Source organism: Trichechus manatus, unplaced genomic scaffold (assembly GCF_000243295.1).
Source record: "Trichechus manatus latirostris isolate Lorelei unplaced genomic scaffold, TriManLat1.0 scaffold00011, whole genome shotgun sequence".
In the NCBI taxonomy this organism is placed as follows: domain Eukaryota; kingdom Metazoa; phylum Chordata; class Mammalia; order Sirenia; family Trichechidae; genus Trichechus; species Trichechus manatus.
The window spans coordinates 21,959,723-22,067,969 of NW_004443947.1; the positions used below are offsets into that span (position 1 = coordinate 21,959,723).

At 39.3% G+C, this 108,247-nt stretch overlaps 2 protein-coding genes across 9 annotated transcripts; one reads left to right on the forward strand and one right to left on the reverse strand.

Annotated features, from left to right (window-relative positions):
- Positions 1-11,630: 11,630 nt before the first annotated feature.
- PWWP2A (PWWP domain containing 2A) lies at positions 11,631-46,254 on the forward strand. 6 transcript variants are annotated; one of them, XM_004371244.2, is made up of 4 exons: positions 11,631-12,253; positions 27,746-28,710; positions 41,120-41,239; positions 43,917-46,254. In XM_004371244.2, the coding sequence occupies exons 1-4, from the start codon at positions 11,679-11,681 to the stop codon at positions 43,928-43,930; spliced, it is 1,674 nt and encodes a 557-aa protein (XP_004371301.1). In that variant the 5' UTR covers positions 11,631-11,678; the 3' UTR covers positions 43,931-46,254. The 6 variants fall into 6 exon arrangements, with proteins under 6 accessions (XP_004371301.1, XP_004371302.1, XP_023582304.1 ...); XM_004371245.2 differs by lacking the exon at positions 41,120-41,239; XM_023726536.1 differs by having other exon boundaries at positions 11,655-12,253; positions 41,120-45,307.
- Positions 46,255-54,912: 8,658 nt separating this feature from the next.
- Positions 54,913-103,173, reverse strand: TTC1 (tetratricopeptide repeat domain 1). Of its 3 annotated transcripts, none has more exons than XM_023726537.1 (8): positions 103,064-103,173; positions 101,653-102,015; positions 83,461-83,521; positions 76,778-76,890; positions 71,216-71,252; positions 67,452-67,600; positions 61,961-62,015; positions 55,446-55,579 (listed from the first exon to the last, which is right to left on the reverse strand). In XM_023726537.1, the coding sequence occupies exons 2-8, from the start codon at positions 101,980-101,982 to the stop codon at positions 55,446-55,448; spliced, it is 879 nt and encodes a 292-aa protein (XP_023582305.1). In that variant the 5' UTR covers positions 101,983-102,015; positions 103,064-103,173. The 3 variants fall into 3 exon arrangements, with proteins under 3 accessions (XP_004371303.1, XP_023582305.1, XP_023582306.1); XM_023726538.1 differs by having other exon boundaries at positions 103,041-103,064; XM_004371246.2 differs by lacking the exon at positions 103,064-103,173 and having other exon boundaries at positions 54,913-55,579; positions 101,653-102,007.
- Between the last annotated feature and the right edge of the window lie 5,074 nt (positions 103,174-108,247).

Here is a 108,247-nt window from a genome sequence, read left to right on the forward strand (position 1 = left end):
TCTGGTCTTTTTACCAGAATTTGAGTTCTGCACCCTACTTTTCTCCTGCTCCATCAGGGACTCTCTGTTGTGTTCCCTGTCAGGGCGGTCATTGTGGTAGCCGGGCACCATCTAGTTCTTCTGGTCTCAGGCTGATGAAGTCTCTGGTTTATGTGGCCGTTTCTGTCTCTCAGGTTATACTTTCTTTGTGTCCATGGTGGTCTTCATTCTCCTTTACTCCAGGTAGGTTGGGACCAATTGATTAATCTTAGATGGCCACTCGCTAGCTTTTAAGACCCGGATGCCATGGAGTTTTTAATCTTTATGGAAGCAGATCACTAGGCCTTTCTTCCATGGAGCCACTAGGTGTTTTCAAACTCCCAACCTTTAGGTTAGCTGCCAACTGCAAACCAGGCTCCTAAGTAAATAAGACTGATCATTTCAGATAGTGATCAATACTGAAAATAAAACAGATAATAGCCAGAAGGTGGAATCAACTGAAATATTAATCAATCAATGCAATGATAAAGAAAATGTGGTATAGTCATACAATGGACTATTATTCAGTCATAAAAAGGAATGAATTACTGTTACATGCTACAACATGGATGAACCTTGAAAACATTATGCTCAGTGAAAGAGGGCAGTCACAAAGTCTACATATGTTATGATTCCATTCATATGAATGCAGAATGGGAAAATCTTTAGAGACAGAAAATAGATTAGTGGGGGGCAAGTGGTGATAGTTAAAGGGTATGGGGTTTCTTTCTGAGGTAATGAAAATATTCTAAAATTGGCTGTGGTGATGGTTGCATGAATCTGTAAGTATATTAAAAACCATTGAATTGTACACTTTAAATGGGTGAATTTATGGTACGTGAATTATATCTCAATAAAGCTGTTTTAAAAAAAGAGAAGAAAACAGATAAAGGATTAGAAAGAAGCGGGGTGGGGTGTAGAGCTAATACGTTAGGTAAAAATGACTCAAGTTTTTTTTTGCTTTTTAACCCAAAATGAACTTGATAAATTTTCATGTCCCCTTCAGATTAGTCTCTTTGAGCTGCTTTCACTTATTCAAAAAATATTGGCATTATTCATTATGATTTTTCTTTTCTTGGGATAGCTTTCAGAGACTGAAACACATGCTTTTGAAGATTCTTTACAATGATCAATATTTATCCACTAAGGGATAGAACTGTGAACTAGTATAGATAAATATCATTATGTAAATTTTTAATTGTGCAGGAAATAAATAGAAGAAAAATTTAAATGACTCCCATATCTGCTATTCAAACATGGCCATATTTTAGAGTTTTACTTCCAGGATTTTTTAATGCATAGTTTTTTTCTTTTCAAACATTGTTGTAAATCATACTTTTAGCCTGATACCATAAACATTTCCATATTAGTACAAATACTCACAAATAATATACGTAATATACCACTGAGTGGCTGTACCGTAACTTAGTAACGAATCCCTATTGGTGAAACTTAGCTTGTTCTTTTTTTTTTTCTTATATAAAGTACGTTGCAATAAATGTCTTTATACATAATCTTCCCCTCCCCATTACTGCTCTCAAAGTAAAATTGAAAAATTAAGGCCTTTGTATATATTATCAAATTGCTTTTCAAAAGGGAAATATCAAATCGCAGGGGCTTGAGTACCTGCGAGAATGCTTAACTTACCTCACCTTGATTCGCATTTGGTATTATCATTTTTTACAATCTCTCCAAGTTTGCCGGGGAAGGCAGGATCTGTCAATTTTGTTTTAATTGGAATTTTGGCTCTATACTTACTAGCTATACTGTGACCTTGAGCAAACTAGTTCTCAGTTCTAAGCTAGGTTTGGGGTCCTGGCTCAGTCATTATCAGCTGTGTGACCTTGGAGAAGTCACTCCTTTTCTTAACCTCAGTTTTCTCATTTGTATGATGAATAAGACCAACCTTGCAGGTTACCATAAGAATTGAATGAGATAGTATTTGCAAAATACCTAGCAAATAATAATCAATATGATCACAAACTCAATGTGACTAAAAGGCATTATTATTATGGCCTCCCCTGATACTTGTAGTTTTAAAATACAGTCTCTCCTGTGCCCTGACCCTGCAAACCTGCAACTTCAGGATTTGGATCTGGAGAAGAGGTAATGCTGAGCAAGTTCCCCTGAGCTTCAGAAGTCAGGCAGCCATCTCTCTGTGGGCTGGGCTTCAGGAAGCCGGGAGGTGTACAAGTCAGAAATCAATTGTAACTCGGGCATGTCTGCTGTCAGGCAGGAGAGGGGCTAAAGTGGAGTGGTAACCACCCCAGCACCCTGGTGTCACAGGGCCTCAGGCACTGCCTGGAAGGATGCAGAAGAGGCCTTGGGTGTGGGGGAGTCGAGTAGCCCAACCGTAGATCAGGCATCTACTGAAAAGGGGGGAGGTATCTGGGTCTTCTTGGTGGGCTCAGTTTGGCCTCGAAAGATTCCAGGTATTTCCCATCAGAGGAAAAATGAGAAGGGCAGGTGAGATGGAAATTCCTCCTCCATATTCATGCAGGCTGAAGACAGATGCGTAGATTTCCTTTTAAGTGCACGTGCCACTTCAACTGTAATTACCTTTTCCCCAATTCAAGTACAGAGTTGGGAGGAGGGGGTGAGAAAAGGATATGAATATAGAACGGGATTCTTAAAAAAGAGAGAAAAAAAAAAAGCTCATCAAATTTATAGCCAAATGCAAACTGCCATCACTTCCCTGGACGATTATGGGAATGCAGAACTGATGCAGCAAAATAGGCTTTAGACTTAGACTAGTTGCGATTGAGTCGATTCCAACTCATGGCGACCCCATGTGTGTCAGAGTAGAACTGTGATCCATAGGATTTTCAATGGCTGATTTTGGGGGAGTTGATCACCAGGCCTTTCTTTTGAGGTGCCTCTGGGTGGACTTGAACCTCCAACCTTTTGGTTAGCAGCCGAGAATGAGCACATTAACTGTTCGCACCACCCAGAGACTCCTCAAATCCTACAGTCCCCACTTATTAGCCAAGTGGCTTTGAATAACTCACTCAACTTCTCAGAGCCTAGGTTTCCTCATGTTGAACAGGGATAACAATATTACTGACCTCATGGGTTTTATGAGAACTGAATGAGATAAAGCATATATTAGCCCAGGTCTGCAGTATAGTAACCTCTCAAGAAAAGCCAGCTGCTTTTTGCTGTGTATATTCTCAACAACAAAATAAAATAAATCATTAAAAAAAAAAGGAAGAAATGCCAGCTGGTTTTATTATAGGAGACAGCTGTGGGAGGCAATGTACTGTTTTTCATAGCTAAAATTTTCGATTTTGTTGTTATTAAAAAGGTTTTTTTTAATGAAATGATGATAGTACATTTCTGGTGACCTTACCTGGCAAAATGAAGGGTTAGCATCCCTAAGCTTGACCTGGAGGTGTAAAATGTAGATAAGGATACCTTCCAGACAAAATTGTTTGAGAATTAAAGGAGAGAAATGTGGGGAGGTGCCCAAGACAGGTCAGTTGAGCTGGAATCACATTTTTCTAGACCAGCTCTGTCCTGTAGAAATGTAATGTGAGCCGCATATATAGCTGAAAGTTTCCTGGTAGTCATATTAAAAACATAAAAAGAAATGAGTGAAATGAATTTTAATAATACATTTTATTTAAAATATCATTCCAATATATAATCAATATAAAAAATTATTGAGATACTGTACAATAATTTTCTCATACTAAGTCTTTAAAATCCAATGTGTAGAACAATTTCGACCAGGTACATTTCAAGTGCTCAATAACCATATGTGGTTATTGGACAGACAGCACAGCTCTAGAGGGTTTTGGCTGCAAAGCTGTATGAGAGACACCACCAACTCAACTGTTCTTTACCCTTCCTTTGTCTGGGTCTTTTAAAAACGCAAAATTAAGTTATGAAAAACATCTTTCAAATTCACTTTACTGACTTCTGAATGTCTTTTTTTCCAGAGCTCAATTCCTTAGTTGACACAAAGAAGGGCCTTGGGCTCCAGGTGAGCATGGAAGTGTGATGTAGATTTTCTCTTTTTGTCTTTGACCAGCAGTTCTAGCACTTTCCAACCTTGGAATAATAGAAACCACTTATTCAGTGCCAGGCACTGTCTAAGTGATTTGCACACATTTCCTTATTTAATCTTCACAATGACCCTAAGGAGTAGGTCCTATTATTATGCTGCTGTTGCAGAGGGAGAAATAGAAGCTCAGAGAAATTGAGTAACTTGCTCAAAGTCACACAGCAGGGAAATGGCAGGATTTGATTTCACTGACTCTGAAGCCAAATTAGCTATTACCCATTAGCTATTATGTCATTATTTATAATTAGTAAATTGCAGAGTTAGTATTTAAATTCACTTCTGGCTGCAAGTTGATCCATCTAACTGCTCTCTGAAGCTCCAAGTTTCTCACTTTAAAAGGGAATCATAGTCGCCTTGCAGCATAATTTTGAGGACTAAACGAGCTAATTTGCTTGTAAAGCTGTACTGGATTTGGAAGTGCTTTTGCCTACTACAGGCCTTTTTCGAAGGGCTAACGATCTGCTGACCGTAAATTGCAGTAACCTGCAGTGACAATCCTAGGAAGTGTGAGGGCAGTGCTTGGCACAAAACGCCAACAAGTTAGAAAATCTGGAAGGAGACCACGGACCCTGTACCCCTGCGTGATGGCGTGGAATGAGCACTGGGCCAGGAGTCAGGGGGGTCCTGCTGCAGGCGTGGCTCTCGCTGTGAAAGATCGAGAAGTCTTGGGCTAGTCCCTTGTCCGTAAAATGAGGAGACAGGACCAGACGGGATCTGAATTCCTTTCTGGCTGACTGTTCCGCTCTGCACAGCAAAGCACTCTCTCCTCCACTACACAGACTTAAAGGCCCAGGGCGTCAGCCACGTGATCGCGAGCGCACGCTGTGCTCTGCTCCCCGGCGGGTCGAAACTCAGGGGTGGCCTTATTATGAATGAATATGGAGCAATAACCACAGGGCTGAGGCTTCAGAGGGAAGTCACTATGGTGACCAAAGCAGAGCGAACAAGTGCCTGCTCCAAGAGCCCTCTAAGGTCTCTTGCCTTTCATTCCAGAACTCTGCCCAGCTCCCCGCACCGCGAGCACTGATGAGTTAAGTGCCTCAAGGTCAAAGGAACAAAGGGAGGAGGACATCCAAATTGGCTTCGCCTGTTCCCTTCTTCGTCAGCAACCACAGACCTAGATGGAGTGGGTTGAGTCCGTAAGGAATTCAGATTTGGGTATAGGCGTCAACTCACACCGCAGGGGGCCGCCTCAGAGGGTTCCGGGGCGGGGCTGCGCAACCTCCAATGCAGCGCCACAAAGACAGCCAAGACCCTGACCCGCCTCTGCAGAAGGAGGAAAGCTCCTTATGAATCATTTAGAGTCCTTGAAAAACTCTTCTGGGTCTTGCTTCTCTCCTTCACCCAGCACGCATACTGGAACAGAAATCCATGTGTTGGTACCCAAAGGAGAGCAGTAACGGCAGGCTGGAGCCTCTGGGTTCTGGGATGGGGACTCTTGTCCCTTCTCCCTGTCAGATCTCCTTTGCAGTTCTGTCCAGACACCCCTCTCCCCTACCCCAGTCTGGGATCCTCCTTCTACAAGGCTACTCAGGCTCTATTTATTCACTTACTTATGTATTTATTTGCTGAAGAATGTAAACATTTCGTCTAGGAAATAAATGTTCACTGTAGAAAATTGGGAAATTGGAAAACATACATAAGCAAAAAGAGAAGAAAACCCACTGTGAACTTACCACCTAGAAATAACCGTTCATTCATTCATTCATTCAGGAATTCTACAAATATTTTTTGAAGGCCTCCTATGTCGCCAGGCACTGTGTGGGAGGTGCAGTGATGAACAAGACAGACATCACAAAGGGCTTTTTTCTATCTATAGCTATAGGCACAGATCTTCTCAAGAATACTCTGTTGTTTTGAAAACAAACACAAGTAAGACAGAAAGAAAGTAGGAATTTGGTATAAAAATGAAATAAAGCAACTTAGAACTGAACATCCAGGCCATTTTTGTGTTTGCACATGGATAGGCAACTATTCAGTCAGAGGAACAACTAGGGTAAACACTAAAGCTTGGGAGAGGGTGGCTATGAAGTAAATGCTAAGAACAGTGCCTGGCCCCCAGTTTCTGGCTCAGAACTTACATTGGGTGAAACGAGTGGCCTCCACACTCTCACCCGGGCCTCCAGACCGCTGGGAGGGATAATAAGAATAGTTACTGCTTTGCACACCTGGTCTCATTTAATGTCGTCTTCACAGAAACTATTTGAGATAAGGATGATTATTATCATCCCCATATTATAGACGAGAGAATTTTTCTGTGATAATTACTAATGCCAAAGATGAAGAAACTGAAGATTTTTACTAACTTCTGAAGTCTGAAATTGATCAAACATGCAATCAAGATGTATCGATAATTACTGGTGATTGGAATGCGAGAGTTGGGAACAAAGAAGGATCAATGGTTGGAAAATATGGCCTTGGTGATCAAAATGACTGTGGGGATGGAATGATAGAATTCTGCAAGACTAACAACGTATTCATTGCAAATGTAACAACAATATAAATGGTGGCTGGACCTTGCCAGATGGAATACACAGGAATCAAATTGACTACATCTATGGAAAAAGATGATGGAGAAGCTCAATATCATCAGTCAGAATAAGGTCAGGGGCCAGCTACAAAACAGACCATGAAGTGCTAATTCATATGTAAGTTCAAGTGGAATCTGAAGAAAATTAAAACAAATCCGCGACGGCCAAAGTACAACCTTGAGTACATCCCACCTGAATTTAGAGACCATCTTAAGAGTAGATTTGATGCATTGAATACTAATGACTGAAGGCCAGACAAGTTGTGGGATGATATCAAGGACATCAAACAAGAAGAAAGCAAAAGGTCATTAAGAAGACAGAAAGAAAGAAAAGCCCAAAATGGATGTCAGAAGAGACTCTGAAACTTGCTCTTGAATACAGAGTAGCTAAAGCGAATGGAAGAAATGATGAAGTAAAAGAGCTGAACAGAAGATTTCAAAGGGTGGCTTGAGAAGACAAAGTAAAGTATTGTAATGAAATTTGCAAAGACTTGGAGTTAGAACACCAAAAGGGAAGACCAGGTTCAGCATTTCTCAAGCTGAAAGGACTGAAGAAAAAATTCAAGCCTTGAGCTGCAATGTTGAAGGATTCTATGGGTAAAAAAATGAACGATGCAGGAAGCATCAAAAGAAGATGAAAGGAACACATAAAGTCACTGTAGCAAAAAGAATTGGTCGACGTTCAACCATTTCAGGAGGAAGCATATCATCAAGAACCGATGGTACTGAAGGAAGAAGTCCAAGCTGCACTGAAGGGAATGGCAAAAAACAAGGCTCCAGGAATTGATGGAATACCACTTGACATGTTTCAACAAATGGATGCAAAGCTGGAAGCGCTCACTCATCTATGCCAAGAAATTTGGAAGACAGCTACCTGGTCAACTGACTGGAAGAGACCCATATTTGTGCCCATTCCAAAGAAAAATGATCCCACATATTTCAGAAATTATCAAACAATATCATTAATATCACACGCAAGTAAAATTTTGCTGAAGATAATTTAAAAGCGGACGTAGCAGTACATCAACAGGGAACTACCAGAGATTGAAGCTGGATTCAGAAGAGGATGTGGAATGAGGCCTATCATGGCCACTGTCAGATGGATCATGGCTGAAAGCAGAGAATACCAAAAAGAAGTTTACCTGTGTTTTATTGACTATGCAAAGGCCTTTGACTATGTGGATCATAACAAATTATGGATAACATTGTGAAGAATGGGGATTCTGGAACACTTAATTGTGTTCATGTGGGACCTGTACATAGCCCAAGAGGCAGTAGTTCGAATAGAACAAGGGGATACTGTGTGGTTTAAAATCAGGAGAGGTGTATGTCAGAGTTGTATCCTTTCACCATACTTATTCATTCTGTATGCTGAGCAAATAATCTGAGAAGCTGGACTATATGAAGAAGAACGTGGCATTAGGATTGGAGGAAGACTGATTAACAACCTGTGATATGCTGATGACACAACCTTCCTTGCTGAAAGCAAAGAGGACTTGAAGCACTTACTGATGAAGATCAAAGACTACAGCCTTCAGTATGGATTATACCTCAACATACAGGAAACAAAAATTCTCACAACTGGACAAATAAGCAACATCATGATAATCGGAGAAAATATTGAAGTTGTCAAGGATTTCATTTTACTTGGATCCACAATCAACACCCATGGAAACAGCAGCCAAGAAATCAAAGGACGTATTGCACTGGGCAAATCTGCTGCAAAGACCTCTGTATTTATTTATACTTTTTTTTTTTTAATTGTACTTCAGGTGAAGGTTTATAGAACAAATTGTTTCTCCTTAAATAGTCAGTACACATATTGTTTTATGACATTGGCTAACAACCCCATGACATGTCAACCCTCTCCCTTCTTGACCTTTTTTTTTTTTTTTGGTGAAAATGCACATAACCAAAGATACACCATCCATTTCAAAAATTTCTGCATGCACAGTTCAGTGATATCGATTACGTTCTTCCAGTTGTACTGCTATTCTCACTTTAGATGAAGGTTTACAGAGCAAATTAATTTCTCATTAAATAATTAATACACATATTATTTTGTGACATTGGTTGCCAACCCCAGGACATGTCAACACTCCTCTTGTCTACCTTGGTTCCCCATTACCAGCTTTCCTGTCCCCTCCTGCTTTCTTATCCTAGTCCCTGGGCTGGTGTTCCCATTTAGTCTCATTTTGTTTAATGGGCCTGTCTAATCTTTGGCGAAAGGGTGAACCTCAGGAGTGACTTCAGTTCTGAGTTAAAAGGGTGTCCCGGGGCCATACTCTCAGGGTTTCTCCAGTCTCTATCAGACCAGTAAGTCTGGTCTTTTTTTGTGTGTGTGTGACAGTTAGAATTTTGTTCTACATTTTTCTCCATCTCTGTCTGGGACCCTCTATTACGATCCCTGTCAGAGCAGTCGGTGGTGGTAGCTGGCACCATCTAGTTGTGCTGGACCCAGTCTGGTGGTGGCTGTGGTTGTTGTGGTTCATTAGTGCTTTGGACTAATCTTTCCCTTGTGTCTTTGGTTTTCTTCATTCTCCCTTGCTCCAGACGGGGTGGGACCACTGGAGTATCTTAGATGGCCACTCAAGCTTTTGAGACCCCAGACGCTACTCACCAATGTAGGATGTAGAATATTTTCTTTATAAACTATGTTATGCCAACGTATTGAAATGTCCGGAGACCATGGTCCCCCACCCTCAGCCCAGTAATTTGGTCCCTCAGAAAGTTTGGATGTGTCTATAACACTTCCATGGCCTTGACTTGGTCAAGTTGTGCTGACTTCCCTAGTATTGCATATTGTCTTACCCTTCATCCAAGTTACCACTTATATATTGTCTATTTAGTGTTTTTCCTTCTTACCCTCTCCTCCCTAGTAACCATTAAGGGATGTTTCTTTCTGTGTGTAAACCTTTTCATGAGTTTTTATAATAGTGGCAAAAGACCTCTTTATAATGTTAAAAAGCAAAGTTGTCACTTTGAGGACTAAGGTGTGCCTGCCCCAGGCTATGGTATTTTCAATCACCGCATATGCATGTGAAAGCGATACAATGAATACAGAAGACTGAAGAATTGATGCCTTTGAATTATAGTATTGGTGAAGAGTATTAAATATACCACAGACTGCCAAAAGAAACTTGTGGGAGATTATACAATATGGGAACTCAGTCTGGGTCTAGGAGTTTCATAGAATTATATGTTATGTTTAATTAATCAATCATGGTGAATTACAGACACAGTGAACATGGTGAAAACCCTGGAAGATACGATCCATGTCTGTTTACTGCAGGTATCTGGCAATAAATATCTGTTGAAAGAATGAGTGAGTGAAACAATCATGTACTTGGAAAGACCTGGGTTAGACAGGATCTGCTGCTAGAAACCTGTGTGACTTTTAAGATTTTTAGTCTGGCTAAGCCACAGTTCCCTCATCTGCAAAAGAGGAAGAAGATTTAAGTCTCAGGATTGTTAAATAAGTTTATGGGAAAATATCTGGCACAAAGTGAATATTCAGTAAATGCATTTCCTTTTGTTCTGTGAGGTAAGATTCTCAATCTGCTCCGACCGGGGCCTCCTACTGGCCTTTTCCCAAGAGCCAATGGCTTGAAATAGGCAGAACATATGGTGATATTTGCTTATTGCGATTTTCAGCCCTTTCTGCTTAGAATTGGAATTCTGGCGCTGCAACTTACTAGGAGTGACCTAGGGCATCCTCTTTGTGGCTCAGTTTCTTTATCTATAAAATGGACTAATTGTACCTACTTCTTAGCGGAATTGTAAAGAAAAATGTCTAGATTAGTGCCTACATACTAGGTGCTCAAAAAATGTTAGCTGGAATTTCTGCTTAGAATTTTTCTTTTCTTTTACTCTCTTTAAGGCTGTCAACTTCTTCTGCTGTCTATTGGCATTCTCAGTGGCTATGGTCTCTGCCGGGAAAAAAGACAAATTCAAGTGCAATTTGAGAGAACGTTCAGTAGATTCTTCCCGACATAACAAACCAGCAGGTTTAAAGTGCTGGTAGAGAGGTAGGGGCATCAGGACTCTGAAGATGGAGATCTTTTGTACCTGTAGCATAGGAGAGGCGGGGAAAGGAAAAGGCTTAACCAGGGAACCAGGTGTGACCACTTTTCACTGGATTTGGAGAGAAGAAGCAGTCTAGCAATGTCTCAGGACTGCTCTCTAGAACATTCATCAGCTTATTCCAGTGTGCATGTTCTCCCTCCTGTTCATTAGCATTTTTGTTTTTTGAAATAAGTAGGTGCTTTGTTCCTACAAAGTGGAGAGAAGTCAAGGAAAACACTTCTGGTGTGGGGCCTGGCAGGGGTGCCAGGACGTTATGAAGAATGTCTTGTCCATCTTTCTACTCCTAGGACTTAGCAAAGTGTCCAGCACTGCAGACCCTCAAAAGTGTTTGTAGAATTATTTTTCAAACTTAGTTGTCCTTTCCAAAGAAGCCTGTCGTACCCACACGCAGCCGCAAGCAGGTCCGCGCCTAGAAATAACATTTATTCTAAGGACCTCCGCGCGGAGCTTCCTGGGAAGCGGTCCCCCTCCCGCATCCTCTTGCTACTCCTCCCCTCCGCCGCCTTTGAAAGAACTGGCACGCCACGTGATTCCCTCCTTTCTCCCACCTCCGAAAACCTGGTTGATAATGGGCAGTAGCACAGGCCAACCGTAAGACCTTAGTTCTTCCTCCAGCCAATAGAAAGAAGCGATAAGTATATGGCTCTTCTTCTGGGAGTTGCCCCGCCCCCTTTTGAGCCCGCCTCCCCACTCCTCCTCTGAGATTCGACATTTGACAACTCAATGAGCCAATGAGAAGTTCCTACTCTGCATGGGAGGGCTGGACTGACTAGATGATAGACGTCCCCTACTGACCATTGGAATGTCATAAGGGCGGGAGGGGTGTAGGATGGAACCAATGGCGCGTTGCCAATAACGAGCATCAGGGAAAGGGCGGGTCGAAACTGTTAGCGGGAGGGAGGGGAAGGCCCGGGGAACCGAGCAGCGCTGCAGCCGCTGCCGCTGCTTGACTTAGAGGAGGGAGAAGCCAGAAAGAAAATGGCGGCTGTGGCTGCAGAGGCGGCAGCGACTGCAGCGTCCCCCGGGGAGGGGGGCGCCGGCGAGGCCGAGCCGGAGATGGAGCCTATCCCTGGCAGCGAGGCCGGTACTGACCCCCTCCCGGTCACCGCTACTGAAGCATCTGTGCCCGATGGTAAGGCCGACGGGCAGCAGTCCGCTCCTCAGGCCGACGAGCCGCCGCTCCCGCCGCCACCAGGGGAGCTCACCCGCAGCCCGCAGGCGGCGGGGCTAGAGCTGGAGGCTGAGGAGAAGCTGCCCGTCCGGCTTGCGGAGCCGGCGGCGGCCGCACCTCAGGAAGGGCCCGACCTTCCACCTTCTCCTGCACCGCCGCCGGAGCAGCCGCTGGCTCTGGAGGAGCGAGAGGAGCCACCGCTGCCCCAGCCTGCAGCTCCAGCGCTCGTGCCGCCTGCGGGCGGAGACTCTGCGGTGTCGCAGCTGATCCCCGGCTCGGAGGTGCGAGTCACGCTGGACCACATCATTGAGGACGCGCTCGTCGTGTCGTTCCGCCTCGGGGAGAAGCTCTTCTCCGGTGTCCTTATGGATCTGTCCAAAAGGTACTGCGCGCGTCCCCCATCACGCCCCCCGGGCGCCCCGGCCAGCGCGGTCCCAAGGGAGGGAGCTAGCCGGAGTGGCCCCTTGGCTCCCGCCTCCTGCACGCACGGGGCCCTGTCGACTGTACAGCCCTCCGGTCCTGCGCGTGCCGCGCTCTCAGAGTGGGGCAGGCGTGGCAGGCGTGCGATGCGGGGAGAGGGCGGTCCCTGCCCCAGGTGGGCTCCTGCGGGGGGCAGGTGTGTCGCGAACGGGGGTCGGGTGCTTCGCGGGCTCGCCGATCTCACCCCCTAGCCCCCTGGCCGCCTTCTGCGTCCACAGTCCGCTCACCCGCACTGGGAAGGGTGCGTTAATGCTAAATGCCAGATGGATTTTTGCAGTGATCAGAGTGCTGGGCGGGGGCGATTACTTGTGAGGCACTGGTGTGTTTGCCCTCGCATTAACCTTTAACTTTAGGGCGGGTTGGAGAAAAGGGTGTGTGCAGTGGGGTTCCCAAAACGTTACCTGTCACTCCATATAGGGGGGAAGATCAGTTATAAAAATGAGCCTTGTAACTGTTACTTTTAATGTTAGAAGTAATTCCCCTTAGGTAACTTTGTTCAATAGGGAAGCACATTTGGCTAATTTTACTCTTAAGAAAAGTCTAAGGAAGAGATCAGATTTTTTGTTTTGTTTTGTTTTACCTTTAATGACAAGGTGATGGGTGGCATAAAGCGTTCAGATGACTTCTAATACTATAGATTATAGTTTAAATTTATGTATTAAGAACGAGAAGGTTGAGTTCATCTACAAACCTCTGCCTTAACCAGCACATTTTCATCATTTTGTTTTAAAGTGTTTATGGACACTCCTTTAAACAAGTAACGATCATCTGTCTTTAAGTCTAGAGTTAAAGTTAACCTTTTTATTCTCTTCCTTTGCAGATATGAAGTGCAGAGACTCCCATTCACGGCTCTCCATTCTGTTTCCTGCAACAGCACACACTCTGATGGTATCTTACCTGCTTGGAAATGGCTTTTTAGTATGTTTCACTTTTAGCTCCTTGCCCTCTCATCAAGACACAAGAATCCTTCTTTCCCATTTGGGAAAAAAAAGCCATTTAAAATTTATAGCTAAGTATGGTATATGAGGGGAAGATGGGAGGCTTTACAGTTACTCTGTACACTGTTTAATCTCAGGTTTTGTTTTTTGTTTTTTAAGAATTTTGGCTCAGGACTTTTGTACTTTTGTTTTCATAATTAGAAAGCAGAATAAGATCAGTGTGCTTTCTGCTGATGCGTTTAGTAGTGAGAGACGCTCAGTAGTGTGTTTGCTATTGAATCAAACAGAAGAGAAGGCCAGTGATTGTGTGAGAATCTGGATTTCAAATCTGCAAAAGGAAGGTGCAAAAAGGTAAGTAGTTTTTACAGATGCAATGGATAGTGCTTTCTCGTTTTGAGGTTGTCATTGTGTTGGTGTTTGCTTGTTTTTTTTTTTTTTATTTGATAGAGAATTGCAGTTTATGAGGTTTGGTCTATTTTGCTAACAGTGTTTCGTATAAACAGCAATTTTTTTTGTTGGAAAAGCTTTTCTTACTATGAACCCTTCATATTTGAATGTTTTGAGTGAAAGGATCCGATCAAAGTATTTGTTTTAAAGCCATTAAGGGAACCATGTCAACTTTTCATTTAACAAATGTTTATTGAGCACATCTGTGTGAAAGGCACTCTTCTAGGTATTCTGAGTATGACATGATGTGTGAGACAAAGTCCCTGTCCTCTAGGAGCTAATTGGGAGGCACCAACTTGGAAGTGATGAGGTTTGAAAGTGAGGAAATACAACACAGTGTCTTTAAAGTTTCATAATTTAAAGAACTACTCGTTGGGTATTAAATTTTCATAATTTAATATGATTTGAAAAAAAGACCTGCCAATACATTTTTTAATCTCTGGTTGCTTTGATTACACACTTACATGTGGAGTTCTGGGGTTAAATGATGACCCAAGAGATACTTTTGTATAGGCTCTACCAAGATCATGACTCTGTACTCATCAGTTGCTTTAAAAATAATTTTATTCCTATTTGAATTAACCCTGAATTAAGTCTTTTGGTAAAAATAAAAAGAGCTTTTTGTTGAGTGCCTATTAAGTGCCAGGCATTGTACCACATGCTTTAGTGTTTATAACTCTGATGATAATTTTCATTTATGTAATAGGAAGAAATTGGGGTTCATTTAGCTTGGCAAGTCATTTAGCTTATTAATGGTAAAGCAAGAATTAAAATGTAGGTCTATCTAATTCTAAATCTATCCTTTTTCTACTTTTCTTATTAGAAAGTTAGTTGGTCTGGTGATTTTTTTTTTTTAAGCAGTAAGTAAAGAATTGGGTATTTCTGAAATTTAATGCTTACCTTAATGTTAGTGGCTGTATGTGATAATACAGAGGCTCTGGGTGGTGCAAATGGTTAACATGCTTGGCTGCTAACCGAAAGGTTGGAGGTTCAAATTGACCCAGAGGCACTCTGGAAGAAGGGCTTGGTGATCTACTTTTAAAAAGTTAGCTATTGCAAACCATATGCAACACAGTTCTCTTCTTGATACACATGGAGTCACCATGAATCAGAATTGACAGCAGCTGGTCTTTAGTTGATTAATAGCCATGGAACCATCTGCTCTAGAGACTCCTCATTTCCTTAGCAGTATATTGGGACAACATAGTAGGCTCTAAAGTCTTGGTTCTTGCTTGTCCAATGAGATAGGTAATAAAGAATTAACATTTGAGAGACTACTAAGTTCATCAATGTATGTGTGCTTTGAATTCTTCAGTCTTCAAGAGGAATTTAATAAAATTTTAATAATTTCTTCTTTATTTTATTCTGACATTATATGTGGTGCAGAAGTGTCTTTTAAAGTTGAGGAGTTGTCCACTGTGTGGCAAAAGGATTTGATCCTGGAAAAAAGAATTTAATATGTATGTGGATTGATCAATAACTTTTATAATCATTTGATTTTTTTTTTTTTTTTTTTTGCCTTATTTTTTTGCCCTACTTTTGGAGTTATTTGATTGAAGAACACATTTTCTGTTTGTGGAAAACAAGAGGAGGACACATTTAACTCAACAGTAACAACATACAGAGAAAAAAAAAAGGAAGAAAAGAAAGAGATACTAAGTGATTAGTAGACCTGGGCAGATTGTTAGGGTACTTGGATATTTGGTTCTAGTTCCAACCTCTCCAATTTAACACTGTGATTTTGGGCAAATCATTGTGACTTTCTGGGCTCCAGTCCATCTAGTTCTCTTGTAAGGCTAGTTTATTTTGGCTTTGGGCAGTTCACTTAAACACATAGAAACAAAATTTAGGCCTCAGTCTATACGTAAAGTGAATAGGGTGACCAGGTGGCCTGGTTTTTCTGAACCATTCTAATTTAATTGTTAATATCTCTTCCTTTCTTAAAGGTAGCTTGCTTTGGCAGATAATGACGTGGTCGCCCTAAAAATAAGGGTGTTTGAATATCAGGTTAAAAAGTTTGTTAAGCTTAGTTATTTATTTGATATTGAATGCCTTTAGATGGGACAGCCTTTAGTTTTGTCTGTGCTCTTTCATTATTGTTTTATACCCAACCCTCTTAGCTAATTTAGATTATCTGCCACCATGTGTGCTTGTTAGCAATCCTTACACCATTTTCTTTTTATAATTGTTACTATACAGTCTTCTACTAGCAGATGAAAATAATGAACCCTACAAATTCAGCTTGGATTTTCCTATTCCCTTTGGCGTAGTGGTTAAGAGCTTGGCTGCTAACCAAAAAGTCAGCAGTTTGAATCCACCAGCTGCTTCTCGGAAACCCTGTGGGATCTCTGTGAGTCGGAATTGACTAGATGGCAACGAGTTTTATTTTTTTTTCTTAACCTTATCGTTTTGTGATTTTTGTCATGGGTATGCTTTTCTTCATTTAGCATTATATAATAAGCGTTTCTTCAAGTTGCTAAACTGCCTTAATGATTATTTTAGGCAGAATAATAAATTAGTGGTTGTGCCGTAAATTTTGTTTAGGTTTTTATCATGGGAATTCAGTTTCCATATATGTATCACCCAGGGCTTCAGCATTTCTCAGCTTTAAGCCAAACCTGTTTCCTCATACCTGCCTCCACTGAACTATTTTCAGGCAAATCCCAGACATATCACTTTATCCATAAATATTTAGTATAAATCTAAAAGATGAGGACTTAAGACACACAACCATAGTAATATTATCACACCTAAAATAATAGCAAAAATACGTTTATGTCATTCAGTTTAAAAATGCTACACATTGTTTCAAAGCTCTCAAAAACAACATCAATACTATTATAAGTTTTGTTCAAATCAGTTCCAAATAAAGTTCATACTTTGCAGTTGGTTGATTTTCTTAAACCTTTTTTCATCTGTAGTTCTCCTGCCATCGCTTTAATTCTCTTGCAATTTATTTTTAAAGAAACCATGAACTTTGTTTTGTAGAATTTTCTACATTCTTGATTTTTTTCTAATTGCATCCCCTTCAATGCATTTCCATAACATTTCGAAATAGTTCTTTTCCCATAGGAGCTAACTGACAGGGCAGCAACACAGTCCTCCCAAGGTCTATTTTGAAAGCCTCTCTTCCCTTGTTTTGGGTCAGTAGAAATAATTATGGATATCTCTTAACGTGCCTGCAAACTTTTAGACCTATCCTTTACCCACACCTCCAACTCCAAGTCCAAACATAGAAGAGTGTAACCAATCAAGGTAATCTACAAAGAAAAACAGCCTTCAACCCAGCCTTCTGAAAAGGTAGTTCCTCAGCCTTCTCAATTTATACCTGAAGGGGTATTAATTATTGGGACCAACCGTTTCTGCCTGCACAGAGGGTTTTTTTTAAATGGTCTGTTCATTGCTAGTCTTCACAAGAAACACATCTGATACTACCTGTGGGAATGTATTTAGTACATCTTACAAAAATGGTAAAAAAAAAAAAAAAAAAATTGAAATCCTGAAAAATCTTTTTAAATTCCAGTTCTCTTGACCTGACATTAAGGAATCATGAAGTAAATGCTTGTGTTTAAAAATGCTTGCGCATTTTAATTTTGTAGTACGCTTATTAAAGGTTGTAGCTAGTTGTATTTTAGGATCAATCTTATACAAATTTTGACATTTTTGTGTGTATGTGGGGTACTATTGCATTAACAACAATTGAAGTGATTTCTTCAGAAAACCTCAGGTTTCACTGTTTTTAAAACAATTTGTAGCAAATTTACTTGTTCTTTAAAGAAATATAAACCAAGACAATGATTTCTTTTCTTTACAGAGACCATGAAACGTATGGTGCAATAGCCCTACTTTGGTGGGAAAAATATACAGCCATTCTGGTGAAGCAGTGAGTAGTAGTATCAGTAGCTTAACTAAAGTGCCCAGGTTGAGAATTTAGGCCTTCAAGTAGTGTGCTTGTTTGTGTTGGGTTGTGCTTACTTAAAACTCAAATTTAATTTTTTTTTTGGGTGGCGGGGGGGTGTTATTCTGATTATGTCCCAAGGTGTAGATAAAGGGTTCCCACTGTGAAATAGCCAAGAGGCGAGTGCTAGTCACTTTCTGACCCAGTTTTAGGACGCCCACTGTTACACAACTATACTGTATTGAGAGTGAATGCTTCCATTGCATGTTACACTGACCTGATCAGGGTTTTTTTTCTTAATGGAAGTGATTAGTTGTTGGACATTGAAAACCTAGTTTGAATCTGAGTGTAAAAAATCCTGTAACATTATGGTATCAAAAATTTATAGCTAGGTTTTATAAACTAGATAACTAGATGTGTTATACACAAACTATGCCAGGCATGTTTTATTGGACTTGGGGTTTCTCATGAAGTTAATTTTCAACCTTTTAGATCTAAATGAGACTACACATCACTGTCTACTGTTTGAAAGCAAATCTCTTGATGAAACTAGGTTTAATCTTCCTAAAATCAACTTTTCTGTGGAGGGTATTAAAGAGTTTGTATATTATATGTTTATCTTTACTGTTATGACTGAGTAAATTTCATATTGATAAAAAATGAAAGACATTTTTAGCGGTTAGTTGTACCTATTAGGTGCGTCATCATTTCTTGATATTTACTGGTCCTATCTCCCTAAATTCTTGAATTAATTCAAGCACATATTACCAGCAGAACAGAAGCTTGCTCTGGTTCTCAGATCTTGCAAGAATGAATAAATAGAGGTTAAGTTATATTCTGGGTGGGTTTAATCTAGAATGTTTTTGCTAAACTCTTTTGGGTGGTGGTCCTCAGAACAAGTGTGCATAAAAATTTCTTTGAGTCCTTGTTATTGATGCAGATTTCTGAGGTCCATTTCACCAGTCTGCATTTTGACAAGGTGATTCTGATGCAGATGCTTCTTGGACTATGTATAGGAGATATACTGATTTTTAGGGGGGTGATTTTGCCAAAATAGTAGAAAGATACATTTGTCAATCTTGTTTGAAAAGTTACTGGTTAATTAAGAATTGGACATAATTACAAAGTAGGCAGTTGATGTGGGGATGGGCAACAGGTCCAGATCCTTATTGTAGAACTAGTATAGTAGGCTTGCAAATGGTTTCTTAAATTTGATTGCCTGCTAGAGTTTAAGTGATCTATAATTTTCATCTTTTTTCCTCTGGAACCAATTTTACCTAGTCACCTTACTATAGAATAATGGCTTTTAGCCTTTTAAAACTTATTCCTGCTATAATACTTAATTTCACTTTTCTGCATATTCTCACCATCTAAGATTAACAAGCTTTACTTTCTGTAATCAATAATAGCTACTATGTATTTCCCACTTCTATGCCCCACACCATGCTGAGTACCTTGTATACATTGTATCATTTAATTCTCTGTAAAATCCAATGAAGTAAATTCTGTTAATCTCATTTCACAGATACAGAGACTGAGGCTCAGAGGGATTGTAAGTAAGCAAAATTAAGTGGCATATATTAGTAGGTATATTGAAGATGCCTTTTTGTACTATATACACTTTCTAGGATTTGAAAACAACCCTGCTTAAGTTGTCATACTAATATACTTTATCATTATTAACTTATGACTTGATGGGAAGTTAACTTTCTACTAGTTAGAAATGATAGAGCTCTCTGTTCTTCACTCACCCAGTGCTGTTTGCTTTTAAAATATTAATAGCTCTTCAGTTCAATTTAGGGAATTATTTGGGCATTGTGGAAATGGGATTTCTTGTTTATATGTGACCTTTGGTCTTAAATTAGGTACAATTTGTTTTAGCTTTGTTGGCCTGGCCTTGGCCACAGTGAACTACACTTGTTTGGTAAGGAAGCAAGAATTGCCAGATTTGGAGCTCATACACCACAAACTCAGTATTCAGTAAGTACTGGATGATGGAATTTGAAACAGATTTAGAAAGGATTTAAAAAGACTAAAATACAGTAGGTTGTTGGACCACGTATTTTTGGTAAAATAGAAATAGTGAAATGATAATAGGCTTGAATAAATTACCTTTAAAAAAAAAAAAAAAGTCGTCCTGTTGTAGACCTCTGTGGCACCTTTGGACATAACCCAACCCAAACCCATTGCCATTGAGTCAATTCCAACTCATAGCATCCCTGTCTGACAGAGTGGAACTGCCCCATAGGGTTTGCAAGGCTGTGAATCTTTATGGAAGCAGACTGCCACATCTTTCTCCTGCAGATCAGCTGGTAGGTTGAAGCCACTAACCTTTTGGTTAGCAGCTAAGTGCCTTAACCACTGTGCCACCAGGGCTGCTTATTGGACATAATACAGATGAAGTATTAAAAGTACGTAGAAACTAAAACAGAAAAAGGGGACACTTCAACTTCTTATTGGTATCTGAGAACCAGGACCAAGGGAATTCTGTTCAAGTGTTTGAACTGATGAGTATTTACATTAAAAATTAAAAAGAAGATCCTTTTATACTAGTGTTCATTTTCTTGGGAAAATATCAAGCTATGTTGTTAAAATAAATGATACCATACAAAAGTGAAGTAAAGGTTTGTCTAATCTTAAAAATATCTTGCCACTGCCTAGCTATTATTTTCTTGGGTGGTTATTTTAAAAGAAAAAATCACTGTAGGGAGTTAAATAATTTGAATAATATTCAGATGTTATTACTGTTTTTGCTTTTGAAAAGGCTGAAGCATATGTGTTTTCTGTATAGGTGCTTCCATTTTTATTTCCAAGACTTGTTATCTAGGGAAGTTTCTTCAGAGGACTGTTTGAAGGTACACGCCTGGGAGCTTAAAATCTTAAGTTATTAAAGGAGTATTGATAAACTTTTTTTTTTTTTTTTTAAATAAAGATCGAATAAATTCTTACGGCTAGAGAGATGTTCCCTAAGAATTTTTTTTATATAGTTCCTTATCTACCAGTTAATTTTTAAATATATTTCCTTGTTTCATAACTTATGCATGTTTTGTTATTGATGTTGTAAAAGTCATTTTCCTTCCCCCCCACACATTTGGTTACCCATAGTCTCTGCAGATTGCCGTTGTAATATTTGGGAGTTTTAATTAAAAACATTATTCAGTCATTTACAGTTAATAAAATTAAACACATTTAATTTTAATGTAATAATAGCTATCATGTTGTACCTGCTTACTTTGTACCAGGCCCTATGGTTAGCACTTATGTATATTCTTTAATTTTGATAGCAACTACATCACATTTCTTAACTGCAATTCCAAAATTCAAAAAGCTGTGAAAACTGAAGTTTTTGTTACTTTTTCGGTAGCAAAACCTAGTCTAACCTGAAAGGATGTGAGGCTGTTTATATCTGTTTATCCCATTTAATATGAATATTTTTTTCACTTATTTCACTGCTGAAATATTAATATGCTTGATTATGGGGTACTCATCTTTTGAAAACCAAAACAAATTCTGAATTCTAAAAAAAAAAAAAAAAATTCTGAATTCTGAAGCCCATCTACCTCCATGGGGATCCCTGATAGCACAGTAGTTAAAAGTGCTCAGCTGCTAACCATAAAGGTCGGTGGTTCGAACTCACCAGCCACTCCAGGGGAGAATGGTGCGGTGATCTACTTCTGTAAGGATTTACAGCCTTTGAAACCCTATGGGGATAGTTTTACTGTGTCCTATAGGGTCTCTATCAGTTGGAGTTGACTCGACGACAGTGGGTTTGGTTTTTTGGTTTTAAGCCTCTGAATCCTTACCTGTCTCCTATAGAGGAGAAAATTAGGTTGTTCTGTTGCACCTGGTCGTCTGGTGGTTTTTGGTGAACCTGGTCTGTTTTGCTTTGTTTTAAAACCAATTTAATTGGTTACCAGCATTCAAATTGGGTAACCACAGTCATCACCATTCTCTTTGCTTAATCTGCTTGGCCCTTCTAGGTATAGCCCCATTCCTCGCAAAGTGCATTTCCTGATCAATAATCACAATGATTTCTCTACTGTCAGACTAAGTAGCATACTGGTTTTTTAATATAGATTTTGTGCTTAGCAGTACATGAAGTGAGTTTGCTGGCATTTACACTTCAGTAAGAAATTTTCTTTTTATATAATTTCTTTGAAGGTTTTGGTGGAACCGAGGTAAACTAAATTTAAGACTATTTTAAAAACAAATTATTTTTTAACTTTTTATTTTGAGATAATTTCAACATAAAAAACTCAAGAATGGCACAGAAAACTGTAAACTTTTTATTTAGATTCACTAATTTTTAACATTTTGCCACATTTGCTTTATGATTCTCTATATAAATAGATACATACATTTTTTTTCCTGAAATATTTAGGAGTAGTTTGCATACGTCATTCTCTTTTACCCCTTAATATTTGAGTGTGTATTTTCCAGGGCTTTGAACTGATTTGAACTAGTTCATGCATGGCCGACAAAGCGAAATTGGAACAGACCTGAAGTTTTAAAATACGGATGAAGCGGTATGATAAGCGGAACGGGAAAAATTACAGGTCGAAGTGCTGGAATGGGAGACTTGAAAGAGGAGTCGTGAGCCCTTTCAGGAGCCTGATGTGGGAGATTGGCTTATTGCCAGGACTGTTGAGAGGAACACAACATTCAGAGGGATGTAGTCGGCTGCCATCTTTGAGCAGGGCACTGCTGTTTCCAACTCTGCTGGTCAAGAGGTTTCGTTGCTAAGCAGTGCATGCACTCCTTGGTTTCTAAGATGGAGATTAAGTTTCTAGCAGGGCTTCGACCCGTAATTTTTCCCATTCTGCTTATCGTTCTGCTTCACCCACGTTAAAAAAAAATTTGAGTCTGTTCGGGTTTTGCTTTGTTGTCCATGACTGAACTGAACAGAATCTGTGTAAAGTCCTGGTATTTTCTAAGAACAAAGATATTCTCATACATAACCACAGTTTAGTTTGTAAATTCAGGAAACATTGATAGAGTACTTTTATCTAATTTGCAGCCCCTATTTCATAACCTTGTCAGTTTTCTAAAAAATATCCTTTCTAGCTTTTTTACCCCTTCAGTACATTATCGTGTATTGTATTTAGTTGCAGTATAATAATAAATATATGCAATAAGGAATATCTCTCAATTTGGGTTTGTCTGGTATTTGCTTATGAGTAGGTTAGGTATACAAGCCGTGTTGTCCTCAGGGTGTTGTATCTACAGGCACATGATATCCATTTGCCCTCGTTGGTGATGTTCACTTTGATTCTCCAGTCAGGTCAGGGTGTTGTCCTGTTTCTCCTCCCTGGAGTTATTATTACTTCCCTTGCAATTCATAATCCCTGTATGATCTTGCAAATATATGACTTCTCATCAAATTTTCTCATTTGTCCTGAGATTAAATTTTGACATTCTCGCAAAGATGTGAAATGTGAACCAAAGTAAGTTCCCTCCTTTATGATTTAACCTGTTGCTAATTTCTAAACAGGGCGGTGTTTTGTTCTGTTGTACATAGGGTTGCTATGAGTCCGAACCGCCTTGACGGCATCTAACAACAACAATTGATAAACATCTTTTAGCATTGTAAGGAGAGGTAGTTTCTAAAGACATCTGCTTGAAATAAAATAAATCTGGATATTATTTTTCAGTTGGTTAAATTGCATATGATTTTTTTCCCACTGTTAGGTTCTTTTAGTTTTTTTCAAGAGGATGGAATTGTGGGAGGGGAAGGTTTCTTTTGTCTTCTGTTGATACTTCTGTTGTTTGCTGGGAGGGGTTTGGTCTAGCCCGCACTGGGACCTGTCTCAACTGACCCTCTGTAACTTTTTTCTGAGCAGTGAATTCCTCAGGACCTCTGTTCCACTTGCATAAAGTTTGTAATACCTTTGCTTTTTACTTCTTTATTTTTAGTGTATCAAATTTTAAAAAGAATCCCCTCCTCCAGTTGCAGCTTGGTAACCAGAATTGGAGGGAATAAAATGAGAATCAGTTGTGCACCGTTACAACTGTTGTAAACAGGTAGGAAAAGAATATAATCCTAGGTCAGGGAAGAGTTAATTGAGTTGCTGTGAAGTTAATGCTGATGAAACTTTTTCAGCATTTAAAAAAAAAAAACCTTTCAGAATAAGAGGTAAGAGTTATAAATATATCTGACTTTTGAAAAAATTGGGCTTTTGTTGATAATAGTTTTGAGATTTTCCTTTGGGCAGGGAATTTGGATGATGGTTATGAGCTTTACCCCAAGAAGTGATGCATATTTAGGTATAGGATTGATGAGTAATGCTAGAAATCATTAACAAATACCATCATTTTGTAAAGCTTATCATTAAGTGAATAAAAGTTTTATTCATTTAGTCAAAGCTAGAACCATCAGAAGAATTCAGATAGCTTTAAATGGAATCCAAATACCACATAATATTTTCATATTTCCTATAATAGTCACGTTTTGAATTTTGATGAAAATACCCCACATTTACATTTGTTTCTCCTTTGCATTAGGCTGAGGATGATTCTTTTTCATAATGATTATCTCTTGCCGTGACACAAAATAACTATTAAACCCCAGTATGCTACCCCCTCAAATTTTTGGTACTCGTTACTCCTACTAAATTATTAAGATAGCTATTTTTAAAATCTTTTAATTTTGAAATAATTATAGATTCACTGGATTTCGCAAAGGTAATTTTTAAGAGACAATAATTTTGTTGCTGCTTTATATTATTTAGGGTATAGTTTCATAGGTTGGTGGCTTTTAAACTTTTGGAGCAGTGTTAGATATTTTACATCTGGATCCAAGTATACATACGTATACACATGAAACAGATTCATTGCAGTTACAGGTATTTACTCTTACCATCCTTGTGCACTCTGATTATTTTAATGATAGTCGTGACCCTTGAAATTGATTTCATGACCAGTGTCTCCACCCTACCGTGGGTAGTGTTTTCCATGTAAGTGTGACAGCATGATGATTGAAGTGAAGTGAGGACAGATGACTCCCCCTCTTCTTCTAAGAGTGATTTGTCTTTGTGGTCCTTTGAGGAAGTTTTTTTTTTTTTTAATACCTAAAACATTTACCATTTCCACAGTTGTCACATGTACAGTTCGGTAACATTAATTGTGTGCATTATGTTCAACCATCATCGTTAACCATTCCCAGATTTTTCCATCATACCTAACAGAAGCTCAGTTTCCCCTAAGCATTGTGAGGAAGTTTTATTATTATTATTTAAAAATACTTTTCTGACACATCAGGGGATTGGCAACCAATGTCACAAAACAATATATATATTAATTGTTTAATGAGAAACTAATTTGCTCTGTAAACTTCCACCTAAAGAACAATCAAAAAAAAACAAAAAACAAAAAACAAACTTTTCTGCTATTTCCAAGTATCCACCACCCATAGTTACTACTTTTTTATCTTTCCCTTTTTCTTTTGGTTAATTTCCATTTCTCAATGTACAATTAAGTGTTTCCTTATGTTATTCAGAACATTTAATGCTTGAGTATTTTATATGCTTAAGAGAGAAAGGCAAGGAAAAAAACAAGTCAGATGTGAAATTAATGTTCTTATTAAATACCATGAGGGTAAACGTAACAGATTCCACAATTTACTGGATATAAATAGCTTTAAAATAGTAGACTCGGTCATTCTCACATTGAGATAATAAACTAAGGGTATGGGAAGGATCCTAAACTCTAGCAAATTATTGGTTTGAAAATAAGATCAAATTGTTTAAATAAAGTAAATGAAAGGTATACTTTTAGCCAAGAAAAAGGCTAACACTTATTGACCAGTAATCCTCACCTGAATCTTTTAAAGTAGGAAATATTATTACTACATCTTGCACATACAAAAACTGAAGTTTAGAGGGGCTAAGTAACTGGCCCAAGGATATAAAGACTTGGTAAGAGATAGCTGTGAAACTTCACCTCAACCGTTAGGATAATTACGGTTTAGTTATTAATAAAAGGAAGGAAATTTACTCTTTACCCCAAACTCATTGCCGTCGAGTTGATTCCGTCTTATAGTGACCCTGTAGAACAGAGTAGAACTGCCCCAGAGAGTTTCCAAGGAGCAGCCCAGTGCTTAACCACTGCGCCACCAGGGCTATCACGTGGAAGTGTAATGGGGGCAAAACGATGGCTTCTTATGAGTTACAAAATTTTATTGTTAATAATACAAATAGCGATCTTACCTCAGATAAGTCATACTGTTTTACATAGCTCTACATTAAAAAACAAAAATTACCTCTCTGTTTTTAAAAAAGTGGTTATTGAGCACCTATGTAAGAAAAGGCTTAATGCTCAATTGCCACGCCAGTACTTGTTTAAGTAGTCAGGCAGCAAACACTTAGGTGCCAGATGCTCTGCTACAGTAGAAAGTAGCTTTTTGCAAAGTTTGATCCAGTGAGGAGGGTGCCCTTTGTGGATTAGCCCAGACCTAAGTTTGTCTCACCCTAGGTAAAAAAAGGCTTTCCTCTTCATGGTTTGTATTTGCTACAAGTTGTTGGTTTGTGGTAGCCACGCTGATAAAGACTTTAGGAGGGAAACTATTTAGGTGTTAGGACCAGGTTTCCAGATATCCTGGTGTTTGTCAGTTCTTCATATATAATTTGTCTGAGTTTAGTTGTTGTGTCTACAGCTGTCAGTACCTAATCTCAAAGTTTTTTCCCAAAAAAGGTATTCTGAATCTTTTTGGAGGCATAAGAACATTTTAGAAAATCTGAGAGCTAGAGACCTATTCTCTAGAAAAACAAGCATATACAAAACATTTGCATCTAATTTCAGGGATTCTACCTGACAGCCTGAAGCCAGTTCTTGAGTTCTTTAAAGGACTGGCATTAGGATTGTATCGTTTGAATCAAATAGTGCTTAGAATGAACATGTTAACATATATGCTGAAATTATTTAGTAGTGATTTCATTTTTATGTGAAGGAAACTGAACATAGCAAATTTAGTTTAAATGTTGGATTCTTGATGTTTAGCCCAGGCATATTAAGCCACAGTTATTTTTAAGTCTATATGAGAAACAAGGCTATTGACCTCTGTTTTATTAGAAGCTGAGGGTTATTAAGGTTTATGTCCTACATACTACCCGTTGCCGTTCAGTTGATTCCGACTATTGCTTTACAAGCTGGGTCTGGACCTATAACGGAGTTTTGAAATCGGTTTATAAGAGCTTGGCTGCTAACCAAAAGGTCTGCGGTTCAAATCCACCAGTCGCTCCTTGGGAACCTTATGGGGCAGTTCTGCTCTGCCCTGTAGGGTCGCTATGAGTTGGCATTGACTCAATGGTAACGGGATTTGGTTTTGGACTATCATTAAAACCAATGAAATAGACCAGAGTGGGAAAAAATATCTTTATGTATCACATATGGTAAGCTTAAGTATTTGGTTACTTTTGTTTTAGTGTACATATGTATGCATACATGCATGTATACATGTATGTTTTTATTGGATTACAGTGTGAAAATACTTCTTAATGTGGGATGTGATTTAAAAAGTTTGAAAGATATAACTGTACCTTTCTGCTTTTGAGGTAGTTTACCAAATTCCTGGTGTTTTTGCTTTTATTTGAGGGGACAGGGTGAAGGAGCTTAAGAATTAGGATGGTAAAAGAGCAACTTTCTTTGAATTTTTATTGATCAGCCAATAAAGTTGAAATGGGATTTTGTTGATGCAGCTTTTTTTGGTAGTTAAGTAATGCTGAATTTGCCTTGTGAACCTTTTGAAAGGTATTATAACCCAAGAAAGATATGTATGTTACAAATTTATAGTTGTATTTGCTGGCCATATTGTAGTAATATCACATGATGTTTAACATTAAGCCACCTGATAGAACATCCTTCTAATAAGACTGAGAAGGTCTGTTTTAAGTAAGGTCACCTATGCTGCTTAGGGCAGCTATTTGAAGTATTTGTTTTTACCTAAAATTTAGAACCAGAAAATGAAAGGACTTTGAGATTTTGATGGGAAGTGGTCAGTAGCTTATTTTTAAATATGAAATAGGTTTCAGGAACAGTCATACATTAAGTGTTGTTTAAAAAATTGAATTGTAGACATTAACTGAATGGCTTCTTTTGTTTTTCATTTCTTTCAAAGGTTTGGGCCCCATGGGATCCCTGTGACAGTATTTCCCAAAAGGGAATATAAGGATAAACCTGAAGCCATGCAGCCCCAGAGTAATACATTCCAAGAAGGGACAGAAGTCGATCGAGAAGCGAACGGTGCTGTTCCCCACGACCCTCCTCCTGTCCCACCTCCCGAGCCGAGCCTGGCTGAAAGCCTGTGGACTTCCAAACCACCACCTCTCTTCCATGAAGGAGCACCTTATCCTCCCCCTTTGTTTATCAGGGACACATATAACCAATCAATACCTCAGCCACCTCCTCGGAAAATTAAGCGACCCAAACGAAAAATGTATAGGGAAGAACCCACTTCTATAATGAATGCTATTAAACTACGGCCCAGGCAAGTCCTGTGTGACAAATGTAAAAACAGTGTTGTTGCTGAAAAAAAGGAAATTAGAAAAGGTAGTAGTGCAAGTGACTCTTCTAAATATGAAGATAAAAAACGGAGAAATGAAAGTGTAACTACTGTGAACAAAAAACTTAAAACTGACCATAAAGTGGATGGGAAAAACCAAAACGAAAGCCAGAAAAGAAATGCTGTGGTTAAGGTTTCAAATATTGCTCACAGCAGAGGCAGAGTAGTTAAAGTTTCTGCTCAGGCAAATACATCAAAAGCTCAGTTAAGTACTAAAAAAGTACTCCAGAGTAAGAACATGGATCATGCAAAGGCTCGGGAAGTGTTGAAAATTGCCAAAGAAAAGGCACAAAAGAAGCAAAGTGAAACCTCTACTTCCAAAAATGCACATTCAAAAGTCCATTTCACACGTCGATATCAGAATCCTAGCTCAGGTTCCCTTCCACCCCGGGTTCGGTTAAAACCACAAAGGTACAGGAATGAAGAAAATGACTCTTCTCTGAAGACAGGGCTTGAGAAAATGCGGAGTGGCAAGATGGCACCCAAGCCCCAGTCTCGCTGCACCTCCACCCGCTCAGCAGGTGAGGCCCCTTCAGAAAATCAGAGTCCCTCCAGAGGCCCACAAGAGGCCGGCAGTGAGGTTCAGGACACAAATGAAGTGCATGTGCCTGGTGAGCAGAATGAACCACAGACATTGGGCAAAAAGGGCAGCAAAAGCAATATCTCTGTTTACATGACCCTAAATCAAAAGAAATCTGACTCTTCCAGTGCATCAGTGTGTAGCATTGATAGCACGGATGATTTGAAATCTTCCAACTCTGAGTGTAGTTCTTCAGAAAGCTTTGACTTTCCTCCAGGCAGTATGCACGCGCCTTCCACCTCCTCCACTTCCTCCTCTTCAAGGGAAGAGAAAAAGCTCAGTAATTCCTTGAAAATGAAAATCTTTTCCAAAAACGTCTCTAAGTGCGTCACACCAGATGGCAGGACCATATGTGTAGGGGACATTGTTTGGGCCAAGATTTATGGCTTCCCTTGGTGGCCAGCCCGTATTCTTACTATAACTGTGAGCCGGAAAGATAATGGCCTTTTAGTCCGACAGGAGGCCCGCATTTCATGGTTTGGGTCTCCAACAACATCTTTCCTTGCTCTTTCGCAACTCTCCCCCTTTCTAGAAAACTTCCAGTCACGCTTTAATAAGAAGAGAAAGGGCCTGTATCGAAAGGCTATCACAGAGGCAGCTAAAGCTGCTAAGCAGCTGACCCCTGAAGTGCGGGCTCTGTTGACACAGTTTGAAACTTGAATGTGGACAGTCAGGTAGGCAAGAACGATTGGAAGGCGCCACAGATTTTCCAGTCCAGTTAGGAAAAACTTCCTTGAAATACCCTGGCCAAATGAGAGAGAGAAATTGCACTCAGTTGGCTGGTTTTTTTTTATACTTACCTGATAGCCATTTTTGACTGAGAAGCTTAAACTGAACATGCAATCAAGTTTTGTCTTAAGGAAGTGATATTTTAGCAGTATTTTTCAGTTTTACACTCTAAAATCATCCCAAGGCATAGGAGCCATAGCCTCAACTGAAAGTGAATTTTTGCAGGGACTGTTAATAGCCGTTTGTATCTAGCACTATATATATATATATATATATATATATATACATATATATAAAATATATAACCTGTCACTATGTGACAAGGGTTGCAGACCTGGGGTTGCAGTAAGGGCTGGTGAACTGGGGGAATAGTGTAGATATTTAATGACTACTTGTTTTGTTTTTTGATTGAACACTTAGCCTATCTATGCACATAGTGGCATAAGGGTTTGATACTTAGGTGTTTGACAAACTGAGATGCTTCCTATACAGTTGCGGCCTGGGGAGAGAGCCCAGTGCTTGGGATTAAGGCTGGATAGGTTTGAATCATCACTTTCTTTCTTCCACTGGGGATTTAACAAAAACTTTCAAACTTCAGGTTTGGAAGTTTTGATAGGTTTGTTTTTGGATATGTAAATAGCTGATTCCTATATTTGGTCAGATTTCTCCTGACTGGCTGTTCCTAAATTCTTAGGATACGTCCTAGTAAATTACACTTTGTGAATTGTCATATGTGTAATCGTTGAATTTTGGATGTACCTAATTTGATAAGTTTTAAAAAATATTTCCATTTAAGGTATCTGTTTGCAGGTCAGAAAATGAGAAAATGTAATTGTGTAATGTGCTGAAATGTAAAAAAAAAAAAAAAAAAACAAAAAAGCTGTAAATAAAATTGACTAAAGCCGAATTATTTGTGTGTGTTTCTCAAAAAGCTTGAAAAATTTCAAGATGGTAGAAAACAATTCTTTGTAGTAGTGTTTAGAGGAGGGAAAAGAGCAAACTTTTTTTTTCCTATTTGCCCTATTGGAATATATTACAAGTATAGGTAAAATTCAAATGACAAGTGATTAATCAGTATATTCTTAAAATGGATTTTTGTAGTGTAGAGGTCTGGTATGCTTCTATATTTAATACCCCTCTCGCCAATTTCTCATAAATGTGGGTTTTAATTTTTCATTTTTAGCGTTGATATTTTATCACATGCTTTATTTTTTTACACTTGGGTAATTACAACCAGTCTCTTCTCTATGGTGTTGGTCCTCTGCCTCAGGTATCATTGCTTTTAGGGGCTAGTAACATAGCTCACTTTTCTACATGGTCTGTTTTATCCATAAGATTTGATTTCTTATTCTTCATTTCAGCTTTGTATGATTAGTGAAAAATATATCTGATAGCCTATGGAGGCAAATTTATCCCAAGATTTTTTAAGTTGCTTTCTACTTTTTGTGTCTGACATAGCTAATTTAACTTTTAAATTTGATACAATTTTGATAAATTTGATACAATTGGAAACTTGAAACTTTTGAGAGCAACTTTGTGGATTTCTAAATCCAACTTGAAAGATTTTAGTTACTAAGGAATTTATAATGAAAAAATTAATGGAGATTGAAAATCAGTAGTCTTCTGTCAGCTTCCTTAAGGTTATGGACTTCTGTGATTTCTGCAAAAGCAAGTAGAATTCCTGGGGAACTCGGTCAATGCTTTTTGATTATAATAAACACACAATTAAAAAACCAAGATGTTTCACTTGAATAGAACATATTCTTTCCTGCAAACAGAAACAACTATACTATTGCAAAAAATCTTTGTTTGATTATAACAAGTTGAAAAAATTTAGTGTGATTGAAGGGTTATAAGGAAGTTTCTCAGAAGTATTTGTTTCGGATTAATGAATTTGCTTTATTCAGATACTTTTGAAAGTTTGAAATCAAAAGTCCAGAAAGATTTAAACCAGCAGAGCAAAAAGTCACCCACATTTTTTAATTTCAAAGTTTTGTGTAATGATCCAGTTGACTTCTAACAGTGATTCTGAAAGTAAATATTGCTAATACAGTCAGGTGCTTTGGCAAATGTGCTCTGTGGCATAAACCAAATTTGGTTTGTTTCAGAAACCATGGGGAAAAAGAATAAAGAAAATAAAGTCATGACTGTAAAGTAGAAAAATTACATTGAATTTTATATTGTCCATACCTTGAGGAAAAGGTTGAACCATAATCACAGATTTGCTTGATTTCTAATTATCATGCCAAATGATCCCTCCATTTTAAACTGACAGTGTGGCATGTTTCATCTGAGGTTTCAATAGGGAAACAAGTTTTAAGGAATTTCTCTAATAGTGTTAGAAAGTATATTGTGAACACTCAAGTCCAATAGCTACATATTAATGTTTTATACAAATAGAGATTTCTTAAGCAGCTGGATAAGTTTGTCCAGTATCTACTGCAGATTGAGATAAGTTGAATTGGATAACTGTAGCCATTTACCTTTTCCGTTTCTCTTTGAAATGATAAAAGGAGGTATTAGTCACTTATTTGTATTGAGATAACCAAGTAGGTATTTTTTTCCCCTTGCAGAGAGAGAAAACCAGGCTTAGGCCAAATCTCCAGTGGTCTCAGAAGTGGCTAAAACAAAGGATTAGCAACCAACCAAGTGGAGAAATAAGAGCTGTGAAAGCTAAGAATGTCTTTATTTTTAGAAATTCTTAAAAATTTAAAGCATCAGGAAGATATTTTTTCCTTTTGGTATTCTAGAATTTGTAGACTAGAAAACTGATTGCTCCTTTGGAAGGGACATCTATTCAGCTCATTTACAGACATGGAACCAGAGACCTAGTGAGATAGGAAAACTAGGATTCATTAGTCTGAAGCTCCTATGCTTGACCAGATGGTATGTCTGCATAGTTTTGATGGGAATATCTATAAATAGGTGGTAGTTATAGATCAGTACTAAGTAAAACAGAAATTTAGATATCTAGAAGACTTCATGCGAAGAACGTGGAACTGATACTAGAGTCAACTAAATGAATGTAACTCGCCTTCAAGTACTTGGTTTTTGCTTGGCCAGTTACCTGCCTGGTTTTATTGCACCTCGATAGGATTTTCATTTTGAAAATGAAAGTTAGTATTGTTAAGAGGTATTTGAATATCTGGGTTACTCTTCTATGGTTTCCAAGTTACAGAACATTAAATTGAGTTGCACCCCTATTTGAACAGGTTGTACCTTTCTAAAATTGGTCATGTTGGAGGAAAGATACACGTTTAAAGTGTACAAGATGGTCAGTTTTTCTTTATGGATAGTAACTGAATTGGAGATTAGAAATGGCTTAAGAAATCTGTAATATAAAAAACTAGATTTTCCCTTTTAAATTGTGCACTTCGGTTTTTGCTGCATTCATTCACTTTATTAATACTGCATAGCAAAGCAGAACAGAGCCATGGGCAGATGTCTAGAAAAATTGATAATATGGTTTAATTCAGGGACTTGTGCCCTGAATTATGGCCCAGTGATGGCCTCCAGTAGGGAATTTGCCAGATAGAATGAAGATCCTATTTTATGAGTTTAAGCAAATTTAGTCTTCACTTTGGAACTGTACTAATATGATAGCTGTTAAAAGAATTTTAATTGAAATCCCTGATACCATGGCTGTTGCCATGCCAGTTACCAGTTTAGGGAGAAAATAAAATAGCTTAGGTGAAAATTTTTTTTTATATTCAGTATTTACAGTTTGTATACACTTAATGTATTCTTCATCCACAAAAGTGAACAGAATTTACAAAATGAAAGCATTAGCCCATTAAGATGCCCTGCCTTGCTATTTTGAATAAAGGTATGAGAAGGTTAAAGTCATAGTGATAATAGCTGATGTATATATTTTTGGTTTTCTAGAATATATTGGTGTTTTTACCATAGATAGTTGACACTGAGAAACAACTTTTTTTGTCTTCCTAATAATCTTTACTCAAGAGATCCAAAGAGGATTTTTTCCCTTTTACTTTTCCTTGTGCTGTGGTATTAGGTAGAAATCATTTTCTCCTTGCCATACTAATAGAGCACGGTAATTTGTTTTTGAAAGAAACTTAAAATTTCTGGTGGTGTCTTTCAAGAGGGTGTTTGGAAGTCGATTACGGGGGTGTTTTTCTTGGTCAGCACTATGGGACATGCCACAGGCAGTGCCTGGCTTCCAGAATTCCTTCCTACCCATCTTGCAGTCTTTCACAAGGAAATATTGTTGCCCACAATGCTGTAATGGCACCCCCACTTTTAAGCACTGTAACTGCCTCTTGGCAAAATTTTTAGGTGAATTAGTTTAACTGCATTTATCTGTTAAGATTAGGTTTTAAGTTAAAACCTGTTCCTTAAGATTAGGTTTTAAGTTAAAACCTGTTCCTTTCCAGTGACAATTGTTTGGACAATTTTATGAATATGGAAGCCATTTAATTGTTTTACTAATAGAGTTAAGATATATTCCAAAACTTTTGGCCATATTTTCATAATATATGTACTAATTTTGAATTACTTTTCCACTTTTATGTGAGTACAGTTAATGGAAAACAAACGTGCCTTGCCATACGTAATTATTAAATAATTATTAAAATAAAACTTTAAGATCATCTTGCATCCCACACTTTGGCAGGAAATATTGAATTAATTTTTATATCATGCCTTTGAATCCATCTTGGGATAGATTGAGTCAAATTTTAAGACATTAATTTCTCAGACCTGGGTGGTACAAACAATTAACAGGCTTGTCTGCTAACAGAAAAGTTAGAGGTTTGGGTCCACCCAGAGGCACCTCAGAAGAAGGGCCTGGAGATCTACTTCTGAAAAATCAACCATTGAAAACTCTAGAGAGCACGGTTCTGCTCTGACATACATGGGGTCACGATGAGTTGGAATCAATTCAACACTGGTTTAATTAATTTCTGAAAAAATGAATCGCTGAACTTCAGTTTTTTCTTATAGATTCCTGCTAACACAAATTAAAGATTGGTTGTGGGGAGGTGTAATGGAAGAAAAGAAACTGTAGGCTTACAGTTATCAGAATTTTAACAAAATACTGTTTCTGAGTCAAATTACCGTTTTTCAGTTGAATAACAGATGGTTGTCGTGCATGTTGTCTAATTTACGGGCCTTCTACTATACACAACTTTTGTTTGTAAAACAATTTTATAAAATTATATTGAAAATAGGCTGATTTTTAAAAAGCCTGTTTTTAAAAATTGGTTTAAACATGGATTTAATATTGTTTCTTCAAATTCCTGATTATATTTGTAAGGTCTCTTTAAAAAAACTTGAAAGTACAGCCAATAATTAAATATGGAATTTTCCCAGTATCATAAGAATGTGAGTTACATCCTTTTGTTGTCTTAGAAATCTGAGTCTTAATTAGATACAACTATTTAAAACTCCTTATTAAAATTTTTTTCTGTCCAGGCATCAGTATCTATAAGGAAAACCAAATACTCCGTAGGCTGTTGGTATAATCACACTTTTTTTCCCTTTTCACATGAACTAAAATACTTGTGCTTATAATGTATATCACATTTTAGCAAGGGATTGGTGTTATTTATTTTAAGTATTAAAAATAACTTCATAGCCTTCAGTATTCCTCAGTGAGTTCTCTTTGGCACAAAGATTCACTTAAAAGCCAGATCAATTGATTAATCACTATTCCTATCTTGTAAACCAAATTTCTTTAGGGCACAGAATCACAAGTTGTTACCTAATCTTATCGTTGGATTTATGGCAAAAGTTTCTTTGTAATAAATTATTTCTTAAAAAAAAAAAAAAAAAAACCTGGAGAAAAAGCCTAGAATGAATATTTTTTCCCCTAGGTAAAATAGAGTTGTTTGTGGGATGTTTTTATAGAAATATGAGAGGGTTATCCAGTTGAGCGTAAAAGGTAGAAATGGTTACCTATGCATGTGTCGCTTGTAAGTGATGCAGGTAGGTTGGAGCATTAACATTTTGCACCAGTAGTGCCCGATGAGTGCTCTTTGACTTTGCAGGCACATGGTTGAGAGCACACACTCTTGATCCAGATTAGTAGGTTCATATATTGACTTGGATCTGCCCCCTACAACCTGTGTAATCTTTGGCAAGTTACCTGCCATCATCTGTATAATAGGGGGAATAATAGTACCCCCGTATACGGTCATTGCCACCACTTGTCTGCCAGTTTGTCGTACTGTCGCGGCGTTCGTGTTGCTGTGATGCTTGAAGCTGTGCCACTGGTAATTCAAGCCCCATGTTGCAGTATTGAAGGATTCCATGGGCAAATATTGAAAGACGCAGGAAGCATCAAAAGAAGATGGAAGGAATACACAGAATCACTGCACCAAAAAGAATTAGTTAACATTCAGCCATTTCAGTAAGTAACATATGATCAAGAACCAATGGTATTGAAAGAAGGAGTCCAAGCTGCACTGAAGGCACTGGTGAAAAACAGGGCTCCAGGAATTGACAGAATACCAATTGAGCAGTTTCAACAAATGGATGCAGTGCTGGAGGTGCTCAGTCATTCAGAAATTTGGAAGACAGCTACCTGGCCAACCAACAGGAAGAGATCTATATTTGTGCCCATTCCAAAGAAAGGTGATCCAACAGAATGCAGAAATTATCAAACAATATCAGTATCACATGCAGGTAAAATTTGCTGAGGATATTTCAAAAGTGATTGCAGCACTACATCGACAGGGAACTGCCAGAAATTCAAGCCAGGTTCAGAAGAGGACAGGATGTCAGGTGGATCTTGGCTGAAAGCAGAGAATACCAGAAAGATGTTTATCTGTGTTTTATTGACTATGCAAAGGCATTTGACTGTGGATCATAACAAATTATGGATAACATTGTGAAGAATGGGAATTCCAGAATACTTAACTGTGCTCATGAGGAACGTACATAGACCAAGAGGCAGTCATTCGAACAGAACAAGGGGATACTGCATTGTTTAAAATCAGGAAAGGTGTGTGTCAGGGTTGTATCCTTTCACTATACTTACTCCGTATGCTGAGCAGATAATCTGAGAAGCTGGACTATATTAAGAAGAACGTGGCATCAGGATGGGTGGAAGACTAACAACCTGCGATATGAAGATGACAGCTTTGCTTGCTGAAAGTGAAGCGGACTTGAAGCGCTTACTGAAGATCAAAGACTACAGCTTCAGTATGGATTACACCTCAACATAAAGAAAACACAAATCCTCACAACTGGACCAGTAAGCAACCTATTGATGTCAAGGATTTCATTTTACTCTGATCCACAATCAACACTCAAGGAAGCAGCAGTCAAGAGATCAAAGGATATGTTGCATTGGACAAATCTACTGCAAAAGTCCTCTTTGTAGTGTTAAAAAGCAATGAAGTCACTTTGAGGACTAAGGTGTGCCTGACCCAAGCCATGGTATTTTCAGTTGCCTCATATGCATATGAAAGCTGGACAGTGAATAAGGAAGTCGGAAGAATTGATACCTTTGAATTATGGTGTGGGTGAAGAATATTGAATATGCCATGGACTGCCAGAAGAACAAACAAACTTGTCTTGGAAGCAGTACACTCAGAATGCTCCTTAGAAGTGAGGATGGGGAGACTTTGTCTCATGTACTTTGGATATGTTATCAGGAGGGACCAGTCCCTGGGGAAGGACATCATGCTTGGTAAAGTAGAGGATCAGCGAAAGAGAGGAAGACCGTCAATGAGATAGATTGACACAGTGGCAGGAATGATGGTTTCAAGCGTAACAACAATTACGAGAATGACACAGGACCAGGCAGTGTTTTGTTCTGTTGTCGATAGGGTGGCTATGGGTCCGAACCGACTTGACGACACCGGACAACAACAGCATAGGGGCACTCTGAGAATTTAAATGAATACTTACAGCAGTAAGGGAAGTGACTGGCACAAAACTTATGTAAATACTTGTTACCACCACCGCCAGTTTTTGTGTGTGGCATACAAATTTCATTCTGGTATCTTTTGATATTTTTCTGTAACACAGTATAAATGAAAAGGATGTATCATTATAGCAATGTTTTTCTTACCTGAAAATTCCAATAATCATAGTAACTGATTTTCCACAAGCATTTAGAAGTAGGCATGTGCTCACTAGTTCAACAGGCATTTATGGAGGGCAACCGTGTTGGAGGTCATGGGGATTATGGTGAAGAGAGAACTAACTGCATTAACGTTTCAAATCTTGCCCCATTCATTTATGTAAAGCATACTCTAAAGATTGTTTTCTAGGAGTCCCTGGGTCGCACAAATGGTTAAATGCTTGACTACTAGCTAGAAGCTTGGTGGTTCGAACCTACCTAGAGGGGCATTGGAAGAAAGCTCTGGGGATCTGCTTCTGAAGGTTCACAGCCTTGAGAACCCTATGGAGCACAAGTTTGCTCTGACACACATGGGCTTGCTGTGGATTGGAATTGACTGACAGCAACTAACAACTATACAGACTACTTCCCTATTTCTACCCTACCTATCCTAAGCAAAGAGCCCTGGTGACACAGTGGTTAAGCACTGGGCTGCTAACCGAAAGGTCCATGGTTCAAACCCACCCAGCGGCTCTATAGGAGAAAGATGTGGCAGCCTGCTTCCATAAAGATTACAGACTTAGAAACCTGATGGAGCAATTCTCCTCTGTCCTGTAGGGTCAGTGTGAGTTGGAATTGACTCGACAGCCATGAGTTTGTGCTAAGCACAGCGCCTGACATAAGTGGATCCAAAAACTAAAACCAAACCCGTTGCCATCGAGTCAATTCTGACTCTTTGTGGCCTATAGGACAGTGTAGAACTGCCCCATAGGGTTTCCAAGGAGCGCCTGGTGGATTCAAACTGTCAGCCTTTTGGTTAGCAGCCAAACTTAACCACTCCACCACCAGGGTTTCCACGTAAGGGGGTAGCTTACTTGTAAGTGAATGAAGAGTAGTTTTGGTTCAGGATCTTGTGTACTAATGTCCAATCACTGTCTCAGAAGCCCGGCACATCCCAAATCCTTTCAAAAGCCATGAGAAGTGTGAGTTGTGGGACTCACTGTAGTGGAGTTCTGTATAAGGAGAGCTTTACAAAGCTGTTGGAACCACAAAGGTACAGTTGTCTGCTCTGAAGTAGTGTGAATTAGCTGATTTACACAGATGCAGTATTCCCCCGGGACCCTGACATTTTATTTTTTTTAATGTTTTATGGCCAAATGGGAGTGAAAAGGTGAACATTAACCTGAACGTTCCTTTTTATACTTTACTGGTATGATTAAGTAGATTGTTTCCCCTTACTCAGGAGGGAAATACCTCACATTCAAAGGCCTTGATTGTGTGTGTCGTGGCTGTATTTTCAAGAGGACAGTCATGTCCCATGGCTCATTTTCGAGATGCTGTTGATTACGAACCTATGATTTCTCCCCACAGTTTAGTATTAGCAGGGACTCTGGCTGGGAGTGGTACATCTTGTTGCGAGTCCTGGTATGCTGGGAAGAACCATGTGCTATTTGTTTAAAACTCTAGAAAAATGACTAGTTAGAAAAATAGCACTAAGTCTAGAAAACTAGAATGTCTGATTGTGAAACAAGGTACTATTTATGCTTTTAATGTTCATGTTGCATCATACCGTATTGTACTAAAAGAAAATATTTAGTGTTCAGCCAGATGAGTTCTTGTGTATAATCTTCAATTTGTAGTCTTTACTTCCGGCCTTTGCTCTAAGTGTGTGACCTTCCTTCTTTCACATACTCTGAAAGGGATATGCTTGGTAGAGTAGAGAGTCAGGGGAAAAGAGGAAGACCCTCAACGAGATAGATTAACACAGTGGCTTAACAATGGGCTCAAACATAGCAACAGATAGCACACGACTGGGCAGTGTTTTCATTCTGTTGTTCACAGGGTCTCCATGAGTCGGAACCAACTCGACGGCACCTAACAGCAGCAACAACAAAAGGGAGGTGGAATGTGTACTTACCCTGTTCTATTTGCCCCTTTATATTTCTGCTGCCTCCCAGGAATAGTTGCCATTCATTGTTGGGTTTCAGCTTTCTCTTAAAGGACAAAATAAGTCATTTCCAACAAAATCGGTGCCTTTTCGTGGGGTGTCCCTCCGTTTATTGTGTCAGCCAGGGCTCCCGGAGCCATATGGCTTCTTTCCAGAAGGTTCCAATCCACCAGCCACTCCTTGGAAACTCTATGGGGGCAGTTCTGCTCTGTCCTATAGGGTTGCTGTGAGTCTGAATCAACTCAACGGCAAGGGTTTTTTTTTGGATACAGGCCAGGGCTCCCTGTACTGTATCCTGTACAATTGGTAAATTTCCCAAGAAAATCCTGAGGCCCTAAATGCATTGAGGGGAAACGCATCTTAATGTTAGTCCCAAAGACTCACAGTTCAGGCCGTGGGACTTGGGAGTGGCATGTTAATATTTTTCATTGAGTTTGTGGGTGTAAATAGGGCACAGGGTTTATTTGATGCATCTTCTTGACTCCTCTTGCCTAATTGAAAAGGAAATTCTTTAGAATGATTGTTGAAACTTAATTTTTACTTTTGGAGGGAGAGGCTCAAAAGACAAATTAGTGTATTCAGATTCCCTTTTTCTTGTTTGATTATTTCTTGGGTTATAGTTAATAGGATATTTAAGTTTTCCTATCAACAAAAGGATAAATAACCTCATTATTTAATCTCATTAAAAAGAATTGGTTTCCTCTGAGTTAAAATTTAGAAGTAATTATGTTTATAGATCAGGTATATAAATTTTTTCCTTTTCTATATCAGAAGAACCCTTTTTAAAGAAAATTGATTAATATACTTCTAATTTATTAGCATTTAAAAATAATTACTGTAAGTACTGAACATTATCTAAATCAATGATCCCCAGACTGACTATACTTATGTCATGGATGGGTTGTTTCTTATTTACAGTTAAACTAGGGAAGTAAGCATACGAGCAAATATGTTTAAAAATAAGGCTTAATTCTAATCATTTGAATGACGCTCAGTATTGGAAGTCTCCGTTCTGAAAGCCTAAGTGAGAAAGCTTGTCTTGTCTTAACTGTTATTTCAAGCAGGTGTTACCTCACACAGTAAGAAGCTGAGGTTTTGAAGAATATACATAGGTTGGTGGTCATTGGGATTAAAGGAGAAAAGCTTCAGGCAGTTTTCTTCATTCTCAAAGCTCCTTAATAATGCAGTGTAGCTAGGGAGGAGCACTCCAGCCCTTGTTGAGGACTGAGAAGACGAAGACTACTCACCACACTTTACCTCACCTGTAGTTAGTTGTGTTAGGCTACTAAAAAAAATTTTTTTTTAAGGAAACATTAAATGTGAATTAGCATTTCCCTTTCTTTTATAAGTTTGCTTGGAGGGCAGCATATTGGTGTGCCAGACGGCATTCTGCTGCTGAGCCGACTTGGGCCGGAGAGCGCCCTCTCCTGGCCAAGGCTGGTGTGTGGACACGCCTCTCAAGTATGTTTTCCTTTAGTACCAAAGCTTCACATTCTGTGAAGCCGGGAAGTGTTCCAGTATAAATTCCCTGTGAAAATTCAACTGAATTTTGGTCTTATTTTTAAATTATTTTTTGGTAAAATGGATTAAAAAGAACTCGAATGACTGCTCTTATTTTTGTTAACTTGGTTTTTTCTACCATAGGTCTCAACAAACGGCAGCTATTACATCAGACAGTGACGAGTCCTGCTGCTCCCTTACAGTGTCTGACAGACCACTGTGGATTCAGATTGGGAGCATTGAAGTTAACAGTGAAACGGGCAGGTCTGTCTGTTCTGAGCCCTGCCACAAAGTGAAGAGGGCGTCATGTCATCACTTGGTCATTCCTGAAGTAGATTAGGCGAGAATTAAAAACTTCATTAGTTCCTTTTCCTTATTTTTCATTGACCTGGGGAGCTGGATGTACCTCATGTAGGTGATAGTTTTAATGAGTCACAATAACTTTCAATTGATATTACCTGCCATGCTAAAAATGTAGAGCCTCGTGAGCTTTCATGAATTGAGACTCATTTCTCCTAGGTTGGTATAAGTTGGGTATTACATAGTGTAATTATGTCAGATAGCAACTAAGTCTCAATTTAAAGGCAAATACTGGATTTATCTTTTCACTATCTCAATCTTTGTCACTTTTATTCAGTATTTCTACATATAGTCGTTACTTCTTACTGTATATATAGGCACATATATATGTATGTGTATACATACGTATATATATAAATATATACAGTAAAACCTGTGAAAGCCAGAACCTGTGTAAGGAGGAAACCTGTCAGAAGGAAAACTCAAATATTTTCCACTAAAAACAGCAATAGAAAAATGGTTAAGACTGCATCCCGTCAAAGGCATGAAAATGTGTGAGACCTGGAAAAACAAGGCAGTCCCATCTAGTTCTGGCTCTCACAGGTTTCCCTGTATATTTTTAGTGACCATTGTCATTTACATAAAACTAGTCAAAACTCAGTGGGTGGCAAAAGATAATGCTGAAATGGAGTTGTAGTCTATTTCTTTAAGCACATTTATTAAAGAGTCCTTGATAATGCCTCAAGGCTTGTTCTGGGCTTGTACGGTACAAAAGGGTTAGGGATTTTTATGTTGTGCTGCTTTTGAGCTCATATATGTTCTTTTATTGCTTCCTTGGATTAAGGCTAGTTAACCTTCTGGTGTTTGCACAGCTAGCGAAGAGCTGTAATTGGGCTGTATGGTTGCATGTGAGCTACAATTTGCAAGCTGGGTCAGAACAGCACATTTTTGGTTCAGAGATGGAGGCTGGGATATTTATGCTGTGTAGGGGTGATGGCTCCCTTAAGGTGATCTCTTAAGGGAATAACATAGATTTCTGTGACTCTCATAGGAATTGTAAGATCTGCTTGAATCTTTGCTTTCCTGCTTCCATGTCTTCAACTGAACATGAAAAGGCCTCACTAAGGTTGAAGCCAAATATCAAGTCATAAGTAGGAGGAAATGGAACTGTACATGGGATTGGCTGCTTATGTTTTTTTTTTTCTTTCAGTTTATAAAATGGGAATATTTGCTTCTGCAGCTTGGCAGATACCGAGTTCTGTGCGAGTCAAAATCTATTAGTATGAGAATCATATTTGCACAATATCTTAGTTTTAGAAAGTTAAAACTTGTCTTACTTCAATGTCGATGAATTTTAAAACAAAGTTAGTACTAATCATTCTCTTTCTTCAGAAGCAAGGACTGTATTCACCTCCCATTCTGATGTGTGCAGTATTTATGGCCAGAAGTAATTTTTTATTGCTTGAGAAAAAACATGATAGAATGCCCTGTGATTTTATTTTATGGGCCTTGATTCAGTAAACAAGTGAAGCATGGCAACACCGGGGCAAGCTAACGTGAAAGCAACAGTTCTACCAAATGATGGGAAAAACACCTGCTTTAAAACGTTTGGACATCAGATATTGGCTAGAATGGGGGTGGTTTTCTTTTGCATTGTGTGTTTGTTTCGTCTGTTATTTTTCCAAATACAAATACATTTGACCCAAAAAAATCATCTTTCTTTCCACGGATCACCTCTTTTGGAATTCAGACTCTTATTGGTACTCAGGCTCCCAGGTTGGAGAGGCACAACCAGGGACTGCAGGTTTTTTGCGGGTGTTCTCACTACTTTGCGGTATTAAGGGGGGTCGGTAACATTGGGCATTCGGTTGTGTTACTTTGCAGTACTTTTTATAAGCCTTGCCCTTTATAAATGGCTTGCTCCTCTTTTTGTTGGCAGTCCGGTGCAGGGTGCCTCTGCTGGTAATCAGGTTTGCTGGTGTAACGGGGGACACTGTGGTCAGTCTAACCAGTGTACATATGTTGTATTATATTAGCAGAATGGTGTCTTGGTGCCTACCAGGGTGCTGGGTCTAGTGAAGTACCCTCCACAGCCCTCTTTTTGGCTCTTTGCACATATGTAGGCAGTGTGATCTGCAGGTGATGTTTACATAGCCTGGTTCTGTGTATACACTGTCTTCTTAAGACTGCAGGCCTTGCCTGTGCGGGAGGAAGGCTGCTGGTGCCTCACAACAGTCTGCAGTGGCTCAGCCGACTCTGAAAGTTTCGTATCTTACCTGTGAAATGGCAATGTCAAATATGAAGTTAAAATTCCCCTTTTATTAGACAGATATTCACACACAAGTCTTTTTCAGCATATTCTCAAGTATAGGTTGACTATGTGGAGATGACAGTCATCTCACTTGCTTTGGAATTTGGCCAGATATCCTTCAGAAATAACACAGATGCTTTTGTTGGTATCCAGTGGCAGTAAGTTGTTCTCTGCACAAACACTGGTCAAGTTTAGCTGATTTTAATAAAAAAAATTAGATGTAATCCCACAGTCTATTTTAGGCTGAACTGAAATGATGAGAACTTCATTTTTCTCATACAATTACTTGTGCTTAACTCCATTTTCTTCCTTTTCTTTACTATATTTCAGCACAAAGACATTAGCAGACCGCTGGTTTCATGGACCTGTACCACAGTGAAACAGAGAACAACAGAGCATCAGGACTGAATGAAATTGGACACTCACATTTTTAAAGCTGCACTAAGAAGTAAATGTTAAGGGCAGTGGTTAAAACCAACACAGTCTATATAAAGGGGCACTTGCGAATTTTGCTGTATTAAACCGAAGAAAAGGTATTAGAGGAATATTTTATAAAAGAAGAAAAAAACAACAACAAAACTATTGCAATAAATTACGCATAAGGTGAAAAGTGATGTGAAATACACATACAGGAACTCACTTGAATTTTATGTATGAAGAATCACTGACAGAAACTTCTTTTGAATGTGAAGTTCTTATCAGTACAGTTTGGACAGGCCTAAAAGGCATGGGATGGTGGCCGAAATGTTAAATTATTTTTCATACTTAAACTTTGTACTTTTTCTGAGGTATCTGTTAGTTAGTTCAGATATGAGCAAAGGTATTTCTAAAATGGCTCTTCTATGAAATAGCAATAGTCATGTATGCTGAGGCCCATGTTTCCTTCAGGGTGCCAGCAGAAACAACAGACTAGGTTAACATCCTACTAAAAGGATGGCAAAGTGCCCCCACCCAAACCCGCAGAGAAAATTTGGATCTTTTCTTTCTTTAATAAAGCAGGGCTGTATTATCTTGAATATACGTTGCTTGTTAGGACATATTAAAATGTATTTATTTGCCACTAGTATTTAACATTTTGTGCACATTTTCATACCTACATTCTTGTCTTTCAACTTCTGACTCAAAATGGATAGGCCTATCTTGTCCTTGGAGTGAAAATGCACACTCCAAGAGCTAGTTCTTAACTTCTACTGAGCTGGGAAGGCTTTTATTATTCTCCCTATCCTTACCAATTTGACCTAGTTCAGAAAAGATGGCAACACCTGAATTTTGACATGGACCTCTCTCCACAGAGAAACCCTCCTTCTGGCTAAGTGCAAGAAATTCTCCAAGGTGTCAGGTCAGACTTGACCCTGGGGATAAGCGGCAGGAACAGACCCATAAAGATAGCATCAAGCTTTTCATGCATGGAGCATGAATTCTTATTAATAGAAACCATAATTTTTTTTGTCTTTGGTAAATACATATTATGAAATACTTTAATTTTTCTTTTTAATGAATGGAGAAAACATTAATGAGAAAACGAGATGGACCTGTTCGTACTACATTTCTAAGGCATTTTTATATTTGATGGTGTTGTACTTTTAATAATAATAATTAAAAAACTGAAGTTTTTTAGTGGCAATACTGATTTATTTTTGAAAACCAGAAAGATAGTCCATATTGATTACTTATTACAAAAAAGGAAAAAATACCAAAAAATTAAAAAAAAAAACCCACAAGTTCATTTGAAGCAACATAACTGAGCATTTGGCTCAAGTTTTTCAAGCTTTCCATAATGCTGTGTAGTTTTGGAATTACCTAATAATCCCACACTCAGGATTTACAAAAGGTTCTGGGTGAGAGTTTTAGAACATTTAATGTACCTGACTAAGATTTGTTTTACAACTCAAGGAGAAAAGGTGTAGGCAGTCTTCCTTCTGATGAGCATAATGCAAATCCCAACTATACTGCAAGTAATTACATTTTTTTGACTGCATTCTCAAATTGTCTATTTGGAAAATTCCTTATCATGAAGTTACTACACGTTTTAGCAAATCTGAAAAAGTCAGCTCAGGAACTGTAGCAGCAGGGAGTTGCAAAGATTGCATGCACCGCGGTGGCTGTGGCTGTGTGACCTGCAGGCTGTGGCTCCGCACGGTCTTGCTGTTTCAGCTCTGACACTAGCAGTCCTTTCAGGCTCACTTCAGAGCCAGATAACTCCCAAGCCGTGGTGGGATTTCACTTGGATTGTATAATCAGGATTTTTAATTAAGCTTTAGAATTCTTTATTTGTGTAGAACAATGGAAAATGACCAAGAAATAACAACATAAAGGCAGAAGAATTGGGAGCGATCAGGTCATAGTATCTAAATATTTTTTTCTCATGACAAATTCTCAAAGGTATTTTATTACAAACCAGATTTTCATTTTTTTAAAAATTAAACCCGCGGGTATTTAAAATGTTGACATATCGTGTTGCTATTTCACTTTCATTGCTTTAGTTTGCTTAATATTTAAGCTTTGCCTCATGCTACCTTTTGTCTGTATTTCAAATCTTCACAAGCCTATTTCATTTTGTAGACTTGAATGACAAAAATTGTTTCTCATTTTAAGTATGCTCAGAGTAAAATGTTAAAGAATGTTGTGTAACATTTATCCAATAAAGTTTTGATTTTTTAAAAATTTAGTTATTTAAAAACTTCGTTTACTTTTTGTTGTTGTTGTTAGGTGCTGTCGAGTCATTTCCGACTCACAGCGACCCCATGTACAACAGAACGAAACACTGCCGGGTTGCCATCCTCACAATCATTGCTACGCTTGAGCCCATTGCTGCAGCCACTGTGTCGATCCATCTCGTTGAGGGTCTTCCTTTTTAGGAGTTAGTTTTTAAAGATTATTATTTATTTAACTATTAAAATTCAACCACTAGCTGTACTTGAGGGAGCTATTTTGAATTTGATGCTTTCTAGGGAGAACAGTCTGTAAGGTTTAGTCACTAGATTTCATGGAACCTCCTTATGACCAAGGAGAGAGGAAGGGTGAAGGGTTGAAGAAGTTTAATCAGGACCCTGAGTACAAATACTCACTGTTCTCTGATGGAAGTTACTTGTTTTCTTATGGAAACAAATGATCTAACTCTCAGAGTTGGATGTAATTAAACAAATACTTATTTTTGTAGGTTTTTTGGTTTGTTTTGAGGCAGTCCTGCCTTGCAGGTAGATGGTTGTTTCTCTAAAAGTTGAGCGTGCCCAACGTGAGAGCAGGTGTTTGAACCAAGAACCAGGACGACTCAGCCGTCAGGCAAAACCAGCCTCCTAAATCTACCAGAATGTTGGGACTTTTCAGGAAACTTAGGTCAGTGTACTTTTTTTGTTTCCATTTCAGTAAAGCAATCCTTCAGAAGGCTGCGTGTTAATTCCAGAACATACATGGAGTCATTAATCTTAAACATTCTTCCATTTCAGTTTATCTAAAGGAGTATAAGAAGGAGGCCACTGGAATCTGGCTATGTCAGTATCATTTCTTCTCAAGTTTTCTGTTAAATGAAATGGAAATAACCAGGCAAGGTAAAAGCCATGTGAAAAGCCTCCATGTGGCCATTCCTGATCACGCTGCATACCTGTGTTGGTGTATTTATAGAAAATACAGGGAATGGGTGGTGATTCACATGGGTGCAACTTAAGATCTTTTCGATGCTGGCCTTCCGCTAAGTGAAGTGTAAATTCGGATTTCGTACTCTGGAGTCGTGTGGACTCCGCAGATTATCCAGTAGGCAAGGTAAGTACAGTGCTTACTAAGCTTACCAGATAATCTGTAGTGAACAGTTTCATATCAGAGATGTGAAACCCATGTGAAATTGTTCACTACAGATTAATAAGTAAGCACAAGTAAGCCTGTGCTTTCCTTGTTTACTGAGTCGTCTGCTCCTGTCAGCAATTGTAAATTTGAAGAAACACTTTGACTCTGTAGGAAGGTGCTGTGGGGTTGGGAGAAAGACAGATGCCAGCCATACCTAGAAGCAGAGTCTCTGATATGGTGAAAAAATGTGAAATTGTTCACTATAGATGATCTGGTAAGCCCCTGTATGGACTGTCCCAGTTAGCTCCTCCCTGGCTTTATCACTGCAAATACTCCCCTTAAGTAAGTTAAACTGTTTTGCTGCTTTTATACTTGACATCTCATTTTCCCTCTTTCAAGTAATTATTCTTCCCTCAGTGCTTTGAATAAAGCATGCTGTAGGTGTTTTTGAGGCACACTTTTCTCTAGAGATGAAAGTGTCCTACTAAATCTTCACTTGTTCAGAATGAAAGTTCATGGCCTTAACAAAACAACTCCTCCTTCGCTATGGTATCAAGAAGGTAATAATGAACTTGGGATAAGAATAGGACTCAGGAACTCTGTGCCAGAGGCAAAAATAAGTGACTAGGTTATTGTACTTAAAGAGTTAAGAATACTGTACTTCAAGGTTTAACCCTTTCATTGTTCTCTTGTGAGGCAAGTTTGTAGAAGCAACCTTCTAATGGAAGGACAAAGTTGAGTTGGTGATAGTAAAAGGAAGATGTTTTTATACCAGGACTTCAAACCAGTTCATTCTGGTTCAAGCCCCTGCTGAGAATTTGCATTTCTAATAAGTTCCCAGGTGATGCTAATGCTGCTGGTTAGGGACCAATTCTGAGAACCACTAGTAGAGCAGTGCTTCCCAAAATTTATTATACATAAGAATCACCTGGGGATCTTGTTAAACTGTAGATTCTGGTTTAGTATATCTGGGGGTGGAAATGCAGATTCTCAGCAGGGGTTCATACTGGAACAACCAGTTCTAAGTCCTGTTTTATACAAATACAGGACACCTGAATTTCCTGACAGAAAAATCACCTCAGGCTGAATTGGGGTGTGGAAAATCAGTGTATTCTCACTCTACAAGCTCTTCACTTCCTACTCAGCCAAGGCCAAAAACACTGGGGAGACTTCAGGAGATTTTTTTTTCCCCTGAATTGAGTGAAATATTCCCTAACCTAATGTTTCTGAATTCTGTCTAAACTCAGTGACTCACTCCTGTGGATCCTGAGTAGACAGTTCAAAACTTGTGTGATCCTTTAAATAAGGCGAACTATATCAGCAAATGGAATCCCTGAATGGTGCAAATGATAAATGTGCTTGGTAGCTAACCAAAAAGTTAGTGGTTTGAGTCCACCCAGGGGCTTCTCAGAAGAAAGGCCTGGCAATCTACAGAAAAATCAGCCATTGAAAAATCCTCTGGGAGCACAGTTCTACTCTGACACACATGAGGTCTCCATGACAGCAACTGTTTTGTTAAATATCAGCAATGTGAAGTATCTTGAGGTAAAAAGGGGGGCTGACATGTCACTGCCCTAGAAAAACATGGCTAGGGGCTTCAGTTGCACACAAGCAACCTTACAGAAGATAGTGATGGCTGTGGGCCTTCACATGTTTAAATGCGGCTTCTGTAACACCTGTAGAAAGTGGGCTAGGCTGGAAAAGTTTTGCAGCACAAGCTTAAACTATAACCCCCAGCCCCTGATGCCAGCTTCACCAGTGCTAGAATCCATCTGTGTCACGAAGCCCTAGGAAACTATCAGACCTTTTCTTCCAGTTAACTTCATGAGGCAAAGCTGTAAACAGCCTATTCTGTTTGGGGACGATCAAACCAACCCTACACAACAGTCAAGTACCAGACAGACCCTATTAAAGCCTCCAGGCTTTGAAGCTTAACTGCTATCCTCCCCACCTCGCTCGTCCCCTTACTTCCCACCCCTGGCCTTTGTGAGGACTTCTTGTCTTTAATTTGCTTGACGAGTTGTAGGTCTGTGGTTTCTGCCTTTGTTTTCGGAGTGGGAGGGCACCTGGACGCCGATGTCTGCTGTGGACATCCATCTGGCCCGGCACCCCGCAGAGGGACAGTCAGACTCCAGTATCTTCAGATCCAGCTCTTCCCATGTGGAACTAAGGGTTTTCTGAATAGCTTCTGGTGGGTTCCCTTCACGTCTGTCAGTGACGGATGGCTTGAGCCCCCTTGCCTGAGAGGAGTTCCAATCCCGGTTGGCTATTTGAGTAAGCCAGAAGGAGCAGCTGGAAGTGACAGGCCCAAAGACTAGCTGACATGGGATCACTGCCAACAAACAGCTTCGGGCTAATCTCGGTGGACAGCAGTTACTGCTGTGCTTTAGCTAAGGGGGAAATATGAACTTCCAAAGTTTCTCCTTTAATGAAAGGCAAATCAAGGTAGGGAGTCATATTTCTAGCTCTGGCTGATGAACTTTGGTATGATGGAGCTTATACCTAGCTTGCAAACCTCAAAACCAAAAACCAAACCCTCTGCCGTCTAGTCAATTCCGACTCTTAGCAAACCTGTAGGACAGAGTAGAACTCCCCCATGGGTTTTCCAAGGCCGTAAATCTTTACAGAAGCAGACTGCTGTATCTTTCTCCCGTAGAGCAGCTGGTGGGTTCGAACAGCTGACCTTTCGGTTAGCAGCCGAGCACTTAACCACTGTGTTATCAAGGCTCCCATGCAAACCTCAGGGGGCTGGAAAATTAAAATTTGTTAGTATAGACTATTACAAACATTTATAGAAATAGACCAATTAACAACTCGTGGCTAGGAAATTTTTGATGCTTTCAATATAAAAATGGAGGGTATCATCACTAGTTTTTGTAAAACAATTTTATCAGTTTCTTTGCCCGTTGCAGAGTTTTAAGCAGTCCCAGTGTGCTCAGGTTGTGGCAGTCCTGCCTTTGGGGGGCTGGTAGCAGGGAACCGACTCTGTCAGCATGGGCTCACGGCAGCTCACACACAGCAGACGTGTTGCAAATGATCGATCGCCTTTCCCTGTACAGCTTTTAACTGTGAAGTTCTCTGAAGGGACAGATTTTCTAGCCACTTGGGTGGAATGTGCACATCTTTCCTTTTTTAAAGGAAATCCAGCTGACGGAGCGATGAAGCTCATTTTTATGCAAGTGCAGAGGTGGCAGGCTGAAAATGATCACAAACATCTACCAAATTACTTCAAGGAAGTCTGGTCCTTTCGAGAGCTTTTACTAGGGTTCTGTGGGTGTGTCTCAAGTACACAATGTACACAGATGAATATTAGAGGAAGAGTTCAATGCCTTAAGAAACAAAGGAGGGATGAGGGTAGAGAGGGAAAAGGCAGGAGAGAGGAAGTGAGGAGTGATCAAAGAAAACAACAGAAGGAACATGGAGCAGGATCTGGCAGGACCACAGGCTGAAGGTTCACATGGCTGCATCTGAATAGGGGCAGCCGGACGAAGCTCCAGCAGCTCTCTATGCTGAGGGCGAGCTTAAGGGAAAGCATACAGAGCTCACAAGGATCAGTTTAAATCACAGATTTTCCCTGTCCTATGTGGTGTCTCAGATTTGCACTTTAGTCTTGGAGGGCAATTGTATTTTTCCCTTTGAACATCTTTTTCAAGGAGATTAAAGCAGCCGTTGGCTTACACAGCTACCGCAATAGCCCTCCTCTTTGGTCTCCTATCATAGCCTTCCCCTTAGACATTCCGAGCTTTGCTAAGCTGGTTGTAAAAGTCAGGATTTGCAGGTTTGCTTACTGACATTCCTCACAAATACACCTTCCAAAGAGGTTTACACTTAACACCTGCTGCCAGCTCTTCATCGCACGACAGTCACTCTGACCATAAGAAAACCCAAACCAAATCAGTTGCCATTGAGTTGATTGAGTCATGGCGACCCCATGTGTGACAGAGTAGAACTGCTCCGTAGGGTTTTCAAGGCTGTGACCTTTCAGAAGCAGATCACCAGGTCTTTTTTCTGAGGCTCCTCTGAGTGGGTTTGAACTGCCAACCTTTTGGTTAGTAACTGAGAGTTTGCGCCACCCAGGGACTCCTCAGAGAGTAAAATGCCTCCATAAAGTCCCTGTTTCTGGTCTTCCTAAATAAGTCCGGGTTCTAGGTTGAGAGCTGTGGAAAATGTTACTCAGCAGAAATCTTAAGAGGCCAGCTCAGAAGTTCAAGGAGCACCAGGAATAATCACTGGCCAAGCAGCATTTCCTAAAGCAGTCTCTTACCTTCAACTCCACAAAATTTTGTAGGAACTGCTATGCTTGCCATTCGTGGACTAAGCAACATTCATGCCTTAGACTCTACCTCGGCAGTTCTGAAGGTCCAGCGTCTGAGGTCTTGTCATTTTGTGAAGCTAAATTGTAGGCCCAGTGCTGTGATGTTCGTTAAGGTCATTGGTGAGTAGGCTCAGCCACTCCCCACCCTCTACATTGCAACATGGTGTTCTCTATTCCTTAGAAGCTCAGTAACTTGTAAAATGAGAAAACATGGCATTCTCTGGGGAGTGGGGCAAGGAATAAAAGGCAAAAAACAAAAACAGCTGTAGTGTTTGTGGTAGAAGGGAAGCATACCTGTAAAGTCAGAGTTCTTAGAAAGGAGGTTGGAGTTTAAGAATAGAAGGTGAATTTAACCTTAGCTCAGATCCATGCTGTGTATGTACTGAACTAGTCCAGAGTATACTCTACCCAGCAAAAAACTGCAAGTGTGAGTCTGTTGTAATAATAGTCCCAAGCTCCTGGGAGCCTTCTGCTGCAGAAGTTGGTTCCAGCCAGTGGGAAAGTGCTCAAGTGAAAGCTGGAGAGGGGGCTGAGGTACAGGGTGAGAACACAGACAACACAAGATCCAGTGGAAATGTCATCTGGGAGAAGGTGTGGAGACTAAAACTGGAAGACAATTTGGGGATTTTTTGAAGTCTCAACACAAATCCTTGCAAATATCAAAGTTGCAGAAATGAAAACTTAAAGCATGGCTGCGCAAGGTGGCCCGAGCAGCTAAAACGGACCCTCTTACAAAATGCTCTTTTTTAGCTTTATAGTATAATTACTGGATTCACTGTTGCAAAACCCTCACTGAGCCCTGCAAATCTGCCAGAACTGCACACTTCTCTGAGTGAGGCTACCTTCATTAAGGCCTCTGCAGAAAGCCTACCTGGAACCATAGTGTTGAGGCCATTCTGGGCAATACTCAGGAAGTCACAAATCAATTAGTGGCCTTGATTAGGTGAGACCAAGCTGATGTCTGTCGCCGCCTCTCACCATATTCTTTGCAATGTGAAAAACAGCACTTAAACCTTCTAAGCCGTCATTTGAATCGCTGGCTGGGTGTTAAACTTTATGAGAAAGATGATTAGTTTCTACTTATCTTGAGATAATAAGGATTAGTAAATAAAGATCACAGAAAAGATAACTTTTGGGTAGTGATGGTTGTTCACGTTGAGACCACCTCTTGTGGAATGTCTTTTAATAACAACTTACTAAATTTCTAGTAGAGTGGTAGGTGGTGGGGCTACTAAGAATATACCTCCTAGGACCTCATGGTCTAGTCATGGAGGCAGACAGGGAAACAACAGACTGCACTATTGTAAAGACTGTGTCTGAGTCTTGAAGGCAATTCTGGAAGGAGATTCAAAATTGTTTTGATCCACTACAATATTGCTGGAATAAGAAATACATTGTCACAGTATGATTATCTTAAAAGTAAATTCTGGTCTTTTTTTTGGTGGGGGGGAAGGCATCAAAGAACTTTAAAATCGTACATCTCGGCAGCCGTAGGCAAATACAGGCTGCCTTCCTCCCTAACACACACTTTCTACTTTTGAACCTTTTCAGGATTTCTCTACTGTCAGACATTTTCAAAAGGTTTAAGCTATCTTTTCTTCCAGATTTTGTAAGCAGGGAAGTAGCAGCGCTCCATAAAAGCACCTTGGCGTAAGCAAACCCACACCCACTGAGACAGACGCACTGCTTGGTCCACTCACTCACTAGAAGCATTCAGTGCCGGCCTGTGTGACACCCTGTAAGACTCTGGTGTAAAGATGGGGGAGAGGGGCGAGAAGCAGAATCTTTATACCCTGCTCAGCAGTGAGGGTCTCAGGCATCTTCTCTCAAAGACCTTAATGAAGGCTTTTTCTAGGCGAATAAGTCTATTTCTGTTATTACTTGGAGGCACAGACAATCCTTCAGGGATCTCAGGCCATAACCCAACAAAGCGGTTCTCAAAACACAGCCTGTGCCGTGTACTCTAAGGGTTCCTAAGGCCCCTTCACATGACCATGAGGTCAAAACTATTTTCATAATAATACGAAGAGGTTATCCACCTTTGTTTTTACCCATTCTGTCATGAGTGTGCAGTGGAGTTTTCCAGAGGCTGCATGACACGTGATAATGTGACAAACTGAGCAAAGAAGCCGTTATGAGAATCTTGTCTTCTACCAAGGCACACATTAAAGAGACTGACAAAAATGTAAAACAATACCATTCTTTTTTTGGGGTGGTGGTGATTTTTTTCATAAAACTGTTATTTATAACATGTAATATGTTATTTTTAAATGAATTAAAATATTTTAAGCTTGTTTTAATTTTGAATAGGATAAATATCACGGCACAACCCACCTAAAAATGCTTAAAATATTTTTTTTAAGACTGTAATAGGGTCCTAAGTCCAAAAAGTTTGAGCCGTGCTGTTCTAGCCTAATGCTGGCCACACTGAACAACGACTGCTAGACCACATAGCTTTGAGCTAAGGTTTCTGTGATTTTTCACATACACCTTTTCGGGAAATTTAGTTGCCCTATTTATCAGAAATACAGCAAACCAAAATAACCACACAGTTTCCCCTCTCCTTTCCCCCTGCAAATTCCATGAAGAATTACATTTCAGTCTGGGAGACAGATTTGTCAAATCACGAAGAGTTCAGACTGCGTATCATTCTCTGATCTACCAATGTACTCCAAGGGTTTTTTAGGAACAGATCTGGAGAACCAGCACAGCCCTTAACACTGAGGGTATGAATACTGCATGTCACTTAGAGAATTATACAAGCAATTCATTTCTAACACGAAATTTACATGTCACTGCATTTGACACTCAAACCAGAACTGAAAGCTTTTCATCAGCATCAACTCATCACTAGGGAAAAAAAAAAAAATCTACCTTAGAAACCTCTGGGTTCATGCAGTCTAAAAGAATATGGTATTGTTCTGGGGTTCACATATCACCATTCATTCGAATGAAGCTATTTTAAGTGGAAACTATGAAGGCTGATACTTGGTCAGGAACACTGATTTCTTAATTATCTGCACAAACCTGGAGAGGTGCAAGGCAGCTCGTGAAGTAGTTTTGGAATTCCAGTACATGACAGAATGGTCAACTCTTCTAAGGTGGCAGTTACAATACTGGGCAGATTTGTGGAATTCAGATTCAATAACACAGCTTAAAATCAACAGCACTCCAAAAGCCTGAGACGCCTTCTGCTTTAGCTGTCTTTATGGAGACAAAATTTACAACCCAGACTGTCACAGAAAGCTTTATTACCACGAGAGGAAATCAGAGAATGCTGGAGGCCACTAGTGGCAGCTGTGGCAGCACGGGATGTGTATTCAGGGGGAGGGGACAGCAGGTGGGAACCCCATCAATCACATCTGGGCAGTCTCCCCACCAACAGGTGTGCTTGGCTTGGGGGAGACTTGCTGGGCTTCAACTAGTGACCTGCTTTGTGTGTGTGTGTGTGTGTGTGTGTGGCTCACGGAGTTCAGTCGTGCTGAGCAGCCTTCCTCCTGGACAAAACAAAGGACATGAAGCCAGAACCAGGGGCAATAATAGCTGCACAGACACTGCCTTAAATGGAAATAAAATTAGGCCCATTACATCTTTACGTGCATTTCACCCTGATCATAAAACCAGAGGGAGAAGGCAGCACTGGGCTCTACTGGATAGCTGTTCTTTTAGATAAGATGCTTTTAAGAGTTAAACACTGGCAGGGCTTTTCCCCTTGCTAACAACAAGCAGCACACAATTTCCAAGCCAGCTTTTTAAAGCTCTTGTTATCTGTTATTATTTGGATTTTGAACAAAATTGATGGAGTAGGAGCCAGTAGAGGAATCCTGTTTGATCTGGAAATTTTCTGTGGAGAGTCCAAAAGGTCGGAGAACCAAGTTCCCAAGATCTTTTAGTTTACCTGCAATACAAAAGAAAAAAAGGCAAGTGAATACAGGGAAAGAACAGAAGCAGGAAGACCCCAAGTGATCTTGCTCTGCCATCAGATTACAAAATAAAGTATCTCTCGATGGTTAAATAAATGCCTGCTTTTAAACACATGAAGCCTTCTAAGGGGCGTTCACAGCCCCTCTCCCCCTCAGTGGTGCAGTCGCTTCAAGACCACACATCCGGAGCCGGTGCTCGCACAGATCAGAAGTGAGGGAGCCCTGCTGCTCTCTAGGAGATCAAAGCCTCCTGTCCAGACTGACCAGAACTACTAAAGAACACAGGCTTCTGGGATGAGTGATGGGAAATCAATCGCTGCTCCTGGTGGGGGTGGAGGTACCCCACCAAGCCTGATCTGCCTGGCAGTAAGGGCAGAGGTTTCCCCAACAGTCTGTTCTCTACAAAACAGCGGCAGACACTTGCTGAATTTAATTCAATTCAGCAAATTGCGGCTCAGCCTGGATTCAAAGTCAGAGCCTCCTGCTTTTCTAAGCAGAGCTTTGGCTTCTACGCCAAACTCATCATTTCTTGGGAAATCGGAGATTTTGTTCATTTGCACGGTGCCATCAACCTTAATGGTGGTGCAGTGGTTAAGAACTTGGCTGCTAACCAAAAGGTCAGCAGTTCAAATCCACCAGCTGTTCCTTGGAAACCCTCTGTCCTATAGGGTCACTATGAGTTGGAATTGACTCAATGGCAACGGGTTTGGTTTTGATCAACCTTGATAGTTCAGTCTCCTCTTCCCACATTTCAGATTTTACTTATTAATCACTTGGGTGATCTCACTCCTAAAGCGAAAATTGAAACACATGGTATAACCAAGGATATTTATGCTGTTTCTAGATCCAAGAGGGCATGGAGTTTGTATGTCAAGACTTGGAATTTCCAGGACATTTCAGTGGTTTATAGGGGTTTAACAGTCAATGAGATAGAATAGCTGAAACTAGGACCATTCTAGAAAACATCCCTTTCTAAACCATTTTAATCTTTCTTGCAGGTCTGTTTCCAATGGAGATGAGAATGAGGGTGGAAGGGAAGAGAAATCCCTAATCATTAAATGTACAGGTTCCTTCCCACTGTACTTGCTGGTTAGCAGCTTTGGTCATTCTGAGGCCTCCCAGCTTAGAGTAAAGCCCAGGTAAAGAACTTAAAGATGCATGACTTTTAAGTTTAAAGGCCTGTCCTAATAACTCAAGGTGATAACTCTTGGTATCAGTCCAAGATTTAGCCCCACAGGAGCTTGCATGTTCAGAGGGAAGGGCAACCCATCCCAGGAGACAGCATTAACAGGAAAGCTTCCAGAACCCAGAGGCTGGGTATCCCCTACACACTCAGTAAGTGGGGATGATCTGTAGCCAGCTGACTCTAGTCCTCTAGTGCAAACTTGTCCAAATAAACACCACTTCTTTCATAAAGTTATTTTCAATTTAGCCAAAAGGAAAGCTGGAATGGCTTGCCAGAGAGCTGTCTGAGATCTGAAGCTGAGTGAGTTGAACAGCATGTACTCTGAAATGTCTGCTTTCTAGTTTTTCTCTACTGCACAAGGAGGAAGGAGGAAGCTTAGTGATACACCTGCTTCTGCCCAGGAGATTTCTGCCACAGCAGAGCTGCTGAACTCCACTCTACTCCCCACTGCGGGCTGTGCCCTCCCCTACCCTTTAATTACCCATCTGAGCCGCCTCTACACACACCTCCCACTCATAAACCACACCCCTAAACAATGGTTGTTAAGCTTGAGTGTGCATCATAAATACCTGGAGGGCTTGGTAAACCTCAAGATTGCTGGCCCCTCCCCAGAATTTCTGATTCAGTAGATCTGGGTACCAATACTTTGAGAGCCAAAGATAACCTGCTTTTGCAGTTGATGGCTGGAATCTTGAGCAGAAGCCTGATACTAAAAAACTAACTGTAAAAGGGGGAAAATACAGAACAGAATTTAAAATTCTCATGGAATCCAGACTTTATGGAGCCATGGAGGTTGGATGAACCCCTGAAACTACTGCCCTAAGATAATCTTTAAACCTTAAACCAAAAATATCCTCTGAAATCTTGTTAAAGCAAAACAATAGTTTAACTTAACTAGTAAAAGAATGTCCGCCTTGAGCATTAGGCTCTTTTAAGACCTATCTATATGGGATCAAACTGACAACAGCAACTCAACAGATCAGATAGGAACCTGAGGGGGCAGTGAGTTTATGTTAATTGGGGAGGAACAACTCAGAAAAGGAAGGTGAGAATGGTTGCACAACTCAAAGAATGTAATCAATGTCACTGAATGGTACATGTAGAAACTTAAATTGGTGTATGTTTTTGCTGTGTATATTCTCAACAACAAATAAAAACCCAAATACACACACACACACACACACATATATACCCATAAAAGCTAACTGTAAACACCTCTTAGACAAAGTAAAAAGGAAGCCCAAGTATTCTATGCTACCTTTTGGAGAAAGAAGCAGATGACAAGCTGAGATGACAAGAGATCCAGGAAGTACCACAAACATATACACATACAGATTCTTAGCAATTCCACTTGCTTGAAAGATTTCTTGGCTGGGCCAAGCATGTAGGATAAAACAACTTGCAAATGAGGACAAATGTCTTTATCCCACATTCTTTTCTATTTTTAACCAAAGCTGATTCTCTTGCTCAGAGACCTATGTTAGCATCATCATCTGGCCCCCACATATACACCTCTTACCCTTTTACATATATGTGTGTGTGTGTCCATATATATATACATATATTTACTTTTTTTAATTTGTTGTTGAGAATATACACAGCAAAAACATACACCAATTCACTAAAGCAGAGGAAGGCACTCCTCCCCCATGAGGTTAAACAGCCACACGTCTCGAGGTGCTCTCGAATACAGAAGATACACTAAGAATTTGTCCTTGGTACCCGACGGTTGAGTGGAGCAGCTTTAGGGATTCTAAAAACATCTGATTAGTTTTACTTCTAGATTTTTTTTTCCCACTATTTAGATAAATGTTCTATGTGAACAAAATATTTAACATTGTGAAATCAAAACAAACTGGGCCTGCCAACCCCAAATTTAGATTTTCATGTTCTTCAAACCTGCCTGATTATTCTGATTATAAATGCTAGACATCTGAATTTACAAAATAAATTTATACAAATAAAATACCACTTCTTTTTTTCTATTATGTGGTTCCACATAAGATTTTTTTAAACGAAGGGGTTCTACTATTTAAAAGAAAATGGGACAATCACTAGATATGAACAAAGAAAAATAACAGGGCATCCAATTGATCAAAAAAAGCTCTGAGCCACTTGGGGTGCTATGTTTAGGGCACCTGTACCCCTCTCACCACACCATCAACCAGACCCTTAAGTCCTTTAAAGCTTTCTTTTACCTGGCTATGATGGCTATGAGGCTCATCATCCTAAAGAAAGGGACAAAATTAAACACTCTAGTGGCTGACCTTCTGAAATCTGAAGCTATCATGGTCCTCTTCTCTGGTTAACAAGGACTGTGGCCACCCTGGGTCTCCTCTCCTGTCCTAATGGTGGTATTTATAAGTGACAGGTGAGGAAGGGAAGAGCAAAAATAGTACTACCCATTAAAAATTCCCATTAGGATTTTCTTTCTGAGCAGGGAGGTTCATAGCTCTTCTTTCCAACAAAAAGGAAATCAAGTCACAGACAGAAAAGAAAAAGCAAGTCAAGGAATACTGAACTATGTAAGAGCCCATTTTGTTAGATAACTACATAACTTCCTTAAGTGCTGATGAGAACCACTGCTTGGTGTTTTCTTATCTTTACCTGCTAGTCCTCCAGCAGAAGCTATCAATCCCACAGGAACCAGCGCTAAAAGCCATGCAGTTCACTACAAAAAGCTTGCTCAGAAATTCTAAGGAAGTGGTATTAATTTGTGCTCAGTGTGTCTAGCCTCCAAGGATCTCAAAGCACATTACTCATGGTCACCTTGTCTGGAACAGTGAGGGAAGAATACCAAAAAACTTTTGTGGGGCTGAACATTCTACGTAGAGAGTGATTTCTCCCTTCTAGGCTAGCTGGGGCTGGGCACACTTAAGAGTTAATATTTTATTCATGATCCTTGCAGTCATTAAGAAATAAGAGAGTCAGACGTCCACACTATTGACGTTTAACAACAATCTGACATTACTTACCAAGCAACTTAAGTTGCTTAAGTCTGATGGGAGCTGACTTCAGACAGAAGCAACTGAGGGAATAAATTCAGCTTGAATGTTTCAAAAAAAGGGAATGATACAGGTAAAACCCAAAGCCATGAAGACAGGAAACTTGCACTTATCAAATTTTCAAAGACAGATGGGAGTTTTGATCCCATCTGGAACTGACAATGGCTAGCAAGATTCAGTTTGCACCAAATCATGAAACCCAGCTCAGCAGTGCCTCATCACTAAATGCAAGTACTTTCTTGGCTAAGTACAATATCATTATTAGAATAGGTGAGAAAATGCTGTTTTCCCTCTTCTTTGAAGAAAGAGTACCTCTAAAATTTTATGCTCAAATGTAATGTCAAGTTTAATTAAATATGTAAATTGAGGAACGAGCCTTTTTTTTGGCGGGGGGGGAACTGGGGAAGGCTCCAGAAATACTCTGAGTTTGAAGCTGCTTTCTTTGGAGTCTAAGTCTACTCAACAAGGACCAGAAGGTTCTGGACAGTCTAGGTTAATGCTCTTCTCTCGATCAACTCTGATATCAGAGTGAAACTTTGGAAATCTGTTCTCATTCTCTGGATATACTGATGTTGGAAGGCCAGACATGCCCAGGCCCATCCTTTAAGCCTAGGTGATTGCAATACATTAAATATAATTCATGCAATAAAATTTAGATCTTAAGCAGGGAAATATCAGACAGGTTATAAGCAGAATATGATAGGCACATCTCTGTCTAGAAACCTTTACTCCCCTTAGTCAAGCAGACGATTCATTAGAATCTCTGATTTCAACTATAAAACGTTTTAGTAACTAACTAACTAAAACGCGGATCAAATGAAGCCAGCCTCTGTCCCACTCACATTTTCAGTCTTTTCCCTTACCATTTACTCCTAATTCCTGCCCTCTCAGGTCTTCTCAAACACCAAAGGGACTTCTCAATGCCATTTTCAAAACAAAAATTCTCTTGACTCTACTGATGTGGTGTTGGCTGTAGTGATGGCATCCTAATGAATTTAAAGCTGAAAAATCAATTGCTTTTACAAAATTCATTATCTGAAATAGAGGTTGGTGGTTTCCCAGGTTGGGAGTTAAACTATGGCGCGCGCGCGCGAGTGCATGTGTTTTATTTCTTTAGGGTAGGGATTAGCAAACTACAGCTCTCAGGCCAAATCTGATTCACTACCCTTTTGATAAATAATGTTTTATTGGAGCACAGTCTTGCTCATTCATTTACACACTACCTATGGTTGCTTTCGAGCAATAACAACAGAACTGAGTAATTATGACAAAAACCGACGACCTGCAAAGCCTAAAATACTATCTACCTATCTGCAGAAAAATTTGCCAACTCCTGTTCTGGGGTAAATACCCAGAAATAGGATTGCTGGGTCATATGTGTTCACATTTGTATGAAACTGTCAAACCATTTTCCCAAGTGGCTGTACCATTCTGCATTCCCACCAGAAATGTATGAGAGTTCCAGCTGCTTTGCATCTGGACTTTAGGGGGACTTTGTCAGCACTTCACATTGTCAGTATTTTTAAATTTTAGCCATTCTAATAGTTGTGGTTTGACAGTTGTGTAGTGGTATCTCACTGTGGTTTTAGTTTGCATTTCCCTGATGACTGATGATATTAAACATCTTTTCATGTGCTTATCTGTCAACCTTACATTCTCTTTGGTGAAGTGTCCACTTTTTAAAATTGAGTTGCTGTGTCACCTCCATTCTGTTATTACGTATATCCAGTGAGTTTTTTATTTCAGATATTTTATTTTTCACTTCTAAAATTTCCATTTTTTTAAAAAAACATTACTTATATTGTTGTTGAGAATATACGCAGCAAAACATACAACAATTCACAGTTTCTGCATGTACAATTCAGTGACAGAACTATGGCATTCTTGAAGGTAGGAAAATTTTGCAATAAAACGAAATGGAAACTTGGTTTCTGAAAAGCTGTTACTTTCTCTAAACCATGGTGTTCCTGCTGGAGTGAAAAAGGCTAAGGAAAAAAATAATGGCTAAGTCACTAGCCCCACAGTATTACTATCCACAACAAATGAAGAGCCAAAATGTATTTCTGACTGTTGTCTTTTCTTCTAGTGAATAAAAATGCTGACAACCCCGAGCCCCAGCTCCCTAGATCTTTATGGGCTAGAAGAAGTAAGAGAAGCAAACCCACCTAACATCTCTTCCTTCAGTCTTTCATTACGTTCTTCAATTTGCTTAGGCAATCTCTGAGGGAAAAAGAAGAGAAACAAAGGTTGGTGAAAATCCCTTCTGGCTTTATTCTGAATTTGAGAAAAATTAAAAACATAATGTGAAAGTGAGATCATAATGAGAAAGTGAGATATATTCCCATTTAAGTAAAGAAAAAGCCAGGTATTTGTGGTTGAGTCACATGGAGATAGGAATTCTGTTGGTTCACTGCTATATTCCCAGTTCTTAGGACAGTGCCTAGCTCTAAGGAGGCCCTCAAGAAAAACACTGATGAATATCTCAACAACAACAAATTATATATATATATATATATATATATACACACACACACACACACATATACACACACACACATATATACACACACATATATAAAATGGATGAAAAAATATAGATACAAAAAAATGTTGGAAAGGATACATGCTTGATGTTTACACTGGTATCTGTAGGTGGTGGGATTATGGGTGATACATATATTTTTAATATATTTTGCTTATTTTTATCTTCTACCTTGAAATCTCTTCTTTATAGAATCTAATTTATTGAGAAAGGGCTAGATGAATCTTGAATGTTTCTAAACAATCATCTGGCTCAGGATTTCTTAACCGCAGCTCTACTGACATTTCAGGCTGGACAATTCTGTGTTGTGGGGGTTGTCCTGTGCAGGGTAGGATGTTCAGCAGCATCTCCCTATGCCTACTAGATGCCAGAAGTACCCTCCCAGTTGTGATAATCAAAAATGTTTCCAGGTGTTGTCAAATGTCCCTGGAAACCAAAATCGAGGTTAAGAGCTACTGATCTAGATTAAAAGTCTCTTATGGCCCCTTTTAGTTTTGTAATTGGCCCCAAATACTCTGGGATTACAGAAATAACTCATTTATAAAAATCCTAAATAAATTATTTCTGCACATAGGTACAAAAAAAGATTAAAAGGTTATCAGTTACAAGGTATCACTGGCAAGAACTATGTTTAAAGAATACTGATATGGTATTTTTGAGAAATTTCCAAAGTTATAATCCACTGAAAAATCAGATAAATCATGTATTCTTCTGCCAAGAATCACAAAAGTTCATACAGAGACGAAACAAAAACTGAGGGACATTTTAGAAAATAACTGATCAGTCCTCTTCAAAAGTACAAATCTCTTCAACAGTTTATCAAAAAAGTAGCATTATTTAATGCTGTCATATAAAATCACTGGAATAATTGTTATGAAACCAAACTGGCTGAATTACCTCCGGATGATAATGCTAGATACTCTCACTTCTAACTGTAAGAAGGAAAATTAATTTCAGAGGGAAAAAAAAACTAAGTCACAGGAATTTGGCTAAAAAATCAAAAACCTCGTTTCAATGAATTATTTTCACCTTGGTGTCTGCTCCTTTATTTTTGTCTTTTAAATAACAAGGCTGGCAAGCTAGCAAAAACCCCAGAAATGGTGCTCTTTTCCAACAGCTGCATTTGTTTGTTTTTTTGCCCCAAGGAATTTTGAACACAAATGTTAGAGGTAGGCATTGCTGCCATTCCAGGAAGCCTCAAGGAGGAATACAAATAAGTCAGTTTCAAGAGCAGTGAGGGTCATCCAAGAATGAGCCCCGAGCTCAGACAGAGAAGCAGGTGCAGAGCTGTAGTGAACTGGGGTATGAGCATTAAGCTGCTCCATACCATACCTAATGGATACAATTAAGAACCTTGTGAAAGGAAAATCTATTCGAGGTCCATCTTCCAAAAACATAGTCTGTTAAATCTATCTGGGCAGGAAAGGAGTGACTATGGTGATGGAAAGGTTCTTAGGGCACAATATGCCACTGGGGGAAAAAAAAAACAGTTCAGAGTCAGCCTAGTGCAGAATTTTGAGGTCTCACGTTTTATGTTTCTTTTTTTTTTTTTTTTTGAGGGGTTGGTGAGGGGAGGAGGTGGGGAAGGAAAGGCAGGGATGGTCAAGAATCCTAGAGTTGTTACTGACTATGAACACTGGGATAGTGGACAACTCAAATAACTTCTTAGTGCTTTCCAATTCCCAAAAGAGACTAACTTATGGTCTGAGCATCTTCCAGTTCTGTTTGGCCCTGGCAACAGTGTTGATGGTAAGTGCTGACAACAGGGTGGGGTGTTAGGAGGCAAAAGTAAGAGAAAGAAAGGTAGTAAAAGAGAAAAGGGACAAATAAGATGTAATGAAATTATGAAATAGGCTCTGCTTCTAGACAAGATGAGGATTCTACCAGGCTGACTCGTCTGCAGAAAGCAACTATAAAATCTGGACATAATAAAAAAGCTACCTGAGAGCATTGGAGAATGAACAGAAGCAAGCAGAATCTGGGGGGAGTACATCCTTGGAGGAGGGAAGCTACATGAAGTAAGTTTCCATTTTTGAGGCTCTGGGCCATGCACTGTGGATACGGTGCATGGGATATGGTCCCTGGTGGAAAAAAATGTAGTCTTTCTAGCCCGAGGAGCCAAAAAACTGAATCTGTGGAAACTAGGGCCACTGGAGCACATGGGGAAAATATTGAAAGGGAAAGAATCAGAGAGGAGATCCCCAAATTCTGTCCATCCACACCTCCGACTGACGTGGAAAAGACTCAAAGCAGATTAGCTAAAGAGAAAAGATAAGAGTCCAAGTCCAACGAAGTAACTGCCTGCTAAGATCTAATACCCACTGGAGAAAAACAACGGAATCCAGAGTCTTCATAATTTAACACTCATAATGTCCACCATACAATCCAAAAATTACTCAAAATACAAAGACCCATGAAAATGGAACCCATTCTGAAGAGAAAAGAAAATCAACTGTTAACAATCCCAAGATGACTGAAATGTTAAAGTTAGCCAAGATTTTAAAGTGGTTATGAAGCTATCCACAATGAAGTAAAACAAAACATGCTCACAATAAATGAAGGCAAGAAATTGCACCAGAGAAATAAAAACTACAGAAAGAACCAAATGGACACTCTAGAGATGAAAAAGGAAATATCAGAAATAAAAAAAATTCACTGGATCGACTTAAAAAATTGAGTGGAGATGCAAGGAAAAAGTAAGCAAACTTTAAATCAGAGCTACAGAAATGACCTAATGTGAAGAAATGAGGAACAAAATTGGGAAAAACAACAACAACAAAACCCCCCAGAGAGCCTCAGGAGCTTATTAGATAATATCAAATGGCCTAATATATGTATAAATGGAGTTCCAGAGAGAGAAGAGAAAGGGGCAGAAAAATTTTTGAAAAAGTAATGGCCAAAATTTCCCAAATTTGATGACAGACGTATAAATTTAACATGTTTAATATGAACACTAAGCGGGATAAACATGCCAAAAGCACATAACGGTCAAATGGTTGAAAGCCAAAGATAAACAGCGAATCTAGACAGCAGGAAGAGAAAACAACTGAAAGTTACACAAGGGGAACACTGACTCAATTAATGGCTGACTTCTCATCGGAAACAATGGAAGGCCAAAAGAGAATGGAACAACATTTTTAGAGTACTGAAAGAAAAAAAGTCAACTCAGTATTCTTTATCAAGTGAAAATATTCTTTAAGAACAAAGACATTTGGGGTGATAATTTTTTTTTTTGAAATGGACAGTGGTGACAGTTACACAACACAGTGAATGTCACTGAACTGTACCCTTAAAACTGGTTGAAATAGCAAAAAATTTTTTTGTGGAATGTATTTTATAACCAAAAAAAAAAAAGAAAGTCATTTTCAAACAGAAGGAAACCAAGAGAATTCATCACTAGCACACCCACACTGTAATATAAACCAAACCAAAAAAAAACCCAAACTTGTTGCTTTTAAGTTGATTCCGTCTCACAGCACACCCACACTATAAGGACTGCTAAAAGGAGTTCTGTAGTTGAAGGGAAATGGTGCCAGATGGAATCTTAGATCCTCGAAGAGCTTTAGAAATAGTAAATATCTGGGTAAATAAAAAAGACCTTTTTTTGGTGGCTTTTTCCTCCCTCTTAATTTCTTTTATAATACATATGATTGTTTAAAATAAAAATTAGTAACATTGTCTTATGGGTTTATAATGTATGCAGACATGATGCTATCAAGAATATAGCCAAGACTTTAAGAACCCTGCTGTCTTTTCTTATGCCAAATTTAAGTTAATCCTACCACCATTCAGAGATATGCTAAAAAGTCTGATAAAAGATTAAAACTGGTTTCAAACTGCTTATGCATTTTAATTATCCAAACTAGCCTGTCTCCCATTACTCCATTTCTAGATAAATAAAAGATGTTATTATTGAAAGTATTCACCTTTAGTGTGTTTTAAAAAAGAAAAATCATACATTATGCAGAGAGGTCAATCAACATTTTCCAGATTTGCTCCATGGAATAATAGTCCTATGAAGTAAGTAGGACATTTTGTACAGCAGGGGCTCAAAAGCCCTAGGAGCCAGACAGGAAATGTAAATGAGTAAAGGAGTTGGTGTAAGACAACAGGAAGTGGTGAGGGCAGTGCTGGAACTGAAGAGATCCAGCTGAATGCCAACATATAGCAATTCAAGAAGGACCCAGGGTGTCCAAGTCTTCCAGTTTCCAAAGAGTCAGACCTGGCTTCTTATACAGTAAAATCTTATTTTAAAATGTTGAACCCTTGCTTCAATTAAAAAAGTTTGCTTTAAATAAAAAAAGTGTATGTAGCTTTCTCTTGTCTAGCTTTTGGTTGGCAATCTTCTTTGTACATTGGAGATTCATGATAGACCTCTTCATCCTAATGGTGCTCTGAAAAGTCTGGCAGTCAAGAAACCTCTTTAACTTGTTAAAACAAGTCTTTTTCAAACTTATTTGAACATCTATTACTTTTGGGCACTAACACATACATATCCAGTTCTGTAGCACATACATTAGTATCTCGCTGTATGTATTAGAGATAATCAAGAGTGGTGACAAATGTAAAAGGACAATCTGGAGTTATTCTTAAAGGGGAAAAAAATCAATACCATTTAGCTAATTTACAACTCAGATAAAAATAATTACAAGGTTTAGAAGCAAAAGGACTGGTAGTGCCAATGATTAAGAATAAGAGCCATTCTAAGAAAGATAAGAAGGTTAGTTTGGGAGATATTCAACTGGAATGGAAAAAACTGAGGGTAATGGGCTAGACATATGACAACAGAACAGAAACTTGGAGACTGAATAATGAAAAGGAAGGACAGAAAACCAGAAGTTTATTACCTATAATACTAAGAATCACTTTGGACTAAACTATATAACTCCAGAGGAGACTTCCCTAGTACAACAATGAAATAAAGTTTTTGTCAACACTAGGAATTAAAGAGTAGTATCACCTTTAGAATGGATATTAAATTTAGTTGTGTCCCAAGGGATTATTTAAAAGTAACTGAGTAGCAATATAGGGACTAGAAGGAAAAAAAACAAAAACAAAACAGAACAAAACATATACATATATTTAGAAAACATATACATATATTTAGGTTTTACCATACAAGCTTCTCTTGCTTGATGTACTGATGGATCTTTTTCTAATATAGATTTATAGTCTTCCAAGGCTTCATCCAGCTTATCTGTCTTCTCGTACAACTCTGCTCTCCGCAGTATTGCCCTGATATAGCTGGGATTTAACTGAATTGCTATAGAAGAAAAAGAAATAATTGTTACCATGAAGAAAAAGGGCTTATACACCTTCAACTACGTAAAATTTCTTTATCAACCACCCCCTAAGCGTATGAAAGGGAGAGTTATTTGTCGAAGTCGACTGCAACAGGTTTGGTTTTGGTTTGGCATACCTGGGGTGGGCAAACTTTTTCTGTAAAAGGCAAGATAGTAAATATTTTAGGCTCTGCCGGCCATATTACCTCTGTCGCAACTACTAAATTCTGCTACTATAGCACAAAAGCAGCCACAGACGATATATAAACAACTAAGTATGGCTGTGCTCCAATAATTTTTTTTTTTTAATGGACACTGAAATTTGAATTTCACCGAATTTCCACGTGTCACAAAATGCTATTCTTCTTCTTTTGATTTTTTCCCTATTTAAAAATGTCAAAACCATTTTTAACTTGCGGGCTGTACAAAAACTCGCGGCAGCTGGATTTTGCCTGTGGGCCATAGCTTGCTGACAGCTGTCTATACCCCAAGTCCTGACTTTTGCCTACTTGTCCTTGTCCCAGAACAGGCCAGAACACACAGCTCAAGTGCACAGTGAAAGAGTGACAGAGAATGTAAAGGTAGCAAACTCTGCTATCATTTTCTTTCTTCTAGGCCCTGACTACTGAGGTTATAGGTCCAGCTAAACTCTCATTATTTCTTCAAACTACTGCTCCAGCACCATTAGGTCACAAAGCATACTATCTTTTCCTTTATCCAGCAACAATCACTCTTCTAAAACTCCTTTGAACATATTTTGATTCAAGTACACCACACTCCCCCCAATCCCTTCTGAGTTGTTCTTTTCTGTTAGAACGCAATGCCATGGTTCTAGAACTTATTATCTCTTCACATCATATACCCTTAATTTTTGTTTATTCTTTCAGTGAATATTTATTTAATACCTAATATATGTATCTAATATAGTGTATCTTTGGGGATACAGTGATAAACAAGATAGACCTGGTCCTTGTAGTCATGAAGCTTGGTGCTATTCTAGTAGGCAAGAGTACACGGCACACAGGAAAATAATTTTAGATAGTAAAAGTGCTGTGAAGAAAAATAAAACAAGGAAATGTGATTGCCAATGAAGGGAGAATGAAGCAACTTCTGAGAGTGGTCAGAGAATATGAAGAGGGAATATTTGAGGGAGGCCAGCCACTTGAAAGGATGATGAGGAGGAGTGTACGGGGGACTAATGTGTAAAGTTTCTAAAGCAAGAATAACCTTGCATGTGAGTGTCCAGGTTGGGGGTGGGGAACAGATGAAGGTAAAGATATAGGCAAGGACCAGATCATGCAGGGCCTTGCTGGCCAGGGAAAGGAGTCTGAATTTTTCCCTAAGTGTGATGAGAACCCATTGGAGGGGTTTCAAGCAGGCTAAAGACATAATCTGATCTATATTTTTAAAGGATCACTTTGGCTGCAGTGTAGGGGGCAAGAGTGGAAGCAATGAGACTAGTTGGAAGGCTACAGCAGTGGTCCAGATGAGAGATGATGTCGGTTTGGTCTAAGCTAGTAATAGTGGAGATGGAGAAGAGAGGTCTGATTAAGTATATGTCTCTGAATTACAGACCATAAAAAACCAAAAACCAAACCCACTGCTGTCGAGTCAATTCGACTCATAGCCACGTGGCATAAAGAAAGAGAGCAAACAAGGATGACCCCAAGGGTTTTAGCTTCAGTAAGTGAATGGACAGTGATGCCATTTATTAGAATGGAAAAAAACTGAGGGACATGCAAGTTGTGTGTGTGTATGGGGCAGCGGGGAGGGAGTGGCACCACAGTTCTGTTCTGGGCACCTGAAATTTGCAGTGCCTTTCAGACATCCAAGAAGAGATGCCAAGTTTGCCACAGGATACAGGACTCCATCACAGGGGAGAAGTCAGAGCTTTAGATATAAACTTTAGCATGTATATGGTATTTAAAGCTTCAGAACTGCATGAGATCATTTAGGGAAAAAACAGAAAAAAAGAAGAGGGCCCTATGTAGGACTAAGATCTGGGGGCTTCTAATATGCTGAGGTTGAAAGAGAAAAAGCCAGCAAAGAAGAATAAGAAGAACAGCCAATGAAGCAGGACAAAAACAAAACATACAAAAAAACTAGTATAGTGTGGTATAACCAAATTCAAGAGAAAACATTTTCAAGGAGGAAGGAATGATAAAATGTATTAAATGCTTTTGAGAGATCAAGTAAGACGAAGCTAGAGAAGCAACTACAGAATTGGACAACATGAAGTTGCTGATGACCATGACAAGATCAGTCAGTCTTCACTGGCATGGATGAAACAGAAACCTAACGAAGTGGGGTGAAAAGAGGATGGGAGAAGACAAAGTAGAGACAGCATGTATAGACAATGCTTTCAATAAGCTTTTCTGTGAAAGACATCAGAGAAATGGTACTGTAATTTGCAGGGGATACTGGATCAGGAGAGCTTTCTGAAAGAACTCAAACCTCCTGACAATTCAACTTCATGGGCTCTATCTGCCAATGCCCCTCTGACCAGTACACCATATCCCCTTATAATATTCCTCCCAGTGAGGATATCACAATATCCATAGGAAAAACATTCCAAGGATCTCTATTACATCTTTTAAAAAACTGAATCTCCTAATTTACATTTTAACTCAGATACTTCTACTTCCCCAACTAGTGGATAGCTTCTAAATGTACAAATATCTATTGAAAAGTAGGAATTTTTTTATTAAAAACTTCTAAAATAACATAGCAATCTAACATGTTATTTTATTTACCAATCTATATTAAGAGAATGAATTTCAACTTTATGCCAAGGTTGAAATACCCTAAGGTGACTGGCATTAAATATTGTTCCGTATGACTAGAAGTAATGGACTCCAACATGACCCCAGATATAAGCTGTTAAGTCCTTTCCCAAGAAGATTATGAACTGAGTACGTGTGTGATGTGTGTGTGTGTGTGCATCTGTTCCTTAATGCAAATAAACCATACTAATGTCAATGTACTCTGCCTACGGGTGCAATGCAAGTTGCCTGTCACGAGTTGCCTAAGCAAATAAATACTGGTTTACCAGATTCAGAAACAAATTTGGAAAACACTTTGGTTGCAAGTCTTCCCCTTCTCCTCATTTTCTTGGCAAGGCTTCCTACACTTAAGGCTACAGCTAGAAATGAACTGTTTCTTAATCTAGCTTACAAGGCATTTTCTCACCATTTGGTTATAGGGAAAGAAGCTCTGAAAATCAGCAGCTTGTTCCTAATTTAAACTCTTCAAATCCACACACCTCACACAGAAGAGGATCTTCCATTTGAATCTCAAAGGGGAGTAATCTGGAGACTACAGGAAGTAAATTCAATTCCATGAGTTTCTGCTGCCCAAGTGGCTTTGAATTTTTCCTCACATATTTACTAGCACAGGAGAACGATCCATTCAAAACCATGCTTACACCAAGATGACTACTACACAACATCTCTGAAAACAGTGAAATATAAACCTTGTCTTTATAGGACCCAGAGGAAGGGTACACATGTATGAGTACAACAAGTCTCTCTACTGGTTTGTCTAGCACAGGTAATGCTCTTGTATGTCAACATGTAACAAGACAAAGAAGGTTGTACCTTTGCTGCAGTCACTGATAGCCATCTCCTTCTTGTCCTAAAAAGAAATACAACATTAGTGTCACCCTAGTTCTATCTTTAGTGGCCTAAAGGCTCAATGACCTGAGCTGATCATTAGTAACTACTTATGGAGACCCAGAATGCTCTTCAAATCACAAGGAAACATGCATGTTACTTCCAAGCTAGAACTCAAAATTACATGGGGACAGCTCTGACTTGAAAGCCTCCTGCTAACAAATTATTTAAGCAGGTTCTTTTCTAAAGTGTCTCTAAAAATTGTTGTAGTTAACCTATTACATTGGTTGGACACATTAGAAGGCTGAGATTTGGAAAACTTTGTGATTTAACCAGGGCAAATAACTGAATTAATTATCCTCGTCTTTGGTTAGTTGTTATACTATCACATTCAAAGTGCTATTTTCCAGAAAGCATACAGATGGTTCATCTACAGACACATGTAGTGTGGCTTATCATGTAGTCTTAGTTATAAACCTTAATTTGTAACCACTGTTGAAACAAAAATACAGAATAATTTACCAAATAAAATATCTGCTAGCTAATCTAATTTGCTGAGCCTAGAAGCATAACGGACACTAGGTATTAAAAGAATTGGATTCTAGTCCCAGCTTGGACACTAACCTGCTGTTTAACTTGGCCATGCCACTTTCCTTCTCTAGGGCTCAATTTCTCATCTAAAATATGAGTAGGCTGGGCTGGATGCCATATAAGATGTCTTCCAGCTCTAAAATGTCTATTTTCCCCAAATTAGAAGTTTTCTGCAAAATTACAGAAATAATTTAGTTCAAATAAGTGTTCAATACTCTCATTATTCCTACTGTAGCAAATATTAAATATTTTGCAGACTGTTTTAGAGCAATGTCTACCCAACTGTGTTTCAAGATTCAATCAAAAATGGTTCCAGAGCCAAGCCTGGGAAATGCAAATTCTAGTATATCTCTTCCAATGCTCATCATACTAATTCACATGTTAAGAAGTCCTGCAACGATGAAATCTGTATAGCTTTGTCTAAGTAGGTATTTTTCAACTTATCAGATTTCCATAAATCTAAGACACATTTTCATATTTTAAAGTTTCTGCAACAGTAATACATCTTTACAATTCACATGTACAAATGTTGTCCTGTTATTTTTTTCTGTCCCTAGATGCTGTTATTCAGTTGCAGTGCATCTTATCACCATTTGGCCTCTTTAGATCAAGAAATTATGGTATTTTACTGCAGAATCCTTTGACTGACACCTATTAACACCATAGGGGACCCAGGTATTTTCTGTCACTTAGAGCAGTAGTCTCCAAAGTGGAGTGTGTGAAAAAAAAATCAGAACTTATTTACCATCCTTTTATAATTTATATATATATATATATAACATATATGTGTGTGTGTTGTGTATCTCATGTAAGTATATTAACGTGTGTGATTATATATATATCTATACCAAATGAGTCGGTTCTGATTCATGGTGACCCCACGTGTGTGTCGGAGTAGAACTGCACTCCGTAAGGTTTTTGATAGCTGTAATCTTATGGAAGTAGATCGCCAGGCGTTTCTCCCATGGCTGTTGGGTGGATTCAAAGTGTCAACCTCTGGGCTAGCAGTTGAATGCAAACTGTTTGTGCCGCCCAGGCACATGTGCGCACAAGCATACACACGCACACAGGTGCATAATGGCATAATGTATAAGAATTGCATAATGTATATACACTGAAACCTGTGAAGCCAGAACCTGTGTAAGGTGGAAACCTGCCAGGAAAACTCAAAATGTTTTCCACTAAAACAAGCAATAGAACAGTGGTAAGACTGTACTCTGTCAAAGGTGGAAAACTTGCAAGACCTGGACAAACAAGGCAGTCCCGTCAAGTGCCAGCTCCCACAGGTATCACTGTAGTTTAAAAACATCTGGAGTCTACTTTTAGGGGTGTCTGTACTTCTGTGTCTAGCCCGACAGGTAACACTTGCTTCTAAACCCAGTTTGCCTTCTTTCTGCCTAGACATGACATGTCCCTTCCCAGGGACACTCAGTCAAGGATGCTGAGCCTGCAGACCTGCCTTTCAGAAATTCTACCCCTTAACCCATCACTTTCTTGAAAAACTCAGAATATACTCCTTAAGTTGCTCCAGGGCATTAATCCTGGAAGTATTCAAGTGTCTATTTTATACTCCTCTTAAAGTATTAAGAGTGTGACTCAAAAGAACAAAACAAGAAAATCCCGCTAATGAACTATCCTTGCACAGGAACTAGAGCCTGCTGTATAACCTATGATGCACACCAGAGAGGCTGTGTGTGCTTTCCCTGACACTCACGGCTCCTCCTGGCACCCTCAAAAAAGACCTTAGATCTTTTTTGTAGAAAAAGAACAAAGTAGGAGGCCTCACACTATCCGACTTCTGGACCTACTATACAGCTATGGTAGTCAAAACGGCCTGGTACTGGTACAAGAACAGGCACATTGACCAATGGAACACAATCGAGAACCCAGATGTAAATCCATCTAACTATGGCCACCTGATCCTTGACAAAGGCCTAAAGTCCATTAAATGGGGGAAAAGACAGTCTTTTTAACAAATGGTGCTGGCAAAACTGGATATCCATCTGTAAAAGAAAAATGTAACAGGACCCATACCTCACACCATACATAAAAACTAATTCAAAATGGATCAAAGACCTAAATATAAAACCAAAAACTATAAAATTCTGGAAGAAAAAATAGGTTCAAAACCACGGGCCCTAATATATGGCATAAACAGCATACAAATCATAATTAACAATATATAAACGCCAGAAGATAAGCTAGATAAATGGGATCTCCTAAAAATTAAACACTTAAGCTCATCAAAAGACTGGTCACCAAAAGAGTAAAAAGAGAACCTACAGACTGGAAAAAAATTTTTGGCTATGACATACCTGACAAAGTCTACTTTCTAAAATCTATAGGAAAATCCAACACCTCTAGAAAAAAGAAAAAAAAAGACCTGATGTTTCCATCAGAAACGGCTCTCGTGACTTAAGTTAGGGAGATTATTTCCCTAACAATTAAAAAAACAGGTCTTGGGAACTGAGGCTTGGGATGGTAGAAGTTTCATACAACTTCTTCCCAAAAGTACAAGAGAACAAAAAACCCAAGTCCTAAGCTCCGGGGAGCCATAGGAAGAGTATGGCTCCCTCCCAACTACTCTATCTTCAACTGTCTACAGCAGTGGTAAATTGGCCTGTTGCCTGCCACGAGCACCTTGTTTCCTAACTGCTAAAGGAAAGTATTATGCTGACCACTATAAGAAGGACAGTATGCTTTCTCATGAGACAAGTAAGTTACAGTTAGCTTTGGGAATTTCCCATAACTTATAGCCTTCCCTTTCTACGCCACAGTCTGGCCCATGTAAGAGTGTTCCCACAAGAATGTCATGAATGTGTAAGGAAAAAAGGATCCTATATGAAAACTGCCATGAATTTAAAAGCAAGGTGACCAATTAAAAAAGCACTGTTATTACCCAAGCCTAGAAGTTTTGAGGACAGGGAACTGAGAATGAGAAGCCATTTTAAAGAAGGGCTTTATAAACATAACAATTTATCCACAAAAATCTCATGTTAGCTGACAATTAGATGGTTTTCAAGAAGGCCCCTTTAAGAAGGGCTACAAATAGGGGATTATGAGTTTCCCTGCTAGAACTTTGATTGCTATTGTCCAGCTACTGTGTAGAACATTTACATTCTCTTCTCACTGTGAAAGAAAAGGAAAAAATAGTTGGAGCGGGAATTCTTCTTTTCCAATAAGATCTTGAGGTTTGGACTGGTATTTCCTGAGTTCAGAAAGTTATTTATAAGAATTCCTCCAGAGTAAGAAACTTGAAACACAGTCACAAACTAAATAATCATGCCAGGCTCCAGATTTCTACAAAGGAGTTCCTGGAATATTAGGTGTCAACTAAAGAGGATCTTCAGGGATACACAAGCTTTGGTAGCCAGAGATATTTCAAAGGAAAATTTTTATGTGTATTTTTTTGTGAGGAAGGGTTTCCACAGCTTTTTATCAAATTCTTAAGAGGGTTCTCCACCTCTAAGAGTGAGAACCACTGATCTAACTGTACTCTCCAGTCATAGTACAATTCTCTTTGGAGTTCTCCTCCTCAAATGTGGTAGACAAAATATTAGAACTAACTCAAGACACTTATGCTAGCTCAACCCTAGCAACAGCAATAACTTGGCAACTGTGGAAACAAAGAATTCCGAGTCCCAGGAGACAAATGAATATGGTGTGTCTTCTCTGACACTGAAGGTATCCTTAATCCCATGTCACAACAACAAAGAATGTGGCAAGATGGAGAAGCAAATGCAAAAGACCAAAATTTTCCAGCTAAGTGTAAAAACTGTTAGGTGTGAATTCTGATCTCTCTCGGTAGACTACATTAGTGAACATTGTTTTAAATACACTTAAAAATTGTTTTATTTTCTCTGATACAAAATGTCTGTTCGTATACTCTGTAAAATTATTTATTCTCCTATGCCACATATATGCTTCCAGAAATCCTTCATCTTGAAGAGTGAATCCAATAATAAAATATACAAGTCTAGGTTAAAAAAAAAAAAAACCCCAAAACTTTGTGTGTTCAAGCATTCAAGCACCCCCACCCCACCCTTTTTTTTAAACCTGGCCACCCAAAAAGTGCTTTTGTTAGAGGTACTAAAGAATTTCAGGCAACATCCAAGAGAAAGTAACAATAGGTATCTGATCTTAACAAAGCAAACAGAAAAAACTATTTCATCCAATCTTGAGCCTGCTTCATGGCTGCTTAAAGGTATGTTAAATAACCTCCCATTTATACTCTGGATGTAAGTAGCCACAGGAAATTAAGTGTTAATATTATTGTTTTTTTAACTCATCATTCCAACCCAGTAAGACTCACTGTCGGACAAATATGCATGAAATCTAACTTTTAATACTAACACTAAAAATATTTGTATTCTCGTCTACTCTAAACTTAACCTGTTATACCAGGCCGTCAATCCTTTGGAAACAGAAAATGCGTTTGAATTTTCTATGACACCTATTTTGCATAATATAAGGTACCTCTCATCCCAGCTGTTGTGCATTTCTCCCAGTGCCCATACTTTTAAAAGAAAAATCAGAATCTTAGAAATATGGGTCCTTAAGTCCAGAGTTTTAATCAGTGTTTCTCTCTGCCTCTGAGTCTTCACCTAGAATTCCGGAGGCCTAAAATAAGCAGCTGCAGCTATTCTAGGACATGGACTACTTGGCTCTTTGCTTCATTAACCTGCCCTAGTTTAGTGGAAACTTTGCCAGTCTTGCCTCCATGAAAAGTACTCACTCAGCTATTTTAAAGCGGAATGTGAACAGCAATCTGTTCAAATTACTCAAGTTTTTCAAAATAGTCTTCTGTCATCCCCACACCCTTCACATGAGGAGAATGTATGGGCAAGAAAAGGGAGGCAGTGACTTTGAGTCCCTAAGCTCGTTTTTGAGAAGTTACCCTATGAAAACACTGCAAGTCTCTCTCTCTCTTCAAAAGAAAAGGTCAAAAGTACATACCTGTTTCATCCTTGCAGCAGCTCTATTTGAAAACAGAATAGACCTATCTTTTTGGAAGGAGGATGGACACATTTGAAGGGCTCGACTATAAGAACTTTCGGCTTCTATATAATCTGAAGATTACAAGGAAAAGGAGAGAGATCATTACAATTTTATTCTTGATAACCTATAGGATCTAAGAATGCATAGCTTTCCAGTTACAGGACAAAGGTTTCAAATAAAAAGATAGAGTGTATCGCATCTTGGGCAGTAAAAATTATTTTTCCCTTCTCTCTATCTTTAAAGAAAACAGTGCTTGCTTGTGGTAATCTAACGAGGCTTCTCTGATGAACCGAATTTAGAACAAACACATTGCAAGTGAATAACCTTCAATGCTCAAGATTCCTACATAATGCCCTATATGTTCAGCTTTCATTTGGCTTACCAATTCAGTAAGGAGATTTGACAGGGGGTTAGGAACTGGACAGAAGAAAGATTAAAGTATGAGATTCATCATCTTGGATGAAGAAAAAAACTGACATACATGTTTTCATTAAAGACACTGTGCCATCATATAGTCAACCTGGCTAAAAATTAAATTGTATCCATAAAATGTTTGGAGAGACATTTCATGGAGTAACAATATAAAAATCAATATTTGATAAAAGACTCTAAAAGAAAAAAACCGTAATAAATTTATACATTCTTTGCTACACACAGAATTACGGTCAGAGTACTAAGCAAGAATTGCCTATTCACTCCTTTCTCAGGTTTGGAGTATTTACTACTAAAATTCAAAGAGATATGCTTAAAAATTAGGACCATTAATTCTATTAGGAAAAAAAGTGATGATTGCTAAACCAGGATATAAGCAAAATATTTTGAAACATAAAAATACCAAGGGGAAAATGTTAACACTCCTAGATTTCTGAAGTGTATACACTTTGAAATGTGACAGAAAGCTGTTTTATGATCAGTTTCCCCAAATTACTGGAGTGAAACCAACTTATTCCTAAGCAAATATACGAAACGCAGAAGGACATGAAGATCATCTGTCTACTAAACGCATCCACAGAGAAAGGCACATGAAAGAGCAACCTAAGTATAAGCAAAATACTTCCCTAGGCCGTGCTGGAGAGGTTAGGCCTGTTTTTAGGGCACTGGAGCAAGTGAAGATGGGGGTCCTGTTTTACAGCAACACAGCAAATACCCTTTAACATTAAAGGTAAGAGTTTTCCAAAACAATAGCTGAAGTTTCTCACCACAAGCCCCCCTCCTCTCCCATTTCTGGACTAATAGCTAATAGATTACAGGAGGTCCCGAAAATTTTAATCCACGCAGGTCATTAAGGCTGCCTCTACTTTTATGGAACCCTGGTGGTACAGTGGTAGAGAGCTATGGCTGCTAACCGAAGGGCCGGCAGTTCGAATCCATCAGCTGCTCCCTGGAAACCTATGGGGCAGTTCTACTCTGTCCTATATGGTCACTATGAGTTAGAATCTACTTGACAGCAACAGGTTCTACTTTGAGGAGGCAGCTCTTCTCTGATCATATTTTGAGTGCCTTTCAACCTGAGGGGCTCATCTTCCGTTACTATATTAGACAATATTCTGCTGCTATTTATAAGGTTTTCACAGGCCAATTTTTTTTAGTAGATCGTCAGGTCCTTCTTCCTCGTCTATCTTGGTCTGGAAGCTCCGCTGAAACCTGTCTATCATGGGTGACTCTGCCAGTATTTGAAATACCAGTGGAATAGCTTCCAGCATCAACACACAAGCCACCACAGCAGGACAAACTGGCAGACAAGTAGTGGTATCCTTCCACCATACTTATTCAACCTGTATGCTGAGCAAATAATCTGAGAAGCTGGACTATATAAAGAAGAATGTGACATCAGGATTAGATGAAGACTCATTAACAACCTGCGATACGCAGACGACACAATCTTGCTTGCTGAAAGCAAAGAGGACTTGAAGCACTTACTGATGAAGATCAAACACTACAGCCTTCAGTAAGGATTACACCTCATCATAAAAAAATAAAAATCCTCACACTGTACCAATAAGCAATATCATGATAAATAGAGAAAAGACTGAAGTTGTCAAGGATTTCATTTTACTTGGATCCATAATCAACAACCATGGAAGCCACAGTCAAGAAATCAAATGACATATTGCCATTATGCAAATCTGATGCAAATGGTTGTTGTTAGGTGCTGTCGAGCTGGTTCCAACTCATTGTGACCCTATGTACGACAGAATGAAACAGTGCCTGGTCCTGCACTGACCTCACAATCGTCTTTATGTTTGAGTCCATTTTTGCAGCCACTGTGTCAATCCATCTTGTCAAGGTTTTCCTCTTCTTCACTGACCCTCTGTTTTACCAAGATGATGTCGTTTTCCAGGGACTGGTCCCTCCTGATCACATGTCCAAAGAAAGGGAAATGAAGTCTCATCATCCTCAATTCCAAAGAGCACTGTGACTATATTTCTTCCAAGACAGATCTGTTCCTTCTTCTGACAGTCCACAGTACATTCAATATTTTTTGCAAACACCATAATTCAAAGACATCAATTCTTCTTTGATCTTCCTTATTCATTGTCCAGCTCACACACACATATGAGGCGACTGAAAATATTACGGCTTGGGTCCAGTGCACCTTAGTCCTCAAAGTGACATCTTTGCTTTTTAACACTTTAAAAAGGTCTTATGCAGCAGATTTGCCCAATGAAATACATCATTTGATTTTTTGACTGCTGCTTCCATGGATGTTGATTGTGGATCCAAGTAAAATGGAATTCTTGACAACTTCAATACCGTCTCCGTTTATCATGTTGCTTATTGGTTCAGTTGTGAGGATTTCTGTTTTCCGTTGAGGTATAATCCATACTGAAGGCTGTAGTGTTTCATCTTCATCAGTAAGTGCTTCAAGTCCTCTTCACTTTCAGCAAGCAAGGTTGTGTCATCTGCATATCGCAGGTTGTTAATGAGTCTTCCACCAATCCTGATGTCACATTCTTCTTCATAGAGTCCAGCTTCTCGGATTATTTGCTCAGCATACACAGAGAATAACTATGGTGAAAGGATGCAAACCTGACACACACCTTTCCTGATTTTAAATCATGCAGTATCCTTGTTCTGTTCGAATGACTGCTTCTTGGTCTGTGTAGAGGTTTCGTGTGAGCAAAATAAATGTTCTAGAATTCCCATTCTTCGCAATGTTATGCATAGTTTTTTATGATCTACACAGTCAAATGCCTTTGCATAGTCAGTAAAACACAGGTAAACATCTTTCTGGTATTCTCTGCTTAGAACCATGATCCATCTGACATCAGCAATGATGTCCCTCATTTCATGCCCTCTTCTGAATCCGGCTTGAATTTCTGGCAGTTCCCTGTCGATGTACTGCTGCAACAACCACTTCTGAATGATCTTCAGCAAAATTTTACTTGCGTGTTATATTAATGATATTGTCTGATAATCCCACATTCTGTTGGATCACCTCTCTTTGGAATGGGTGAAAACATAGATCTCTTCCATTCAGTTGGCCAAGTAGCCGTCTTCCAGATTTCTTGGCATAGACACGTGAGCACCTCCAGCGGTGGTGTTCTGTCAATTCTTGGAGTTTTGTTTTTCGCCAGTGCCTTCAGTGCAACTTGGACTTCTTCCTTCTATACCACTGGTTCTTGATCATATGCTGCCTCCTGAAATGGCTGAACACTGAACAATTCTTTTTGGTATAGTGACTGTGTGTTCCTCCCATCTTCCTTTGATGCTTCCTGCATCATTCAATATTTTGCCCAAAGAATCCTGCAATATTGCAACTCGTGTGAATTTTTCTTCAGTTGTTTTGGCTTGAGAAATGCCGAGCATGTTCTTCCCTTTTGGTTTTCTAACTCCAGGTCTTTGCACATCTCATTATAACACTTTACTTTGTCTTCTCGATCTGCCCTTTGAAATCTTCTGTTCAGCTCTTTTACATCATTTCTTTCATTCATTTTAGCTACTCCCTGTTCAAGAGCAAGTTTCAGAGTCTCTTCTGACATCCATTTTGGTCTTTTCTTTCTTTCCTATCTTTTTAATGATCTTTTGCTTTCTTCACGTATGATGGCCTTGATGTCTCCTGCAACTCGTCTGGTCTTCAGTCATTAGTGTTCAATTTGTCAAATCTATTCTTTAGGTGGTCTCCAAATTCTGGTGGGATATACTAAAGATAGTATTTTGGCACTCATCACGGACTTGTTCTAATTTTCTTCAGCTTCAACTTGAACTTGCATATGAGCAATTGATGGTCTGGTCTGCAATCAACCCCTGGCCTTGTTCTGATTGATGATACTGAGCTTTTCCATCGTCTCTTTCCACAGATGTAGTCGATCTGATTCCTGTGTTTTCCATCTGGTGAGGTCCACATGTATAGTCGCTGTTTATGTTGTTGAAAAAGGTATTTGCAAAGAAGTCATCTGTCTTGCAAAATTCTATGATGCAACTGTTTTTAGCACCAAGGTCATGTTTTCCAACTACCAATGCTTCTTCATTTCCAACTTTTGCGTTCCAATCACAATTATCAATGCATTTTGACTGCATGTTTTATCAATTTCAGACTGCAGAAGTTGGTAAAAATCTTTAATTTCCTCATCTTTAGCATCCCTGGTTGGTGTGTAAATTTAAATAATAGTCGTATTAACTGGTCTTCCTTGTAGGCATATAAATATTATCCTATCACTGACAGCACTGTACTTCAGGATAGATCTTTTTTTAAAAATTTTTTCTCATATAAAAATGTATACATACACTGTTATGTGACTCTAATTGCTCTCCCCATACTGTGACAGGACACTCCTCTCCATCCAATTCCCCATGTCCATTCAACCAGCTCCTTACCCTCTCTGCCTTCTCATCTCATCTCCAGACAGAAGCTGCCCGTTTAGTCTCATGTATTTACTTGAGCTAAGAAGCACACTCTTTATGAGTATCACTTTACGTCCCACAATCCAGTCCAATCTTTGTCTCAAGAGTTGGCCCTGGAAACTGTTTTAGTTCTGGGGTGATAATCTGGGGGCCATGCTTTTCGGGGTTCCTCCAGTGTCAGTCAGACCATTAAGTCTGGTCTTTTCACTAGAATTTCAGTTGTGCACCCCACCTTTCTCTGGCTCCATCAGGGACTCTCTGTTGTGTTCTCAGGACAGATCTTGAAACATTCTTTTTGATGATGAATGCGATGCCATTTCTCGTCAATTTGTCATTCCGGCATAGTAGACCATATGAACATCTGATTCAAAATGGCCAATACCAGTTCATTTCAGCTCACTAATGCCTAGGATATAGATCTTTATGCGTTGCATTTCATTCTTGATGACTTCCAATTTTTCTAGATTCATACGTCATACACTGCACAGTCCAATTATTAATGGATATCTGCAACGGTTTCTTCTCATTTTGAGTTGTGCCAGATCAGCAAATGAAGGTCCTGAAAGCTTTACTCCATTCACGTCGTTAAGGTCGACTCTACTTTGAGGGGAGCCCTGGTGGCGCAGTGATTAAGCATTCTGCTGCTAATCAAAAGCTCAACTAGCTGCTCCTTAGAATCCCTATGGGGCAGTTATACCGTGTCCTATGGGGTTGCTATGAGTTGGACTTGACTGGACAGCATTTTTTTTTTTTTCTACTTTGAGGAGGCAGCTCTTCCCCAGTCATCTTCTGAGTGTCTTCCAATCTAGGGGGCTCATCTTCCAGGACTATATCAGACAATGTTCTGCTGCTATTCTTAAGGTTTTCGCTGGCTAATTTTTTCAGAAGCAGACTGCGAGGTCCTTCTTCCTAGTCTGTCTGAGTCCAGAAGCTCCACTGAAACCTGTCCACCACGGGTGACCCCGCTGGTATTTGAAATACCGATGTCAAAGCGTCCATTATCACAGTAACACGCGAGCCACCACAGTATTAACAAATTGACAGATGCGTGGTTAAGACTGTTAAAAAGCAAAGATGTCACCTTAAGGACTAAGGTACACTTGATCCAAGCCATGGTATTTTCACTCACCTCATTTGTATGGGAAAGCTGGACAATGAATAAGGAGGACCGAAGAAGAATTGATGCCTCCGAATTACAGTGCTGGTGAAGAATATTCAATATACCATGGACTGCCAGAAGAATGAACAAATCTGTCTTGGAAGAAGTACAGCCAAAATGCTCCTTAGAAGCAAGGATGGCGAGACTTCATCTCCCATACTCTGGACATGTTATCAGGAGGGACCAGTCCCTGGAGAAGGACATCATGTTTGGTAAAGTAGAGGGTCAGCAAAAAAAGAGGAAGACCCTCAATGAGACAGACTGATACAATGGCTGCAACAATGGGCTCAAACACAGCAATGATTGTGAGAATGGCGCAGGATTGGGCAGTATTTTGTTCTATTGTACACAGGATGGCTATGAGTTGCAATCGACTTAACAGTACCTAACAATAACAGATTACAGTACAGAAAAACCATGCCTGGGCTAAGAGACACCTGGTAACTGATCACTTTTAGCTGAAATCATTTTGGACCTAGTAAAAAACAAAATTCCAAGGTGTTGGGAAGTAACACCGAATTGTTAGTGGTTTAGGTTTGCCGGTTGTTTCCAGATGTTCTTCGGTGCTTCTTCACAGACTCTAAAACAGAATAAGGAGTAAGATGATCAGCCATCAGTGCTAAAACAATGATCTCACCTCCTTTCTTAAATTGTTCATTTCCCTCTTCCTTTAGTTGAGTGCTCTCTTCTCTTCTTTTCTGAAAGAGATCAGAGAATTACATTGTGTGATAGGGTAATTGTGACCTGCCAAAGGGATTGGTCAGCTTTGCCTTAAAAGAAAGCCACTTCCAGAGCAGACAGGAGGAGCCCGCCACCAAGGAAGGAGACCAGCAGGAGAGACCTGGAAGCAGGAGACGGCGTGGTGGGTTTCATAGCCATAAAGAGAGAAAGCTGAGTGAGTCTGGGCAAAGACTGAGGGCCAGGGAGAGGGGTGCCTGAGAGCATGGCTGGGAAGAGGCTATCCTGATGGAAGAACTGTTTGAGTGTTCCTGAGCCTGAATTGTAACTGTTACTTCCCTAATAAACCCCATAATTGTGAGTATGGTCTGTGAGTTGTGTGTGGCCACTGCAACTTCAATTCACTTCAGTGAATTATTGAACCCAGTATAGAGTGCTGTGAGAGGGACAGCTGTTGTCAGAGCAGGTAAAGATGGCGGAGAGACAAGGCATATTTGACCCCTGCCTTACAGGAATCAGCCCTGGGCTGTTGATCTTAATTTTCCCTCCCCATTGTGAAGTTGGAGGAGGTCAGACACTGCCCCCACACTGTTTTTACAAAACCTTAAGTTTTTTAATAGTGGTCGCATACAATATTTTTCCTTTTGTGACTGACTTACTTCACTCAGCACAATGCCCTTCAGATTCATCCCTGTTGTGAGATGCTTCATGGATTTACCATTGTTCTTTACTGTTGTGCAGTATTCCACTGTGTGTATGTACCATAATCTGTTTATCCATTCATCTGTTAATGGGCACTTAGGTTGTTTTCATCTTATTGCTATCGTGAATAATGTTGCAATGAACATGGGTGTGCATGTGTTTATTTGCATGACGGCTCTTATTTCTCTAAGATATATTTCGAGGGTGGGATTTCTGGGTTGTATGGTATGTCTATTTCTAGCTTTTTAAGGAGGTGCCATATCGTTTTCCATAACGGTTGTACCATTTTACATTCCTACCCCAGCAGTGCATAAGAATTCCAATCTCTCCGCAACCTCTCCAACATCTGTTATCTTCTGTTTTCTTTTGACTCATGCCAGTAATGTTGGGGTGGGATGGTATCTCCTATTAGTTCTGATGTGCATTTTTCTATAGGGTTGCTATGAGTCGGAATCGACTTGACGGCAACAGGTTTGGTTTTTCTCTTAACGGCTAATGATCGCAAGCATTTCCTTATGTGTCTGTTAGCCGCCTGAATGTCTTCTTTGGTGAAGGGGCTGTGCATATCCTTTCCCATTTTTTCAGTTGGATTATTTGTCTTTTTGTTATTGAAGTGCTGAAGTATTCTACTGATTTTAAAGATTAGGCCCTTGTCAGATACATCGTAGCCAAAAATTCTTCCCAGTCTATAGGTTCTCTTTTTATTCTTCTGGTGAAGTCTTTTGATTAACCTATGTGTTTAATTTTTAAGAGCTCTCAGTTACCTAGTTTCTCTTCTGGTGTTTGTGCATTATTAGTTATGGCTTGTATTGAATTTATGCCATGTATTAGGGCCCCTAACATTGTTCCTATTTTTTCTTCCATGATCTTTTTTAGGTTTTATATTTAAGTCTTTGATCCATTTTGAGTTAGTTTTTGTGTATGGTGTGAGATATGGGTCCTGTATCTTTTTTTTACAGGTGAACATCCAGTTTTGCCAGCACCATTTGTTAAAAAGACTGTCTTTTCTCCATTTAATGGACTTACTGTTCTTCTATCAATTGTATTTTTGATGTTTAATACCCAAATCCTAGGTGTTGTTTGCATGTACTTTGCTTTCTATGTTTCTAGCTTTTGCACAGAAGGGTAATGCAGGTTTCATTTAATTTCTATTCACTCAATATGAAACTAAAGAACATTCCCACTTGTGCATGTACCCCTGTAAATTCAAATTTTGGCTCTACTACTTATTAGTTGCACGACCTTGGACAAGATCCAGAATCTTTCTAAGCCTTAGTTTCTTCATCTAAAAAATAAAGCTTTAACAGTACCCCTTATTGTTGTTGTTGGGTGCCGCTGAGTCGATTTCGACCCGTAGTGACCCAATGTTACAGAGCAGACCTCTCCCATAGAGTTTTCTATTTTCTAGGCTGTAATCTTTATGGAAGCAGATCACCAGGTCTTTCTCCTATGGACCCACTGGGTTGGTTTGAACCATCAACCTTTTGGTTAGCAGCTAAATGCCACCAGGGCTCTTCTTAGGGTTGTTTTATGGATTAATGTGATAAAGTATATAAAGCTTCCAGTACAGGTTCCATCAAATAAGGGCTTGATAAATGTTAGCTATTATTTTTCTGTAAAATAAGTAATACTGATTTAGCTATGATTGTCGTTTGTCATGAAGAAGACGTACACTATGTTGTTAGTGTATTATAGAGGACTAGCCTAGCCTGCAGGGTCAGGGCACCGTGCTGTTAGCACACTCGTACAGGAAAATTTGATGAAAGCTATATACACAAATCTCTTTTCTTAGCTTCTTCAGAAACTCACACAGATGGCCAACTCAAAGGCAGAGTGAATGTTATCCTGCAAAGCAAAGCTGACATGTGCTGAGTCCCTATGTGCTTTCAGCCATGAATGCCTTATCAACACGGCTGGCACAAGCAGAACTGGTAGAAGTGCCTGCCTGCCTGCCACCTTCTGACAGCACTTTTTTACAGAGAATGCCCCAAAATCTTTCTTTATTCTTGAAGCTTCTAACTAAATAAAAACTTCAGAAGGAGGAAATACAACTGGCAATGTACTTCATGCATAAGAGGAACCTGGAGCCTAAGCAATTTGTATTCTTGAAATTAGGGACCAAAGTAAAAATATTATGTCTCTGCAGAATATTTGTAAATATACTACTGATGAAACCAGAGTACCTTCCAAGTGCCTTTATTATTCCACTATGGATAAAACAGAGCACTTGACAAATCTCAATTTAAAAAACCAAAAGGAAGTTACAAGTTAAATATAATTTTTTACAGTATCTACACATAGCAGAGGTAATAATAATTTGTTTTAAGATATAACATATTTGAGGAAGGGCTATTCTGAAAGTTACATAAAAAATAAAATAGGGGGAGGGATACAAAAATACCAATGTGGCTGTATTTACCTAGCACCACCTAGGAGGAAAGGGGCCCTGGTGGCACAGTGGTTCAGCGCTGCTAACTGAAAAGGCTGGCAGTTAGAACCCACCAGTTACTCTGTGGTAGAAAGATACGGCAGTCTGCTTCCGTAAAGATTTACAGCCTTGGAAACCCTATGGGACAGGTCTACTCTGTCCTATAGGGTTGCTATGAGTCAGAATCGACTTGATGGCAATGGGTTTGGTTTTTGGTTTACCTAGGAGGAAGGTGCTTGGAATGTAATGTTGTCTATTGCACTGGCCAGGATTTTGGATGCAAGCAAAGGTCTGTCCAACTTAAACCAAAAGAAAAAAAAAAAAGGAAGGGGAAGGGAGACTTACTGGAAGACATTGGGGGTTCACAGAATCAACAGAGGCTTAAAGAACAGGCTTAGGAAACAGGTAGACTTCAAGTGAGCTCTGTTAAGTCAAGAAGAAAAAGCTAAATATCTTTTAGTGAGAGTCTGGTCAGGACAGGGCTGCAGTGGTAGCAAATAAGTTCTAACCAGTCCTTTTTCTTTGTCTCACTCAATCCAGATTCATAGTCTTGGTCGAACGTATGCAATGAACCAGCCTAGGTCACAGGCCTTGCTGACAGGGAATGGAGTGAGGATGTGGAGTAAGTCAATCAACAAGATTAAAACACTGTGGAGAATTTCCCCAAACAGGAAAGGGGGAATTAGATGCTGGACAGCCAAGAAAACCCTGTAACAAATCTAGTTAACCGTTACTTAAAAAATCAGAAATGCCGAACGGCAGTTCATCAAGTTATTTACCAGCAGTTAATATCCATTCTTCAAGAACGTTCCATTTCCTCTGTTTTAACTCTAATCTCAAACTACTTTCTGATCTATAATTTGCTCTGTGGAGCGAACTCATCAGGAATGGTCTATGAACACAGATAAATTACACAGACTGCCCCATCAGGCTCTTCTGAATTTTGTGTTTTTTTTTCAAGAGTCTTATCATTTTTAGGTAAATTTATAACATCAAGTTCCCAATGGGCAAAGCCTAGGCCCTGCAAGAAATTACTGCTAAGGCCCAGCCTCAACAGCCAGTCAGATAAAAGCTCATTGTGTTCATAATGAGGGGGACTAAAACTTGAACTAGCAAAGAGAAAGGCTCTAAAACATATTTCTAAGGCCAATTATTCTCAGAAAGACATTTCATTTTTTTGGCTGATAAATCACAATCCAGTGACCCATGAACCAGTAAACACTGGAAAAGAGCTGCTGCTTCCCTCTCCACAGACTGTATAAATTGAGGATTAAGGCAATTATCAATATCATGCTGAACATCTCCTTGGAAACAGCTAAAAATAGCATTTTTGAGGAGAGAGCTGCACTCTATCTCAGCTGTGCCAAGAGACTGACTTGATCCCAGTACAAACATGGGGGTTTATTCTGCTGCCTGAATATACTATTTCTCCAAGGGATGGCACACATACTGTATATATTCCTGGAATCCGAGGACAGATTTTATAGATAGCACACAGATCCTACTTCAGCATGCCAAGTGCCAGAAGTGTTCACATATAAATGAGCTGGTAGTGCTGATATTCTGCAGCGCTATCAGGGGCAAACCTTTCCAGGCTCTGTTCTATGAAGAGAAGCTTCTAATGTGGTTAGGAGCCCCCTCACACGCCTCCACAACGCATTTTAACACATTTCAGAGAGGGCTCACAGAGAAACATCTGTTCTTGAATTACATTTCCACAGGAATGGGAACCAAAGAAATTTTACAGGACTTGTTACTCAGTACTCAAAGAAAGCTGCTTCCTACTCATCACTGAAAACTCAGGGGAAAACAATGACATTATTCTGTGTCGTCAATCATCAAAGCAACTTGCTGAGGAAAACCCCATACAAGACCCTTGATAAGTGGATGGAGTTTTTTGGAGTTTATTTCAACTGCTTATTACCACAACTGCAAATTTCTCAGTTTGGTATTCAAAGTTCAGCACAACCTATACCAGTGTAGCACTTCACTGCTTAAAAATTGCTGTCACAACATTAGCTCATTTGCTTTTCAAGACAGTTCTGAGATGCTGGCATGGAAGTATTTAAGTACCCATTTTACAGGTAAGAAATCAAGATTCAAAGGTCTGTTGTTCTTTAAACTACATCAAACTTCTATTCCAACCTACTCAATCTTACCTTCCATTATTACCTGACACAAATCATCTATGCTAGACAGTCTGATCTCTTTACTGACCTTCAAAACTTACCACGCTTATTCTTCATTACATTCTTATGCTTATGCATCCCCATCTCAGCGCCCTCCCACTAAAAGTTTACAACAAAGTAAGAAACACTGATTCATGAAACACTATTGAACTTTGTGAAAGAACTGTGGAAATCTGCGGTGTACTTGCTATGGACTGCTCCTATGTCACCTCCCCACCCACCCCGGCCAGTCATTCTACGTGGTAGTTCTAACAGCACAAGGTAAGCTGTAAACAACCAGCAGTTTCACTGCTGGAGGAGGCTGACTTGACTTGGAGAAGCAGGCGGAAAACCCATGTCCACTGGTGCCGTCAATTAAAAAGTACCAATCTGAGTGGCAAATGGGAAGGTCAGTCTGAGGTTGCAGCCCTGATGAAGGCAAGCAACAAACCCACGGACTAGCTGGAAATGTAATAGGAGATACAGTAAAATAGGAGATACAGTAAAAGAGACAGTTATAAAGGTGCTTGATAAGCTCTCCAAATATCACGGGCTAACTGGAGATGGTGCATGTGTTTGCAAAGACTGGAGAGGGCCAAAATTATTCACATATCCTTGTCCTATCAGGAGCCTGTGCACATGTACAAAGGAGACAAGTGAGGGTCCAGCTGGGACAATAGAAGTAAAAGCCAGGGCAGAAAACTACCAGATCCACTGGCAGAGGGTGGAAGCCTTATTACTTTGAGGTGTCTGAACACAACCTCCGACCAATTAATTACTGGCTTCCCACTAATCTAAGCAGAAACAGAAACAACCCAAAGAAAGTCAGGTTTAAAATTAAAAACAAGGGAAAAAATAACCAAGAAAACTGAGCAGAGCTACAGTGGCCACACACTGCAGGGGAAATGCATTTCATAACTCTAGTCCAGGTAAATTACTAAGCAAACAATTAAGCAAACAAAACAGCAACAACAAAAATAATCAGGGGGGAAAGTCACAATCCATAGTTGCTACAATACTTAAAATGTCCAGTTTCAACAAAACTATAAAACACTACTTCCTGCCAAGAATTAGGGCATTTCAAAAGAGGATGACACTGTTCCAGATCATGTTATTGAGTCCCAGGCTGATATACAGTCATTTTGAGATCTATGTTAAAAATAAACCTCTTACTCACTGAATCAGGACTTGGACCACAGGTCTTAGATTGTTCTATTGTAAATCCAAAGCCATTTTTCAGTGAGCTAGCAAAACAGATTCCCTTTCTACATCTTTGTAGATGGACCAATTCAACTTGCAAGTACCCTCACAAATACAGAGATGCTTAGAATCTTTTACAGAACTTAAGTATTCATTCTCATTTTCCAGGGAATAATTTTTTTGGATCATAGAGATAAGAGAAAACTTCACATGTATCTTCTTAAAGACAAAGAACTTTGAAATATTACATTGAAAACAGACATCTTAACAAGCACTTCTCTATTACTTAACCTATTCAATTCTCCAGTTATTTTAAAGTTCCAACACCATTCAAATTTCTGAATGATCATCCAATCTGAGTTTAAATGAGGTTCTTTGTTTTGGCAAGCAATGTCACAATAAAGAGGTATCATTTATAATTAGGTTTTAGATGATATTCTGGCAAACAAGTAGAAGGTGAGCATTTGGAAAAGGATATAAATGCTGTATTCATTGCTATTAAAATTTAGCTAGATTACTGAAGTAAAAATGGACTTTTTAAAGGGGTGCTGGGACAACTTGGTAGTTCTTTGGAAAAACATAAAATTAGATTAACAGCTCACATCATACACAAGAATAAACTCCAAGTGAAGCAGGTATCTAAATGTAAAAAGTGAAACCTTACAAGTACTGGATGAAAACTAGGTGAATTCCTCTTTAACTTCAGTGCAGGGAAAGACTACCTAACTACAAACTCAAAATTCAGTGATAATACAAGATTTAAGTAAAAGAAAAAAAAATTGTATGGCTAAAAAAAAGCAAACCAAACTAGAACAAAATACCCCACTATAAACAAAGTCAAAAGACATCTGACAAATCAGATATGTGCAACATATACCACAAAGTGCTAAATCCTTAACAAAAAACAAAAAACTCTTAAAAATGAGTTGCAAAGGACTAAAAGCCTCAGAGAAAAATGGGGAAATTAACAATTACAAAAAATGACACAAAAAAGTTTCTCAAATATATGAAAAAATATTCAAACTTATTTATAATTAGAAAAAAGAAAACTAAAACAACAATGAAACACTGTTTCTCTATGAATTAACGAAAAGTTCAACAACACATTTTATTGGTGAGATTCTGGGGAAACGGGCACTCTTATACATTAGTAATGGGATGCAAACTGGTACACGCCTTCTGAAAAGGAAGTGTTCAACTGCTAACTGAAAGGTCGGCAGTTCGAATCCACCAGTTGCTCTTTGGAAACCCTATGGGGCAGTTCTACTCTGTCCTATAGGGTCGGTATGAGTCAGAATTGACTCAATGGCAATGAATTTTTAAAAAAAATAAAACTACATATGCACTTACTTTTTGACCCATCAATCCCATTTCTAGGAATCTTCCCTCAAGATACATCTCTGAAAATATATGTGCATAAAGTTATTCACTGAAGCAATGTTTGTAATTGCAAAACATTGGACACAACCTAAACAACTGTCCACAGGAGTGGTTGAATAAATGATGGTACCTCCAAACAATGGAGAACTATGCTGCTGGAAAAAAGAAAGTAGAAGCTCTCTGTGTACTGATACAGAATGATTTCCAGGGTATACGTTTAACTGAGCTGAGCAAAGTACAAAAAAGTATCTGTAGTATGCTACTCTTTACATAAGAAGGGAATATAATGAAATATACACGTATCTGCTCTTTGTTCAAAACAAATGCAGGAAGGATAAGCCAGAAACTGCAGAAATTGGTTACCTCCAGGAGATGGGTGGAAAAGGAGTGGAAGAATGGGAATGAGGCAGCAGGGATGAAGCAGTGACATTTCTTTGTGTGTGGTTCTGACTAGTAGAACCACAGTTATGTTTCATACTGTAACCCTGAAGATGGTGAGAAGTGGTGGCAGGAGAGACCACACAGTGGGCTTCCCAGCCCACAGAGTGAGAAAGCTGAGTGCTTTTGGGCAGAGGCAGAGGACCAGGGAGAGGCGTGCCTGCGACCACAGTCGAGAAGAGGTTGTCCTGATGGAAGAACTGTATCCTGAGTGTTTCTGAGCCTGAACTGTAACCTGTTACTTCCCTAATAAACCTTATCATTGTGAGTATTGTCTGTAAGCTCTGTGTAGTCATTGCAGTGAATTATCGAGCCCAGCAAAGAAGTAGGTAGTGCTGTAGGAGGGACGGTTGGTGTCGTAATTGGTAAAGATGGCATAGAGAGGAGGCATGCCTGACCTCCCTCCACCTCACAGGAATCAGCCTTGGGCTGTTGATCTTGATTCTCCTTTCCCGTTGTGAAGTTAGAGGAGGCCAGACACTGCCCCCATGCTGTTTTTACACATATGCCACCAAACAATTAAAATAAACCAGGATATAAAGGGAACTCAAAATGGAATACAAAATGTAACAATGAACCTGATTGTATCACAAATGAGTAACACAGCCACACTGAAGGGGGTGGGAAGAAAAAAGCTAATCTAAGTAACTCTCAAAGTATCTCCCCTGAGATTTTTATTAATTATAATGTGAAAGCTACTGTAATTATAGTGGAGAAAGAGGGCACATACCACCATAATCAAGCTATCAAGGTTAACATCACCGTAATAAGATATAACAAGGCCACACACCCTGATAGGTCAGACACCACTTCTGTGGTATTCTTACCCAAAATGCCTAACTTCAACCAAATCACACAAAAATAAATTAGAAAATCAGAAAACCCAAATGAAAGCCATTCTATAAAATAACTAAAGCATACAGAGTACTTAGTATATGCCAGGCATTGTGCTAAGAGCTTTGCAAGGATTAACTCACTTGTTTGAAATGTTATAGAAAGATTCTGAATTTTATTTACTTATTTTTTAATAGAAAGAAAACAAAGAAGCTAGAGAATTTCACAACCAATGCAATTTTCAATTCTGGTATAACCTGGCAAAAATGTTCCTCTGTTCCTTTATTAATGATAAAACAGGCACTCACCACCAAAGACACTCTACAATGCACTGGCTGGCTAGCAACAGTCACTGAATGCAGCAAGAACACACTTGACTTGGGAGTTTACAAGTGCATATCCCTTCCACCACTATTAAATAATAAAAACTTGCATTAAATATATTTAAAAAGTATTTTCTTAGGAGGACCTCATACCACCAAGAAAGCAGTGCTGTACGCAGAATGTGTCCTTTGGACCTGGGGTTCCTCCTGTGTGGAGAAGCTCCTAGTCCAGGGGAAGACTGATGACAAGAACCTTCCTCCAGAGCCTACAGAGAAAGCCCTCCCCTAGAGCTGATGCCCTGAATTTGGACTTGTAGTCTACTACATTGTGAGAGAATAAATTTCTTTTTGTTAAAGCCATCCACTTGTGGTATTCTGTTACAGCAGCACTGTACGACTAACACAGAATTTGGTACCGAAAGTGGGGTGCTGCTCTAACAGATACCTAAAATGTGGAAGTGGTTTTGAAACTGAGAATGGTTAGAAGACTCAGAAGGAAATGAGGAGAACTGTTAACACAGAAGGTGCAGATGGTGAGAAACAGTAGCAGAGGACTGGCAGCAGCAGCAAACCAGCAGTAGCAGAACCAGGAGACCAGCGCCAGACAGCGCTGCAGCTGATCCACAGAGCGAGAGAGATGAGTGCCTCGGGGCAGGAGGGTTCCTGGCAGAGTGGGGCGCCTCCGGGCACTTACGCGTGGAGCTCTGGAACATCTGCCCCAGTAGGGCGGATGCCAGCGTGAGGCCCGAGGGCTGACGGACCAAGGAACCAGGAAGCAGAAGCCGAAGACACAAGGAACACAGGAAGCTGAGCTGCCTCAGTCTCAGAAGGCATGGCCATGACCTCCAGGGTTTCAAAGGGTGGAGCCATGGCCCCTAGTGTTTCTAAGGATGGAGTCATCACTCAGATGGACTAAGAGAATGGTGCGCCTAAAGCCGAGGGAGCAGAGCTACCATCCCACTGGTCCTGGAAGGCAGAGCTGAAGCCCAAGGATGAGGGGCCTCCACTCAGAATCTGGACAGTGTGGCCAATACCTAGAGTCTAGAGGGCAGGGCTATTGTGTAAATGGTCTCAGAGAGCAGAGGATTATTTTCAAAGCCTTGAGGGCTAATGTAATGTGTTCTGCTGACTTAATAGGTGCCTGTTATGCCTTCTTTCCCTCCAATTTCTCTTATTTGTAATGGAAATGTCTAGCTTGTGCATATTCTGCCATTGTACTTTGGAAGCAGATAACTTGTATTCTAGATTTCACAGATGAAGAGGAATTTTTGGATTTTAGACTTAGAGTTGATTTAAGACTTTTACCATGATATGATTGGGTGAATATGTTTTACATTTTGCAAGGACATGAATTCTGGGGGGCCAAAGGGTGGAATGTAATGAATTGAATTGTGTTCCCCCAAAAATATGTGTCAACTTGGTTAGGCCATGATTCCCAGTACTGTGTAATTGTCCTCCATTTTGTGATTTTCCTATGTGTTATAAATCATAATCTCTGCTTGTGGTTAAAGAGGATCAGGGTGGGATGTTAACACCCTTGCTCGGGTCACATCCCCGATCCAATGTAAAGGGAGTTTCCCTGGGGTGTGGCCTGCACTACCTTTTATCTTACAAGAGATAAAAGGAAAGGGAAGCAAGCAGAGAGTTGGGGACCTCATATCACCAAGAAAGCAGCACTGGGAGCAGAGTGTGTCCTTTGGCCCTGGGGTTCCTGTGTGGGGTTCCTAGGCCAGGGGAAGACTGATGACAAGAACCTTCCTCCAGAGCCTACAGAAAAAGCCTTCCCCCGGAGCTGATGCCCTGAATTTGGACTTGTAGCCTACTAGACTGAGACAATACATTTGTCTTTGTTAAAGCCAAAAAAAATTAAAAATAAATAAATAAATAAATAATCCTGTGGTGTGCATGTTTTTAACAGACAAGTAACAGAAAACTTAAGAGGTTCACATTAGCAAGTTAATTTCCATACTGTGAATCTATCAACAGCTATCTGCCTCCCCCTGCAGCTTTGTGAAGCAATTTCTACAAAATAAAACTAGGCATAAACTTTAGTTACACTATACTCAGAGATCAAGCACATCTAGGTAAAAGGGAAGGTAAAAAAACCCAATATACTTGCTGGAGTACTGGAAAATGAAGGCACACAGAACTTTCTACTTTAGTCTTATCTAGGAGGGACAAGAAACCACACTTGGAATGCAAATACTGAAAGGGTTAGGGACACCAGTTTACAAATTAATCTGAAGGAAATTCTTTATAAAACAAAGCTTCCAGTTTTGTTTTCTTTGAAACAGACATCAGTTGTTTTACACATAGGGACACGTTTGTCCTTTCCACAAGTCACTTTTAGAGGTGTTCTCTAGGCAGTCCCAAGGGAAGATCTCTGGATCTAGGCTATAGTTAGAACCTGACTCTAATTAAGTCTTATCCTTCTGAGGAAAGAAGACTAATCTAGGAGGAATTAATCTTGAAACTAGTTCTTTGTTTCTTAACTCAGAAAATTCTATTTCCCCAAATCCAATGTAATAAAAACAAATTTCCTACTTAGGTACTGCTTAATTCTACCCAACAAGTTTTTCTTTTAGGAGAGTAAAAGAAAACATCCTATTAGTAAACCATTCTTCTGATGTCGGATGCAGTCAGTAAATTGGTTAAGTCAATATTTCCTGTTTTGGAAGCTTAGCCATCTGTGTCTACATGGCTCTATGTTTCCCAAAGTGCAGCCATATCAAAATTACCTGGGGATGCTTGCCGACAAGAGCAGGTTCCTGGCCACCACCTCACAGTTCTGTGGAATTAGACTCTTCTCAGGGGTCTGCACAGTTAATTAATAAGCCTGTGATTCTTGGACAATGAAGTCTGGGAACCACTGATTGACAACAACCAAAGTGATCGTCCTTAATAAACACAGGAAATATTCAATGCCATTTTAACTCTTTCACCAGCAAAGAATCTAAACATATACCACAAGCTCCCAAATGTTTTGGAGCAAACATTTATTTCCCCTGGCTCAAACTCAGGGTTAGAAATGTAAGGTCCCTTCCAGTTCTTAAATCCTAGGATTTGCTTTAATCTTATGCTATTTGCCGACAGCATTCATTAAACCCAATGCTTGTTAACACTAAGAAATCAACAAAATTGGCCACCTTAGGTCAAAAGAATGGCCATTAGAAATTAAACAGAAAAAACAAATTGGAAAGGGTTTTCTCATGAACTTAACAGGAATATTCAGGTCACTATGGATGAAGTTAGCTATCTGGAAATAATCAAAAGAGTGCTCCTATGTCCCTTGTTACAACAATATTGAGAAGATTATAAAATGATGCACTAAGGAAGTAGAAACATGGAAATCAAAAGGAGGAAGTAATGTGGAGTTTAGAAAAAAATGAGAGGGCTAGGGAACAGACTGAAATATAACTTCAGTTCTCAAAGAAAAGGCACTCAAATAATTATTCCCGGTTAAAGACATAACAGCCTAAAAGAAAAACCCTTGACATTTTCAGAGCCTAATGAAAATGGATGTGCTCTGAATCCACGTATACTAAGCAACAGACTTTTGGATCCATTCACTTAAATGGATCAATTGTTCTATCCAGCGGTAAATGAATACCATGTACAAAAAATTGGTGACAAGGAGCAAGCCCATTAAAATGACTAAATCTGCATTTTGGCTTACTAATAAAAAACTTTTTCGTTTAAAGACAAAAATTAAACCACCAAAGCTCTGATGAAGTCAAAGTCCCTCAATCTTCTCCACATTAATAAAGGATGCCACCATCCACTCAGTAGTTAAAGCCAAACAATCATCCTAACTTCTCACTCCCAACCCTCCTAATAATCAAATCCACCAGTAGGTCTTGTCGACTTTACCTCCAAAATATATCCTGAAATCATTCACTTCTCTTCAGATCCACAGTTCAAACTACCATCATCATTGCCTGGGCTACTGCATCAGGCCCTAATTGGTCTCAGTGTTCCATTGGTGCCCCTCCTCTCCCTCACAGCCTCCATTTCCTGCCCAACTAGAATAGTCTTACTAAAATGTAAATAACTTCAGTCTCTTTCCTGGCTTGAAATTATCCATGTTTCCACTTGCACTTGGAATAAGCTTCGAATTCCTCACCATAGCTTACAAAGCATTCCATAATTGGACCCTTGCTTAGTTCATCTCAACCACTCTCTTCCCTGCTCACTATGCTCCAGCCATTGGTCCTTCCATTCCTTGAACACGACAAGAACACACTAAGCTTGTTGCTATGTTAAAGCCTTTATACTAACTGCTTCCTTTGTTAGGAACTCTTCTCCCCAGATCTTATATGTTTGGCTCTTTCTCACCACCCACCCCCCAACCCCAAGTCCCCAGAAGGGACTTTCCTGAACAGCCAATCTAAAACAGTCCTCCTCATCCTCTGAACTCCCACCCCTGCATCGCACCATCTTATTATTTTTCATACCTCCCAACTAGAATATACCTATGAGAGAACAGAAACCCTGTCTTATTGACCACTGTGCCCTCAGGGCCTCAAACAACACCTGGCATGTGAAAGAAATACAAATATTTTCTGAATAAATGAATGAGATCAAATCTCTGTAACTTGTGAGGCCAATTACTGGCCCTCATGGGAGAAATGACCATACTATTCATTCAACAGCTATTTAATGAAGAAAGACTATCGGCAAGGTCCTCAAGCTTCAGTATGCATAACAATTATCCAGTCAATTTGTTATACTGGGCCTGCATGAGACCCAGGAAACTGCATTGTGACAAGCAGCCCACAGGAGCAATACCACCACACTGCAGTATACTCTACAGAATACTATAAGCATCTTTGTATCATACTATTATAACAGCAATACATCTCTTCTGCTGCCAGATCTGTCCTTCACCAAAGCCAAGCCTTTGAGAATCACTATCTGCCTCATGTATCTCAGACACTGGCTAAAATCCCATCCTGTGGCTAGTCATGTCTACATTTAAGTTCTCATAAATAGCTAAGATTTGCTGCTAAAATAAACACACACATACATGGTGCTTTCCTTTAGAGATTTTGCCCCTTCTTACCAAACCTTAACTGCCTTCCCCTTCCTTTACTCTTGATTTATGAGTTCCTCTGAGAACTGGAACTCCACTTGAGCCTAAGTTATCTTCTCAGCCACAGGGGCAAGTCAAGTAAGTGTGAAAAATCGATTTTGGCTACTGATACTTGATTTTGCCCAAAGAGAAACATTTAGTCATACACAGCTCCTATGACAGCACCTCTCTCCTAAAGTCTCAAAGGTCAGTTTTATGTGCTTTTTTGGTAAAACATCCACCTTGGTTGTAAAGAATCAGATTTTACTTATTTATGTTCTCAAAATGGAGTAACTTTTTGTTGTTATTGTTGTGGTTGATTATAAATTTAATATATACTTACAGTAAAAAATACATTATAGAATTATATTAAATATAAAAATTCCTCAATAATCATACCCCTCAAAGATAATCACTGTTTATAATTTGGTATATATCTTATCAAACTTTTGTGTACAAACATTACCTTCATATAGGTTTTAAACTTAAAAAGAATTTTTAACTTACGAGCATTTTTCTATGTCAATACCTAAGATTTATCTCTCTTTTTAATGAATGAATTGTACACTACTGCGTATGTCAAAATGTTTAAAGTAGTTTTCCTCCTGACTGACAGTAATGTTTTTTCTAGTTTTCAAAAATTATGAATGCTGTTGCAACACATCTTTGTATAAACATTTGCACGTCTCTTATAATTTCCTTAAAATAAAATGCTAGAAGAAAATCAGGGGTTTAAAGCTTCACTGTCCAATATGGTACCCACTAGCCACATGTGACTACTTACATTTAATTACAATAAAGAAAATTCAGTCAGCTCCTCAGCCGTACTAGTCACAATCCAAGTGCTCAACAGCCAGATGTGGCTAGTGGCCACAGTACTGGACAGTGCAGATATAGAACATTCTCATCACTGAGGAAGGTTCTACTGACAGACCTGTTCTAACGTTCATATAAAGACTTGATATTGTATCCCATAGAAATGTTGTAACTATTTAAACTTACACTATTAGTATGTAAATTCCTATGTTCTCCTTTTGTCAATATCAGATCAACACTGCTGATCTGACAGGAGACAATTTTTATTTTGAGATATAATATTTTAATTTGCATTTTTTTAAATTAGAAACTGAATGTCTTTTCACATTTTTCAGCCATTTGTGTTTCTTTTCTTGGTTGAACTATCTGAACTTTCTTTATCTTAAAAGAAACAAGTTTAAAGCTATCCTGTTCATGACCTATAAACCAATATATAAACCAAACCATTTATGTAGCGAAGAGGTATTTCTTCATCTTCATGGCTGGCTTCTTGATAATAATTTCACAAAGACAGTTATTAGACAGCACAAAAAGTAGCTAGTAGAGTTAATACCAAAATTACTTAATACTTAAATACAAAATTAGATAAAGGCAGTCTGTACTCTCATACAGCAGTGAAGTTAATGGCTTATATTTTTACAAAATTAGCAGACAATCATCACAATATGGTACTGCTAGGAGATATTCTTATAAAATTTCAAATTAAATTATAAAATCATTTAGATTGACATACAAAGTATAAAACAGTAGAGAATGTTTATATTTTAAAAGCGAATACTACTGTATTATATTTAAATGAAATTCTCGAACAGGAAAATCCTATCTATGGTGAAAGCAATCAGAACAGTGGTTGCTTGTATTGGTGAGGTGGGGGAGAAGGAATGAGTGGTAAAGGTAAATGAGTTTCTGGCATGATGGAAATGTTCCATATCATGATGGGGTGTGAGTTACTCAGGTATAAATATTTGTCAAAAATCACTGTACTAGACACATTAGAACTTACACTGTTTTACTATACGTAAACCATGTCTCAATTTTAAAAAGGAGAAAAAAGTGAATAAGGTATCGTATTATTTAGATTACATTACACTTATAGACAATAAGAATAATTATCTTAAAATATGTATAGAACTTAAAATGTGATCTCCTGCCCTAGGAGACATAAAGTTTTTAACTAGATTGGGGGTGGGTTATATGCGATATTTTGAGCAAAACCACTCAACTGTCAAACCCAGATGTCACTGTAGAAAATTCACCGATATCAAGGCAAAATACATTAAGGCATCAGAAAAGCACTGCTGACTTTTTAACATAGACAATTAATCAATGTTTGTAAAAAGCCTACACCATTATAATAATTGAACCAAAAAATCACTTTCTGGAAAACCACTTCTCTGTTACTGAACAGTACTTAACTTAATTATCTGAGCTATTTCTGTTGAGGTAGTTTATGAACTTGGCTGATTTTTGCCCTTTCTCCTCCTCTTGTGGCACACACTAGCACAAAACTAGCACATCCAGGCTAAAACTAGTCTGTTTGATAATGAAAATTGTCTGAGGAGACATAAAGAAAAGATCTCCTCCCACGTTACCTCCTCACCCTGGCTGTCACACTGGACATTTATTATCCCAGTCCATTACCAATCTACCTAACTTGCTTGGTGAGTGAGCTCTTCAGAGGTGTAAGCTATAAACTTCAGTAAGTTCTCCGCAGACAAGCTCAGATATTATAGTAACTGTGAACAACCTTCCCTGTGAGATCAGAAGGAAGGACATGTAGAGGACACTAAGACGTTCCTGCCTCCAAAAGTGGAGGCCTGCCCAGTTAAAGATGTGGCCCAGAGGCAAAAAAGCAGGAGCACGCACATTTTATTATCGTATCTGCTTTGTAAGAAGACAGCTGTTTTTGTTATTAAATTTTGCATTATACTTTGGCTTTGGAATCAAAAAGATTTGAGTTTGAGAGTCAGTTCTGCCATTGATTAGATGTGTAATTTGGGGCAAGTTACTTTGCCACTCTTAGCTCTGTTCCTTCATACTGAATGATAGCAGTATCTGTCTCACAGGAGTGTTGTGAGGATTAAATGAAAACTCAACCAACATTTTAAATTCAGTGGCTGATGATCAACAAATGATAGTTACTATCATACACACATAAGTCATTTTTTGCTAATAGGGGATTATCAGATACAGGGAGCACACCACAATCCTAAAAACCAAAAACCAAACCCATTGCTGTCGAGTTGATTCCGACTCATAGAGACCCTATAGGACAGAGTAGAACTGCCCCACAGGGTTCCCAACGAGCGCCTGGTGGATTCGAACTGCTGACTTTTTGGTTAGCAGCCAAACTCTTAACCACTATGCCACCAGGGTTTCCAAAAAGATTAAACCTGTTGCTGTTGAGTCAATTCCGACTCATACAAAAATGTTCATTATAGGCATTTCAGCAGCCAAATATAGATAACGACATAAAGAAAAGCTAAAAGACATATATATAATTTTTTAAGCAAAAGGACTGTAATGTTTTAGACTCCTGAAGTACAAGACGAACATAAGAACTCCAAGTTCACAGAAAAAAATTGAAGGTTTTTTTTTTGCTAAGCAGACACGTTTAATGTTTCCCTGCCATGCTACTGATTTATCTCAGATCCATCACTATTAAAGCAATAAGCACAAAAAGGGGGCAAGTTATTCTTCACCATAGATTAAGTGGTCTATGATACATTCACCACATTCATTCACTTTAAAAGTCAGTTTAAGTAACAGATCATGCACAATAGATATTTACCTGTTTCTCTTCATCTGACAGGTCTTTTTCCAGGTCTATTAGGTATTCCTCATCTAGTTCAGAAGAATTCACATCATCATCGGGTTTGTCCTCAACCTTGTCTACTCCGGGCTCCTCCTTCTCAAACGAGTCGCTGCAATCATGAAAGCACTCCTCTTCTCCCTGGTCCTCCTGGGGATGGGCCTGAACATCCTTGAGCAGTTTGCTCTGGAAATGCTCATCTTTGGGATTAGAAACTGGAGGGCTGACACATTCTGATTCCTGGGGATCTGTAACCTTCAAGCCATTGATCAGATCATCTGGAACCCTGTTCTCTGATTTCTCCCCCATGCTGGATTCAGTGGGGGAGGTGAAGCTGAAGCTCTGCAAAGAGGAAAAAATATGTTATGTGCTGGTGCTTATATAAAATTTTTTCTTCCTGCGGATCACACCTAAACAAATCTCCTTTTGGGATTACCATCTGCACAAAGGCCTCAAACACAAGTTTCCTTTCATTGGAATTCATTACTTTAAAAAAAAAGCTTATCATGAGCCCATAAGTAATATTTTAACTGACACTCATTTCCTGGACAAATGTGGCACCTGAGCTTAAAAGCAACAAAACAGACCAATGTTAATTTGACTCTTTCACCTTTCACTGCTCACGCTTTGTCAGGGAAGAAAAAACAGAAGTTATAACACTGGCAAGAAAAGTAAAAGAGCTCTAGTCTTTACTCAGTATGAATAACTAGGTTGTGAATCAGAAACTAAGAACCGTCTTTTTCCAGCACCACTAGCTAAGTTCACGAATAAGTTTCTGGTGGAGCTCAAAATAGAGTCCTTGCCAAAATCATCAACTTCACCTAAATGCGTGTGGTAGAGCCCACGCAGGTTACAGTGGAAGAAAAGCTCTGGCGTAGGTGGTCCTAACAAGGATCTCCGTGGGGATCAGAATCATGCTCTATGAGTGATTCTCAATGCTGGCTGCACAACAGAACACTTGGGACGTTTTAGGAAATACACAGCCAGGACTCTAGCCGCCACGGATTCTGAATTTATTGGTCTAGTGTCGGGCCACGGCATCTGTATTTTTTTTTTTTAAGTTCCCCCAAGTGATTCTAGTGTGCAGCCAATTGAGAATCACTGCTCTAAAAGCTGAGTCAGACCATCAGCAGTCCTACCCTTACCGCCCGGTCGCAACAAAATCACGCCAACGACCCATGTGTTGCGACAAAAGCCGAAATTAGACCCAGGTCATCCCAAGGAAAACTAAAACAGCAAGATCACAGTACGGAGACTTCGCCTCCACACCGATATTTTGTTCCTCCCTACTCCCAACTCTATTGGAAGGACGCAGGAGTTTGGGCCCCTATGGTTAGGGAACTGCCACCCTGCGCTTCCCAGCAGACCGTCTTCTAGCCGCGTTCCTCACCGTCAAGCAGCCAGACCCAAGTGGCTACTCACAGCTTCTGGCGTCTTCACCTTCCCAACCTTTCTAACCCCCTACTTCCGCCTATTCAGCTGCATTTCCGTCGGCGCCGACCAATGGCTTGCTTTTGGCAAAGCATTCTGGGAAGTGAAGTGGAAATCTCAGGGAGGGAGAGCGTCGCCTTCGCTGTGTGACGTCATTGTACGGACTGAATTATGAGTAGCGGTTGCCATCTTGGGTTACGGTGAGACTGTTTCTCTTACCATAAAACCAAAAACCAAACCCGTTGCCGTCAAGTTGATTGCAACTCATAGCGACCCTATAGGACAGAGTAGAACTGTTGCGTAGGGTTTCCAAGGAGCGACTGTAGATTCAAACTGCCAACCTTTTGGTTAGCAGCTGTAGTTCTTAACCAAAAGGAAATGAGAAAAGCTGTTCCTATGGTATTCTTTTTACTTTTCCACTCTGACGACCCCTCTCAGGCTAGCAATGTATAGAGGAATCCTGAAGCAGAAACATTGTTCAAAAATAAAAGTTTTCTCTCCAGTGGTTCTCAGTGTGTGCCTTTCAAGGGGTTCACCGCGAGATCAAACCCTTTTTCATAATAATACTAAGTTTTTTTTTACCTTTTTCACATTCATTCTCTCATGATGTACAGTGGAGTTTTCCAGAGGCGATGTGTCGCGTGATAGCAAAATGAACTGAATGCATAAGGAAATATGAGAACCCAGCTCCTTCTATAAAGACAGATTTGCAAAAATATAAAACAATGACACTTCTCGATATATATATGCTTCCTTTTTTTTTACAATGACTCTGAGAGACAGATACATATATATACAACGTGTATATATCTATATCAATATATATACAGTGTATATATATACAGTTTGCTTGTTTCCTTTTTTTGTGGTGAAAATATGCACAGCAAAACCTTCACCAATTCAACAATTTCCACACGTACAATTCAGTGACATTGATCGCTGTCCTTTTCCAAATTATTCCATCATTGTTAACATAAACTCAATACCCTCTAAGCAAAACTCCCCTTTTTCCCCCTCCCTGATATTTGCTTATTTCATATAGGTGAAATCATAAAGTATTTTTCCTTTTGTGACTGACTTATTTTTCTCAGCATGTTTTCAAGCTTCATCCGCGTGATGGCATACATTAGGACTTCATTTCTCTTTACGGCTGAGCAATTTTCCATTGTATATTCTACATTTTGTTTATCCATTCATCTGTTGATGGATATTTCAGTTGTTTCCAGGTTTGACTATTGTGAAAAGTGCTGTAATGAACATTGGTGTATAGCTGTATATTTTGTGATTTGGAAAATATAGTTGTTATTCATAAAAATGTTATTTATCTTAGCATATAATAGACTTATTGATATTTTATGTGAATTAATAAATAAAAGTTATTTTTTCTAGTTCTGATTTCTAATATGGTAAATATTAATAGGTATAACCCACATAGGAGCCCTGGAGGCATAACGGTTAAGCACTCAGCTGCTAACCTGAAGGTTGGTGGTTTGAACCCACCCAGTGGCTCCATGGGAGAAAGACTTGGTGATCTGCTTCCCTAAAGATTAAAAAAATCGAGAAAACCAAACCCACTGTGATCGAGTCAATTCCAACTCATAGCGACCCTATAGGACTGAGTAGGACTGCCCCGCAGGATTTCCAGGTGAATTTGAACTGCCAACCTTTTGCTTAGCAGCTGAGCTCTTAACCACCGTGCCACCAGGGCTCCTCCCTAAAGATTAAACCAAAACCAAAACCATTGCCGTCCAGTTGATTCTGACTCATAGCAACCCTATAGGACAGAGTAGAACTGCACCATAGTGTTTGCAAGGAGAGGTTGGCTGTGCCACCAGGGCTCCCCTTAAAGATTATAACGAAGTAAATCCTATGGGGGCAGTTCTACTCTGTCACATGGGGTTGCTATGACTCAGAATTGACTCAGCGGCACCCAACAACAACCCACATAAACAAAAGCTCTTTGGGGTCCTCAATAATTTTTAAGAGTGTAAAGGGGCCCTGAGACCAAAATGGAGCCGTTGTCCTATATATTCATTCAATAAATGTTTATTGAACATTTATTAGACCCAGCACAATCTGCTAGGAATACAGAATTGAAATATAGTGCCCACCCTCAAGGTATTCAGACATATAACTAGCAATGACAGCAGAATATTAAATAAACCCTATAAACCAAACCCGTTGCCATCAAGTCAATTCTGACTCATAGCAACTCTATAGGACAGAGGAGAACTGCCCCATAGGGTTTCCAAGGAGTGGCTGGTGGATTCGAACTGCCAACCTCTTGGTTAGCAGCCAGGCTCTTAACCACTGTGCCACCAGAGCACCAGGAACCTCAAAAATGGAAGTATCTAGGTCTCTTATGACCCTTAAGAGGCCCTGTTAATTAAATTCAGGTGTAATGGAAAAACTGAATTTTGGAGTTAAATGAATAAATGCTTGAGTTACAATGCCAGCTTTCCTATTTTATTGGCCTTCCAACTTTGGACAATAACTCTACCAGCTAAGATTTATTGACTATGTGCCAGACACTGGGAAAAATGCTGTAGGTGGATTATTTGATAATTTGAGTTCTAATTCTGACTCTGCCAGTTGACTAGCTGTGTGACATTGGGGCAAGTTACTTAAGGTTTTAAAGCTTTAATATAGAAATTTACCTCATATGTAAAAATTGGAATGGATAACAACAGTATCTACCACATAACTGTTGGGAAAATGAAAAAGCCAAGGAGTACAAATTTTGGCATACACTGTTTAATGAATATTAGCGATAATATATTATGTGACAGGTCTTGTGCCAATAGTTGGGGAACAGGAAGCCTAATAAACACAATCCCTGCCCTCCCCCACCCCCAGGGGTTTACAGTCTAGTGGGAAGGGAAGGGAAAAATAAAGGTGCTACTGAGCCCAAAAGGAAGACGAAATCCACTCTTCTTTTTACACCAAAGGGAACAAAAATTCAATTTGCCCACCTTGGTAGGTCTTCCCTAAATAGGCTACTTGAGCTAGGCTGTTGAAAGATGAATAAACAAACAAACAAAAAACCCAAATCAGTTGCCGTGGAGTCGATTTCAATTCATGGTAACCCCATGTGTTGCAGAGCAGAACTGTGTTCTACAGACTTTCGAAGGCTGTGACCTTTCTAAAGCAGATTGCCAGGCCTTCTTCCAAGGCACGTCTGGGTGGGTTTGAACGCCCAGCCTTTATGGTTAGTGGGCACCGTTTGCACCACCCTAGCTCTATCTTGAAAGATGAATAAGAGTTCGTTAAAAGAAAATAAACAGGAGAGGCTGTAGGATATCATGCAGTCAGGAACATGAGAAAGGGTGTTTTGGAAATAAGTAGGTAGATGTTGCTGAAGTATAGAGATCAGAAGCACAGAAGCAAAAAGACATTTTTCCTGATGGAAACCCATCAGTCAGTTCCTGGAATCACAGAGGTTTTGTCTCTTATAACACCCTTTAAAAGGAAAAGAAATGCTTTTCATCTAGAGGGTGGTTCTGTTGTTAGTTTCTGAAGGCAGAGACCATGTTCTTCTTGTTTACAATTGTAAGGGCTCAAGGAACATTCCGTTATCACATGGGTGAATGATCCTCTTTCAGGAACTTATGATCAAAACACAGAGTGTAATGGATTGAATTGTGTCCCCCCAAAATATGTGTCAACTTGGTGAGGCCATGATTCCCAGTATTGTGTGGTTGTCCTCCATTTTGTGACTGATGTAATTTTCCTATGTGTTGTAAATTCTAATCTCTGCCTGTGGTTAATAAGGCAAGATTAGATTATGTTAAAGAGAATTAGGGTGGGATGTAACATCCTTAGTCGGGTCAAATCCCTGATCCAATGTAAGCGGAGTTTCTTTGGGGTGTGGCCTACACTACCTTTTATCTTACAAGAGATAAAAGGAAAGGGAAGCGAGCAGAGAGTAGGGGACCTCATACCACCAAGAAAGCAGCACTGAGAGCAGAGCGCATCCTTTGGACCTGGGGCTCCTGCACAGAGAAGCTCCTAGTCCAGAGAATGATGGATGACAAGGACCTTCCTCCAGAGCCAACAGAGAAAGCCTTCCCCTGGAGCTGATGCCCTGAATTTGGACTTCTAGCCTACTAGACTGTGAGAGAATAAACTTCTGTTTGTTGAAGCCATCTACTTGCGGGATTTCTGTTATAGCGGCAGTAGATAACTAAGACACAGGGCAACTCAGCTCTCTGATGAGTTGAGAAAATAGATTTTGAGACTTCTGGAATTACCTCATAGGGTTGTTGTAAGAATTAAATGATGTCATGTCTTAGGACAGAATCCAAAACACAGAGAGTGAAGTGCTCAAGATAGAAAAAAATACTTTAATATTAAATAGCACTGAGCACGGTAAGAGTTCAATGAATGTTTGCTGTTATTGTTACAATTATGGTTATTAATGAAGATCTCACAAATATTACCACTATTATAATAAATTATTGATAGCGATAGTAATTTTATTAATTATTACTATTATTACTAATGATTATTAATAATGTTATTAATAGTGGTAATATTTGTGAAGTCTTCATTGACACCCCCAGACAGGGAACTGAGCATCTAAGTGAAAAAGTGAATGCTGAACATGAATGAATAAACAATGAACGAAGGTTAGGCTTCATGCTAGACCCTGTGACAGGTACAGCAATAAATCAGGAGAGTAGCAAAGAAACCGCTTTTCTTTGTTTTCCTTTCTGAAGGAGCAGCTGGGTGGTTTCATAATGGTACATGACTATCCCTCCATCAGCAAGGAGTTGCCTAGTTTAGTCTGTGACCAGCTCTACGCTGGAAGGCGGGGAGGTGAGTGCATCTCAGCTGTGGCTGGGAGTCATGGAGGATACAACAGAAAGAGTCTCATCCTTAAAGATAGGGCATCGGTGATTCAATGGTAGAATTTCCAACTTCCATGTGTGAGACCCAGGTTCGATTTCTGGCCGATGCATCTCATGCGCAGCCACCACCTGTCTGTCAGTGGAGGCTTAATTATGTGTTGTTATGATTCTGAATAGGTTTCAGCAGAGCTTCCAGACTAAGACCAAGAAGAAAGGTCTGGAGATCTACTTCTGAAAATCAGCCAGTGAAAACCTGATGGATCACAAAGGTCTGATCCACAACTGATCATGGG

What these genes read in the sequence shown, in the direction of transcription:
- TTC1 (XM_004371246.2), bottom strand. Translation starts at nt 101,982, where the DNA reads ATGGGGGAGAAATCAGAGAACAGGGTTCCAGATGATCTGATCAATGGC. An exon ending in TGTCAGATGAAGAGAAACAG is followed by an intron (nt 83,522 to 101,652) that starts GTAAATATCTAT and finishes GATCTCTTTCAG; the next exon opens with AAAAGAAGAGAAGAGAGCAC. An exon ending in ACTGAAGGAAGAGATGTTAG is followed by an intron (nt 55,580 to 61,960) that starts GTGGGTTTGCTT and finishes TTTGTATTGCAG; the next exon opens with GTAAACTAAAAGATCTTGGG.
- PWWP2A (XM_004371243.2), top strand. Translation starts at nt 11,679, where the DNA reads ATGGCGGCTGTGGCTGCAGAGGCGGCAGCGACTGCAGCGTCCCCCGGG. An exon ending in CTTATGGATCTGTCCAAAAG is followed by an intron (nt 12,254 to 27,745) that starts GTACTGCGCGCG and finishes TTTCTTTCAAAG; the next exon opens with GTTTGGGCCCCATGGGATCC.